At 46.8% G+C, this 142,496-nt stretch overlaps 2 protein-coding genes and 1 non-coding gene across 6 annotated transcripts; all 3 read left to right on the top strand.

Moving 5' to 3' along the window:
* The first annotated feature begins 28,664 nt into the window (after window positions 1-28,664).
* MTARC2 (mitochondrial amidoxime reducing component 2) lies at window positions 28,665-68,740 on the top strand. Of its 2 annotated transcripts, XM_015077374.3 has the most exons (8): window positions 28,668-29,001; window positions 34,677-34,850; window positions 39,012-39,174; window positions 40,109-40,249; window positions 56,355-56,416; window positions 56,504-56,575; window positions 58,337-58,467; window positions 67,853-68,740. In XM_015077374.3, exons 1-7 carry the CDS (start codon window positions 28,715-28,717, stop codon window positions 58,461-58,463), a joined length of 1,026 nt encoding a protein of 341 aa, XP_014932860.2. In that variant the 5' UTR covers window positions 28,668-28,714; the 3' UTR covers window positions 58,464-58,467; window positions 67,853-68,740. The 2 variants fall into 2 exon arrangements, with proteins under 2 accessions (XP_026930804.1, XP_014932860.2); XM_027075003.2 differs by lacking the exon at window positions 56,504-56,575 and having other exon boundaries at window positions 28,665-29,001.
* Window positions 68,741-73,579: 4,839 nt separating this feature from the next.
* MTARC1 (mitochondrial amidoxime reducing component 1) lies at window positions 73,580-114,081 on the top strand. 3 transcript variants are annotated; one of them, XM_053209328.1, is made up of 7 exons: window positions 73,580-74,740; window positions 77,968-78,141; window positions 83,961-84,123; window positions 85,079-85,219; window positions 89,509-89,570; window positions 89,668-89,739; window positions 113,502-114,081. In XM_053209328.1, exons 1-7 carry the CDS (start codon window positions 74,454-74,456, stop codon window positions 113,527-113,529), a joined length of 927 nt encoding a protein of 308 aa, XP_053065303.1. In that variant the 5' UTR covers window positions 73,580-74,453; the 3' UTR covers window positions 113,530-114,081. The 3 variants fall into 3 exon arrangements, with proteins under 3 accessions (XP_053065303.1, XP_053065304.1, XP_026930806.1); XM_053209329.1 differs by lacking the exon at window positions 113,502-114,081 and adding an exon at window positions 105,590-107,342; XM_027075005.2 differs by lacking the exon at window positions 113,502-114,081 and adding an exon at window positions 96,243-102,851 and having other exon boundaries at window positions 73,585-74,740.
* LOC113603997 (U6atac minor spliceosomal RNA) lies at window positions 109,389-109,509 on the top strand. The gene has a single exon (XR_003425815.1). It is a non-coding gene; the product is annotated as a U6atac minor spliceosomal RNA (small nuclear RNA).
* Window positions 114,082-142,496: the final 28,415 nt, after the last annotated feature.

The raw sequence follows: 142,496 nt of genomic DNA, 5'->3' as shown, positions 1-142,496 counted from the left end.
CCGCGGCCTCCCAGCCCTGACCTGGGAACTTTGCTCCTCTCGGGAGGCTCAGCTCAACGCCGCCTCCTCCATGAAACCTTCCCTGATCTCAGCTGCTGGAATGAATCAGTTCTTCCTGCATGTCCTGGGTCTAAGCCTTCCTTTTATTCTGCTCTATATTGGCATCAATTGATAACACCTGTGATTCTCCGTGCTGTCCCCGGCCTGAGGTTTGCATACAGTAGGTGCTGGATGAGTGATGGGGAGGGGGGGTGCAGAAAACCAAGGAAGAAAAGAAAGGAAATGACGCCGATCTTTCTAGGAAGTTTTGTGGTGCATCTAGAGAAAAACTGATCCCTACTTACGGCTTTATGTACAACATAAAACACAAAATCTGTGGAGTGTCGTGAGCCCCAACAATTCCACAGGACAGCTCTGCTTAGGCACAAGGAAGTAGGCTATTAACAAGGTATCCCTGTGTGATCGCTGGCAGCACTAGAAAAGTCATCTGGGAGGAACCTGCTGCTGCTGCACTCAGCTGCCCCTTGTCCTGAGTATGTGTGGGTGGTGGGGACACTGACCAGGCCGTTCACGGGTCTGGTCACGGGGGCTGCCCTAGGTGTGATCGGGAAGTGAGTGGAGTTTGGCCTGACTGAGGGGCAGCAGGACGGCCAGAGGGAGTGGAGGGTTCAGGGTAGCCTGGGAGGGGACGAGTTCGGGGAGCTGGGAGCAGGCCATGGTGCAGGCCACGGGGGTCATGGTGGTGACAAGGCTCTTGTTCAGAGTGAGGCAAGGCGCCACTGCAGGCTTTGAGCAGACAAGGGCAGGGCCTGACTTCTGGGATAACGGCGCCTTATGGTGAGGGACTGCCGTCAGCCCATTTCACAGATGAGAAGGCTGAAGCAGAGGAAGCGAGGGGCCCAATCCCCGCCCACCCCACTGGGGGATGTGATTCTCCGTCCTAGCGCCCTGCTTCTCGCCATCCCACTCTGCGGTTACGGGTCCCTCTATTGGTCGCCTGCTTGTCTGAGGCCTCACTCCCACCACTGGAATGTAGGCTCCCTGACAGCTGGGACAGTGTGGTTCACTGCTGCATCCTGAGTGCCTTGGACAATGCCTGTTACATAGCAGGAGCTCAGCGAGCCTTTGCTGATGTGTGGACAAAGACAGACAGCCCGGTGGGGGGGGGGGGGGGCTGGTGTGCTGGGTGATGTTCTCTGGAGAGCTAAGCACTCCAGGTTCCCTGGGGAATTCCTGGGGCTCTGAGCCAGCCTGAGGCCACATATGCGGGTTTCCGCCTGGGACCTCTCCCTGTCCCACTATGGCGCTGTATCTTGGAGAGTCAGAGAAGGGTGCCTGGCTGTGTGACACCCTTCGTTCATTCTTCCTTCTTTCTCATGCTCAGTCACTCACGGTTGTCCAACCAGTGTTCCTTGAGCACTCCTCTGTATACTGGACTGGAGTGGCTCACCAGTGACCAACACTGTGGCTGGTGCCTGCCCCCTTGGACTTTGGCAGCGAGGGTAAAGGAAGAGGAAGCTTTTATGGGTTCTTAGAATAGGGTGAGGGAAAGGTGATGGAGCCCACTCCATGGTGAAAAGCCACCCCTAGCTGCGGTGGGGACAGGGCGGGCCTGGGGGGGGCATCCGAAGGGGGGCAGGGGGGCGGAGGCTCTGGGTTGCTCCGGAGACAGAGTAGCCTGGGCGAGGAGAGGGTGAGGGCTCCCTGGAGCCCCGCTGGGGACGCAGAAGGGACAGGATTTGCCAAGGTGGGTGTAGGGATGAGGGAAAGAGAGGAATCAAAGAACTCACTTGGATTCTGGCCTGAGCCACAGGGAAGGCACCGGCTGGGGGGGGGGGAGAAGCACAAGAATGCCAAGAGTCTTTTGAGTTCAAGGCCAAGACTGCTGTTTATTTGTTTAATTTCTACAATGCCTCTTCTCTGGGCCAGAAAATACAATGTGCAAGGCCAGGCCCCAGGGTTTTCTGCCGCAGCCATGGTATTTCCTGTGCCCTTGTTGTTACTTTTACGCTGGAACCTGGGGGAGTCACGTGAGCAGCCCGGTCCCTGACCTTGGCCTCCTGCGGCAGAAAGGGGACTCAATGTACACACTCTCCCCTCTGGTGTCCCCTGGCACTGGGGTCTGCTGAAGGGCACATCCCAGGCCCTCCGGGCAGGAGGAAGGGAGATGCCTTAGGTACATGCGCTCGAAGCGGGGCTGGGCGGGAAGAAGTACACGCGTGCCTGGGTGGGATGCACGCCCTTCTAGGTGTTTAATGTCACATGGGATTTAATCCTCATAACAACCCAACCACACAGGTATTATCCTCACTATTTAAACAGGAAAACCGAGGCAGAGAGGCCTCACCAAGTGCATCAAGCCTTACAGGAGATTGCTCAGGCCAGGCGGATCCCAAACCCCACTTTTGCAGTCATGCTTTTCCTTCTCCGGGAATGTGAGACACTTTTTCTGCTCTGGTCTCCCTCTCACCCCAAACCCCCAGCCCCACATATCCTATTCTGGTGGACTGTACTCCAGATGGCTCTCCAGTAGTACCTGTCTTCCCACTTGAGGGTCTGTGGGTCCTCCATGTTGTTTTTGCCCCAAACTCAACACAGAAGCTTCCAGAGTGACAAGTGGCTCTTTTGCCCGAGCAAGGAGATGTCTGTGCTGTGGCTAACATCACCTGCTGTATCTGGATTAACATGTGTGGGGAAGCTGAAACTCCTTTTTGCTTGATGTTAGGTCACTAAGCAAGCCACTTGGCTTAAAGGGGTGTGACTCTTTCATGGGCACCGGGGTGGCTCAGTGAGTTAAAGCATCCGACTTCAGCTCAAGTCGTGACCTCACGGTTTGTGAGTTTGAGCCCCACATCGGGCTCTCTGCTGTCAGTGCAGGGCCCACTTTGGATCCTCTGTCCCCCTCTCTGTCTGCCACTCCCCTGCTCGTTCTCTCTCTCCCTCTCTTAAAAATAAATAAAACATTAATAAATATATATTTTTTTAAAAGGTGCGACTCGGGGCACCCGAGTGGCTCAGTCGGTTGGACATTCCACTTCGGCTCGGGTCATGATCTCACAGTTGATGAGTTCAAGCCCCACATCAGGCTCTGTGCTGACAGCTCAGAGCCTGGATCCTGCTTCAGATTCTGTGTCTCCCTGTCTCTCTGTCCCTCTCCCGCTTGCTGGCACTCTGTCTCTGTCTCTCTCTCTCTCAAAAATAAATAAATAAACATGAAAAAAAAAGGTGTGACCCTTTCAATGGAGTCTTTGATTGGTGTGGGTCTTGGAGACCATGGCTCTGAATTCACTCCAACTATTGGGAATCACCTTGCTTATAGTTATCACCATAACCTCCCTGGTGCAGTCTATCCTCACAAAAGCTTTCAATGCCTATTTGCAGCCAGTAAGTACCAAGCCGATGATCTCCCTGAGCCTGGAAGAGAAGTGAAGGAAATGGCTGACTTGGGGTTTGCAAACCTGAAGTTGTAGCCTGTGAATATCACAAAGAATCGGCAAGAAACATCACGACCTGTGAATACCACGCAGATGATCCATACACGCTGTGGGAGCGGAGCCGAGAGTGGCTCCAGTGCCTCCAATTCTGATCACCTCTCTCAGTTAAGAGCATCTGATCAAAGGGGGCAAATTGCAAAAAAGAAAACCACAGGCCTCAAATGGCATCACTTGGGCCAAGTCACCAAACCGGGGCTTGGTACCTAATCTAATTGCAGCTTCAACCTTCCCCAGAAATTTAAGTCTTAACACTCAGTGGGGGATTTTCTGATCAGTGCCCCAGGGAATCTGTCACACGGGTCTTCTCCACCTCCCACCCCCCAAAGGAAGATGAGGTCATCTGCATGATAAGACCCCCTTCACTTTCCCCAGCAGAAAGTGATCTTGCCTGGGATAATCCTTTTCCTTTGCGAATATAACTCCTTGCGCCAGCCTCTGGAATTCCTATAAAAACCTTCCATTTTGTACACCTGCTCCGAGCCCCCTTCTACTTGCTAGATGGTATGCTGTCCAATTCAAGAATTGGGCCAATTAGATGTTAACATTTACTTGGCTGAATTTTGTTTTTTGACAAAGGACAGCAGAGGACTTTCTACCTGTTTTACTTGAACTGATAGGCTCTTGTTTGTGAATTAAGGTTTATGAAATCTACTAGGGGTTTACTCAAAATAAATAAATAAACTTAAAAAAAAAGAGTAGGGGAATGTCTGGATGGCTCAGTCAGTTGAGCGTCTGACTCTTGATTTCAGCTCAGGTCATGATCTCACAGTTCGTGGGATCGAGGCCCTAGCGGGGCTCTGTGCTGACAGCATGGGGCCTGCTCAGGACTCTCTCTCTCCCTCTCTCTCTGCCCTGCCCCACTCTCTCTCTCCCTCTCTCTCAAAATAAATAAATACACTTTAAAATCTACTATGAGTTTCATGAGGACTCAAAAAAGACAATGGTTGGTTGGAAAAGCATCCCACTCATAGAAATCACTTAGTGTTTGCAGCATACAATTTTAAAATGTATTTAAATTAAATTATCATTAAATTAAATGTAATTTAAAAAATTTCTCTTTTATGATCTAATCACAGTATGTGCATAATAAGTTTGATGATTGATGAATGTATTCTTGTTATTCTTAAACCCTTAGTAACTAATGTTGAGAAATAAAGGGGAAGAGAGGTGGAGTAAATTTTGACACTTCTTTTGTGAGTCCTTACGGGTTTTTAGAGTTTTCTCGTGAATCGTCTTAATGATGTGGATTTGTTGAGCACAAGAATTCAAGAAAGAATTCTTGAGACGTTTTTATGGTGCAAAAAGGGACCTTTGTCATAATACAGGGACAGGACCCATGGGCAGAAAGAGGTGCACTTGGGTTGTAAGGAGTGACTGATTTTATATGTATATATAAATATAAATATATTTTAATTTTTTAATGTTTATTTTTGAGAGGAAGACACAGAGAGAGAGAGAGAGAGAGAGAGAGAGAGATGGTAAGTGGGGGAGGGGCAGAGAGAAACAGAGACACAGAATCCAAAGCAGGCTCCAGGCTCTGAGCTGTCAGCACAGAACCCGATGAGGGGCTCGAACTCAGGGACCATGAGATTATGACTTGAGCTCAAGTCGGATGCCCAACTGACTGAGCCACTCAGGTGCCCCAAAGAATCTTTCTTTTGGCTCAAGGCAAAAGTTATTTCTCTTCTTTGTATCTTTATATCACTAGACTCCCTTCCCACAGGACCTTACTTACTTTCTACCTTATATTTATTTACTTGTAGATTTCTTTATACTGTAAAAAGAAAACAAAACAAACAAACAAGAAAAACCGCATAGGCTCAAGATGGAGTCACTAATGCCAAGCCAAGTCACCAAACGGAGGCTTAGTGTTGCAGGCTTTTTTACCTCAATACCTGGGGTTCGTTGTCTCGCTCCTTCGAAGAATGAACAGGTGGATACAAAATGAGCAGCCAGGAAAAGTTTATTAGCGTATAAGATCAGAAAGAAAGAAAAGTAGGGGCGCCTGGGAGGCTCAGTCAGTTAAGCATCCGACTTCGGCTCATCTCATGGTCTCGAGGTTCGTGAGTTCAAGCCCCACGTCGGGCTCTGTGCTGACAGCTCAGAGCCTGGCGTCTGCTTCAGGTTCTGTGTCTCCCCCTCTCTCTGCCCTTCCTCTGCTCACGGTCTGTCTCTCTCTGTCTCTCAATAATAAATAAACGTTAAAAATAATAAAATAAAAGAATAATGTCATTAAAAAAAAGAAAAGTATGACACCTCTCTTTATAGAGAGGAGACATTCAGAAGTGAATGTTTGCGACTCTGGGCAAGAATCTTTATTTTATAAGGTTCTGGTCAGTCCCCTCCCCCTTCCATTCCCCTTTGTCCCTTCTCAGGTCCTACCCTTACTGGCTGGGTACCTCTAGGTGCTGGGCGGTCCACTCCCGATTGACTCGTCCACTGTGTGAGGAGTCAGACCAAGGTCATATTGTCCCTCATGTGATAAAAGTTTTATGGTTTTTTAGTTATGTATTTTGATTGTGAAATTCCTGAGGGGAACCGGAGGGGGAGTATGTAGGGTCTTTTACATCCTTAAGAGGCACTTTACACCTGAGGGGTTTGCTGTGGTCAGACCTTCCCAGCATGGTTCCAAAATATGTGTTTTTCCCCCACCCAGGGACCTCAGGTCCTAAACTGTCCCTCTCTGCCTATTTTGCCCTATCTTTTCCCTCTCATGTTCTTACCGAACCCAATTGCAGTTTTAACTTTTCCCAGAAATGTAGTCTTAATCAGTCTGTTAGGAATTTTCTGGTCAGCACCAATCCTTATTCCGTCCCGTGGGGTCTCTCCACTCCCCACAGGAAGATGAGGTAATCCACCTAATAACGCCGCCCCCTGTTCTTCCCCTAAGGGAGGGTGACCTTGCCTGAAGCAATCCTTTCTTTGGCTAATTGTCCTGTCCCTTCTGCCTATAAAATCATTCCATTTTGTACAACTGCTAGATAGAGATGCTGTCTTCCACCCCTTCTCTTTCTTTTATTTATTTTTTAATGTTTATTTATTTTTGAGAGAGACAGAGACAGAATGCGAGTGAGTTAGGGGCAGAGGGAGAGGGAGACACAGAATCCGAAGCAGGCTCCAGGCTCAGAGTTGTCAGCACAGTGCCCGGCACGGGGTTCGAACTCACAAACTGTGAGATCATGACCTGAGCCGAAGTCAGACGCTCAACCGACTGAGCCACCCGGGCGCCCCTAGGAATCTCTTAATAAAGCCAATTAGATCTTTGGGTAAATTTTGTTTTTAACAACACTTATATTTTACATACCAGTTTGTAAGTTTCTAGCGGGAAGAATGCCTCCAAATTTGTTTTGTAAACCTAGGGAGTCTTGCATATAATAAGTGCTCGGTCGTAATCCATACGTATCAATATTATGGTTCGTGGTAAGCAAACAACACCATAAGCAGTAAGTGCAGGCAAGGTAGTGAGGCGTAGGGTGGGGCGGGCATTACTAAATCTACTTCCTCCCCATTCTGATTATTGAAGGTGAGACAGAGAAAGAAAAACATTTTTCACACTCTCAAAGGCCCCAGTGGTTTATCCAAAGCGAGAGAGTTTATTTGGTTTTCCGTTGGTGGTGAAAAACTTTAAATAGTAGCAATCGTGGAGTTTGGTTATAAAGAAGTGTTCTCCGCCCAAGAACATTCCTTCCCCGAAGCATCTTTGTCAGAAGTTGTAATCTAACATCAGCCAGGATTCCTTGTGTTTATGTCAAGGACTCGGTTAGCACATCATCCAGATGAATTTATTTCCTGTTGTGACGATCAAGGATAGTGCTTATAGGGGCGCCTGGGTGGCTCAGTCGGTTAAGCGGCCGACTTCAGCTCGGGTCATGATCTCGCGGTCCGTGAATTCGAGCCCCGCGTCGGGCTTTGTGCTGATAGCTTGGAGGCTGGAGCCCGCTTCTGTTTCTGTGTCTTCCTCTCTCTCTGCCCCTCCCCCATTCGCGCTGTCTCTCTCTGCCTTTCAAAACTGAATAAATGTTAAAAAAAAAAAAAAGGATAGTGCTTATAAAGATTTGAGTTCTGTGTTCCCACTCAGTATCAATGAAAACGTACAACTCTGGCCCCATTTCCATAGGCAAGCAGTGCTATATGTGAGTTCTCTGTTATGTTGATGGAATTTCTACAGCAGGATGCATTGAACCCAATCTTCTTATAAATTAGTTGATGATATCGGTGTTGTGTTTCATTGTGATACTTGGACAGACAGAAACATAAAAAAAAGGGAAAGTTCTAGAGAAAGACCCCCCCCCCCCCGCCATAGTTCCTCATTCTATCTTTGCCCCCAGCTTCCTCTGACTTGATTAGCCTCGATCTTGGCCTATAAAGACTAATAAACACTAACCTAGTTTGCAACAGCTCAAAGCTACATCCCTGGGATGGCCCCTGCTCCCTTTAGAGTGCCTGCCCGAGAAAGCGCAAAACTGCCCAAAGAATTAGCTGTTCCAGCCGACACGTGAAGACGGGGCAGCATTTGTGGGACCTCAGGAGGCTTACTCAGACAAGCTCCAGGTAGGGAACTCAGTGGCTTTCACATGGACCCACCCCCTTTCCCACTTTGTCATTTTTCACTTCCCCGACCAGCGCTCTATTGTTCTCCCCTTAAAAGGCCCAGTCACCTCCTTACAAATTGAAGCGGAGGCCAGTTTATGCTGGACTCTTTTCCTTATTGCAGGAGCTATTGTTGGAAAAATGAATACAGTTTTACACCATAAGATGGCCCAGGGGACTGAGACAAGCTCTGGTCTCCGGCTTGGAGACCCCTCTTCCGGGTTCTTCCTGCCCTGTTTGCCGCTCCAGGGAAAACCCGCCACAGATATGGAAGCTGACAACTCTTAATTAATTACCCTTCCCCCTTCATTCGGGGCTCAGATCTTTGGAGAAACGTCTCCTCTGAGCCCGCCGGTGTTAAATAAATCTCCGATCCACCAAGATCTCCGAGTACTGTTTGGTTTTTCCGCCAGCGTTCCAGCCTGGTTCCATAACATACTTGGTTCCCTGACCGAGAAACCCAACTGCACTGGCCCATTGTTGCCACCGGTTGGGGAGAAGGGCGAGGCAGCGATGGAACTAGGGATCGCAAGGGAGAAAGCGCGCCCTGCCTGAATTTCGCAGTCTCCCGCTCAGCCGCCTTAGGCCAGCCCCTCTCCGTTGTTCCCGCCAGAATGGAGGAGACTTGGCAGGTGAGGACCTCGACCCGATGTCGGAACTGGTAAGGCTGGGGCCCAATCTAGTCGGGCCCACTGGCAAGAGTGGAAGGGGGACCTAATCCCTCCCCGAAGACCTCAGAGGTCTCACAGGTAGACATTCTGTGGGAGGGAATGTAATAACCTCTGGTGTGTATGTGAGTGTGAATGTGCGACTCCGTCTAGCTTGCCTGCCGAGTTCGATTCTGTGGCTCCAGGGGCGGGCACCCTTAAGGTCCCCAAAAGCACAGAGTCTGAGTGGGCCCGTCCGCGATTCCGGGGTGAATGGCACACAGCCTACGGTGGCATCAGAATAGTTTCTGATCCTAAGTCGCAAAGCGGAGACTGCTTTGGCTAAGCGTCACCTAAGTTCCTTCGGGACACAGCCAGATGGGCATCTGACTGGTCCCGTTAGAGGGGACACCCCTATCCCTCTGTCTTTGCGACTCTGCCTCACGGGAACCTTATGGGGTCGAGACAGAGCAAAGAAGGGGTTTTTGGGAGACTGTGGAATTAAGATAACCCCCGGCATGTTAAGGACCCTATGTGAGTTAGAATGGCCCACTTTTGGTGTAGGAGGGCCCTCTGAGGGAACCTTGGATGTCCCAATGGTCCGCTGCATCTGGCATGTTGTCTCCAGAGACCCAGGTCACCCTGATCAATTTCCGTACATCGACTCCTGGCTTGAAATTGCCCGAAATCCTCTGCCTTGGGTGTGATTCATCCATAGCAAGCAGAGCCAGGCAAAGGTTTTAGTCACTTTATCTGGAGACTCACCCAGGGAGCCAAAGAAGCAATCCACCCCTCCCCTAGTGTTTGCAGGAGACCCGGAGGAAGATCCCATCTTTCTGCCACCTTATGACCGGACTCCCTCCCCGCTGCCCCTGAGCTTGAAACTCCTCCCCTGACTTTCTCTCCTCGGCCACCATCCCTCCCCTCCCAACCCGGAGAACCCTCCCCCACAAGGACAAGTGGCCAGATTGCACCCTTAGCCAGGTGCAGACGCTCTCCAGATGCTGGTCCACATCTGCTGGTACCAAGATGCTCTCCTCCGGGGGATCAGAGCAGGGGCTGAGAAGTGCATGAATATGCCCAGCAGCAAGGGGATTCCCCCGGAGATTATTATAAGAGCCTATGGGAGGCTTATACCCTGTTTGCTCCAGAGGCACAAAAGAGCCACAACAATGGGAGAGGTCTAGCTGCCAAAAGGGGGAGGCCCAGAACCTTCTTAGCAAGGGGTCAATGAGCCTACTGCAAGCAAAAAGGACATTAAAAGAATAAATGTCCCAACCAGGGAAAGTCCCAGAAACCCAGCTGATATCAGGAGGAACCTCGGGAAGGGGACCTTATTGGTCTGGCCGAGATAGAATCAGACTGAAGGGGACTGATTCTCTATCCCTGTTCCTCTCCTTAATAGATGTGAGGGATTCTCCCTCATTTCCCAAGTTAATAGCTATAATTGGAGCCAACTGTGGCTCTTCTACCTCAGGATGGGAACTTTAAAGAATGTTCCCAAGCAGTTCTTGAAACTCCATTTGTTTCGGGGAAATTCCCGGTCTTCTCTGGCATGATGTGGACTCCATATTTCCACTTTGATGAAAAAAAAACATGGCGTCTGCTCCTCTGTCTGAGTTAAGGTTTTGAATTAGGTTTTCCTTCTCCACCTTCTACCGGCACCTTGCCTCTTCTGCCTTCCCCTCCCCCTGCTGTTTATGCACCAACTTGGGTGTGGTCTACATAACAGGTTCCTTATACCTTCCTCGTTGCCTCAGGCACCATTGGCTCCTCCTCTCATCCTCAAGGTCAAGGAGTAAAATGCACCCCCTTCCTTGGACATCAAAGTCTTTTCCAAGTAGAATGAATTGCTAAAGCTTTGATTACTGAACATAGGCTTGTGTTTTTAACTTATTGCAGAGAAATTAAGGCTATTTGGACCTACTGGAAAGCATGCTTTGTACTTAATTGGTTCATGAATTTACCATCTAAAAATTCTGGTGTAAACACCTCCCAGTTGGTTACTAAGTCAGTCCTCAATTGGAGACTAAGATTTCCTAAGAGTTAAAATTCTGCTAAGTGTGCTTAAGACTGATGGAAATGAGGAAAGCAATTCTGTATGTAGGAAAGTAGGAGGTATGTAAGAAAGATACAAGGAATGGAAATACATTTTTGTTGAGGGTAGAAGAAAGTAATTTTGTCCTAAACGAGACTGGTTATTTGGAGAGAAATGGCTTTGGGACAAAGTTTGAAGACAAAGGAAAGTTGCAGAAAGTTCATGAAGGGAAATCTTTGGAAAGGAATTTTATGTATGCTCAGGATGGACTAAGGTTGAGATGAATGGCATTTTAAAAGTATACTGGTATAAGGTTGAAATTCTTCTTTTCTCTCTGCTCAAATGACAAAGTTTTTTTGGACTGTTGATCTGCTCTTGAATGCTGTAACTGTCCAAATATATATGCAATTCCTAAGGTTTTAATGTTTTGGTATAAGGTCATCACTTAATATTCTGATTACTTGAAGTGTTATGTGTCCCAGAAATAACCGAATTTCTTTGTCAGTTGCATCATAATGTACTCTCGTCAGATCCTTAACAATGTCTATTTCTGAGATTTTGTCATTTATAATTGTTCTTAATCGCTCACAAAATGTGTTTCTTCTTCAAGAAGATTTATAAAAAGGACTTTGGGGACAAATACAGGTATTCGACATCTTTAAGATTAGTACTAAAATGGGTAAGAATTTCCAGAACTAAAAAGCTGCATTCAAATTGAACAAGAATTAGGAACATGGGATTAAATGAACTGAGGAAGATTATAGTTTTGTGATTCTTGCTGAAAATAATGCTGGTTCTCTAATGCTTGCTCTTCCAAATTAAGGAAACTTTCTCTTAAGATATCTATGATATACAGAAATGTCATAAAGTATCCATTTGTAAACTGAAGCATTTATCTTTTCTCTCTGCATAACTCCCCCGAAATTCAAAAACTCTCAGTGAGTATTCTTTCTTTCATGGCAATTACAATTGTTTGCATAAGTTCAATAAGAATCTGCTCATCTTGTAACAGGTTACCGTTGGAAATACTGGTTATTTTACCAAGGCTTTGACTGAATGTCATATTTGAGAGTGACATTCATAGACTCAGTTATGACCACACAGCTTTAAGGAACTAAGGTTGGCTTTATGAAACGTGGAGCCATAAAGCCCCTTGGAAATGTTGGCCTGATGCCTTACTTAACAGAGTTCCCAGCAGCCTCACCAGGTGAGTAAAGAAGGCCACTTCCTGGCAGGTGCAGGAACCTCAGGCTATCTCGGGGACCTCATGAAGAGGAATTCCCCCAATTCTACAGGTATTGCAGGCCTGTCTAATAACAAGTATCTGGCTTGACTTCTGGCCTGGAGAGGCTGCTAAAAGTTCAACGTGGAGATTCCTTCTAAAAGGTTCCAGCAAAGCAAACTGTAAAAGATCCTCTTGATCAATCGCTATTCCTGCTGAGCTTATGTAAATAATTAAGCCAGGTTTGTTAAGACTGGATTTGTTCTACAAATGCGTTGGTCTCAGTTTGGCTATCTGGAAAGGGGGGTTTTTAGAGAGAAAAACTGATTCAACAATGCACCATTATGGACGTTAAATTCTAGTTCTGATTGTCTTTAAATGTTTGTTGTTGACCTAAACTAGACAACTTGAGGTAAACTTCAGAAAAATTGTCACGGTATTTCACATATAGACAATCTTCTGGGCTTGTTATTCTATGGGGATAATAATAAGACCCCACGGGCATAAGATTATTTAAACAACTGGAAAACAGGATGGATCTCTAAATATGCAAACCATATCTTCCCTCAACTTGATCTGACAGTTACCAGAAAACCACCCTTTTCGAAGACTTGGAGGTGAACTTTACAGATATACAACCAAACAGAGGATTCAGTTTCAGATATCACCCCATGGCTCCATCACTCCAGAGCTAAGAAGGCCAACTCAGAGGAACCCTCAACCTGGCGAAGTGATCCAGATCTAGTCAACCCGCTTAAACTGACCCTCAACAAGACACTGGCCCCTGAGATCTCCAGCCCTGCTCCAGCCACACCCCGGAAGCCAGCTGGCCTGTGCATGGCAGAAGCTTGAGGAATCAACGTGTGGACCGAGCCCAAGGGGGTTTGGATGCAACTCAGCCAGCCCTTGCCCCTTACTGGTGTCATAGCCTTGATCTTGCTTCTTGCTGTTGGGCTAACAGAGACTGCACCAACAAGCTGGACATGGGACAGCTGGCAGAATCCCTGGTAACCTTACAAAGCCAGATAACCTCCCTGGCAGCAGTGACCCTCCAAAATAGGCGAGCCCTCGACCTCCTCACTTCAGAAAAAAGAGGGACTTGTATCTTTCTGGGGGAGGGATGTTGCTATTTCATAAACCAGTCGGGAATAGTTAATACTAAGGTGAAGGAAATCAAGGAAAGAATTCAACGTAGACAACAGGAAAGTATCAATCAATGGAAAGGATGGGATCTCACAGACTGGGCATCCTGGCTCCCTGCCCTGGTGGGGTCCCTCCTTTCCATAATTTTACTCGTGACCGTCGGCCCCCGGATACTAAATGCCCTGGTACATTTTATTGAAAACACTGTTGCTCGCCAAACTGCAGCAGGCATCTTAGCTCTCTGAGGGTACCAACCCCTAGAGCTAAAAAGGGATGCCTAATAAAAGATTTTTTAAAAAGGCATCAAAGGGGGGAATGTTGGGAAAATGAATAAAGTTTTACACCGTAAGATGGCCCAGGGGAGTAAAACAAGCTCTGGTCTCTGGCTTGGAGACCCCTCTTCCGGTTCTTCTTGCCCTGTTTGCCGCTCGAGGGAAAACCCACCACAGATATGGAAGCTGACAACTGTTAATTACCCTTCCCCCTTCATTCAGAGCTCAGATCTTCGGAGAAATGTCTCCTCTGAGCCCGCCGGTGTTAAATAAATCTCCGATCCACTGAGATCTCCGAGTGCCGCTTGGTTTTTCCGCCAGCATTCCGGCCCGGTTCCATAACACTATTACTGATGGAGATCTGTCCTTACCCTTTCGTGTGTCTGATTTTGTGTAACATCTTTAACCATGTAAGTTCAGCTAAGCCCATCTAAACAATCTCTGATTGCTTGGGTTATGAATGCATAAAAGAGGGGCGTCTGAGTGGCTCAGTCAGTTGAGTGCCCAGCTTCGGCTCAGGTCGTGATCTCACAGTTTGTGGGTTCGAGCCCCGCATCGGGCTTTGTGCTAACAGCTTGGAGCCTGGAGCCTGCTTCTGATTCTGTGTCTCCCTCTCTCCCTGCTCCTCCCCTGCTCATGCTCTGTCTCTCTCCTTCAAAAATAAATAAAAACATTAAAAATTTTTTTTAAAGAATGCATGAAAGAGACATTGAATGATAAGGGATAAGAAAGAAAAGGGGTCAGAAGGTATAAACTTTCGGGCTTAGGGTAAATAAGTCGTGGGGATTGATGTGGGAAACAAAGGCAGAAGGAAATGGCAGATAAAATTGAATTTCCTTATAACCTGCAGCCCATCAACAACTACTTGAGGCCAGCAGAGTAAAACATTTCCCCAGGAACTCCCTACTGTCTTAATGCTAATGCTTTGCTGGAGGGAAAAACAACCTTAGTTTGACAATAGCTAGGCCTCCTGTATCCTGTGGGTCTTCTTTAGCGTAAGAAAATCTCACTGGAAACTTCCCCAGGACTTTACTCCCCGCCCCCCCCCCCCCAACTCCATAGTATATAACCAGTCTCTCATGGTCCCAGGGCAGCTCCTTCTGCCCACGGGTCCTGTCTCCGTGCTTTAATAAAGTCACCTTTTTGCACCAAAGATGTCTTCAAGAGTTCTTTCTTGGTGGTCGGCTCCGGACCCCACAAACCCACCATCACCCCCAAAAACCTCATCAGGGATGTCACATACAGCATGCTGACTGTAGTTAACAAAACTGTATTGTATATTTGAAAGTTGCTGAGAGAGTAGATCTTTAAAAAAAAAAAAGTTTATTTATTTTGAGGAGGGGAATGGCAGAGAGAGAATCCTAAGCAGTCTCTGAGTGAGTTTCCATCTCACCAACCATGAGATCATGACCTGAGCTGAAATCAACAGGTAAATGCTCAATCAACTGAGCCACCCAGGCGCCCCATTAAGAGAGCAGATCTTTTTTTAATGTTAATTCATTTTTGAGAGATAGAACGCAAGCAGGGGAGAGGGGCAGAGAGAGAGGGAGACACACAATCCGAAGCAGGGTCCAGGCTCAGAGCTGTCAGCACAGAGCCCAACGTGGGGCTGGAACCAAAGAACGTTGAGATCTTGACCTGAGCCAAAGTCGGACGCTTAACCAACTGAGCCACCTGGCGTCCCAAGAGAATAGATCTTAAATGTGCTCATCACAAGAAAGAAAAAAATTGTAACTATGTGAGGTGATTTTTTCAACAGTGTTTTTTAGGGGGAAGGGGGCACCTGACTTCAGCGCAGGTCATGATCTCACAGTTGGTGAGTTCAAACCCCACTTTGGGCTCTGTGCTGTTGGTGCGGAGCCTGCTTCAGATTGTCTCCCTCTCTCTGTCCCTCCCCACTCACTCTCTGTCCCTCCCCACTCACTCTCTGTCTTCCCTCAAAAAAAAAAAACCCAAAACTACTATTTGTTAAAGTTTACTTATTTTGGGAGAGACAAAGACAGCGTGAGTGGGGGAGGGACAGAGAGAGAGTGGGAGAGACAGAATCCCAAGCAGATTCTGCACCGTCAGCTTGGAGCCCGATGCAGGGCTTGAACTCACGAAACGGAAACCGTGAGGTCATGACCTGAGCCAAAACACAAGAGCTCAAGAGTCAGATGCTTAAACGACTGAGCCACCCAGGCGCCCCTGAGGTGATTTTTTAAATGTGAGGTGACTGATGTTAATTGTGATCTTTTCACAATACATACATGTATCAAATCATTATATTGTATATACCTTAAGTGAACACAATGTTATACATTAATTATACCTTGATAAAACTGGGGGAAAATGGAAGGGAACTTCACACACTGCTGGTGAGAATGTAAAATGGGGCAACCACAGTGGAAAACCTTGGCATTTCCTCAAAAAAGTTAAATGTCGAGTGACCAAGGACCCACCAATTCCAGTCCAGAATATATCCAAAAGAATCAAACACATATGTTCCCACAACATTTATACACAAATATTTACAACAGCGTTATTTATAATACCCCAGTGTGGAAACCGATGAATGGATAGACAAAATGTGGTATATCCATTCAATGAAATATTACTCCTCCACAGGAAGGAAGGAAGTGCTGACACATGGTACAACAGAGACAGACCCTGGAAACATTCTACTAAATGAAAAAACCAAACACAGAAGCCACATGTTGTAGGATTCCATTAACATGGGATGTCCAGAATAACAAAATCCACAAAGACAGAGAGCCAGGTGGTTGCTGGAGAAAGGAGGTGGAGGAGAGGTACGGGGCTTCTCTTTCGTGGTGATGGAAATGTTCTGGAATGGGATAGAGGTAATGATACTAAAACTCCCTGGATTATACACTTTATTCAATTTTTTTTAATTAATTTATTTTAGTTAACATACAATGCAATATTGGTTTCTAGATCGTACATCTTATCAATTAAAAAAAATTTTTTTTAATGTTTTTACTTATTTTTGAAGGAGAGAGAGACAGGGCATGAGAGGGGGAGGGCCAGAGAGAGAGGGAGATACAGAACCTGAAGCAGGCTCCAGGCTCCGAGCTGTCAGCAAAGAGCCCGATGCGGGGCTCAAACTCACGAACTGTGAGATCATGACCTGAGCTGAAGTCAGACACTTAACAGACTGAGCCACCCAGGTGCCCCTAGATTGTACACTTTAGAACAGTCAACTCTATGTTATATGAATTGCATCTCGAAATTTTTTTTTTCATTTTGAAGTTTATTTATTTATTTTGGGAGAGAGAGTGCACACATGTGCATGCATGCAAACAGGAGAGGGGCAGAGAGGGAGGGAGAGAGAAAATCCCAAGCAGGCTCCGTGCTGTCAGCACAAAGCCCAACATGGGGCTCGATTTCACGAACTGAACCATGAGATCATGACCTGAGCCAAGATCAAGAGTTGGACTCATTACAGTCTGAGCCACCCAGGCACCCTGGTGAATTGCATCTCAATTAAGAAAAAGAACACGACTGTGCTTGCAACCCAAGTGTCCTAGAGTAGATTGTACCTGTGTCATTAGTTTTTGGTCATAGTGACTGATAGGGGAAACGAAAGCCAAAGATAAAATTTAAATTTCCTAACAACTTACAGCCCATTAACAAGTCCTTGAGACAGGCAGAGTGGCATTCCCCTAGGAGCTTAGCTGCCTTGGACACTTTGCTAACGGCAAAAGGCCCCAGGATCCTGTAAGTCTATTGAACATATAAAAAAAAAGTTCCTTTGGAAATGTCCTTTATCTCTACCCCCCAAATATGTTAGCAATTATCCTCTGAGTATATGGCCCACTGGCACACATCTGAAGGGTCTCATGACTAAGGTTTTACTGAGCAGTAATAAATGACCCTTTTTTAACGATAGCTACCCGCCCCCAACCTCCCTTCCCTCCCCCCCCCCCCCCCCCCCCCCCCCCCCCGCCCTGGAAACCTTGTTTCCAAAATACCTTGGAGGTTTGTGCTGTGCCAAACTCCCTCCCAGCTTGCAAGTACAGAATATAATCAATCATCCGTCACCGGCCCATTGCGGCTCTTTCTGTCCACCGTCCTGTCCCCGTGCTTTAATAAAACCACCTTTTTGCTCCAAAGACATGTCAAGAATTCTTTCTTGGCTGTCAGCTCCAAGCCCCAATATTTCCACATCAATTACTAAAGATGTTCAAGACTTTTGCAGCTTAAATAAATAAATAGAGTGGAAGGGAGCCTGGGAAACAGAGGTTATTTTGAGGCTAACCTTGTGTGAGGAGGCACTCTGCCTGATGTTTTCTTGGGGAAGTGAGTGGAGAGAGAGAGGTTGGAAGGCCATTACTTTACAAGGGCCGTGGCTGTGTTTGGAAAGGAAGCCCCAAGCAGGGAGATTCTCTTCCCTTCCCAGATGACTGTATCCTGTTGTAGCCTTCGTCCTTCGCTCTGACCAGTGCACATGCTGGTCAGATGAAAAGCAAATCTTCCCGCAGCTGCCAAAGAAAACAGACACAGAGAAAAAGCAACTGAAAACGGAGAGGAAGTAGGATTCTGCATCCTGGCTGATAACATCCTCAAAATCCAAGCTGCAAGGACATTTGGCTGTGGCCACTGGGAAGCTTGGGGGACACCCAGGACCAGACTGGCCACATGTGAGGGGGGCCTCAGCGTCATTGGTGCAACCCCACAACTTTGCCTTTGACATCAAAGGGACATCAGTGTCCTTCCTGTATACAGGTAGAGGCCAACGAACCCCTTGCATCATCTCTCTATAAAATATAAACTGATGGGTGCCTGAGTGGCTCAGTCGATTGAGCGTCCGACTTCGGCTGAGGTCATGATCTCGCAGTTTGCAAATTCAAGCCCCATGTTGGGCTAGCTGCTTTCAGTGCAGAGCCTGCTTTGGATCTTCTGTCCCTTTTTCTCTCTGTCTCTCCTTTGCTCATGAGTGCACGCACACTCTCTCTTAAAAAATTATATTTTAAATACAAATTGAGATTTCGTTGTGCCTGAGATACACAGGCTGACCTCCCAGCAGGTGGAAGGCAGTCTTACTTGGAGGATGTTTGCTGGGACAGATACATGTCCACTTCTTTCTCGTGGCCCATCCATTCCTTGCTCCCTTTTTCTAGCCACGTGTTCTTGACTCCCTATCCTCATTCAGGGCTTTGTCTCTCCCCCTCTTTCTCCCCATCAAGGGACATGTGAGGAAGCCACCACCAAGGGGACCTGCCTCTTCTTGCTGGGTGGGTACTCTTAGGAAGCGAGCCGAGGGTCCAAGGGACTTGGCTAAAGCAAGTATAACACCTTCTCCGATATTTGCTGGAAGGACCAGATAACATTCTGTCTCTGACAAACGTTTATTGACTCCAAAGCATTATTCCAATGTCAGGGGTAATATAAAGTGTGGGTTTGTTTCTCCCCTTCTATTTCAAAATACTTGGCCTGCGACTGGTTTTTACTCCCTGACCCTTCACTGTGTTGGGCCACAGGAAGCTGTGCCTTAGGACTCACTCTCCAGGAAGGAAAGGAGGGCCTCCTTTCTCCGCCTGTGGAACCGGCTCCGGGCACTTCCTCCCCGCCTTTCTCTCCAAAACGCTGATCACAGCGCCCCCTGGTGGAACCCCTCGCAGACCCAGGACAAACCCAAAGGCCGTAGGATTGAACTTGGAGGTCAAGGTCATGTTGTCTGAAGGGACAGGTTCCAGTCAGGTCCCGCTGATTGCTGACACGCAGAACACAGACGTCGCATTATGTGGTATTAATTTTTCAAGACCAGCTAGAAACTTCCCGATTGAAAAACCAAAACCAAAACCAAAAACCAACTGTAAAAGCCAAAGAAAACAAGCGGTGGGGGAGAGTTTGGGCTGCAAACCAACAGGAAGCCTTGATTTTTGTGGAAGAGACCAAACATTGATAACAGTTAATTCCAACACATAAACAAAGAACATCTTGGTAATGGAAATCTTTTCAATGACATATAAAAATCACAACTATGAACATATTTGACAAGGAGAAAAAAAGAGAGCAAGCAATTACTTGCTTTGGAACTTTCCCATATTTGCTTGTTATACTGATTTTTTTTTTTAACCTCATATTAATCAACAGAAACTGGGAGGTTTCAGTAACAATTATGGGAAGAAAAATACAAAATACAAAAATTGTTTTAGTAAGTTATTTTTCCCCCTGCTATTTGGGAACAATATAAATCTATCCTAAATTTGCTACATAGTCACCAGCTGCCAGAATACCACCATCCGTGGAGGTATATTTGAACTTTCTAGGAGAGAAAGTCATCCACCTTTAGGAAAGAAATTCCTCCAACATGCGAAGCCTGCACAATTTGGCATCATCTTGCCTGATAGCCTCACCTCCTACTATCTCCAAAAGTATTTTCCTCCAAAAACATTTCAGTCCTTCTCGGGAAGTTCTAGTCCTCTTTGAGGTCGTCCTCTCTTTTCCAGTTCTTAAAGCTCTTAAAGCTCTTAAAGTTCTTAAAGCATTCTTCAAAACCCAGTTTACATGTGACCTTTCACCAAAATCCGGATTCCGTGATACTTCCCCAAGCCTTCGGGCTAGTAAACTGCCCACCACCAACCTGTGCTTTCAAAGTTCTAAGCCCAAATTCTAGTATAACGATCACTTTGCTTATGTTATAATGATTTGTTTATATATCTCTTGACATTGGCTGTACCCAATGGTAGGCTGTGTCTCTGATGAGATATATTGCTTTGAAAAACACCTCCTAGGTTGGAAGCTGGTAAGGTAGGTTTGCTGTCTGTTCTGCTCACCTAGAGCTTAGTACATAGCTAGGCTCATGTAAGTAGTATAATTAAAAAATATACTGTAAAAATACTTTTAAAAAACGTTTATTTAGGGGTGCCTGGGCGGCTCTGTTGGTTGGGCGTCCAACTTTGGTTCAAGTCATGATCTCACCGCTCGTGAGTTCGAGCCCCACGTCCGGCTCTGCGCTGACAGCTCAAAGTCTGGAGCCTGCTTTGGATTCTGTGTCTCCCTCTCTCTCTCTGCCCCTCCCCTGCTCACATTCTCTCAAAAATAAATAAACATTAAAAAAAAAGTGTTTTTTTAATGTTTATTTGAAAATTGGAAACAAAAATTTAAAAAAATTTTTAACGTTTTTATTTATTTTTGAGACAGAGAGAGACAGAGCATGAACGGGGGAGGGTCAGAGAGAGAGGGAGACACAGAATCGGAAGCAGGCCCCGGGCTCTGAGCTGTCAGCACAGAGCCCGATGCGGGGCTCGAACTCACAGACTGTGAGATCATGACCCAAGCCGAAGTCGGACACTCAACCGACTGAGCCACCCCGACACCCCCAAAATACTTTATTTTGGAATTTGTGGAATTTTTTTGAATAAGTCATGATTTTCATGGCTCAAAATGCAAAAGGTATCAATGTGTACAAACGAAAAGTGTCCACCTGTCCCTTGTTTCCAGCCACTCAGTTTCTCTTATCAGTAACTAGTTACTCATTTTTAAACATCCTCTGGATGAAGGTCATATTCTTTTACACACAGTGGAATTCTTCCTGCCACCTGGGTTTGTTTATCTTCCCAGCCCACTCCCTCAACCCCGCCTTTGCCCCCTACTTTCCAGCCTGTACTAAATTTAGCCGCTCAAAATGTTCTCTGTCAGACTGCATCAATTCGCAGTATGTTTCCCATGAGCCTGGCCTCAGTTTTTCTGTCGCAGTGGGGACCCGTTGTGCGTGAGGCTCCAGGAGCTCCCATTCCTCCCTTCCTCCAGTTCTCTTGATTCCCTCTTTACTGATGTGGATCCCAGGCAGGCTTCTGGCTCCTTGAGATCTGAAACTCTTTAGTCATTATTAAAGACTAAAGACCAAAGTCTAGCCCACGACAGGGGCAACAGTGAACGTTGCTGTCTCTGGACGATGATTGGCCATTGTACTTGTTCTAGAAACCTGAGTTCTCAGCCTCAGGGAGTTTTGAGACTGACGTTTGGCAGCTAAGGCATGACCTCCGTGGTGTCCCCACCCAAACTCCCCCTGTAACAATCTGGACGCGTCTCCTTCTGGAAGCCTGCAGGGGGCGCCCGCCTAACACGCAAGGCGGTTGTTCTCCCTGTTCGATCCTCATTGGGAGGAAGAGGCATTATTGGTCACACTGATGTGCAAGCGTGAGGACGTATTTCTTATTATGAATGAGTAAAATGGCGCTGATGTTTTCATCATCAGTCTCCTGTGAGTCTTTTCAGCAAGGGTTCGTGTCCCTGAGTCCACGTCAACCCCCGGATACTGAAAAGTTAGACTTTCTACTTTAAAAGGCTAAAAGGCAGATTCTGAACCGTGATGAATTTGCCTGGATTAATCCTCCCAGTGGGAACTTTCGAGATGGACACCCCACTGTCTCTAGTCTTTGCCGTGCCCCCAACCTTCCCAGGGCAACGTGCAAGCTTTCTCTCAGACTTCAGCCCCGACCTCTCTGCATGCCAAATTAGTCCATGAATTGTAAAGCAAGGTGTTTTGATGATACCATTACTATTATATGAATACAGATTCTCACACAAAATTTACGTATGGTAACTCTGGGGTGTCACGAAAGCCCAGCTATGTATATATTTTGTGCAAGGACCCTAAAGCCCTAAAAAAGGCTACTTTTTTTTTTGTTATTTTATTTCCTTAAGTTTCAAGTTCAAAAATCTCCTTCAAGCAAGGGAAATGCCATATGATTTCACTAATATGTGGAATTTAAGAAACAAAACAGATGAACAGATGAACACTGAATTTTACTCCTGAAACCAATATTGCACTACCTGTTAACTAAATACAATTTTTGAAAAAACTCCTTCAACGTTTCTTCAAGATTTTTATTTTTGAGTAATCTCTATGCCCAATGTGGGGCACAAACTCACAACCCTGAGGTCAAGAGTCACATGCTCTACCTACTGAGCCAGCCAGGGAGGGGCCCCCAAAATCTCCTTAAATTTTTCTTGGCCCTCCTTTTTTCTTAAGATGTTTTATTTTTATTTATTTTGAGGAGAGAGAGAGCGCTCACATGTGCCCAAGGGTGGGGGGAGGGGCAGAGAGAGAGGGAGAGAGAGATTCCCAAGCAGGCTCCAGGCTGACGAACTGTGAGATCATGACCTAAGCTGAAAACAAGAGTTGTTTGTTTGACCCATTGAGCCACCCAGGTGCCCCCAAAATTTTCTTAAACTTTTTTTTTTGAAGTTTATGTATTTGTTTGAGAGAGACAGACACAGTGTGAGTGGAGGAGGGGTGGAGAGAGAGGGAGGGAGGACTGTGAGATCAGGACCCGAGCCAAAACCAAGAGTTGGATGCTTAAGGGACTGAGCCACGCAGGCTCCCCAATCTCCTTAAATTTTAAACTCACTTTACATAGCTTATTCTTCTTTTACCATTCATTCTTTTTTTTTTTTTAACAATCACTTTTAAAGGGGCTTTTGATTCATGTTTGGCATTAAAGACTTTTGAATTGCATTTGTAAATTTAATGTTTTTCTTTCTAAGTACTTCAACTATTTGATTAATAAGCAGAGATTTCCAGGAATTTCAATAGTTCTTACAATCTAATAAATGAAACGCATAAATATTGGAATTCTTTAAAAAATTTTTTTTAACTTTTAATTTTTTTAAGTTTAGTGAGAGAGTGAGAGAGAGAGAGAGAGAAAAAGAGAATGAGTGGGGGAGGGGCAGAGAGAGGAAGAGAGAATCCCAAGCAGGCTCAGCACTGTTGGTGCAGATCCCCATGTGGGGCTTGATCCCCACAGACTATGAGAGCATGACCTGAGCTGAAATCTGGAGTCAGCTGTTCAACCGAGAGAGCCACCCAGATGCCCCTAGGACATTTTTTAGTTATGATATTTAGTCACCAAAAAAAATTTAAATCAAGCAAGTGCACAACTTAAATTGGATTCTCAAGGTTAATCCTTTAGATATTCTTTTTCTCCCCCCAAGTTTTTATCTGCCTTCCAGTTAGTTAACATACAATGTAATCTTAGTTTCAGGTGTAGAATTTAGTGGTTCATCACTTCCATACAATGCTGGATGCTCATCACAGCAAGTGCCCTCCTCAATACCCATGACCTATCTCACCCATCGCCCCAGCGCCCCACCCACTTCCCTAATCTTTTAGATATTCTAACATTCCTCACTATTCTCTTATATATTAAACTCACTTAAGTATTAAAATACTTGAGCTACCAAACCTGCAAAGATTATTCCTATGTGTAACACTATTGTAATAACTTTTACTGCTGCATTATGTCTCAAGTAAATTCTAAATCTTCCTGTTATTTTATTAAGTTTGAATTTTGGAGATCTTATTGCAGGTGAATGAGATTTTAAGTTGAGTAAATATTTTGGCTGAGACAGGGGACTCTAGAGCTATAGACACCCCAAAAGATTTTTCTGATCCCCAGGCTAGCAGGTGGAGCCCTTTTGCCAGCTATTATGCCAATAAACAACTTCAAGTTCATGTCCTATTAATGGGGTAGCCGCTCTCCTATGCCGCTGATCCTCACTACTGATGATTTTGCAATGTCAGCCAGGTTGCCACAGCACTTGACTGAGCTCAATCAGTGTACTGCTACATCCATTCCGTTTTGTATTCTTTTAAAATTCTTACTCATTAGCAAGGCCACACCTTTTGCAGATATTTAAATGCACCCGTCTTCATGTAATTTATACATGTGGCTCATGCTGTGGTTACAGTTTTAATGTTGTTACGTCATTCTATGAGGAGCAAGAGGCAAACTCCACCAATACCCTCCCTCCAAACTCAAATAGAAGATGTCATTGTTCTTTGGGAGCAGGTGTTACCTGAAGTCCGGAAACTCACTTGCGATTAACATGAAAACAGAGCCATTGGTGGGGGGCAAACATACGCCTTTCTCTAGAAGAAAACTGTACGAGCATTCGATAAATGAAATACTATTAAATGAAATGAAATCAATTATACATCTGCAGGCAGCCTGACCTAGAATGAAGCAAAGCATTCCTAAGCTTATTCTTATATGGAAAAGCAAAGGACTGTCCATAGGAACATTGAAGTGGCAAAAAATACGTAGTGCCAGTTGTGGGCACCTATTTCTGCCAAACACCGTGGCCTGAGACCGAGCATCTGAGCATGGGAGACGATCGCCCACAATCCCACAGCGAGATCTCTCTCTCTCTGTCTCTCATTGGTTCAGTTGGAACCAATCTCATTGGAATCACTGGTTCAGTCGTGATCATGTGCCATTTGACATCACATAGTACTCATATCGCAAGACATCGCTTGTTTATCAAGTTAAAATTGGTTAGAAATGTGTCCTCATGTAGTGGACCACTCGCAGAACAAGCTACTCACAATCCAAGGCTTTATTTTATTTTCTTATTTTTAGAAGATGCTCAAATACTTATAAATAAATATCATGATGTCTGCAACCCATTTTAAAATGTTTTAGGAAATATATATATATATATATATATATATATATATGGAAAGAAAGAGAGACAAAGAGAAATGCGGCAAGTTAACTACATATAATGTATACATTTGTTTTGTTTTATTTATTTTTCAGAGAAAGAGAGACAGAAGATGATGGGGGAGGGGCAGAGAGAGACTGGGGAACACAGAATCTGAAACAGGCTCCAGGCTCCGAGCTGTCAGCACAGAGCTCAACGTGGGGGCTTGAACCTGTGAACCACGAGATCATGACCTGAGCCGCAGTCAGATGCTTAACTGTCTGAGCCACCCAGGCACCCCTAATCATGTATAATTTAGATAAAGGATTTATGTAATTTAGATGAAGAATTTCGATGAAGGTAGTTGTACCATACTTCTAATTTTTCCGTAGGTTTTTTTTTTTAAGGCATCTCTACACCCAAAGTGGGACTCGAACTCATGACCCAGAGATCAAGAGTTGGACCCTTCACTGACTGAGTCAGCCAGGTGCCCTTTTTCTGTAGGTTTGAAATATTTATAAATTGTAAGTTGGGATGAAAGAGAGATAGTGATCATCGGGGCAAAAAACAACTACCAGGTCCTATAAAAGCAGAACAGGGGAGAGAGGGACATGTACGTTGGCTTGGTAAGGAGCAGTTCAAGACGTTGTGAGGATGGAAGCCAGATTGTATGGAGTAGCAGGTGAGGGGTGAGAAAGACAGGGTCTGCAGACAATCCATTCAAAAGTGTGATTGTAAACAGGAGGGGAAGGGGATAGATCAGGGAGTGTTTGTAAATGATGGAAAATCCTTCTGTGTGTTTAAGTCAATGAGAGAAAGCTCCTGAAGGCTCAGGAGAGAAAGGTGATGCTGAGTCAGTAGATCCCAGGGCAGGCACGGGATCCCAGGCGCCAAGGCTGAGTGAGCCTCAGGCAGCAGAAAGCACATCCGACCGACCGAACGGGAGAAAGGGGAGAAGGGGCACACAAAAGGGGTGAATGAGAGTGTGTACATTTAGGGGCACAGAGTGGGGGAGGGAGGAAGGCTTTTCCGATGATGCCTTCTATTGCTCCAAATCTGGAAGCAAGGTCGTCTACTTAGAGTGAGACAGGGAGGAAGACAGAAAAGGATTTGAGCAGAGTGGAGCATAGTGGGCCCAAGAGATCACTGCTCAGAAACATGGGGCTGCTGGAGATTTGTTCAGTGACCCTCCTTTCCTGTGTGCACCTCCCATTTATAATTTCTTAGAGCTCTAATTGGGCCACTTTGTGCTATCCAATAAGGACTTTTCTTGCCACATAAGGTGTTGGATCAAATCACGTCATAGATGGTTGGTTGCCTTACTGTTACTTCTGGTTTCATGGTCCGCGTGGTATAGATGGATTCCTTCAACACAGGAGGCCCATGTAATAGCACGTTTGTATAGAAATAATCCCGAGGGGGCTATTCTCCGAAAGAGGCTCTGGGCGCTGCACCAGCACGGGTAGAGAGTGCTCATGTTATCAGTTCCAGATTCACCTCTTCTGGCTGGGAACAGATAGACTAGATTTCGTATCCCCTCCTCCCTCTCTTATTCAGCTCTACGGCATCTGCGTGAACAGCCCTGAACACCGTCGAGCCTCTCGGCCTCTCTACTGATGTGGCTGTGTGCTTGGATGGGGGTAAGCAGAAGAGTCGTGCACTACTTCTAGGACCACCCCGTATAAAACCTGTCTCGCAGGGGCGCCTGGGGGGCTCAGCTGGTTAAGTGTCTGACTTTGGCTCGGGTCACCATCTCACAGTTCCTGGGTTTGAGCCCTGCTTCAGATTCTGTGTCTCCTTCTCTGCCCCTCCCCGACTTGTGCTCTGTCTCTGTCTCTCAAAAAAAAAAAAAGTGTTAAAACCTCCGACTCCAGAGCCTTTTCTTTCTCCTTTCACTGGCTGAATGCGGAGGTCGTCCAGTGTCTAGATGAGGGGAGAGCAACAACCCAGAAGGTGCCTGGGTCCTTGAATGGCTGCATTGACTAGGGCTCCAGTGCTGGCCTGCACCGAACTGGGATCTAAGCGAGAAATAAATTTGTACTTTATTAGACTGTTGAGATTTTTTGAAGTTGCTACACTATTTTAGCTTGTCTCACCCATAAGACCTGTTATATGAGTTGAATTATCACCACACTCCGATCATCTGATTTGCACATCTCCCCGGGAGAGACGTACTACTGGGTGGCCCTAATTAATATTTCTGTTGGTTGCTCTGTTGGCTGCCGGGAACCCATCTTCCCTTCGAGGGGCTGGCTGCACAAGGGCAATATTCACCTTTTAGACTCTTTTTCCCCCCTCTGCTTCCTGGGTCGGTACTCTGATCAACCGTGTTTTAGTTAGATATATATTTGGAGAGGGGGAAGTTCAGGTGGGGGTTTGACTTTCACTTTCACAAGGAACAGTGAGAGGGAGCCTTTCTCCTCCAGCTCCCTTCCTTTCTCCAGCCTCTTCCCGCCACCGTGGAAGGTGGCCCTCTTCCCCGGAGGGTGACTGATGCAGATTTGGGAGGTGGTTCGTGGTTGCCTTCTTAAATGTTCCCAGAACTGTGCCACAATTTAAGAAACTTTTTTTTTTTTTTTTTGAGACAGAGAGAGACAGGGCATGAACGGGGGAGGGTCAGAGAGAGAGGGAGACACAGAATCTGAAGCAGGCTCCAGGCTCTGAGCTGTCGGCACAGAGTCTGACACGGGGCTCGAACTCAGGGACCGAGAGATCATGACCTGAGCCAAAGTCGGACACTCAACGGACTTGAGCCACCCAGGCGCCCCCCTCCCCCCGCCTTTTTTTTTTTTTTTTTTTTTTTTTAATAATAAACAGCCTCAAACCTGAACTAGTCTAAGAAAATCCCCTGTTCACTAAATAGCCTGCATGAATGGAGCTGGTCAAGATGAACTACAGCCAGACATTAAAGCAGGGAAAACAAATCTTATTCAGTAACTAGTGATAGGAGAGGAAAGAGCTGAGATCCAGTGCCATTTGGGCAGAGGCGACTGGGCAGGTTAAAGGGAGAAGGGGGGGGGGGGTGGCGCTCAAGTGAAAAACGACAAAAGGCTGTGTCTGCCAGCTGGCAATTATTGAAGACAGGATTCCGTCCTCCCACAGACACCAGAGACAAGCCCTGTCCTTCTCGACAACTCTCTTTCAAAAGAAAGGCTCTCAGGTCCCTGAGAAAGACATTTCTGAGTTGCAGAAGATACATGCACATCTCAGAGGGACAGAGGAAGGATTCACACTTGTGAGCCCTTCTGAGCGAATGTTCTAGGACCTGGAGGTCAGGGTGTGTCCTCAGATGTGGGCCGGAACAAGCAGTGAAGCGTCCTTGCAGCAGGGAGCTCTGTCTCAGGCAGGCATTTTATTGGAGGTGGGGGGCCGGGGTCACCCAGGGGACCGGGCCTCACCCTGCCAGAGGCCACGCTGGCCTTGGGTCCGCTGTCGGTGCAGGTTTCCGGGGAGCGGGTGGGGGGGGGGGGCAAGTCCCGCAGTCCCCGGAGGGATCCGCCAGAGCAAGTAGTTGCTAAACGTTTCACAACCTCGCGCTCCTCCGCCCGCGGTGTTGCTTCCCGGGTTCAGTTGGGAGCGCGCGACCCGGCCGCCGAGGGGCGCGCGCGAAAAGGGGCGTGGAGAGCGCGGGGGCGGCCCGAGGGGTGGTCCTGCGCGGGGACCGTCGCGGCGCAGGCAGGGGGCGCGCGCAGCGCGGGGAGAGCTGCGGTCTCACGTCCGGTTACCGCGCGGCCGCCTGCCACCTGGGCGCGTGCTGCAGGGACTAGAGGGCCGGCGACGCGGCGACTGCGGCTCGTCCCGCGCGCCCGAACCTCCAGAGCCTCCGCGCCTCCCCCCCCCCCCCCGCCCGCGCCCGCTCCCGCTCCCGCTCCGCCATGGGCGCCGCCGGCTCGTCGGCCCTGGGCCGCCTCGGCCTCCCCGCGTCGCGCCTCCCCGCGCAGCCCCGGCCCGGCTGGCTCGCGGTGACCGCGCTGGGACTGGCCGCCGTGGCGCTGGGGACCGTCGCCTGGCGCCGCGCGCGGTCCAGGCGGCGCCGGCGGCTGCAGCAGGTGGGCACGGTGGCGCAGCTCTGGATCTACCCGGTCAAGTCCTGCAAGGGGGTGGCGGTGAGCGCGGCGGAGTGCACGGCCCTGGGGCTGCGCTGCGGCCACCTGCGGGACAGGTAGGGCCGAGCCGGGCCGAACCGGGCCGGGGCTGCGCGATACCTGCCGGGGATCTGGTGGGGGCCCGCTCGCGGGAGGGAGAGTAGAGGTTTGCCTCCGGCGTTTCCTGGGCTGCCTGTTGGACGCCTTGCCTTTGATCCTTTACCTGGGAAGGTCAGTTCCTGTCTTGTTCAGATTTGGAAAGGTAGGTAGGTAGGTAGGTAGGGGCAAACCCCTGCCCCTCTCTAGATGAGAGGTTCCTCCTTTGTAGAAGGACGGGGCTGACCCGGTCGTCTCCCAAGTCTCTTGCTAGTTCTGAGCTTTCTGATTCTATCTTAGGTCTGTAGCACAGTGGTAGAAAATAAAATGCTATGAGCACTCGTGGGCGGACCGCAGCAACGCTGAAACCAAGTCTTGTTCAAGGACACTGGCTTTGGGCTTGCTGGAGTTTGTTTCTCACAGGTCTCTAGTCCTGGGTAAGGTGCCTAGGAGACCCAGGAGGTGGGGAGACTTGACCCGCTTTCATAAGTAATGAGCAGAGTGAAGTTTTGTGTTGGGGAGATGGCGTATGGGGGGCTGCAAACGTAATATTTGCCATTAAGGGAAGAGTGTGTCCCCTCTCTCCAGAGGCAGAGTGGTCCTCAAGGAAGAACTTTAGGTAAAGTTTCCACCCATATAAGGCCTGGCGCATAGAAATTTCATTTCTCCTCTCTCAGAAAAGAAAAAGGTATCCTGCGTTTAACTCATCCCAAAGGTGAGGCTACAGAAACATACTCCTTGACACAGAATTATGCAGGATATCTGGAAGGCTTGCTCGATATGGTGAAGGATGCTAAACTCTAGAAAGAGTGAACAAGGAAGAACAGAATCCCCGTCTTTTGTTCGTTTCAGTTAAGATGCCTTCCTATCTGGGATGGTTTTGCTGTGGTCCTCTCTGTATAGGGAGGAGGAGGTTTGCGAGGTGATTGTTCAAGGAATCTTCTAGCAGCGGCCGTCTGCTGCCATGAGGTCCCTCTACGACACATGGATTCACTCTTCTCCGAAGACGGCTGTCTTTAACAAATGTGGACGCTCACAGCTTTGAAAAACTCCACACCCTGTCCTAGAGAAATACCTTGTATGCCAACCGTGTAACTCTTGGGGAGTTTCCATCCACCTCCTTCCGGATTTCTAATCCTGGAGAGATTTTTAAAACTTTAATGTCCTGGGAGTCCCATCCCAGACCTGTGGGATCAGAATCACCAAGAGTGAAGCCATCTCAAGTCGTGTCTAAATCTCCCTGGGGGAATCTGATTCTGTGATGAGAGGGTGGTGTCTGGGGGCCAGTAAGGAGAAGAGCTTGGTCGCAGCTTGTTCAAGCGTGACCGATTAGAAAAGCCTTCTTACTGCTGGGAAGACCACTTCACTTTAGTGATACTGGACACACTCCAAAAACAGCGAGGAGCGAATTCTCATGATGCACATCCAGAGAAAGTGGCTGTGCTACTTCCTTCCCCGCTTGAAGGACTGAAGTGATTTCTCAGGAGGGATTTCCGGTTCCTATCCGTGTCTCTTTTGATCGTCTAATGACTGTTTTCCCACTTCTGGTTGTCACTGCTTTGCTGTGATGATTGCACTTTCAAAACAACCCCTTTCTTCCGTAAATGGAAAAAAAAAAAAACAACTTTGTTTTGAACAACAAATGCGTGGGGTTGGGTGCGGTGGTGGGGTGTGGAGACTGGGATGAGACAGGGCAAGGCAGGGGAACATTGACTCAGTGCATCGGATGCCTCAGACCCCGAGCTGAATCCTGTCACGTAGATGATCTTATGCAAGCCTCATCACAGTCTTGTGGGCTAGATATTATCTCCACTCTGCAAAACAAACAAAAACAAAACACAGTATCAGAAAGGATGAGCATCTAACCCAAGATCACGAAACAGTCACGTGCTGGAGGGATTTGAACTCAGAGCTCTGTGGGTGCAGCAATCACGCGCTTTTTTCTGAAGGCAGTGTGATTTAAAAAAGCCAAGGTTGTACTGAGCCTCAGGAGACCCGGGCCCAGTCTTCTAACCTCCCTGCACCTCATTTTTGTTTTTCATTCACTAAAGAGAGGGGTTGGACTTGACGATCTCAAAGAGGCTATTTAATCTAGGTTTCATTTATTGAAGGATAATCGAAAGCAAGCTGGAAAGAACTCTGCTAAGTGACCGCTGTTCTCTCAACCTAAGACTTTCATAACGAAACTACTACTAGCCTTTAACGCAGGAAAAGACCTCTCGTATTTAATTCCATTTTGAACCTGTGTCTTTGGAACCCTTCTAAGAAGCTGGGTGGGTTCTTCCTCTCTAAAGGGCTCTGTGTCTCTGATTTCTAGAACTGTTTTGTTCAGAGCTCTGAACAGATCTGTGAATGTTTGGCTTGAACTTTGAGCTGGTTTAGAGGCCGCCTAGCAGAATGCTGGCCTTGCCTGATTGGCACAGACAGGGGGAGGGTTGGCTGCCCTCCTTGACCTTGTAAATCCGGCTCTCCTTAGTGGGCATATATGACTCAGTCTTTCGTGCATCTGCCGTACCCCTGCTGAAGCCAGCCCTTTATGTTTTGTGCACAGACTGTGATCTCCTGGAGAAATGAGATTTCTAATTTATTATCCCGAGTGTCATTTCCTCCTGACTTTACTCTCCTGCTGTCACCTGCTGTCACCAGGTCCCTGCTCCCCCCGTCCCCCCCCCCCCCTTTTTTCAGGCTCAGGCACTTCCACTTCCCAGGCCGATTTCTGAGTTTAAAAATAAGGTTTTCCAGCTGTCCTGGGCTCTGCTCTCCCACCTCTGTGGCTGTTCAGGGCACCGCTGGGTTTTTTTTTTTTTTTTTGGAGAATATGAGCTGCAGCCTCTGCGTTGATTCTTAAACCACACACCCATGCTTTATGCATAAAGGAAGGTGTTCGTTTTGGGACAACTTGGTCATGAAGAATCCACAATCCAGACTTAACGTTCTTTCAGATCTGGCAGAACAGAGATGATTGTTCATTCACTGGGCATCGTTTGTGTGCAAGAGATGACAAATGGCATTACCCCAGTGGACAGGGTAATGAGGGTGGTCGCGGTATGTTACAGGCAGCAGCGTTTTATCTTGGGTCGGTGTCTCTGTCCCGTCCCGGTGTTAGACTTCCTGCAAGCCGCCACTTGCCTTTCCGGTTGCAGCAGGTGGTGTAAAATGTCCAGCGCCGCCCCCCCCCCCCCCCCCTTCTCACTGTGAACACCCGGGGGTGACCTCCTGTGCTGCAATACCACCGGCGGGAGCGCAGGGCGGCGCTTGTGAGCCCGCGGGAAGGGCTAAAGTGGAGGTGGACGGGGAAGCGGGGGCGGGATGAGAAAACTCAGCCCAGGGAGGGACTCGCTGTCAGAAATAACCTGCAGACACCTGTTGGGACATGGGTCTGGCTTGTGTGCAGATCTCAGAGGGAGTCTTGTTTGGTGCTAAGACTTGTGGCCAGTTCAGAGTGCCGGCGGTGGTGGGGTTGACCAGAGCAGGGTCACCCGGAACTCCGCACCCACGGATGAGGCTGGAAATAGGAACAGGGCCCAGCCCGGGGGGGAATGGAGCTGTAACGGAGGAGCAGGGATTCCCTTGGCCACAGAACCCCATAGGTGAGTAGGCCAGACAACCCTGGGAACCTTCTTTACCTAGAAGGAATGAGGCGGCTTCCCAGAGGGATGGAGCCTGCTACTGCCCAGCGTCACCAGCTCCGGGATGGGAACAGCCGAGACAGTTCCTAAGATGCCTTTGCACGGTCCTACCTCCCCTGCCATACCTGGACACCAACACGCATGCTGGTTAACAGGGCACAGGTGCCAGCGAGGGGGGAAGGGACGCCACTAGGGTCCGGTGAGGGCAGGGACTGAGCTGTCTGCACTCTGAGATCAGACATCCTCATCAGGTTCTTGCAGGCGTTCCCACTTGGTTCCAGTCATATTTGGAAATGTCTCTCTTAGAGGAGCTGCCCCTCATTCTGGAAGGCTCTGTCCTTTTTGTCCTACTCACGTTTGGAAAGCCCCAGCTTTCAGCTGCTGCTTGTACATCAATGCCCGCAGAGTTCCTCACCCGCTGCACTTGTGTTCTGTCTAAAATGGGTATTGAGGGGCGTCTGGATGGCTCAGTCAGTTAAGCATCTGACTTTGGCTCAGGTCATGATCTCGCAGTTCGTGGGTTCGGGCCCCACATCAGGCTCTGTGCTGGCAGCTCAGAGCTTGGAGCCTGCTTTGCATTCTGTGGCTCCCTCTCTCTCTGCCCCTCCCCGGCTCACACTCTGTTTCTCTCTCTCTCAAAACAAGTAAACATTAAAAACTGTTGAAAAAAAAGGATATTGAAATTTACTCTCTAGAGGGCAGAACGCTTTTTAAATTTTTTTCTTTTTTTTTTTTTTTTAGTAATCAAAGAGTGTGTGTGGAATAACCCAAAACATGCACTCTGCTGGAGATCAAAGCGTAGGCGACCTCCCCGGACCAGCCTCCCTTCCCCTTTCCAGCTTACCCATCCTCCCCACCCCCACCCCAGATAGGATGCAGTGTGAAAACCGAGGCCGGAATAGCAGCTCTCTAGAGATGAGTCGAGTTCTGATCTAACTTGTGGTTTGTGAGACTTTTCATTCTCTGAATCAGAAATGCGCACAAGGAAGAAAGGCTAATTGGGGGTCTCCTGACGACAGATCTGCGGGCCATGGGAGGTTAAACAGAGCGGAGGCCCGTTTGCATCCTTCAGAATCACGGACATAACAAGAATCTGTCTAGGGTTCTAGATGACTTGGGCCAGCAGTTTTGGCCCCATCTGGTTCCACAGTGAAAAGACCTAGAAGACATTTTGCTTCGACCAGGGGCTCGGAGGAGTGTTGAACAGACACAGGGAGGTTTCTGACCAAAGCAAAGCCCCAAACTGAGCACCATAATTACTTAAGTGGTGAAGGGAAGGTCCCTAAATCAGCCTCATTTTCTGGATTTTTGGAACTGGGGATTTTCTTTTCTTCAAAAAACAATTTTTTTTAACGTTTTTAAATTTATTTTTGGGAGACAGAGACAGAGTGCCAGCAGGGGAGGGACAGAGAGAGAGGGAGACACAGAATCCAAAGCAGGCTCCAGGCACTGAGCTGTTCAGTACAGAGCCCGATGTAGGGCTCAAAGCCACAAACCGTGAGATCATGGCCTGAGCCAAAAGTTGGACGCTTAACTGACTGAGTCACCCAGGTGCCCCTTTTTATTTATTTATTTTATGTTTATTTTTCGAAGAGAAAGAGAGAGAGACAATGTGAGTGCACAAGCAGGGGAGGGGCAGAAAGAGGGGACAGGGGATCTGAAGTGGGCTCCATGCTGACAGTAGCTTCAGTGCAACAAGCCTGATGTGGGGTTCGAACTCATGAACCACGAGATCATGATCTGAGCCAAAGTTGGACTGAGCCACCAAAGTGCCCCAAGAACTGGGGATTTTCACGCATTGGCCACATGTTCTCTCCCAGGGCTGTTTCTTGTAAAGAAGCTCCTTTTGGGGGCACCATGTTTTGGACCCAAAGAATTTGGCCAGGTCTGGATAATTGTCTGGGAAAAGATGGTTGGATCCTGAGTGTGGGCAGGGGGAGGGTTTTGGTGAAATAGAAAGCTAGACGGAAACCACTGAGAAGGGGGAAGAGGCTTTTCTGAGTGTGTTCTCGTCTGTTCCTTGGCAGGTTTTGGCTGGTGATTAAGGAAGATGGGCACATGGTCACCGCCCGGCAGGAGCCTCGCCTGGTGCTGGTGTCCATCACCTATGAGGGTGACCGCCTGATCCTCAGGGCTCCGGGCATGGACCAGCTGGTTTTGCCGGGCAAGCTGCCTTCTTCAAACAAGCTGCATGATTGCAGGTGCGCTGCCTGGGGCCTCCGGGGACCTGCAGTGGACTTGATTTTCCTGCGGGCTTCTCCCTGCACCCTGTCTTGTTACAGTGTCTATAGTAGCTGATGAGTTTGGTCAAGAAAATATTTTTTAAAGATGTTGGTTATTTTGACAGCAAGAGAAAGAGAGAGAGGGGTGGGGGAGGATTCCAAGCAGGTTCCATGCTATCAGCATGGAGCCTGACTCGGGGCTCAATCCCACGAGCCCTGAGATCATGACTGAGCCGAAATCAAGAGTCTAATGCTTAACCAACTAAGCCACCCAGGCAGGTGCCCCGGTAAAGGAAATATTTAAGAGGTTTGTCCTGGGCTGGGATCAATCCCGTGGTCAGGTGCTAGTGGATAAGGCAGAGAGCTGTATCCAGGGTCCCTGGGATTTGTCTTAATCAGGTATGCTAAGGAGTGCAGATGTGGAAATGACCGTGATGTGTAAGGACATACAGATTCCTGGAAACAGGAGGCTTGGCATGTCATAGAGGGCCACATAGAGGGACCCCAGGGTTGGTCAGGAGGTGGGGGCTGAGGTAGGGTGGGAGGTCAGGGGGAACTCGAGCAAGAGCCTTTATTGTGGTTTCCACAGGAGGTACCGGGCACGGCAGGATAAACAGCTTTAGGATTGGCTAGTTTGAGTAATTCCAGTGGTCTCTGGGGCATAGAGGTCCTGTCCCTGTTTGTCTGGTACCTGGCCCTGAGTATTCAGGCAGGGTGACAGTGGCCTGGAATGTAAAAGCAGACAGGGGAGGAGGCTGGGATGGGGGCTCTGGATAGGTTGTCATGCACACGAAAGGCGCCCTTGCAGGTGGGTCGTTTACTACCTGTAGGAACTTACCAGACTTGGGAAGGACAGTTCCTTCCACGTCGGCAAGATCCCAGGATGTCAAAGCATCAAAAAGACAGGAAATACGAAAGCATGATTGATACATATGGGGGGGGGGGACACAGGGCCAGTCTTTAGAGGTTGTCTCTGTTTATTCAAGTCGGAGGGGCTTCGCTTCAGCAGTGGCAGCCCGCCCCCAGCCAGGCAGACGAGGCGGTGAGTGGAGACTATACCAGCCGAATCTCAGGGTTGGGTGAGAGGGGTGCAGGAGCTTCTCGAGGTGATATTGCAGCCTCTCAGGTCTGGGATTGAGACTGAGGCACCTGTTGCACCAGTCAGATGTGGGAGATTCCCACCTCTGGCCTCCTAGACACATCTCCAGCCCTGGGCTTCCTTCCAGTCTGTAAGACCCCTGCAGGGCTGTCAAATGCCACGGCTCATGGGGGTCTTGTCTGGTGCTGCCCGAAAGTCCTAGAGGCTAGGGCACTTGTCATTTTCAGCATGTGGAAATTGAGGTTGTCCATAGGTCCCCAAGGCTCAGAGGATGGCCACAGAGTGCTCCCTGTGCCCTGATTGTATATTTTTTCAAGCAAAGTGTCTGAGCTTAAAACTACCCTTTGGAGCGCCTGGGTGGCTCAGTCAGTGAAGCGTCCAGCTTCAGCTCAGGTCATGATCTCGCAGTCCATGGGTTCCAGCCCCGCGTCGGGCTCTGTGCTGACAGCTCGGAGCCTGGAGCCTGCTTCGGATTCTGTGTCTCCCTCTCTTTCTGCCCCCCCTCCTGTGTGTGCTCTGTCTCTCTCTCTCTCAAAAATGAATAAACATTAAAAAAAATTCAAAAGGATGATGGAACATTTTGTGTCCAATGTGGAAGAGCGTGGATTTTGCATAACATTCTGGAAGAATAGGAGAAGCCGAGGGGTTACCCCTCGAATGGCTGAGGGGTAGGTACCTCCTGCTACAGGGATGGGGGAGAAGGGACCAGTGGAAGGGCAGCGTTTGGGAATGAGAAAGAGGTTTCGCTGTTAGTATTCTCTTACCCACCGGCTGCTTTCTACTTTTCAAAGTGCCCACAGTAGGCTCACCTGGGGGGCAGAAGCATGTGCTCATCCACAGGTGTGGCTGTGAGGGGTTGAGGAATGTGCTGGATCCAGAAGCAGGTGCTCTGGGAACTGATGAACAGTGGGGTCGAGTCTGTTCCAAGTAATTTGTTGTTTGAGGAGACTTTTAGGGGCAAGGCTGAAGGCCAGGAGGGGACCTTGAGAAGGCTTTGGGACTGAATTAAGAATTAATCAGAGGTCAAGCAATGGCTCCCTGAAGAGGGGTTAGAGAGAGAGAGAGAAAAAAAAAAAGAGCCCAGGAAACTTGAGAGCAGCATGGAGATTTGACAGGGGGCTGGAGAGGCGTATTTGAAAAGAAAGTGAGTCTAAGGGTTAGAGTGGGACTGGGGACATCGGAGAGCACAGGGCTTTTTAAAAAAAAAAAATTTTTTTTTAATGTTTATTTACTTTTGATAGAGACAGAGTGCGAGTTGGGTGGGGGATTGCAGAGAGAGAGGGAGACACAGAATCTGAAGCAGGTTCCAGGCTCTGAGCTGTCAGCACAGAGCCCGATGTGGCGCTCAAACCCACAAACCATGAGATCATGACTGAGCTGAAGTCAAATGCCCAACCAGCTGAGCCACCCAGGCACTCCAAGCATCCGACTCTTGATCTCAGCTCAGGTCTTGATCTCCAGGTCATGAGTTTGGGTCCCGTGTTGGGCTTTGTGCTGGGCTTGAAGCCTATTTGAAAACAAAAAGTAGGGTGCCTGGGTGGCTCAGTCAGTTAAGTATCTGACTCTTTATTTTGGCTCAAGTTGTGATCTCACAGTTCATGACTTCGAGCCCCATGTTGGGCTCTGTGCTGAGTGTGGAGCCTGCTTAAAATTCTCTCCCTCTGTCTCCCTCCCTACTCCCTGCCCCGCCACTTTTTCTCTAATCATGAGTATACTCTTTTTCTCTCTAAAACTGTCTCTGGCGGTCTAGTGGTTAAGATTCGGCACTCTTGTCTCTAAAAAAAATGTGGACTATTAAAGAAGACCTTAACCATATGTTTTTAAAATGGATGGGAGTGGGTGTCAAACCACCATGGCATTTGGATTCCATTGCATGCTTTCAGGGCATAATTTTATATATTTGTATATTAGTATACATAATACACTTTATAATAATTTTATTTTTATTTTTTTAAGTATTTATTTTGAGAAACAGCACAAGTAGGGGAGGGGCGGGGAGAGAGAGAGAGAGAATCTCAAGCAGCGCACAGCTTGATGCGGGACTCGAACCCAAGAACCTCGAGACCATGACCTGAGCCAGAGTCAGATGCTTAACGGTTTGAGCCACTCAGGCGGCCCTGCAATAATTTTATTTTAAATGTCAATATTTATAACTCAATGGAACTTGTATCTTCCACAACAAATTAAACTTACCATAAAAATAGTTTACATGTCCACTTGCAATTCTGTGAGGGGTGCGTAGCTTTTAAACATTTTTTTTTTAGTAGTGCTCAAGCAGAAAAAGCACTGTGTTATCTAATGGAATCTGTGCCTGCCTTGTGGGTAAGTACTGTATTATTATCTCCAGTTTACAACCGGAAACACAGCATCAGGGGAGTTGAGTGCTTGGCGTGAAATCACAGAGTAGAGCCCGGTGGAGTTTCAGGTGCTGCCAGACTCCAAGCTCAGGCTGCATCTGCCACACCAGAGTCCCTTCTGAGGGCATCCTGCATCCTTGCTACTCAAAGTGTGGCCCGTGGACCAGCAGCTTAGCCGCCCCGAAGCCTGTCAGGCATGCACAGGCTCAGGCTCCAGTCAGACCTTCTGGATCAGCGTGTGCATTTTCACACGATCCCAGTGATGTGCAGGCATATTAGGTTTTGAGAAGCTCTTCCCTGGAGCACACTCTGCAGATTCCCCTCCTTCTGTTCAGCTTTGGCCATTGGCCTGAAGACGTGCGGTCCAGCTGCTCTGTCTTTACAAATTTTTTTTGAATGTTTATGTATTTTTGAGAGAGACTGAGACTGAGCATGAGCAGGGGAGGGGCAGAGAGAGAGAGAGGGAGACACAGAATCCGAAGCAGGCTCCAGGCTCCGAGCCGTCAGCACAGAGCCCGACGCGGGGCTCGAACTCAAGAACCGTGAGATCGTGACTGGAGCCGAAGTCGGACGCTCAACCGACTGAGCCACCCAGGCGCCCCCAAGCTGTTCTGTCTTTAGGGCTAATCTCTCAGGGTGTTGAGGCAGGAGAATAACTCTGGTGTTCTCTTGTGACCCTTCCAGGCTGTTTGGGATGGACATCAAGGGCAGGGACTGTGGCGACCAGGCAGCTAAGTGGTTCACCAGCTTCTTGAAAACAGAAGCTTTCAGGCTGGTTCAGTTTGAGGATCACATGAAGGGAAGGTCATCGAAGAAAATTTTCTCTACCCTTGTACCGAATTACCAGGTGAGCTTACAGAGAGCTGCCCTTGGCTTCTGCCAGTCACCCCTCTGTGCTGGGCTTCCTTCTTGGGATCCCAGTTAGGAGAGTGTAGTCATGGCCCAGGGGAGGAGGACGGAGGGTGCGTTCTGGGCAGGTGTTGGGGACGGAGAGGGAAGGGCCTCCAGGTGGAGCGTGGAGGATAGATTGCGGCAGGTACCGTGGAGGGAGAAGCTAGGGGTGACCCCCAGGGAGGTGGGGGGCTCAGGAGAAAACAGGTTGGGAAGGTGAAGTGAGAGGTTCGTTTGGGACTGAACCAGGTTTCCTAAAATTACAGAAGCGGGCTTTCTCCCAGGGCTCCCTTGGCCATCAGTGTGGTGTGGTTATTTCGGGCACTGAAAGGGTATCTTCTGAAGGAGGCCACCTCTGGGCCAGCCGTAGCCCAGAGACCACAGCCTTTGATTTTGCAGTGAGAGAAGGTTTAAAATGCTAGCCGCTTGGGCAGCCCTCCCCTTCCTCCCTGAACTACAAGCTTTTTGAATGCTTTGTTCACTGCTGTTTCGCCACCTAGAACAGTGCTCGGTACAGAGCAGGTGCTTAATAAATGCACGTGGAGTGAATGGGTGCCGCCTGAAGAAATTATGGGGACAGTGTGGTGGATTGGCAGCCTGTTTTACAGCAGTGCTGTGGGAAGGGGGTCACTGCTGGGCGCTGGAGTGAGGCGCAGGGGGAGTCCTGGAAGGTGACGCAGCCCTGAGCCCTGGCTGTTGCCTTGTGTGTGTGTGAAGGGAGCCCCTGCAAGGCTCCGCGGCAGGGACCGGCCTGGCACTGACATTGAACACCACTGTCCCTCTGCATTGTGCCCCCTGTACACACCACTTCCAGACTTTGCTTAGCTTTCTGTTGGGCTGAGGCATTTCACGGGCCAGTGAGGCCTGATGGTGCCATGTTCTTGGCTCAGGTGGCCTACCCAGACTGCAGCCCGATCATGCTCCTCTCGGAAGCCTCCCTGGTGGATCTGAATACCAGGCTGGAGAAGAAACTGAAAATGGACCAGTTCAGACCCAGCATTGTGGTGACAGGCTGCGATGCCTTTGAGGAGGTAAGAGGCTCATAGCTTCTGTGCATTAAGCTCTAACGTGCTGATCAAGACGCTAACAGAACTGCTGTTCCTTTTACCCAGTGCCAACTCAGACCCTCCATGGGGTCTCTTCTCCCCCGAGACTTACCTTAACCTTGTGGAGTTGTGTCCCTATTGCTGCCACCATCACCTTGCTGGCCTCAGGGGTGCGCTGCTCACCCTTTCATGCCTGGGCCCCAAAGTGAGCAATCAGATCTCCACATTGCATTAAGTCTGAAATGAGGCTAGACTGTATCATTATAGCTCAGAGATCACTAAAAGGAAATGAAGATTAAGAGAACAGCCAGGAGTGCTCAAGGATTTGAGATTCCTGGAAGGCCCAGACCCCAGAGTGGAGGCCGAGAGGATACAGGAGATCTGCCTTGTGAACAGGGCCCTGGAGACATTGTATGCCATGGCCTGAGTTCTCTCCCAGAGGACCCACATCCTCTCCTGCATGGCTGATGGCAGAAATTTCCATCCTCTCCAGACACAGCCCCTTGTAGCCCTAAGGGGACAAGCACATCAGAGCCCAGCTGTCCTGCAGTCTGTATGGAAATACATAACTGGGTGTTGCTCTGTGCTAAGAAATGTTGGCAGTCCTATTAAACGTTGGGGGTGGGCTAAGCTTTATGGACCCTGGAAGTAATGACAACAAATCCATTTATTGGGTGTTTTCTGGGTACCAGGCACCGAACTAATGTGTTACTTCATATAAATTACTCATTTGATCCCAATGACAACCCTGTGAGGTCTGTACTATTGTCTCCTTTCTATAAGGAAATTGAAGTTGGGAGGTATTACCTACTTGTTGGTCATGTAATAGATGGTTCTGGCATTAGCACCTCAGACTTGTAACTCCAGTTTCTGAGATGTAGGAGTCGTGGTTCCAATTTAGAAATCCCAAATAGCTGACTCTGAGGGGAGAGGCTCTCCATTCATTCCTCCCTTGGGTGGCCACATTTCCTTTTGTGTGAGTAAAATGTGCCCCTATTTGCTGCTAAGTGTTGTCCTTTAGAATAAACCTTTGTATTGAGGGGCCCTTGGGTGGTTCAATCCGTTGATATCAGCTCAGGTCATGATCCCAGGGTTATGGGCTCCATGCTGAGCGTGGAGCCTGCTTAAGATTCTCTGTCTCCCTCTGCTTCTCTCCCTGGCTTGTGTTTGCTCTTTCTCTAGAAAAAAGAAAAAAAAAAAAGAATAAATCGTTGCATCCAGTGTAGTATAAATTCTTTCATACGTAGGCACTTTATTGTTTGGTAATTTAAAAAATAGCAGTGTATACAGAAGTTTTCTACTTGTTGATGTTATCCTGTCATATGTTATCTATTTCCTATAATTTCTCTTTACATTCATTAAAATGTTTTTCTTTTAAAGTTTATTTATTTTTTGAGAGAGAGAGAGGGCACAATCAGGTGATGGGCAGAGAGAGAAGGAGAGACAGAATCCTAAGCAGAATCCCAGACAGAATCCAAAGCAGGCTCCAGGCTCTGAGCAGATAGCACAGAGCCCTATGTGGGGCTTGAACTCATGAACTGTGAGACCGTGACCTGAGCCAAGATCAAGAGTCAGATGCCCGGGGCATCTGTTGGTTAAGCATCTTACTTCAGCGCAGGTCATGATCTCACGGTTCATGGGTTTGAGCCCCGCGTCGGGCTCTGGGCCGACAGCTCAGAGCCTGGAGCCTGCTTCAGATTCTGTGTCTCCCTCTTTCTCTCTCTGCCCCTCCCCCACTTGTGCTCTCCCTTTCTCTCAAAAATAAATAAGTAGACATTAAAAAAAAAAAAGTCAGATGCTCAACCAACTGAGCCATCCAGCTGTCCCCAAAATGGTTTTTTTTCCCCCCCAAATTGACAATCTATAATGGGCCAGGCACTGTGGCTGGGAGCCCTGGATACAGAGGTGGAAAGATACAGATCCTACCCTTCAGAATTCCCTGATATGAGCAGAAGAGCCTCAAGGCAACGACAGCTTGTGTGAGAAGAACTGTAATGCACATGCTTAGCCGGTGCCTAGGATGTTTAGCAGTAGAACTGCCTAAGTCTGCCTGTCGAAGGGGGCTGCGGGGGTGGGTCAGATCAAGCCACCTCGAAGCCATGCTGTGTATGCGTATAGCTGTGCGTGCTCTGTGTGCCTGCCAGGGTGAGCGAGGGTCGCTGTGGGTATCAGAGGCAGCCAGTTGAAGACCTAAAAGCGCGCGAGGCCATGGCATTGAGGGGTGCCCGGGAGCATGTCAGAGGCACAGAACTCTGGGGGCGAAAGACAAGTGGCAGGAGGAGGCTGGACCCAGAGCTGGCTGGAGCCCGCCAGGCCAAGGGGTTTGCATTTTACATTGTGGATGTTGAGAGCAGGTGATGGTTTTGAACAAGGAAGCAATTCGTACTTATATCCCTCAAGCAGATGTTGCTGAGGGGAGCACAGTGTGCCAGGCCTGCTGTTAACTCTGGCAGCTCTCTAGAATGTGCCCCGGAAGGAAGGGAGACCCAAGACTGGAACACCAGTGCGGTGCTTAATCACCGGAGGGTCTTTTTGAAAAGCTGTAGGTTAGTGGGCCTTACCTGGAGCCCGCATGAAATTCGTGATAAGGCCCATGACCGCACTGGAGGCCCCAGCCCTTGGGAGTCTCATGCCGGCGGCTACAGATGAGGCAGGACAGGAAGGGACCTTGATGCTCTTGGGCTGTCGGCACCTTGAGGGAAGAGTCTCGATTTTTCTCCCCAGGAATAAATCCAGATTTTGTGGGGCTTGGAGTTGATACAATCTGGGGGGCTTCCTTCAGAAAACAAAACAGCCGTTAGGTACAGGGCCTAGAAGGGGTCTGGTGCAAGAGAGGGGCCTAGCCTGCCTGTTTCTCCCCCGTGGTCTAGTAGTGTGTGCACGAGGGTGGAGCCCTTCGATGCTGCATGCTCTGCGGTAATGCAAGTGGCCGGGAATTGGATTAGAAATTAGTCCGTGGGGACGCCCGGGTGGCTCAGCCGAAGTGTCCGAAGTAAGACACGATCTTACGGATCGGGAGTGCGAGCCCTACATCGGGCTCTCTGCTGTCTGCGCGGAGCCTGCTTTGGATCCTCTGTCCCCCTCTCTGCCCTTTCTCCGCGCTTTCTCTCTCTCTCAAAAAAAGAAAAAACAAAAAAGAAATCAGTACATGAAGCAAAAATTCTGTCACAGGAATCCTATAATTGCTCCATCATTTTCTGAGGAATTTTATTTTAGGGAATACAATTTTTCTTGATTTATCTCTACTGAAGATACGAATTTAAAAAAATTTTTTTTAAAGTTTATTAATTTTTGAGAGACAGAGACAGAGTGCAAGCAGGGAAGGGACAGAGAGAGAGGGAGACACAGAACTGGAAACAGGCTCCAGGCTCCGAGCTGTCAGCACAGAGCCTGACTCAGGGCTCGAACTCAAGAGCTGTGAGATCATGACCTGAGCCGAAGTCGGACGCTTAACCGCCTGAGCCACCCAGGTGCCCCTGAAGATACTAATTTTAGTAAGATTTTGAGCCAGGGGAATAAGAAGAAAAGATACTTTTTTTTTTTTTTTTAAGTTTATTTATTTTGAGACAGAGAGTGAAAATCCCAAGCAGGCTCTGCGCGGTCAGCACTGAGCCCAACGTGTGGCTCAGGGCTCGAACTAATGAACCGTGAGATCATGGCCTGAGCAGAAACTGAGAGCTGGATGCTTAGTCGACTGAGCCACCCAGGCGCCCCAAAAAGATGCCCTATAGCCAGATTCCTGGCTAAAGATGTTTGCTTTCCTGGAATCTGCCAAGAATTTTGTTCTCCTATAACTTGTCAAAGTGAACCTAAGGCTAATGTGAGCCTAATCTCATCCTCCTAGGCAATTTGAGTAGGTAGAGTTTTATTTTTTTTAATTAAAAAAAATGTTAAGTGACCTTGTGTTCTCTGTTTTATTCCTGCATGGTGATGGGCTTTCTGACATAATACCTAAGGCAGAATACTCTTTTTTTCTTTATTTTTAAATGTTTATTTATATTTGAAAGAGAGACACAGTGCAAGCAGGGGAGGTGCAGAGAGAGGGAGACACGGAATCTGAAGCAGGCTCCAGGCTCTGAGCTGTCAGCACAGAGCCTGTGATGCAGGGCTCGAACCCACAGACCACAAGATCATGACCTGAGCCAGAGTTGGACGCTTAACCGAGTGAGCCACCCAGGCACCCCAGGCAGAATACTCTTCTTTTTCTAGAAAAGTCCTCTGATGGTACACATTTTAAAAAATCCTTGGTATAAAATGATGCTAATGTTGCCAGTTTATTCTTCCTGAAATTAGGAAGCCCAATAATTAAGGGCCTGATGCATTAACCTGTCTACCTGGTGCAGTTGTACAACCATAACCTTTCAATTAGTGGGACTGTATGAAATATTAATGATAATATTCATAAATATTTAATAGAGCAACTAATAATAAAAAAATAGCAAATCTAAGCATGGTGCAAAAAGTCAGGCCATTATTTATCGCAAAAATCCAGAGCAATAGTAGAATGCATTGTGCAACATTTACTCTTTGTGACCCGAAAAGTACTTTGTACTTTTTTCTACGTAACTCTGAATAGTAAGCACATTTTCAAAGGTGGCGTCTGTTGGGCCAGTGCAGTGCGTGAGGGCTCTGGGAAGGCAGAGCAGTGGAATTTAAAAAGAGGACAATTGACTCATGCTTCTTATCTGTGTGGTTGGTCATTGCAGGGGTCAGTGTTTCCCGAACTTTGCTCACTATTCTGGTGAACAGGACTTGGCTTTTTTTTTTTTTCCCCCCCCGGAATATGTTGTTCATATCCTTTCTCACTCCGCAGTATGGAAGGACTGGGGAGAGCCTGCCAGAGATTTGGTGTGTTCCCTGTCACTGTCACTCTGTCACTTCTGTTCTTCCCGAAGCTTCCAGAGAGGTGGTAGGTCTTGAAGCCAGGCGGCTGTGGTTGGGTCCTGACCCTCATCACTCCCTGGCTGTGTGGACTGGGGGCTCTCAGTACGCTCTCCTTTGCAGCTGCTGAAAAATAAAGTTTTTGCAAACCATCATCCCCCACATTTTCATTCCCCCAAATCTGATTTGGGACGAGTTGGGATTTTATCTGGGGGCTTAGATTAGAAGTCTCCATCCTGGAATAAGAACGTCCTCTGCCTGGCTTCAGGCATTCCTGAAGTAGCAATGATAAGAACACCATATAAAACAGGAACAAAACAACAGTAACCACAACACTCGCAATTGTCATGTGTGTATTAAGTCACAGGCACTATGCCGGAGGTTCACATGTGGTAATCTGGTTTTTTTGTTTGTTTCAAGTTTATTTATTTTGAGAGAGAGAGAGAGAGAGAGAGAGAGAGAGAGAGAGAGAGAATCCCAAGCAGTTTCCAGGCTCTGAGCCGTCAGCACAGAGCCCAGCTTGGGACTCGAACTCACGAATGGTGAGATCATGACCTGAGCCGAAGTTGGCCGCCCAACCTACTGAGCCAGCCCAAGAGCATGTGACTCCTTTTTTTTTTTTTATTTATTTTTGGGACAGAGAGAGACAGAGCATGAATGGGGGAGGGGCAGAGAGAGAGGGAGACACAGAATCGGAAACAGGCTCCAGGCTCTGAGCCATCAGCCCAGAGCCTGATGCGGGGCTCGAACTCACGGACCGCGAGATCGTGACCTGGCTGAAGTCCGACGCTTAACCAACTGCGCCACCCAGGCGCCCCAAGAGCATGTGACTCTTGATCTCAGGGTTGTGAGTTCAAGTCCCACATTGGGTATGAAGCCTACTTAAAAAAAAATGGTTTTGCAAAAATTTTGTTTAAGTTATATCCGGGGTGTGCATGCATGTGTGTGTGTGTATGTGTGTGTGAAAGAACATTAAGAAACAGTGTGAAATGTGATTTTTATTTTATTTATTTTAATGTAATTTAAAAAAAAAATTTTTTTTCAATGTTTTTATTTATTTTGGGGACAGAGAGAGACAGAGCATGAACGGGGGAGGGGCAGAGAGAGAGGGAGACACAGAATCGGAAACAGGCTCCGGGCTCTGAGCCATCAGCCCAGAGCCCGATGTGGGGCTCGAACTCACGGACCGCGAGATCGTGACCTGGCTGAAGTCGGACGCTTAACCGACTGCGCCACCCAGGCGCCCCTTAATGTAATTTTTTTAAAAACGCTTGTATTTTTCTTTCTTTAAAAATTTTTTTTTAAATTACATTTATTTTTGAGAGATGGAGTGAGACAGAGCGTGAGTAGGGGAGGGGCAGAGAGAGAGAGAGGGAGACACCGAATCCAAGGCAGGCTCCAGGCCCCGAGCTGCCAGCACAGAGCCTGACTCGGGGCTCGAAGCCACAAACCGTGAGATCATGACCTGAGCCGAAGTCGGACACCCAACCAACCGACTGAGCCACCCAGGTGCCCCTATTTTTATTTCTTAAATATTTATTTATTTTAAAGGAGAGAGAGCACACACATGCACTAGTGGGGAGGGGCAGAGAGAGAGAGGGAGACAGAGAATCCCGAGCAGGCCCCACAGCACTGCCAGCCCGGAGCCCGATGTGGGGCTGGAACTCACGAACCGGGAGATCACAGTCTGAGCCGAAATCAAGAGTTGGACGCTTTACCAACTGAGCCACCCAGGCACCCCAAGACTTTTTTTTTTTTAGAGCAGTTATAGGTTAACAATAAAATTGAGAGGAAATTGTGAAGGTTTCCCATAGACTCCCTGCCCCCACATATGCACAGCCCCCTTCATTAGCAAAGTTGCTCACCAGAATGATACATTTTTTTTTTTTTACTAAGGATGGACCTACACTGACACATCATGGTCACACAAAGTCCACAGTTCACCTGAAGGTTCTCTCTTGCTGTGGTACATCCTGTGGGTCGGGACAAATGTATAATGACACCCCCAACACTGTAAAACTTGCAAGTGTTTTCACTGCCCTAAAAATCCTTTGTGTTCTGCCTGTTCACCTTCTCCCCGCCCCACCCCCACACCTCTGGCAACCACTGAGCTTTTTACAGTCTCTGCAGTTTTGCCTTTTCTCCAGTGTCCCATGTTTGGAATCCTACAGTATGTAGATTTCTCATATTGGCTTGTTTCGCTTGGTGATACGCATTTAAGATTCCTCCGTGTCTTTTCATGGTTTAATAGCTCATTTCTTTTTAGCGCTGAATAATTTTCTGTTGTTGGAACGTACCGCAGTGTAACGTATCCATTCACCTACTGAAGGATATCTTGGTTCCTTTCGAGTTTCGGCAGTTATAAGATGTCATGTTTCACGTTGGTTCAGGGTGAAAAATGTTCGGTAGTCATCGAAGAAGGTAGTGTTTTCACCTTTCTCTTTTTTTTTTTTTTAAACTTTAACTTTTATTTATTTTTGAGACAGAGACAGAGCATGAATGGGGGAGGGTCAGAGAGAGAGGGAGACACAGAATCTGAAACAGGCTCCAGGCTCTGAGCTGTCAGCACAGAGCCCGATGAGGGGCTCGAACTCACGGACTGTGAGATCATGACCTGAGCCGAAGTCGGCCACTTAACCGACTGAGCCACCCAGGCGCCCCTTCACCTCTCTTATGGAGCTGTGGAAGCTGAGACTCGGAGAAGTTGAGTTACTTGCCTCACGTCGCCTAACTGGCCTGTGGCCGGTGAAGATTTGTGCTGTGGCATAATGTTCTTTGGCAGAAAGAAGTTAAGCCCAAATCTCATGTTCATGGACTTTGCTAGAAGCAAGCTGAAAGCCCCAAACAGTCATTTTTCTTTCTGAATGAATGAAAAGCACCAAGACGAGGCGTGAGGAATGTGGGTGAGGATTCAGGGGCCACACTCAGCCCCCCTTAGGCGATTCCTGCTTGCCTTTCAAGTGAGGGGACCCATGCCCTCGTCTGGGCTGCTTTCCTGACCTGCCCATTTTGTTAGGAACCTCAAGCAAGGCTGCACAAGCCTGTCCTTATTTACAAAAGCCAAAATGATGAAAAGGGAGACAGGACTCCTGGGTACGGGGCAGAGTAACCCACGTTTTTAAAGGGTTTGCTAGTGGAGTCGGTACCTTTACTTAAGGAGAGCTCCTTATGCATTTGCCTTTTTGTTTACATCTCAGTAACTTGAGGCATTTACTCTAGAGACGTTTAGGGTCCGGAAAAGGGGGAGCTGAAGAATGGAAAGCCAAATCCTAGGGCTTCAGCTCCTTTCCGGTCACGGTCACGACGAAATGAGAATACCTCTGTGGGATTCCACATGGCCCCACGCTGCTTCGTCCTCCCCTGCACCCACCGGGCAAATGAAACACCCCCTGGGAAGCCCATGGCCGGGAAGATGAGCGGATGTTGGCTAAGAAGGAATGTGTTGAGGTCTTCCTGGGCAGCTGTTTCCAAACTGGCTACACATCACATTGGAGGGGTTTACACAGGCCTGATGCTGGGTCCCTGGGGCGGCCTGGGCAGAGGAGCCTGTAAGGCCCCCCTGATGATTGCAGCGTGCAGAGCCCCTGGCCTGGGGTCTTCCTGGGAGCAAGGTAATTACAGGAGCTGCAAGTGGATGTGGAGACCAGGGGGGCCACTCTGTGAGCTTGACCTTACTCCTCTCTGAGCACTCTTTTCTGATTTTATTAAGAGGTTTTTTTTTTAATGTGTGTTTATTTTTGAGAGAGAGAGAGAGCATGAGTGGGGGAGGGGCAGAGAGAAAGAGAGACACAGAATCCGAAGCAGGCTCCGGGCTCTGAGCTGTCGGCACAGAGCCTGACGTGGGGCTCGAACCCACAAACCGCAAGATCATGACCTGAGCTGAAGCTGGACGCTTAACTGACTGGGCCACCCAGACGCCCCTGTTTTCTGATTTTAAAGTTGACAGATTTTGCTAACGGATTTTAAAGGTTCTTTGCAGCCCTAATGTTGTATAATTTCTTTTGTCTTTTTCTTCTGTTAGGCTGTGTGTGTGTGTGTGTGTGTGTGTGAGAGAGAGAGAGAGAGAGAGAGAGAGAGATCAGTCAAGGCACTTTATCACAAATCTCTCTCAAACCTCTCCAATATGACCTCTTTCTTGGCTTTTTTTTTTTTTTAAACACTTCCTTTGTACATTCTACGTTCCATTTTTTTTTTTTTTTATAAGTGAGCACGTTTAATCTTTCTAACAATCACATGAGGTTGGTTTCTCAAGATCTCCTTCACTGTCTTTTTCTTACTTATCCCTGGTCCTGAATGAGCAAACCTTTACATTGTTGAACTGAATTAGGGGCGGGGATCTGGCTACCAAATCGTGCTTAACATATCTTACCTGTGCCTGAAGATATGTTAACTTTCAGATCACGAAGGAAATAAAAGCCTTCAATGACAAAAGTACGTGGGTATTCCCTTTGAGCAGGTATGATCCCACAAACATACACATTTATGCATCACAGGTAAGGTACTTATCATAAAATGGAAGTCTACTTACCATACAGGGTTACGTTGGTTTCAGGTGTACAAAATCGTGGTCCAGCAATTCTGCGTTTTAGTGCTCACCACGATCAGGGTAGTCATAGTGCAACATTATTTCTGTATTATTAACTGTATTCCCTACGTTGTACTGTTCATTTCTGTGACTGAATTATTTTGTAACTGGAAGTTTGTATCTCTTAATCCCCTTTACTTCTTTCACCCATCCCCTCCCGAACGGTGAGATCATGACATGAGCCGAAGTCAGATGCTTGATTGACTGAGCCACCGAGGAGTCCCTATTTTTTTTTTTTTTTTATATTCCACATGGGTGAAATCGTATGTATTTGTCTTTCTCTGTCTGACTTATCTCACTTAGCTTAATACCCTCTAGGTCCGTCCATGTTGTGGTAAATGGCAAGATCTTTTTTGTGGCTGAGTAATATTCCATTGTAAACGTATACTACCTCTTTTGTGACCATTCATGTATTGATGGACACTTGGGCTGCTTCCGGATCTTGGCTACTGTAAATAATGCCGCGATGAACATAGGGGTGCATGTATCTTTTTGAATCAGTGCTTTCATATTCTCTGGGTAAATACCCAGTATTGGAATTATTGGATCATATGGTAATTCTGTTTTTAATTTTTTTATTATTACTTTAATTAAAATTTTTAAAAATGCTTATTTTTTAATCTTTATTTTTTTTGAGAGAGAGACAAGGGTATGAGCAGGGGAGGAGCAGAGAAAGAGGGAGACACAGAATTCGAAGCAGGTTCTAGGCCCCAAGCTGTCAGCACAGAGCCCGACGCAAGGCTCCAACTCACAAACCATGAGATCGTGACCTGAGCCGAAGTCAGACATTCAACCGACTGAGCCACCCGGGCGCCCCTTGTTTATTTTTTGAGAGAAAGAGAGAGAGAGAGAGAGTGAGCAGGGGAGGGGCAGAGAGAGAGGGAGACACAGAATCCAAAGCAGGCTCCAGGCTCCGAGCTGTCAGCACAGAGCCTGACGCGGGGCTCGAACCCACGAACCTCGAGATCTTGACCCTGGCCGAAGTTGGACGCTCAACCGACTGAACCACCCAGGCACCCCTTCTAGTTTTAATTTTTTAAGGAACCTCCACACTGCTTTCCACAGTGTCTGCACCAGTTTGCGTTCCCTCCAACAGTGCACGGGGGTTCCTCTTTCTCCGTGTCCTCGAAGAGTGGCCATTTGCTTTAAAAGCTACCCTAGAGAATAGCCCATAAATACAGATGCTGAGGTAGTGATGATGGAAGAATAGTGGAGGTAGGAGTCATCTGGGGGACTCCCCCCCTCCCCACTCATCCCCCTCTCTCGTCTGCTGGAGGATTGTGATTCTCAGTGTGGGCCGTGGGTGCTGAAGAGCAGTTCAAAGCCCCCAGGCTTATGCCTTTGGGAATGGAACCGGTGGCTGCTTCTCCCCAACTCTGCTATTGGTGGGTGTGGGGCCCCTTAGCATCCGTCAGGAGCTGAGCCTGAGGGGAGACTGGGGTCTCTCACTCCACGAGGCACTGGAAACCTCGTGGTTCTCACCTCCCTGAGAGGAGCCTGGGACAGGTTCAGCCGCATCAGCCCCGAAGAGTATCCAACCCAGTGCATGCACCTCAGAGATGCACAAACAGCCAGGATTCAGGGTCTCCCCTCTCCACTTTCGTAGCTTGTGGCTGCCGTTGCTTCCGTTTGGCGGCCTCCAGGGAATGGAAGCTAGCTTGGCAGAAAGGCTGAGGCTTCCGTCCTGCCCTTCTGCCTGGATTTTCCCAAACAACGAATTCCTCCTGGCACATTTATTATGCATGGAGGTTTACAGGAGTGTGTCTCCTTTGATTCTGTAGGAACATACACCAGCCAGCGTGTAACAGGAGGAGACTTACACTTTCAGGATAAAACACACTGCTTCTCCACCCAGTGTTCTCCAGCATACACGAGAAAGCCTCGGAGAGAATCTGGAACCCGGGCTGCAGAGATGGGGAAAGCTTTTATTTTTAAAAAAAAATTTTTTTTTTCAACGTTTATTTATTTTTGGGACAGAGAGAGAGCATGAACGGGGGAGGGGCAGAGAGAGAGGGAGACACAGAATCGGAAACAGGCTCCAGGCTCCGAGCCATCAGCCCAGAGCCTGACGCGGGGCTCGAACTCACGGACCGCGAGATCGTGACCTGGCTGAAGTCGGACGCTTAACCGACTGCACCACCCAGGCGCCCCTAGGGGAAAGCTTTTCAATGATTCAATTCAAGAATCTTTTTCAGATAAAGTTAAATTTTTTTTTTTTTTTGGCACAAAGGTAATTTCTTAAGTGTGGCTTACTCTGGGGACGCCTGGGTGGCTCAGTCGATTAAGTGTCTGACATAAGCCCAGGTCATGATCTCACAGTTTGTGGGTTTAGGCCCCGCGTCGGGCTCTGTGCTGACAGCTCAGAGCCTGGAGCTTGCTTCGGATCCTGTGTCTCCCTCTCTCTCTGCCCCTCCCCTGCTCGCGCGCTCTCTCTCTCTCTCTCTCTCTCTCTCTCTCTCAAAAATAAATAAACATTAAAAAAAATTAAAAAAAAAAAAGAACCACTTCCTCTGTGGTTCTGTATTAGTGTATCTTTGAACTCTGCAATGACTCACTTAGCCATTTCTTTGTGATTGAGCCTGTAGGTGGTTTTCCATTTCCCCTTACATAATTAATAAGCAGCTTTGTAAAACAGTCTTTGTCTACATTTCTCAACTGATTCTTAAGAAATGCTGACTCAGAATTTTATTTATTTGTTAAAAATACCGTTTAATGTTTATTTTTGAGAGAGAGCAAGTAGGGGAGGAACAGACAGAGGGAGACACAGAATCCGAAGCAGGCTCCAGGCTCCGAGCTGTCAGCACAGAGCCCGACAAGGGGTTGGAACTCACGAACCATGAGATCGTGACCTCAGTTGAAGTTGGACACTTAACTGACTGAGCCACCCGGGCGCCCTTAAGACAGAACTTTCAAGGCTTTCCGTATATATTGCCAAATTGCTTTGCAGAAGCATACCGATCATACCAATTTATGTTCCCACAAGCTGAGCAGAAGAGCGCCTTTTTTCTTATGCCCCTGCCAGCATCGATGCCTGTAATCCTTACTAAATCTGCTAAGTGAAAAGTCGCATCTCATGTAAATTGCTAATTCCTAGTGTATGGCATCTTGTGTTAGTCGGTGAAGGAAGTTTGCCTGTGACGTGGAGTTTTACTTCAGCTAAGGAAACTTGTTCCCTGCAAGTTTACACATTGGCCTAGATTCTGGAACACTCAGGCTTGCAACAGACGTTTATCGAGGGTTTACTGGGTGCTCGTCTCTGAGATAGATGCTGAAATTACAGAAATGAAGTCACTGTGTCTGACTGCAGGGGTCTCAGGACGAAGCAGGATCAAGGGCTCAGTAGCTGGATGGTTGAGGTACAGATAAGGGCTGAGATGTGTAACCACACTCGAGAGAGCCCAGAGAAAGGGACATTCCGTGCGTGGTGTGTGTGTGTGTGTGTGTGTGTGTGTGTGTGTGTATGTGTAGGAAGAATGCCACAGGTTTCTTTTTAAAAAAATTTTTTTAATGCTTATTTATTTATTAAAAAAAATTTTTTTAATGTTTTTATTTATTTTTGAGATAGAGACAGAGCATGAGCAGGGGAGGGGCAGAGAGAGAGACACAGAATCTGAAACAGGCTCCGGGCTCTGAGCTGTCAGCACTGAGTCCAATGCAGGGCTTGAACCCACAGACCATTATAAGCTCATGCCCTGAGGTGCCCCAATGCTTATTTATTTTTGAGAGAGAGAGAGAGAGAGAGAAGAGAAGAGAAGAGAAGAGAAGAGAGACTGTGGGGTGGGGGGAAGGTATAGAAAGAGAGACACACACAGAATCCTAAGCAGGCTCCAGGCTCTGACCTGTCAGCACAAAGCCCGACACAGGGCTCAAACTCACAAACCGTTAGATCATAACCTGAGACAAAGTCGCATGCTTAACCGACTGAGCCACCCAGGCACCCCTAATTTTATGCATTCTCAATTCACACTAATTTTAATAAGGGGGTCTTATTATTTTCATCTAAGAAGTGAGTTACTAATTACATTTAAACTTGCTTAGTGTTTTTTTACTGTAAGTAACCCTTTGCACCCAAAATGCCAGCCATGATCAGATTAGGATGAGAGTGATGTTATTATATAAAGTTATTAATATTTTCATAGGTGATTAGAACTGGGAAGCCTCAGACAATTTCTGTGAATGCAGACAGTATGTTATTCTAAACTGGGTCCCGCAGTTCTCTAAGAGTGAAAGAGCAAGATTGAATCTGTTTTATTAAGCTAGGAACCCCAACTGAACTGTTCAGACTTTCCTGCCTCATATCATAGTCATGAAGTAGAGTTTCCACAGATCTGTGGCTTAAAGTATGAAATTCACCATCCCTTGTACGAAGGCGTTGGAAGGGAGGTACTTGAGGGTGAGCAACCCGCTGGGAACCCATGGGCTCACATTCTTTGGGCCACAGCACCCTTGTGTGGCCAAGTGTGGCCAAATCCATCCTTTTGGGCTGCCCCCAGGCCAGGGTAGCACCGCGCCCATCACTTACCTGTGCAGAGGCCATATTACTGGTCACGCTCCTGGTGGGGGATGGTGGTGGAAGGTGGGAGGAGTGGGGGAGGTAAGGGGGGGTGGGGGTCACATTCTGCCAGGTGAGCCACCTGTTCTGATTGTCTTGCAGTTTTGCTGTTCGCATAGGGCACATAATAGGGTACAGAGATTCTGTTTGTTACCTGGTGATCCTTGCCTTTTACGAGGGCTGTGTAGTTCATCCGTCGACTGCTTGTTTGGAACACAGACTTTATTTTTTAAAATTTTTTTTTAACGTTTTATTTATTTTTGAGACAGGGAGAGACAGAGCATGAACAGGGGAGGGTCAGAGAGAGGGAGACACAGAATCTGAAACAGGCTCCAGGCTCTGAGCTGTCAGCACAGAGCCCGACACGGGGCTCGAACTCACGGACCGCGAGATCATGACCTGAGCTGAAGTCGGCCGCTTAACCAACTGAGCCACCCAGGCGCCCCGGGAACACAGACTTTATTTCCTTATAGCACTGCTTTCATAAATGGTGGGTGGGAACCCAGGGCATCCACAGAGACCGCTTTACGTCAGCTGTGCTCATATCCTGTAGGAGATTTGTGAGGTGGAAAGACCCCATTAGGTACTGGAGTGCCTTTCCTGTGTTTGCTAAGTCACCCCGCTAGGCCTGGGGGGGTTAATGCACCCCTGCAAGAGCGCCAGAGCATGACTGGAACCTGGTTATCGGGGTGGAAGAGGAAACATTACGTGTTAGTCCCTCCCCACTGCTCTGCCCTGCCTCCAGCAGAAACTCTCATGTCCCCTGAGGGGGAGTAAAGGACCAGATGAGACGAAATGATGCCTCATTTCCTTACCTGGAGACTGACTTCTCACCAAATCCCTTGGACCTATGGCTTCCAAACCTCACTTGGGTTGAGAGCAGGAAACAAGTTCTCAAGGGACATTCTTATCGCATGTGATGCAATAACAGATGGCTCCCTGTTAGCAAGAGAGTCCTATAACATGCCCTCGTTATACATGTGTGCTGTGTGCGTGTGTGTGTGTATGAGTATATATATCTATGTATATATAATGTCATCTGTATGATCTCCATCTGTATGTATATACATGTACATATGTGTATGTGTAGACGGATGAATAGAGACAGAGATTGATTTACAAGCTGGGTGGTTAGAAGCCCTGCCCTCAGAATCTGAAGTTTTCAAACCTAGCTGGCTGTGACCCTGAGAACATTTTGCAATCTCTACAGGTCTGTGTTTCTTTGTGCAAAATGGGGATCATAATAGTTCCTTCTTTAAAATTGTGAGGATTTACTAAAGCCCTGAGACAGATGTCGGCACTACCCACTGTTCAAGGGCGGGAAAGCGAGGCAGGGCCCGTGACTGTGGACTCTGCCCACACTCCCCGCCCCCAGGGCAGGCTGCCTCTCCGTGGATGTGGAAGTGTTGAATGTGTGAATCTCGTAACTGACTTCCCTTGGGTGATGTCCCACTTGTCAAAGAACCATCAGATTTTTTTTAATGTTTAATGTTTATTTATTTTTGAGAGAGAGAGTGAGAGAGGCAGAGGGGCAGAGAGGGGAGGGGCAGAGAGAGAGGGAGACACAGAATCCGAAACGGGCTCCAAGCTCTGAGCTGTCAGCACAGAGCCCGATGTGGGCTCGAACTCACAAACCGTGAGATCATGGCCTGAGCCGAAGTTGGATACTTAACCAACTGAGCCACCCAGGCACCCCCAAAGAACCATCAGATTTTAACTTGGCTTCCACTGTAGCTTAGCTATTAAGGACAAAGCGGGATTGTCTTGCAAGTTATACATTTCTCATTATATATCAATAAGTTGCCCTTCTAGTTCACTTATGAATCTCATGGCCAGCTGCCCCCCAAATAAGGTCTGTTCTTGCCGTACTGATAGAGTCCGGTTTCTGAGACCAGGAGTGAGGAGCTGGATCCTGGACTCACCGATGTGCTGTGTTCCCTTGCGTCCCTTTGGGACATGTTTCTTGGTGTCTTGCTCGCTGCCTTCTTCTTGTTTCATAGTTGGTAGCAGCCAAAGAATAAACTGCTTTGAAGACTAATGAAATCCCAAGATGACCTATCCTTTCCTCTTAGGATACCTGGGATGAGCTCCTCATTGGCAGCGTAGAGATGAAAAAGGTTTTGGCTTGCCCCAGGTAAGCGTTCTCTCGAGAGTCAACCTCTGGGGTGTGGCACGTTCATTGGCTTGTGGCTCTACCTAGCTCTTGGCTTTTGAATGACAGGTGCATTTTGACCACTGTAGACCCAGATACCGGAGTGATAGACAGGAAGGAGCCACTGGAAACCCTGAAGAGGTAAACAGCAATGTGTCCAATGTACTTTTAATATTATCCCCATCCTAGAATTACCTGTGGGTGTAGGTGCCCTGTGTGAGCACCTTTCACTCCACCTTCTGGTTGGTATGTGTCTGTTAGTGGAAGTTGCCTCCTCTTTTTTTTTTTTAATTTTTTTTTTAACGTTTATTTATTTTTGAGACAGAGAGAGACAGCGCGTGAACAGGGGAGGGGCAGAGAGAGAGGGAGACACAGAATCTGAAACAGGCTCCAGGCTCTGAGCTGTTAGCACAGAGCCCGACACGGGGCTCAAACTCACAGACCGTGAGATCATGACCTGAGACGCTTAACCGACCGAGCCACCCAGGCGCCCCGTGCCTCCTCTTTTTTTATGGACTAATCTTCTAGTACTTTTGGCAATTTTTTTTAAGTTTATTTATTTATTTTGATAGAGCGCACAAGCAGGGGAAGGGCAGAAAGAGAGAGGGGGAGAGAGAATCCCAAGCAGGCTCCGCACTGTCAGGACACAGCCTGATTCGGGGCTCAATCTCACAAACCGTGAGATCATGACCTGAGCCGCTATCAAGTTTATATATTTATTTTGAGAGAGAGAAAGCCAGCAGGGGAGGGGTAAAGAGAGAGGGAGAGAGAGAATGCCAAGCAGGTTCCAAGCTGCCAGCACAGAGCCTGACATGGGGTTTGAACTCACAAAACCGTGAGATCATGACCTGAGCAGAAACCAGAGTCAGACGCTTAACCGACTGAGCCACCCGGGTGCCCCTCTCACATCAATTTTTAATAACATTCAATATGTATTTCTAAATTAAGACCTCAAATACTGTAATTATTTTTGTTTATTAGACTCAACATCAAGGAATGTGAGACTAATTGAAGTTGTATAATGAAATATTAGAAATACTGGAACACAATGAGTTGTCAGTTTGTTTATTGAGGAACTTCTTTTATGGCAGGGTGTTTTGTTTTGCTATTTAAGGAATTTGGGTTGACTTTAGTTATAAATGCAGAACGTGTTTTTAAAACTAAGTTAACAGTTTTTGGGGAGGTGTATTCTATTTTGTTTCCCTTTGGTCTGTTTTATTATTTGTTTTCAATGGGTTTAAGTTAGAAGAAGAGGTTAATGATAGACTCCCACTCTTTGGGGTCTATTATTCAAATATACAGTTGTTTTGTTTTTTGATTTTTGAGATTCAGTTAGTTTTCTTTAGATAGGGCTTTAAAAAAAAAAACTTTGCCAATAGTCAAGCCCCGTGCCATTTTTTTTTTATTAAAAATTTTTTTAATGTTTATTTGTTTTTGAGAGAGAAAAAGAGTGAGTGGGGAAGGGGCAGAGAGAGAGAGGGAGACGCAGAATTGGAAGCAGGCTCCAGGCTCCAAGCTGTCAGCACAGAGCCCAATGTGAGAACCTATGAACTGTGAGATCATGACCTGAGCTGAAGTCGGACGCTTAACCGACTGAGCCACCCAGCCACCCCGTTTATTTATTTTTTAATGTACTACTTATTTTGAGTTACACATATAAGTTTTTTCTTTTTGGCCTCAAGCTGAAGCCAGGGAAAAATTGGTTAGACTCTGAGGATGCTTCTTGAAAAACCAGGATTATGTGCGGTTTGACTCATTGCCCCCAGACTTCTCTGTCCAACGAGCAGAAAAGGCTTGCTGTTTATTTATAGGTCACCTGAGGATAAAAACCCGAATTCTGTCAAGAGCACTTAGATTCCTATTTCCCTTTTGTGCCTGATGGTGAATTTTTGCTTCTTTCAGCTACCGCCTGTGTGATCCTTCTGAGAAGCAGATCTACAAGTCGTCCCCACTTTTTGGGGTCTATTACTCAGTGGAGAAAGTCGGCAGCTTGAACGTTGGTGACCCCGTGTATCGGATGGTACCGTGACATGGTATGGTGAAGGGCCGGCTTTGCTGCCAGAACGCAGCGCCTCAAAGCCATGGCCACGTTCTCCAGTGTTGACATGTTTTTATGTTTTGCTGCTTTAACTCTTAGCAGAATGAGCGGTCTGGGTCCTACTCTTGGGAGTTGGAAAAGTGCCTTTTCTTTTTCTTCCCTCAGCAATCTGATTTAGTCCAACTGGGCTTCTCTCACACTTCCCATTCACTTATAAAATGCTGACGCAGGAGCCCCAGCAGAAGACAGGTAGATGTTCTCAGTTCATTGAGGAATAACGAAATAAAGGTGAGCAGGTCACCAGAGTTCTGTATTGATTTTTTTTTCTGTCTCTGTTAGTGAAAGGAAGGGAAGTGCTTCATTATTCAATATCAACTTGGAGAAAAACATTGAATACTTTTTGTAAAATTTATTAAAAATTTTTTTTAAATTTATTTTTGAGAGAGAGAGGGAGAGAGAGAGAGAGAGAGGCAGAGTGCAAGTATGGGAGGGGCAGAGAGGGAGGGAGACACAAAGCCTGAAGCAGGCTCCAGGCTCTGAGCTGGCAGCACAGAGCCTGATGTGGGGCTTGAACTCACGAACTGTGAGATCGTGACCTGAGCTGAAGTCAGACACTTAACCAACTGAGTCACCCAGCCCCTAAAAAATTTATTTTTAAAATATGATTTAAAGTTTGAAAAGTGTCAGTGCATCAAGGTGCCTGGATTCTGAATCGTGAGGCGTAAAATAATGTTCTCACACTGATTTCGTCAGGCCAAATAAAACCTTGATGCCTGGAGCATAATTCCTGACCCCCAAATTATAGAAATAAAGTCATTTGGAAGACTTTCTCAAATGACTCTTCTCAAAAAACCAAACTGAGTTTTGAAAGTTACCTCATGTCTGAAACTCTTGACCATCCTTCTTTCTAATTCTGGCCTGACCTTCTCACCTTCTCGCTTGACAATCATTTTTTTTTTTTTAATGTTTATTTTTGATAGAGCATGAGCAGGGGAGGGGCAGAGAGCGATGGAGACACAGAATCTGAAATAGGCCCCAGGCCCTGAGCCGTCAGCACAGAGCCCGATGCGGGGCTTGAACTTACGAACCATGAGATCATGACCTGAGCTAAAGTCAGACCCTTAACCGACTGAGCCACCCAGGCGCCCCTCACTTGACAATCCTTGAGGACAATGTGGGGCAACAGTCCAGACAGTCTAGATCCAGCAGCGGGTAGACTTGGGTTCATGATCCTAGCAGCTCCATGTCCTAACTTGGTTGAGTCATTTAACCTCTTAGCCTTAGTACCCTTATCTGCAAAGTGGGAATACAGATAGTTCTCCCTAAAACAATCAAAGTGATTTTGAGGATTAATTTACAGTAAGTTGCAGCATTGCAACAGAAATGTGGGGCATCTCAGGTGGGGGCAGCTAGCATGGGCCAGGAAGGAATTTACCCAGGGAAGAACAAAGGAGGTAGAAGTTTATTGAATACACAGCAAGGGAGCAGGGGCGAGATCCCAAAAGAGGGACTGTCTGCCACGAGGTGGTGGTGGTGGTGGTGGGGCTATGGTTATAGAGCAGAGTGATGGAGTGTGGGGACGTGTGGAATTTCCCCCTTTTTGGCAGTGTTAGGAACTGTGCCCAATTTTAAGTAGATAGTTAGGGCTTAAAGCTTAACGAGCCTGTTTGCATCCAGCTCCGTGTTCGCTGGGGGCCCTTTTGCCTTGTTCAAGTTTCCATAGCTCAAGCCTGTTGCCTAAAAGCAGGCTCTACAAGAAACATAAGAAATGCTCAGTAAATATTAGCCATGATTTTTATTGTCATCATTGCAAAGGGCCTCCTAGGAAGACTGGCAGAAGTCAGCAAAGGGTAAACATTCTTACCAGAATCAGCTCTTCTGAATCTGTCTGTAGTGCCCAGCTGAGAGAGAAAAATACAATTTCACGTTGCCCCTTCCTTTCCAAATCCAAACCTGTTGTTTATAGATCCTTTCTCTCCCAGGGGTAACCATTGCCTTTCTGCTTGTCTTGTTTTGTTTAACTGGTCTTGGCTTTCTGCCTGTCTGGAATTTGGGGTTGTTGGTTCTTTCTTTTAGCTGTCCTTGAGACTGACTCTAGCTTTGGGGAAGGTAATATCCATCGCCCCCTCATTGAGGACCATCTTTTATCCAAGGGGGGTTATTCAGTACTGCCAGAAATACTTCATGTTTATTTATTTTTGAGAGAGAGAGAGCGAGCAAGAGAGCGTGGGGTGGGGGGAGGAGCAGAGGGAGAGGGAGACACAGAATCGGAAGCAGTCTCCAGGCTCCGAGCTGTCAGCACAGAGCCTGACACAGAGCTGGAACTCACAATATGCGAGATCATGACCTGAGCTGAAGTTGGATGCTTAACCAACTGAGCCACCCAGGCGCTCCTGCCAGAAATATTTAAAATTCAAACTATAAACCAAGAGGGAGAAAAGCAAATTGGGGATAATGTAGTTGGATGCATGGATCAACCCCTACTATCATTTAAGTTGCAATCCAAATTTTTTAAGGAATTGAAAACAGCTGTCCTTATCTGACAGATCTTTTGCAAAATACAAGTCAGCTCTAGAGGCAATTCAAAATTCACCTGTTCCTTTACCAATCCCAAAGCTGTTCCTGTCTATTTCAAAAAGCCTATAAATTATTGGCCTAAGGAAACAAAAGTCCTTGGCAGACCTTCCATTCTTTCTGTGTTCCTTAAAGTTGTACACATCTTATCATGTCTTTGAAATTTAAGCATAGCCCACAATCACGTACCTGAGACTAAGGGGAGAAAAGAAAAAAGAAGAGAGGCCTTTTTGAAAATATAAACTACTCTAAGGGCACTTGTGCCCAAACTCTAGCAGGCCTCCTTAATTCCAGACACAGATACAAATCTGAAAGCTCTTCGTCAGCAATACTAGTAACTCTAAGGTTTTTACATCTGTGTGTTTTGTGTGTATGTTATGAATGTGACATAGTTTCCTACCTCTGGATGGTAGTGCTAAAATTAATTTGTAAAAGAGCTCCATTTGGTTGGTGTGAAGGCAAGCATTTGTAAGGATTGGACATTCTAGAACTCTCAAAAAGATAGAAACTAACCCAAATGTTTTCCAGCTTCACGTGATCTGAGGAAATATTTGGTATTAAAGCTAACTCAAGGTTGTTGGTCTATTAAAATAGACATGTCTTTTAGAGTTATCAATATTAAATATAAAACTTTAGTCCTACTTGAGTTTACTAGCTAAATAAGTACTTGTTATCACTTAGAGGATTTGTAAACAAAAGCATAATAGCTTGGGAGAATGAATGAGTTCTCCTCATGTCTCATAGTTTTTGTGGTTAATCTTTTTCTTTTTTCTGTTTATTAATTTATTTTGAGAGGGAGAGAGCATGAGTGGGGGTGGGGCAGAGAGAGAGAGGGAGAGAGAGAAACCCAAGCAGGCTCCACAGCTGTCAGCATAGAGCCTGATTAGGGGCTCATCCCATGAACCATGAGATCATGAGCAGAGCTGAAACCAAGAATTGGACGCTTAATTCTACTCAGCCACCCAGACACCCCTTCGCGGCTAATCTATACATAATTGTCGGGAGCTGTTAAAAAACAAAGTTCAACCAAATAAATTTGAAGATCTAACTAGCTTTATCAGGCAGCAGCCCATCTAGCAAGTAGTGGGGAGCTCCGAGGAGTTGTTCAAAATGGAGGGTTTTTATAGAAATGGTGGGGGTGGGGGGGTGGGCAAGAAAGTTATTAGCAAAAGAAAAGGATAGTTCCAGGCAGGAACAGGAGGTCTTGACATGCAGATCACTTCAGCTTCCTTTGGGGGATGGAGAGGGCCTAGGTGGTGATTCCTTGGTGCCCATCAGAAAATTCCTGACTGATTCATTAAGACTACATTTCTGGGGCAATTAGATTAGGTTTTAAGCCTCAGTCTACTGACTTGAGGCCTTACCCCACGTGATACTATTTTGGGCCTGTGGTTTTCTTCGTAACAGAGCAAATGACTTAGATATAAATTTGATTTATATATAAATTTAGATATAAATTTGAAATAAGAGCCTGTAGATGCAATTTTTCACAACAGTTCTATATTATGGTGTGTGTACTTACAATTAGTCTCCCCAAATCTTTTTGTAAACTGAAACAAGTTTTGCTAAGTTAAATTTCTTGAGTATCTAGATTATTTCCAAATGAGATAAAATACTGGAACATTAATGATTAAATCTAGGTTTATCTACTTTGGCTTCCTTATTACAGAGAAACTAAAAATAAATTTGGGTCTGTTAATAAGCATGTTTGTGCTTCATTGGAAGGCTGTAGTTTGAAAAAGCACATCATGGTGTCTGTTGTCAATCGGATGGGGGCCCCCAAATGCGGAACGAATGATTAGGTGGAAGCTGGTGGAAAGGGCCATGATCAAGAATTCACCTGAGGCAAACAAACAAACAAACAAACAAACAAAACAAAACAAAAAAAGAGTTCACCTGAGGCAGAACAAAGGTACAAGTTTATTGAATACACTTCAAGGGGGTAGCAGGAAGGACAGCTGAGGAGAGATTGTCTGCAATGAAGCAGTGGGCTGGGGCTGTTTGTTTGTTTTTATTTATTTATTTATTTATTTATTTATATTTTTTTATTTTATTTTATTTTTTTGCTGGGGCTGTTTTTATTTATTTATTTTTTGTTTTTATTTTTTTTATTTTATTTTATTTTTTTGCTGGGGCTGTTTTTATTTATTTATTTTTTGTTTTTATTTTTTTATTTTATTTTATTTTTTTTTGCTGGGGCTGTTTTTAAAGGGGGAAGAGGAAGAGGTGTGGCGACATGGAATTTTCCCTTTTTCCCTTTTTTGGTACCTGTGCCTGGTTGTAAGTAGCCTATTGGTCAGTTAGGGCTTATGGATATTTCGAGGTGGGTCACCTGATGGGCCTGTCTGTATTCAGCCAGGTGGTCGCTGGGGACCCTTTTGTCTTGCTCTCTCATTCCTGAAAGTGGCCTCTAGGGGCACTTGGGTGGCTCAGTTGGTTAAGCGTCTGACTTTGGCTCAGGTCATGATCTCATGGTTCGTGAGTTCAAGCCCCGTATGGGGCTCTCTGCTGTCAGCACGAGCCCACTTTGGATTCTCTGTCCCCTCTCTCTCTGCCCCTGCCCTGCTCATTTTCTCTCTCTCAAAAATAAATACACATTAAAATAATAATAATAATAATAATAATAATAATAATAATAATAAAAGGGGCCTCTACTCCCATGTGTCTAGAAATTAAAAAATGTATTGGTAAATTTACATATCTAAAGAACACTGGTGTAACAGTTCATAATTGCTTACGGCTTAATTTTAGTTAACGTTTCTAAAGGTTAAAAATTTGAGTTCATATATATAATTAAAGTTACTAAAATTAATAAGAGAACATCTCCATACGCCAGGAATGTAGGATGTGTTTTCAGTAACAGAAGGTATAAGAAATAGAAATCTATTTTTTTTGTTGAGGGAAAAGAAAATAATTTTGTCCTAAGGTGAGGCTCATTGTTTAAAGAAGAAAAACATAGCACAAAATAAAAATGTAAAAAATAATAGTAACGATAAAGTTGTAGAAGGTTTGTGGAAAAGGAGTCCTTGAAAAGGAATTTTAATGTGGTCAACCTGGCTAACATTAAAATTAATTTATTTACAAATAAGTTTTATTTATTTATTTAAAAAAATTTTTTTAACGTTTATTTATTTTTGAGACAGAGACAGAGCATGAACAGGGGAGGGGCAGAGAGAGAGGGAGACACAGAATCCGAAGCGGGCTCCAGGCTCCGAGCTGTCAGCACAGAGCCCGACGCGGGGCTCGAACTCACGGACAGTGAGATCATGACCTGAGCCGAAGTCGGACGCTTAACCGACTGAGCCACCCAGGCGCCCCTACAAATAAGTTTTAATATCAAAACTAAGTTGGTGCAAAATTAGAATTTGGGGTTCTGTCTGTTAAAAAGACAAAGTTTTTCTTTTTTCCCCCTGGACTTTTGGTCTGCTTAAGTCTTTTTGAGCTGGAACATTCCTAACAGATTTGCTAATAAACTAATTGGACTTAACTGATACGTCACATTACATGAGAAGCATTGTCAAATAAGCAGTAATACTAAGCCTTCTTTATGTTGCATTGTAAAATTGTGGCAAGTGGATGAGGTCCATTGTTCTTCTGGAAAAAAACAAAAAGGCCCCTCATTGCCAGGCTTTTGCCACCTTGATGTCCTTACAACATGGCAGCGGTCTGCTCCTGACGTAGGAAAATGAAGGCGGGCAGACAGTGGCTGTAGACAAAATGAACAGTCGGAATTATGGGAAACCCAAGAAGGCCGCTTGGTTCTCCCTGGCTCCCTGACCAGCCCCATGTTTCAGCTTTTGCGTTCTTTCACCCACCATAGTACATTTAAGATGACTCCAATTACACACAGACGTTGGTGGAGAGACATCTATAAAACTGCAAAAGTCTGAAAGAAAACAAAACAAAATGAAACCGTTTTCATTCCCAGAGACCCCAGACCTCCCTCTCTCTAGACCCTTTGCGCACCTGTACCTTGGAATCATTCGACGGCCAGTCGGTGTGGGTTGTCAGTATGCCCCTTCAGAAAAGGACCAAAGAGGGTGATAGACTTGAAGTATGTAAACCTCGAGTGTGTGACTATCACAGAGAAAAAGCAAAAACATCGGACCTGTGAATGCCGCACAGAGGGTCAACAGAAGGTTTGAGAACTACAGAGCACAGTCGACAGTGGTGCAAATTCCTTAAATTTTGAGCACAACTCTGTTAAGCTGAGGGTCTGATCAAGAAGGGGGAATTGTAGGGGCGCCTGGGTGGCTCAGTTGGTTAAGTGTCCGACTTCGGCTCAGGTCACGATCTCACCGCCTGTGAGTTCGAGCCCCACGTCCGGCTCTGGGCTGATGGCTCAGAGCCTGGAGCCTGCTTCCGATTCTGTGTCTCCCTCTCTCTCTGCCCCTACCCCGTTCATGCTCTGTCTCTCTCTGTCTCAAAAATAAATAAACGTTAAAAAAAAAAAAGAAGGGGGAATTGTTAACAAGAAAACCACAGCCCCACAATGGCTTCACTTAGGTTAAGGTTTCGAGTCAGTAAACCAAGACTTACTGCCTAACCTGACTGCAGTTTCAACCCCCCAGGAATGTAATTTTCAACCAGGCAACGTGGAATTTCCTGGTCAGTAGCAGCAAATTGCTGGATAGACCCCTTGCCTAAACAGCACACCCTTGCCTAAACAGCACATTCCTTGCTAATAAAGTCCTTCCCTCCCCTCCCCTCCCCTCCCCTCCCCTCCCCTCCCCTCCCCTCCCCTCCCCATCCTCTTTCTCTCCCTTCCTTCCTTCCTTCCTTTCTTTCTTTCTTTCTTTCTTTCTTTCTTTCTTTCTTTCTTTCTTTCTTTCTCTCTCTCTCTCTCTCTCTCTCTCTCTCTTTCTTTCTTTCTTTCTTTCTTTTTCTTTCCTTCCTTCTTCCTTCCTTCCTTCCTTCCTTGCTTCCTTCCTTCCTTCCTTTTTTTTCTTTCTGTCTCTCTCTCTCATCTTCTCTCTGCCTTTAAAAACCTTCCTTTTGTTTAGCACAGGTCCCCTCTACTTGCTAGATGTGATGTTGCCTGATTTATGAATCATTTAATAAAGTCGATTAGATCTTCCAGTTCACTCAGTTAAATTTTGCTCTTTAACACATGCGTGGGGTGGACTGGAGCCAAGAGGGGATGTGAAGGGCCAAGCAGGGGTGACGGCGTAAGACGTACGCAGGGTGCACGCTGTGGGTGTGGTGAGGGATGTGTGAGTGCCCAGACCCTTCACGTGACAGAGATGCTGTTGGCCACTGGGCCCCAAGCTCCCTTTCAGCTTTGTTATCCAGCACTGCCCCCCACCCCCCACCCCTACACACCACAGGCACTTGTCCTGCCGTCCATGCCCCAGAAGCATAGAGAACTTTCTTCTCTGCTGGGCATTTCTGTTTGGCTTTAAAAATAATGGTAATGTTATTTATCTACTTTGTGAGCCTACTATGGTTTTTGCATTCTGAATCCTTAATATGACAGGTTGATTAAAGCTTTACAAAAATAGCAGTTAATATTTGCACTGGGGTTACTTATCCATTTAAAATTTAAAACTTAATTATATAAGAGTTTACCTGTTCCATTATGAATGCAATACATGTTCCTCGTGGTGGATTTAGAAAATACCAGCAAAGTTGCGGAAAGAAATCACCCCGTGTCACTGTTTAAAAATTTTATTCTGGAGGCACCCGGGTGGCTCAGTTGGTTAAGAGTCCGACTCTTGATCTTGGGTCAAGTCATGATTTCATGGTGTATGGGATCGAGCCCCATGTTGGGCTCTGTGCTGACAGTGTGGATTCTGCTTGGGATTCTCTCTCTGTCTACCCCTGCCCCACTCTCTCTCTCATAAAAAAATTTTTTTTTAATTCTGGTTTTTTTTTTGTTTAATGTAGCCATAATTTGTGTGTGTGTGTGTGTGTATATGTAATATGTACATATAATTCATAATATATGCATGTATAATATATATCATACAGATATATATTGTATATCATATATTTATGCAGATATATATCATATATATATGATAAATATATACAGAAGTATGTATCATACACATTTCCAGAGACCTCCAGCCTTTTCAAAGGTCATTCTGATGGCTTCATAGCATTACGTTGTAGAAATAAATAAGCACCATTTTAGAGTATTTGACACTGGGACCACATCCAATTTTGTTGTAAATAATATTATAATATATATCTTTGTATGCAGAGTCACTTTCAAATCAAGTTTTCTGTAAGGTAGATTGCTAAAGTGGAATTATTGACTTGTGGGAAACAGACATATTCTTTAACATCTTGACTAATGGCTTTCTTTTTAATGTTTTTAAAATTGTTGTCTTAATGTTTATTTATTTTTTGAGAGAGAGAGACAGAGTGCAAGCTGGGGAGGGGCGGAGAGAGAGGGAGTCACAGAATCTGAAGCAGGCTCCAGGCTCTGAGCTGTCAGCACAGAGCCCGATGCGGGTCTTGAACTCACAGACCGTGCGATCATGACCTGAGCTGAAGTCAGACGCTTAACCGACTGAGCCACCCAGGCGCCCTTTCACTAATGGCTTTCGAAAGTGTTCTTCCCTCGTGTGCCACCTCATGTCATGTGAGAGAGATCCAGGCTCTGGGCCCTTGCCAGAACTGGGCGGGCCACTCAGTCTTAATAGGCTGCTCTTTTCCATGAAGGTAATTTGGCCCGGGACAAACGGGTTCACGTTTCCTGCATTTTAACTATATTGAGTGACTGTTCTGTGAGTGTGTGAGTTATTTATGACCTGTAGGAGAAAAAACCAAATAATCAGAGGTCCTTGTCATTTATTCAGGTTTCCACGTCCCGGAGGCTTTGATGAGGACTTTACCGACAGCCGCCAGCACCACCTCGGCACGTCCTGTGCTACCCAGCCCTTGACCGTCTTCACCCTGGAGCCGAATCTCTTTGTAACTTTTTGAAGTTACGCATGCTCCACGTTAATGCAGGAAAAGTATTAGAGGTGATTCAGCAATAAGGAGGTATATAGATTGGACGTAATGAGGACTCTTTAAATAAATAAAATTGTCTATGAAATTATTTGGAATGTTGCTCTAGCGATGACACTTTTTAACCCCTGACGTTACTGTTGGTGAGTAAAGAAAGTCTAAAGAATCAGTCAAAAAGCCGCAGATTTCTTTTTCCCACGTGTTTACATCCTCTCCCCTGTCGTTCGTGTTTTTAGGAGAAATGGGAAACAAGATCATTGTTTTCTGATGTGCCTTATACGTGTTCCCACAAATCCTTGATGTTGGCCTTCACACAGCGGTTGAATCCGTCAACATTTGCTCATATGTTCTGGACCCCAAGTTGGGGAATCGGGTTGTACTTGAGTATGGAAGTTATTTTGTAGATCTTGTTTTCATTTTCGATTAGGCCCTATATAAAAGCAATTTGTCTGTAACCACCAGGTCCGCTGCCTGGAATTTCAAGTATGACAAAGAAAACACGGGCTTTTAAAACGAATGGAATGTTGAGAGCAGGCGTGAGGAGCACGAGCGCATTTTTTTAGGTGCAGATAATTTTTAGGTACAAATAATCCGGTGCAAAAAAAAAAAAAAGAGAAATGAACTATTTTGGTATGACTAAACAAAAATCCTCACTGAAGTAATGTGTGAATGCGTTAACCCACTTACAGTGTTGGGGTTTATTATTAATAAATGTGAATCTCAGTTGTACTTTCCCTTTGGTATTTCTGAGTCTGCTTCCATGGCTTTTTTCATTTTATATTAGAATTTCGGTCACTGTCATGCATTTTTCTTGACCCTTTTCTGAGTAGCGTGGCAGAGAGCTTCCTTGCAAAGGAATGAGTGGACTCCACGGACGTTTACCTCCTGCGGTTGGTGGGGGTTGGGGTGCATTGTGAACGACACAATCCACCTGAGGCGCGACGGCCAGTGACGGCGAGGAGACTGGCCAGTGGCCAGTGAAGAGCAGCTCTTCCTTGTCTGGGTTCTGGGACTGAAATGAACCTCCATTCCCAGCGCCCTGTGAGGAGAAAGGGTTAAGTTAGCTCTGTCCCCGGCTAAGGTTTGGAAATGATGACGTTGAAAAATCATGCCAACTGTAAAGTCGGCCATTGAAATGGAGAAGCAGATTTTTCCTTTTAAAATTCTGGAGAGGGGCGCCTGGGTGGCTCAGTCGGTGAAGTGACTTTGGCTCAGGTCATGATCTCGTGGTCTGTGAGTTCAAGCCCTGTGTCGGGCTCTGTGCTGACAGCTCGGAGCCTGGAGCCTGCTTCAGATTCTGTGCCTCCTTCTCTCTCTGCCCCTCCCCCACTCATGCGCGCGTGCTCTCTCTCTGTCAAAAATAAGTAAACATTAAAAAAAATTTTTTTTTAAAGTTCTGAAGAGAAAAAAATTTTAGAAGAGAGGTGTTTGGTTGGCTCAGTCAGAAAAATATGTGACTCTTGATCTTGCGGTCATGAATGCAGGCCCCACATTGGGTGTGGAGATTATTTAAATGAATAAATAAATACAAATTTAAAAAAATTATGTTTATTTTTGAGAGAAAGAGCATGGGCAGGGGAGGGGCGAGAGGGAGGGAGACCCAGAATCCCAAGCAGGCTCCAGGCTCCAAGCTATCAGCACAGAGCCTGATGCAGAGCTCTAACCCATGAACTGCGAGATCATGACCCGAGCTGAAGTCGGATGTTTAACCAACTGAGCCACCTAGGCGCCCCAATAAATACAAATTTAAAAAATAAATTTCTGAATAGAAATCAGGGAGGGGGATAAACAGAAATACACAAAATTAGTGCCCATGAGCTCTCTCGTCTGTGGAGAACGTGGAGGATAGGGGTGAGTCCTGTGTCATGCCGGGAAGTGTTGCCCTTCACTCTATTCTCATGGCACACTTCACCATCAATCAACATTTCTTCATACGAAGCTAGATTTACTGAATCCCCTTCTTCCAGCTCATTCCTAGAAGGAGCAAGGTCATTGACGTACCGTTAACAGTTGAAGCAATTCTGACCTCTGTACTCTGAACACAGTTCCTGGCTTTCACTGGAGTCAGGGAGGGAGAGGGTGACTTGGGATTGGAAGAGAGAATAGGACACATCGAATCTGTTTAGGCCTAAATAACTATGGTGAAGAACAACGTTCAAGGACAGATCTTCCCAGAGCACTAAAGGGCCCCCAGTGTGTATTGTCAACTGGGAAAAAGGATTCGCTGTGCTTTGGGGACTCTCCCTTTATCGATTTAAGATAATCTCCATTCGTGTGGGCAATTTTCTCTCCTTCTCTCTCTCTCTCTCTCTCTTTTTTTTTTTTAATGTTTACTTATTTTTGAGAGAGCACTAGCAGGGGAGGGGCAGAGAGGAGGTGACAGGATCCGAAGCAGGCTCTGCATTGTCAGCACAGAGCCTGACACAGGGCTCAAACACACAAACCGTGAGATCGTGACCTGAGTGGAGTTTGGGCGCTTAACCGACTGAGCCACCCAGGCGCTTCTTTCCTCTTCACTTCTCTTTTCTTTTTTTCCCCCTAATCTTTGACAATTCTGGTGGATCTTGAATTGTACCGTCCTAACCTGACAGTGCCTCTCTCCTTGACCAAACTAGTCAGGTTCCTCTGAAGCCCCGTCTCCACTAGGCCTCAACCTTGACCCTGGCCAGGACTGCATAGCCCAGTTTAGCAAGAATCCTGCTAAATCAGTTGAGAGAGCACCTTCACCCTTGATCTCTGATCATTTTCATTATTGGATTGAGTTCCTCATCCACCGTTGCTGTGGAAGACCTCGGCCTGCCTTCAGCAAGAATCCTGCGAACTCAGTTTATCAAGAATCCTCCTACCCTTGATGGTCCCTGTTAAGTAATTTTCCATCCACTGATCCCCGCTCTCTGCATGTTGGCTGTAAATCCCCACTTGTCTTTGCTGTGTTCAGAGTTGAGACCTATTGTAATATCTCTATTGCAATCGCCTTATTTTTAAAAAAATTTTTATGTTTATTCATTTTTGAAAGACAGAGACAGAGCACAAGCAGGGGTGGGGTGGAGAGAGAGGGGGGACACAGAATCTGAAGCAGGCCTCAGGCTCTGAGCTGTCAGCGCAGAGCCCTACGCGGGGCTCGAACTCACGAACTGCGAGATCATGACCTGAGCCGAAGTTGGATGCTCAATTGACTGAGCCACCCAGGTGCCCCCTTTTTGTTTTTATGTCTTAATTTTTTTTATGTTTTAATTTTTTATGTTTACTCATTTTTGAAAGAGAGAGAGCACAAATGGGTGGGGCAGAGAGAGGGGGTAATTGCCTTATTTTTTCTTATTGACATACAACATTGTATGTAAGGTGTGCAACATGATGTGTGTGTGTATTATGAAATGATCACAGTTAAGTCTCGTTAACACCCATTACCTCACACAGTTACAAGTTCTTTTCTGGTGTTGAGAACTTTTAAGATTTAATCTCTCAACAACTTTTACCTTCACAACACAGCATTGTTAACCATAGTCAATAGACTGTATGTTACATCCCCAGAAACCCATTTATCTTACGACAGGAAGTTTGGGTCTTTTGACACCTTCTACGACAGGAAGTTTGGGTCTTTTGACACCGTCACTTGTTTTGCCCACCTCCCCACCTCCTGCCTTTGGCAAACCAGTCTTTTCTCAGTATCAGTGAGCTGTTTATGTTTTTGTTTTGTTCTGGATTCCACATGTAAATGAGATCATTTGGTATTTGTCATTCTCTGATTTATTTCACTTAGCGTAATAGCCTCAAGGTCTATGCACTTTGTCCTGAATGGCATGATTTCATTTGTTTTTAATAAGGCTGAGTAATATTCCACTGTATACACGCACCGCATTTTCTGTATCTGTTCATCTGTCCAGTGGATCTTTATGTTGTTTCCATGTCCTGACTATTGGAAATAATGCTGCAGTGAACATGTGGGTGCATAAATCTTTTCAAATTAGTGTTTTCACTCTCTTTGGATAAATACCCAGAAGTGGAATTGCTGGAATCTATGGCGGTTCTGTTTTTATTTATTATTATTAGTTAATTCTTTTTTTAAATGTTTATTTTATTTTTGAGAGACAGAGTGCGAGAGGGGGAGGGGCAGAGAGAGAGGGAGACACAGAATCCGAAGCAGACTCCAGGCTCCGAGCTGTCAGCACAGAGCCCGACATAGGGCTCGAACTCACGAACCGTGAGATCGTGACCTGTGCCGAAGTCAGATGCTTAACTGGCCGAGCCACCCAAGCGCCCTGCAGCTCTGTTTTTAAATTTAAGGATCCTCCATACTGTTTTCCATGGTGGCTGCACCAATTTGCATTGCCACCAACAGTGTACAAGTCTTCCCTTTTCTCCACATCCTCCCCAACGCTTACCTCTTTTTGATAATAGCCATTCCAACACATGTGAGGTGATACCTCACTGTGGTTCTGATTTCCATTTCCCTGCTGAGTGATGTCAAGTACCTGTTTGCGATTGTATGTCTTATGTAGAAAAATGTCTATTAAGTTTTCATTTTTTAATTTTTATTAAAAATTTTTTGATGTTTATTTTGAGAGAGAGAGAGAGCAGGCGTGCAAGTGGGGGAGGGGCAGAGAGAGGGAGACACAGAATCCGAAGCAGGCTCCAGGTTCCCAGCTGTCAGCACAGAGCCCCATGTGGGGCTCGAACTCATAAACCTGGAGATCATGACCTGAGCCAAAGTCAGTAGTTTGATTGAGCCACCCAGTCGCCCCTTTAAAATTTTATTTTTAGGGGCGCCTGGGTGGCTCAGTCGGTGGAGCGTCGGACTTTGCCCCAGGTCATGATCTGGCGGTCTGAGTTCGAGCCCCACGTCAGGCTCTGTGCTGACAGCTTGGAGCCTGCAGCCTGCTTTGGATTCTGTGTCTCCCTCGCTTGCCCTCCCCCGCTCATGCTATGTCTCTCTCTCTCTCTGTCAAAAATAAATAAACATTAAAAAAATTTTTTTAAAGTTTTATTTTTAAGTAATCTCTACACCCAACGTGGGGCTTGAACCCGAGATCGAGTTGCATGCTCTACTGAGCCAGCCAAGTGCCCAATGCTGCTCATATTTAAATTGGATTTTTTTTCTTTGGCAATTTAATTGTAGGAGTTTTTCATAATTTTTGGATATTAACCCCTTATCAGATACATGAGTTGTAAATAATTTTTCCCATTCTGTAGGTTGTCTTTTCATTTTGTTGATGGTTTCTTTTGCCAGACATAAGCATTTTAGGTTGACTAGTCCGACTTCTTTATTTTTCTTTTGCTTTTGGTGTCTTGTCACGTATTTTGGTGATTCTTGTGTCTGATGTAAGGTAGAGGTGCAGTTTCATTCTTTTTCAAGTGTCAGGATAATTAAACTTTTTTTTAATGTCTGTTTATTTTTGAGAGAGAGGTAGAGTATGAGTGGGGAGGGGCAAAGAGAGAGAGACAGAATCCAAAGCAGGCTCCAGGCTCTGAGCTGTCGGCACAGAGCCCAACGCGGGGCTCGAGCTCACAGACTGAGAGATAGATCATGACCTGAGCTGAAGTCGGACGCTTAACCGACTGAGCCACCCAGGTGCCCCAGGAGCCTAATACTCTTAAATCACCTTGACCCTGATGACTGACCTTGTGGTTTGAAACATGACCTGATTTGAAAGAGACAAGTCAGTGCCTGCAGCGCCAGTTGGACATTCCCTTCTGCCCTGAAGCCTCCGGATCTTGGGCCAGTACCCACCTTCCAAACCGCGGCCCCGGGGAAGGCTGCCGGGAGGAGCGCACCGCGCCCTAAGCCCTGCAGAGGGCGCTCTCCGCCGCCCAGTGCAACTCAGACCTGCGGCTCGGAGAGCCCGGGCTCACCGCCAGCTCCCCGCCAGCCCCTGTTCTCAGGCCCTGCGCGCCTGGTCGTATCCGGCCGCCCTGATTCCGGCTCCCGCAAGCTCCCTGGTCCTGCTTGGCAGGCGGGGAGGGTGGTGGAGGTCAGCGGATACTCCGTGCCAGCCCTCCATTATCCCCAAGACAGGGATCTCCCCGCTGCCTGCTTTCTAATTTAGAAATCACGCTTTGTCCTGCAAACTTGGTATCTGACCATTTTACGTTTAATAAAAACCCATAAATACGTAAATAAAGAGGTCACTTGTAGCGGTAGCGGTCGTGGGGGAAGGCGCACCGCCTTGCAGCCGCAGGCGGCGGAAGGCGGAGGAGGCGGTGGGGCGAGGACCCTGCAGCAGCGGGGCCACCCCCTCCCACCGCAGCGCCCCAGGGGCCACCCCTCGGTAGAAGGTCGTGCGATACTGCGAGCGGCCCGGAAGGGGTTCGGGAGCGGCCCTTCCTTTGGGCTCCGGGCCAAGGGCCGCACCAGGCGGCGACCGCTCTCTGGACCGGTGGCGGCTGGGCGTCTGCGGAGGGCCCGCAGGAGCTGTCGCCGCCCGCGCCCGCGCCCGCGCCCGCTCCGCCATGGGCGCCGCCGGCTCGTCGGCCCTGGGCCGCCTCGGCCTCCCCGCGTCGCGCCTCCCCGCGCAGCCCCGGCCCGGCTGGCTCGCGGTGACCGCGCTGGGACTGGCCGCCGTGGCGCTGGGGACCGTCGCCTGGCGCCGCGCGCGGTCCAGGCGGCGCCGGCGGCTGCAGCAGGTGGGCACGGTGGCGCAGCTCTGGATCTACCCGGTCAAGTCCTGCAAGGGGGTGGCGGTGAGCGCGGCGGAGTGCACGGCCCTGGGGCTGCGCTGCGGCCACCTGCGGGACAGGTAGGGCCGAGCCGGGCGGGGCTCCGCGGGGAGGGCTTCGGGCGGGGGCGGGGGCGGTCTGCAGAGTCCGCCAGCAGGTCCTTCCTTCCCTTTCGATGGGGCAAGGACAAAGAGAACGAGGGGCAACTACGTCCCAACAGCCGACCCCAGGGGCCCGAGACCCAGGCCTAAGTGTCCCGACCCGCTTCCCCGAGACGGCTGCATTTCCACCTCCCACGGGCGCTTTCACGTCTGCGCTCCTGCCGAGCAGTGGTCGGGGCGCCCAGGTGTCTGTCGCGTGCCCGCCAACTGCTTCAACCCCATCTAGCAGAGGCGGCGAGCTTCCAGGGATTGGTCCCCGCCACATTAGTTTCATTAAACTGTCTCTGGAGAACTTGGGGGAAACTTGGGGCGGCGGAGCGCAGCCCTCAAAGGGCACACCCGGGTAGAGCGCCCCTAAGGACAGCTGTTGAAGCTTAAGCTTCTTGCGGCCGGAGAAGTGCTATTGCCTCTGTTTCCCTAAGGCGCGCAAGCACTCTTTTTATGAACAAAGGAACTGGGGTTCCGCGCCACCCAGCGGGGGAGCCAGGACTCTTGTTTTGTTTAGCACGTGGGTGCTTTGTGAAGAGTCGTTTTATTAATGGCCTATCAGGGTAGTCACGATCTGCGTGCATTCCTGGGGTTCAGCGAAGGTTGCAACGGCCCGCCCGGAGCGAGCGGCTTTGTTCTCTTCCGGGTCTGGCGTCAGGCCAGCCCGGGGCCTCACTAAGGCTGCGCATCAAGCTCTTTCCTGCCAGACGAGCCCTCAGCTCCTGCAAGTAACCCAGAACTGGGCAGGGGGGACGGCTGTGGCCCGCCCCCGCCCCTCCCCCCGCCTTGCAGCGGAGAGGCGGAGGGCCATTCACGACATACGTGAGTGGTGAGCTCTGCATCTTTGCTTCTGGAAGCAAGGCGAGAATCCTAGATATTTCATGGTTTGTACAGAGGTCACCGACTCCGAAAGACGGTCCAATGTATTGAATTTGTTTTGTAGGCCCCGGAGGCAAAGGGTGTTGTACTGTACCGATTGAGAGTATTTACTGAGCTCGTACGATAATAAATAATTACAAGAGCTGGCATTTGTGGCAGGCGCCATTTTTGTCATCATGGTACCAGCAAGCCTGAAGGAGAAGTGAGGGGCATAGCGGACTCTGTGTGACCAGTGCCAGGGAGCACAGAGAAGCAGCCCCAGAAACTCTCTGGGGTGGCCAGGAGGGTAAAAACCCCGGACTTGGGGGGAAGGAATACTGGGGGAAAGGCTAGTGCCCTCTGAGGGAATGACCGAAAGGGACTGAAAACGGAGATACAAGTACACCAGCGTTCACTGCAGCATCACCCACAGTAGCCCAAGGGTGAAATCAACCCACATATCCATCAACAGATGACTGGATAAACAACATGTGGTATAGACGCACCCGGGAATAGTGTTTAGCCACAAAAAGGAACGAAGTTCTGATCCACACTGCAGCATAGATCTTACAAGCATTATGTTAGGTGAAATAAGCCAGACACAAAAGGGCGAATATTATATGATTCTAATGATATGAAATATCTACAGTAGGCAAATTCATAGAGACAGGATGTGGATTGAAGTTTCCCAGGGGGCCAGGGGAGAGGAGAGAGAAGGGGGAGTTATTGCTTAATGGGTTCAAAGTTTCTATTTGGGGTGACGACAAAGTTTTGGAAATAGATAGTGGTGATGGTTGCATAACATTGTGAAGGTGCCCAGGGTCATAGAATTGTGCACCTAAGATAGTTAAGAACACATTTAAAAAAACAAATCTGTTTTCTGTTGATGGACACTTGGGTTGTTTCCTCCATCTTTCGGCGTTGTGAACATTGCTTCTGTGAACATCACGGTATGCGTATCTGCCCTGTTTTCAATCCTTTTGGATATACGGAGGAGCATGCCAGACATTTAATGTTGCGTATATTTTACCACAATTAAAAACATTTAAAAAGCTGGCCTGCGTGAGGGCGCAGGGGGTTGTGAATGGCTGGTGAGCAGCTGGTTATGAAGGGCCTTGCCTGCCTTGCTGAAGATTCAGGGTTTTATCCTGAAAGCAGGAACCATGGAGGGATTTTTCATGGGGGGGGGGGGGCGGAATTTTCTAGATTTGTAGTTTAGAAAGATCAGACCGCCATCATCACCTGGAAGAATTATTACACGAAGAAGACTATTCATGTGCTGGGAGCAAGGATCTGGGGCAGGGCAGAGCTCTGACTGGGTCCAGGATGAGGGCCGATAGGCAGGCGGTTCAGGGAAGGGCTTCCGTTAACCTTATTTTTCTCATGTAGCTGAAACATCTCAACCATGATGACCCACTGGGGGTGGCGCACAGGAGCTTTAACGCCCTAACGTATTTGCCGTCTTTTAATCTTATGTCTGTGGATTCCAAGAGCTCGAGCTCACTTCTATAACTGTAGTCACTCGACCCAGTGAGAAATGATCAAAATGTCAATATATTCAGCTTCCTTGGCAGCTGAGGAATAACCCGTATGAATGGCTCCCCCCCCACCCCGCCCCGCACCCCCAGACAGTTTCCTGTTGCTCTGATCTCTCCATGTATCTTTTTTTTCTTGGAAGTACCTCTAGGTCAGGAGTATTGGGTTAGAAGAAATATCGTCCATGGTGACAATAGACCTTTGAGCAAATTGCAGCATCCACAGCCCTGAATATTGAAACATTAATGTTTTAAAAGGCGGGGGTGGATTTGGCAAGGTGGAAGTGGCCTCGTATGCTTCTCTGCTGAAGTCCACGCTCTGAGAACAATAGAGCCACAATCTCGTTATTGTGCTTCCTTCCGTGTGCCTTTCAAGTCTTTCTGGGAAATCGTTTCCTGTCGTCTCTCGGGGCACGTTTAACGAAAGTGGTCAGACCTTCTCGCAGTTGAGATGAAAGTATGATAACGTCTTTGATTTCTGTGCCATCAAGGAGCTCCGCAGGTTCTGAAGAGATTATATACATTGGATGCTTGAGTGGTTACCAAACCCTTTGAAATAAAGGGACAGACTCAGCCTTGCTGTGCTGTTGAGTTGATGTTTAGGACAGACAGACAGGCGCGCGCGCACACACACACACACACACACACACACACCCCAGGCTTACAGGGAGGAAATGAAAGAGGACTGTGCATGACCCGAGCTCCCGCAGTGACTGGATGCCTTTCACAGTGGGCCACGCATCTCTTGGGTTTTGAACATGGCAGGTTTTGGCTTGTGGTCAACGAGAAGGGGAACATGGTCACTGCTCGGCAGGAACCCCGTCTGGTCCTGATTTCCCTGACTTGTGAGGGCGATGCCCTGACCCTCAGTGCAGCCTACACGAAGGACCTGCTGTTGCCCATCAAGACACCTGCCACAAATGCCGTGTACAAGTGCAGGTAAGGGAAAGGTATGTCGTACTCCTTGCGTGAGTATTTATTCACGCAGTTTTGAGGGAGCGTGAACTAGGAGGAGTCCTGAAAAAAAGACACTGGTGATAATTAACCATTGATTGAGAACATACTGTATGTAGGGCCAAGTCCTCAACATCATGATGATGTAAAACAAAGAGGAACAAGGAAGCAGCTTCAAAAAAAAATAAAAGGAAGGAAGGAAGGAAGGAAGAAAGGAAGAAAGAAAGAAAGAAAGAAAGAAAGAAAGAAAGAAAGAAAGAAAGAAGGAAAAGGGGCAGCTGGGTAGCTCAGTCTGTTAAGCATCTGACTCTTGATTTTGGCTCAGGTTGTGATCTCATGGTTCTTGGGATCGAGCCCCACATCAGGCTCTGTGCTGCTTAGCACAGAGCATGCTTGGGATTCTCTCTCTCTCTCCCTCTCTCTCTCTCTCTGCCTCTCCCCTGCTTGTGTGTGCACATGCACTCTCTCCCACTCTCTCTCTCAAAATAAGTAAATAAACTTAAAAATAAAAGGAAGCAGCTTCAGAAATGTGTGTTAATGTGGGGCTGAGAGACAGAGAAGTCCTATGTAGAAGTCCTATGTAGAAAACCATGGGGAAAAAGCATATTCACATGTCAGCGAGAGAGAAATAAGGATAAAGGACAAAAATGGGGTGGGAGTGACAGTGGAAAATGTCCAGGAAGAGGTGAGATTAGATCTACCATTACCGTAGGACTTGCCCTATTTTGCCTGGAAAGACTGGGAACCTTCCACACCTAGGAAAGAAGTCGCAAATGTTTTGTGAACATTTGGTACTAATGAAAGGAAGTTCTAGACAGAAAAGACACCTACGTCCAGAAGAGTGATCTGAGCCACAGATGCCCAGGGGTCTGCATGTAGTGAGGGCACAGACTCAGCCAGGAGGTCGCTCTGTACAGAGGCTCATTCCCCAACATTAGAAGGACTGCCAGGAAGCAATTAGTGTAGGAAAACTAGCTTTGCTTCTGAGAGCTCATGTCTAGAGTTGACTTTTTATCCCATTATGGGAAAATTAGAATTTGGTCTAATTCTACTCTTGTCACAGTTTCTGCATGTTGAATTAAAATGCATTGTGGGGCGCCTGGGTGGCTCAGTCGGTTAAGCGTCCAACTTCAGCTCAGGTCACGATCTCGCGGTCTGTGAGTTCGAGCCCCGCGTCGGGCTCTGGGCTGATGGCTCAGAGCCTGGAGCCTGCTTCCGATTCTGTGTCTCCCTCTCTCTCTGTCCCTCCCCCGTTCATGCTCTGTCTCTCTCTGTCTCAAAAATAAATAAACGTTAAAAAAAATTAAAATAAAATAAAATAAAATGCATTGTGAATGCATTTTGTTTTTATGTAGTCCAAGCCTATCATAGAAAGTAACATCACAGCAAAAAAAATATAGATCCGAGTTAGCTGAAAAGTATCTGAAGACCCCAAGAAGTTTATAAGATGCAATATGAGTATAGTTTCGACACTGTCTTAGAGTTTTAGACCTGATATGTTCTTATTTTAATTTTGATGATTTTTTTATTATAAACATAATAACATATTCATTGTTGAAAAATTGCAAAATGCTAAACTAAAAAAACAGGAGACAACAAAAACCTGTGAGGTAACTATAAATAATATTCCGATGTTTTTTTTCTGTCTTCGTAGCTCATACTTGGAAAGAAACAATGTAAAAATAATATAAAAATATAAAAATACACGATTAATGTCATATTCTTAAGTTGATATGTTGAGTACCTTTTCATATTATTAAAAATCTTCAAAATAACTGTTTTCATGTTACCATACTGTTTCATCCTGAGGGTGTCCTAATATGCATTTTTAAAATTTTTTATTTAAAAAAAAATTTTTTTTAACGTTTATTTATTTTTGAGACAGAGGGAGACAGAGCATGAATGGGGGAGGGTCAGAGAGAGAGGGAGACGCAGAATCTGAAACAGGCTCCAGGCTCCGAGCTGTCAGCACAGAGCCCGACGCGGGGCTCAAACTCACGGACCGTAAGATCATGACCTGAGCCGAAGTCGGCCACTTAACGGACTGAGCCACCCAGGCGCCCCTAATATGCATTTTAACATTTTAAAATGAGAGCAGACTCAGATGATATCAGAAATGAAAGAGGAGACATTACAACTGACACCACAGAAATACGAAGGATCGTAAGAGACTGCAATGAAGAAAGCTCACCTGAAATAACTGGACAAAACAAAACAATAAAACAAAACCAGAGTGATTACTACCATCTACTGAGCACACCCGAAACCTGAGAATTGTTTTGGGGGATTTGTATCTATTTGTATAGATTATCCCTGACCCTCAGAAGAAGGTTGTGATTTTATCCCCATTTTACTATTTTTTTTGTTTTTGTTTTTGTTTTATTTTTATTATTTTTTAATTTTATTTTTTATTTTTTAAAATTTACATCCAAATGAGTTAGCATCTAGTGCAACAATGATTTCAGGAGTAGCTGCCTTAGTGCCCCTTCCCCATGTAGCCCACCTCCCTCCCACCACCCCTCCAGTAACCCTCTGTTTGTTCTCTATATTTGAGTCTCTTATGTTTTTCCCCCTCCCTGTTATTATATTATATTAATTTTGTTTCCCTTCTCTTATGTTCATCTGTTTTAAAGTCCTCGTATGAGTGAAGTCATATGATTTTTGTCTTTCTCTGACTAATTTCACTTAGCATAATTTCACCCTCCAGTTCCATCCATGTAGTTGCAAATGGCAAGATTTCATTCTTTTTGATTGCCGAGTAATACTCCCTTGCATATATATATACCACATCTTCTTTATCCATTCATCTGTCGATGGACATTTGGGCTCTTTCCATACTTTGGCTATTGCCGATAGTGCTGCTATAAACATGGGGGTGCATGTGTCCCTTCAAAACAGCACACCTGTATCCCTTGGATAAATGCCTAGTAGTGCAATTGCTGGGTCGTAGGGTAGTTCTATTTTTCGGAACCTCCATATTTTTTGAGGAACCTCCGTACTGTTTTCCAGAGTGGCTGCACCAGCTTGCATTCCCATATCCCCATTTTATAGATGAAGAAACTAAGGCACAGTAAGAAATATCCTCCAAGGTCACTGGACTTGTCATTTGTGGGAACAGGATTCACACCCAAGTAGGTCTACCTGACTCCTCTTTCTCAAACGTCGGGCATTTGCACAACACAACCGTGATTCATGCTGGTCACAGACCACCTCTCTCACGGTTGAACCTTGAACAATACAGGTTTGAACTCTGCACGTCCACTTACATGCAGATTGTTTTCAATACATACAGTACAGCACTATAAATGCATTTCCTCTTTAAGATTTTCTTAGTAACATTTTCTTTTCTCTAGTTTACTGTATTGAAGGAATATGGTATGTAATACATAGAGCACACAAAATATGTGTCCATCAACTGTTTACCTTACTGTGGAACTTCTAGTCAACAGTTGGCTCTGCGTAGTTACATTTTGGAGGAGTCATCAGTTCTAGGTGGATTTTTGACTGCATGGGGGGTTGGCACCTCTAACCTCCATGTTGTTCAAGGGTCAACTGTATTTACGTAATGTTTTTCTCCCAATTGGTTCAGCTTAAAAACAAACAAACCTTAAATGCATTTATTTAAAAAGGGAACCGTATAGGGATACCTAGACAACTTTCCAGGTGGAGGAGTTAACTGAAATAATAAATATGCTACAAATGGAATGTTACCCAGTTCTAGCCAGAAATTATTGCCTGTAGAGGTTTCTGGACTTGAGGTCTGTTTTTCCTTTTTAGAAAGAGATTATTATCACGTGTTGCTGGACATTCGGGACTTCCTATCATGAAACTGAATAGAATTACTTTCTCTCTGTGCAGTCCACCATTCTTTCCTGTTGTACCCAAGTACTACCATTGTCTTGAATACCCACAGTAGCAGTGGTGCTACACTTTAGAAACACTGGCCTATCCGAAGTGTTTCTTTCCTCTCTGTAGCTGTGAGATACGTATAACTCCCATATTGTCCTGCATGCTGTATATCAGGGAGAGCGGGGGAGACTTCAAATCCTATGCTTATTAGTAGCAGTCAAATCAAATTAGATTATTATTATTATTATATTTATTTATGTATTTATTTAAGTTAATTTATTTTTGAGAGACAGAGAGAGACAGAATGCAAGTAGGGGAGGGGCAGACAGAGAGGGAGACACAAAATCTGAAGTGGGCCCCAGGCTCTGAGCTGTCAGCATAGAGAGAGCCCGACTCGGGGCTCGAACCCATGAACTGTGAGATCACGACCTGAGCTAAAGTTGGACGCTTAACCGACTGAGCCACCCAGGGGTCCCTATTATTGTTATTATTAAAAAAAATTTTTTTTAATGTTTATTTATTTTTGAGAGAGTGAGAGCAGGGGAGGGGCAGAGAGAGAGGGAGACGTGGAATCCAAAGCAGCCTCCAGGCTCTGGGCTGTCAGCACAGAGTCCGACATGGGCTCAAACCCACAAACTGTGAGGTCACGACCTGAGCTGAAGTCGGACGCCCAACCGGCTGAGCCACCCAGGTGCCCCCTGATATTGTTTTATAATGGGACATGTTTTGATGCAAATTTTATCTTTTTAGTTTAATTAAATTAATTAATTTGATTTTATTATTTTTAAGCTTATTTATTTTAAGAGAGACAGGGAGAGAGAGCCTGCAAGTAGGGACGGGGCAGAGACAGAGGGAGAGGGAGAATCCCAAGCAGGCTCCACGCTATCATCACAGAGCCCCACGCAGGGCCTGATCCCCTGAACTGTGAGATCATGACTCAAGCTGAAACCAAGGTGCTTAACTGACTGAGTCACCCAAGGTGCTCCCAAATTAGATTATGAGTATTATCTATACTGTTTTAGATTTTATAGAACATTTTCACATACACTGCTGAATCTAGTTGTATTATCATCATACTGGTAAAATATAGCCGGACCCTATTAATAAAGACTTCTGGCTGCTATCCAGCTGCGTGAACCAGATTTTGTAGTAATTTTGAGTTTACTTGATACTGATGCATTTGTTTTCGTCTGGAGAACTCAGTATCTTTTCAAACATCCGATCTGATTTTATTCTTCCGTGCATGCCTTCCAGATAGGGAGGCACAGGCATGTATCATTCTATTGTAAACCTGGATAAAGCAAGGCTGGAAACTGTGACTTCATTTGTGTTTACCCAGTGGTTCAGAGGCAGGACCAGGCTAAAATCATGTTTCCTGATAATTAAAGAATCACAGTGACATCACAGCTTTTCTTTCTTCTTCTCCTCCTCCTCCTCCTCCTCCTCCTCCTCCTCCTTCTTCTTCTTCTTCTTCTTCTTCTTCTTCTTCTTCTCCTTCTTCTTCTTCTTCTCCTTCTTCTTCTTCTTCTTCTTCTTCTTCTTCTTCTTCTTCTTCTTCTCCTTCTTCTTCTTCTTCTCCTTCTTCTTCTCCTTCTTCTTCTTCTTCTTCTTCTTCTTCTTCTTCTTCTTCTCCTCCTTCTTCTTCTTTCTTTTAAATTTTTAATTTGAGAGAGAGAGAGAGAGCATGAGTAGGTGAAGGGCAGAGGGAGAGACAGAGAGAGACAGAGAGAGAGAGAATCTTAAGCAGGCTGCATTCTCAGCATGGAGTCCGACATGGAACTTGATCCCACCACCTTAGCATCATGACCTGAGCTGAAATCAAGAGTCGGATGCTCGACTGACTGAGCCACCCAGCTGCCCCAAGACATCACAGCTTTTTGATATGTGTGGGACATGGTAGGGTGTCCCGTGTTTTCAGAGCCATGACCAGCCTTTACTCCTGCCACTCCCTGCAGAGTGCACGGCCTGGAGATCAAGGGCAGGGACTGTGGGGAGGCTGCGGCCCAGTGGATTACTAGCTTCCTGAAGACACAGCCCTACCGCCTGGTGCACTATGAGCCTCACATGCGACCGAGAAATTCTCACCAAATAATGGATGTGTTCCAGCCCACAGACCAGGTCAGAGGAGCATTCCTTGGCTTTGGCCTCCGGTGTGTCCCGTGGAAGGCAGGCTTCCTCAGGAGTGCACAGCAGTCATGTGCAGCCCATCAGGCAGGGCAGCAAGTCGCTGAGCTCTGCTCTGTCATTTTGCCAGGCAGCTCCCAGGAAGCTTGGCCTGAACAGCAGCTGGGGATCCTAAGGAACAGGCAAAATGAAAGCCCTTCCTTTGGGAACTTCCTTTGTGTTTCTTGATTTGGGGACTCTTGCATCTTCCTGATGGCCATCTACCTTCCTATTTATGTAAGCCTTCCAGTGCCAACAGGGTTTCAAAACTTTTCCACTCTATTCTGTAATTGTATGTGGAGCTCAACCTTTTTACGGTGTGATTGCAATGGTCAGATCACAGTTGGGCAAACGAGTGTGGGCATGGAGATCCACAGACTTAAAGTGACTAAGTTGACCCTTATAGGAATGTAAGGATTCATGGTAAAAGGAGGGGTTGGTAGCACAATTCCTACGGCCATTGAAAAAAAAATTACATATATGGTCAGTAAAAGTACTTGATGTTGATTTGCAGGAGGCATCAAAATAGGTATCCGTGGAATCAGGGAATATTTTTATCATCCATAATGAGGTCATGAAGCTCATCAGCACTGGAGAAGTTGAGGCTTAAGAAGGTGGAGTGACTTCCTCAAGGGGACTTGGCCAGTGGCAGCTTTAGGATCCCAAGGCCACGTTTTTTTTTTCATTGCATCATGTAATTCCTATTATCTGCAAGGCTCTTTAAGACTTCTGAAACACTGTGACTTTTCTATATAAAGAACTAAAGAAATACTTAGAAATACTGTGTGTGTGTGTGTGTGTGTGTGTGTGTGTGTGTGTTCCCCTGGGAACTGGGGAGGGGAGGGTTCCAGGAACTAACCACATATGACCTCTGTGTGCCACGTTCTAACCACTTCTGTTTCCTTCCCAGATTGCGTACTCAGATGCCAGCCCGTTCTTGATTCTCTCTGAGGCATCTTTGGCAGATCTCAACTCCAGGCTGGAGAAGAAAGTTAAAGTGGCTAACTTCAGGCCCAATATTGTCATTTCAGGGTGTGGTGTCTATGCAGAGGTAACAGGTTGCTTTCCTTTGCCCTTTCCTTGGATTTAACTTTTTTTTTTTTTTTTAAGGTATGAAATTCTTTGATGTTGCTTTAGATTATTCCAAAGGATTCATGCGTTATTGGTGGTATGCTGGTCCATTCAGTTTTTCGAGTTCTTGAGCACCTGATTAGTTCAGACATCATCACGGAGGACACAGATATAGATGAAGTGGAGGTGCTGGTGTACAGGGAGCAGTTCAGGGTCTGAGACTTCTCAGCATAATTCCCAGTAGGTAGATTGGTTTTTGAGCCAAATTTACGTAGCATAAAATACGTGATGTGTGTGGGCCATGGAACAAAGGCAGGGTATACTCATGTCTTGTTGAAGTTAGCTTTCCCGTTCAACTGATGGTCCCTGGGGAAAGAGAGGCATTTACAGTATGGCTGCTGCAGCGTTGGGGGTGGGGTTCCCCAGCTGGATGGCCTATAAAATTCTTCCAGTGCCACTGTCAATCTGCCCTCAGATGCCTGCACTGTGGCTTAGCATGAAGGGCTTCCACGGTGTCACATGATTCTGGCAGCAGATTTACCTTTGTCATTGTCTTTGGATATTTCATTGGTTCTTTGCCTTGTTGACCATGAAGGCAGAGGTCGGTGGCCTAGAGGCTTGGTGAGTGGCAACCATCCAGATGTGGGTACTTGACAGAGGCACCAGCTCTCAGATGGGAATTCCAGAGTTCTGGTGGTGGGTGTTTGTAGATGGAAAGTGGAGGTAAAGGGCAGGGGAAGAACTGAGTCCAAGTGACTGAGTCTTAATCCCTTATACTCAGGGAGACGGATTCTGCCTTTCCGTCTTACTGTGAGGAGGGAGCTAGGTGTGCTGAAAGAAGCAGTCTAGGAAACTGAAGCCCACACTCAAACCCGAGGCTCTGAGGTCCGCCTCCAGCTTCCTTGCTGGCCCCTACATGACTCTGTGCAGGCTTGTGTACCTGCCTGGAGAATGGAGTGATCCTTTCTGCCTAGGATTACCTTACGGGTTTGTCAAAGGGTCAGGTTGGCTAAGGTGACTCGCAAAAAGTATAAATGCAGTATCAGTCAGTGACGGGCAGTAAAAGTACCTCCAGATCCACTTCTGATGTTTTACGTCAAACGCTCTAAACATGCCACGCTTTCCAAAGATGGCAGGTCAGCTTCTAGTATAAGGCGGGAAACGTGCGCTGTCCCCGGGAGCCTGCCCTGGGCTGTCCCTTCACGTTCCACTGTGACAAGGGAGCTCATCTGCCCTTGTTCACATCCAGCACAGTTCAGCTGGACTCAGACAAGAGGGAAAAATCAGTGTTGGTTGCTTTTGATCGTCTCATTGATATTTGTCTTGTACCAGTTGAGGCCAGGAAAGCAGTTTCTCCTGAGGGTTTTCCTTCTCAGAAAAAGGAAAAGGGTGGTGGCTTCCACCTAATGCTCACACTGTGCTTTGCAGCCTGGGGAGGTGAAGGTCATATTCCCTTTTTATAAGGAGGAAGGGAGAGGCCTGGGGAGGTGACCTGGCTCGCCTGAGGCTATCCCATGGCACAAAGTGGAGGAGCTGGGTCTTGAACCCAGACAGTACCATGTGCCAAAGGAACTCTGAACATTCTAAGGGGCATACGTGAGGTTGGGACACCTGGGTTTGAATCCACCTGCTTCAATAAGTGGCTGTTTGACCCTGGACAAGTCCTTGAACCCCTCGAGGCCTTTGCTTCTTGCAGTTGTAAAATGCAGATGATTTCAGCTCCCGTGATGGCAGCTGTAAGAATCAAGGTCTATACCAATCTGTGGAAAAGCTCTTAGAAAGTGTCATAGAGAGGTGGGGGATGGTCTCTTTCCTATAATCAGAGTGAAGGAGCCCGACTGAGGCATTCCCCCAACTGTGACCAACTTTAAGCTTCCTTCCCCTTTGCGATCCTTGTGCCCTGGGTCATGTTGATGACGTTTCCTGCCCCAAAGTTCTGAGATGGTCAGATGTAGATAAAATGAGCGGAGACAGCTCTCTCAGAGTAGGACCTCAGATTTACATTTGTTTGAACTGAATCTGGTTTTAGAGGCCTTCATTTCTTTATAACTCTGAGTGTTTCCTAACTGGGAACATTTCACATTTTAAATTGGATGTTAATACAACACTGTGGCTGAGCTCATTTTATAATAACATGTCGCTCTTTTTTTTTTTTAAGTTTATTTATCTATTTTGAGAGAGACCGAGATAGCCGAGTGGGAGAGGGGCAGAGAGAGAGGAAGACAGAGAGTCCCAAACAGGCTCCACGCTGTCAGGGTGGTGCCCCATGCAGGGCTCGAACTCACGAAACCATGAGATCATGACCTGAACTGAAACCAAGAGTCGGACACTGAACTGACTACAGTCATATGTCACTCATTGCACGATGAGTTAGTCCCACTGGGTCCCCTGCACTGTGGAAAACAGGATTGAAGAAACATGGTTGTTTCTCCTAAGGCGATCAGATTGTGAACAGGCCAGCAAGACAGGCAACGAAGGTGGTGAATGCAGGGTGTTAGGTGACCACAAGGGTGTTGTTAGCACCGACGTATTGGGCGATGACAGGGCCGCTAGGGGTCTGCTCGAGGCCCGAGTATCACGGGGCTCAGGGCTTGGACCCGCTTACATCTCTGGCTTTCCTTATTATGGGATTTCTTACCTTATTTATCTGTGACTCGATCCCCAACAGTTTCTAGTGCACATACATTAATTAGTAATTAATTAATTTCCTAACAGAGCCCACATTTCTCTTCTCTTGGATCTTTTATGTTTTTTATGACCATGGTGCCCCCTGGTGGACAAACACACACACAGAACAGGCTGGGGCTTCTCTAACCCCAGGGGCCCAGCTTTTGTGGACCTGCGGTTAAGAGACCCATTTTATGCTTAAAAAGCTGCAGTACCTCCCTCTCTGTCTCTGCCCCTCCCCCACTTGTGCGCGCGCGCGCGCGCGCGCGCGCGCAGCGCGCGCGCGCTCTCTCTCTCTCTGTCTCAAAAATAAATAAGAACATTAAAAAACCAGCTGCAATACATATAGCAAGACTGATATGCACTCTGAGAGTTAAATTCTGAGTCTCCAGGTCTCTGGCTTGTGATCACACCGGACAGGGCAGGTTGGTTTTAGCTCATGAATTTTTGTCTTCAGCCCTGAGGCAGCTGGCACTTCGCTCCCAGGGTAAGAAGTTCAAGACTATGATTAGATGTTCTATGTCTCTTCAGTGACTTCCTTCTAATTACTTCCCCAGTCTCCTCACCTTTCTTTTGTGCCTTCCAAAGTCTCTGTTCTGGAAGGTTCCATTCAAATCCTATCTTTTCCTTAAAACCTCCCCTGACCAGAGCAGCCTGAGGGCTTGTTCTTCTAAAACCTCCAGGTCAATTCTTGCCTGTGTAGTTAAACCCACGCACAGCGTGGGTTTCTCTCCAATTTTTGCTTTCTCTCGAATTTTCTGGAACCCTCAAAAATATATTGAACATTAACTTTTCTTGTGTGTTTGCCCTGTCTCCCCTGCTGGATTCGAGGGGGTGCTAGTCCATTGATTTTATTTGTCCTGAAAAGTAGGCACCAGTGACCCAGGCTGTGGGCAAAAGCCTAAGAAGCTCCCTGCGGTGGAGCACATAAGGGTGTGGGGGTACTCTTGATTTGTTCGTATCTGCAAAGGGAGATGATACAAGGTGAACGTATCAGTGCCCTAAGGATCTAGGTCCAGCAGAGGCATGCATAGTTTAGAGTGACCCCCTGTCCATGTCCTTTCTGTCACCCACGCCCTCTGTCAATCCCAACCCCTCCATTCGCTCCTCCTTGAGTCCAATGGGATCAGTCAGGAAGGTCAGTTTCTTTTTTTTTTTCAAGTGTATTTATTTATTTTTTAGAGAGAGCACAAGTGGCAGGGGGGCAGAGAGAGAGAGGGAGACAGAGAATCCGATGCAGGCTCCAGGCTCTGTGCTGACAGCACAGAGCCCGATGCGGGGCTTGAACTCATGAAACACGAGATCATGATCTGAGCTGCAGTTGGACGCTTAACCGGCTGAGTCACCCAGGCGCTCAGGGAGATGAATTTCGACTGCAGTTTTATCAGTGAGAGCAGAGGGAGCATTTTACTATAGGGGCACGAACTGTCATAGGCAGAGAGAGGACAGGAGGGTGTGTGGCTTCTCGGGGCTGGTGTAAAAGTCTCCCATCTATGGTATAAGTGGCTTCGTTAGGTGTCAGCTCATGTGAAGTCCCTACACAGGTGTGTCACAGCTAAGTCTCGGAAGTGCCCCTATGAATTTCGTGCTTTGTCCCCGTAGGATTCTTGGGATGAGCTTCTTATTGGTGACGTCATACTGAAAAGAGTAACGGCTTGTTCCAGGTAAGGCACTTCCTTCCACCCCCGGAGTGGAGATGGTGGGAGGGCCGAGGTCAGCCTGCTTTGTCCCTCGTATGATGCTGTGTGTGTGTGTGTCCAGGTGCATTTTAACCACGGTGGACCCCGACACTGGCGTCATGAGCAGGAAGGAGCCGCTGGAGACCCTGAAGAGGTAGGAGCAGGCACCTTAATGTCTCTGGGAAGCAGAGAAAATAGCACGAACACAGTCTTGAAGCCGAGGGGGGTCCTAGTGACTGGGTAATTGGGGAGATATGCCTGGGTGCCATGGTTCCCAGAATGTCTCCTTGCATAAATAACTATATTTCTCATTCAGAATTCATGATTCAAAGGAACCGATTTAAGAAGTGCATTGTTTAGATATTTTGGCGAATTTGGAACTGAGTATTTGATGATACCAAATGTTTATTAGGTGTGATAATGGCACTGTGATATAAGATAGATACGTATATTTTGGAGAAGGGTGTTGAAGTAATTAGGGGAAATGACATGATGTCTGGGATGTGCTGTATATTACTACAGCACACACACACAAAAAAGGTCACATGGAAAATTGTGTCAAAACTTTGATAAATAGAATCCGGGTGATAATTATATAGGCATTCATGGCAGCATTTCTACTTTTTTTTTAAAAATGTGTATTTATTTTTGAGACACACACACACACACACACACACACACACACACAGAGCGGGGGGAGGGGCAGAGAGAGGGGAACAGAAGATTTGAAGCAGGCTCTGGGCTGACAGCAGTGAGCATGATGTGGGGCTCGAACTCACGAACCGTGAGATCATGACCAGAGCCAAAGTCAGACGCTCAACCAACTGAGCCACCCAGGTGCCCCATCAGCATTTCTACTTTTATGTTAACTTTAAAGTATTCATAATAAAACATTTTAAGTGAAAGATACAGTTACAGAGATAAGTTTAAATGGCATCGAAAGATAGTTAAAATAACACTGAGTTTTAAAAGCTGATAACAAAATAGCACGTATTTTTCTTTTTGGAAGGTTTTGTTTTGTTTTTTGTTTCCTTTAGAGAGACAGAGAGTGAATGGGGGAGAGGGGCAGAGGGAGGGAGAGAGAGAGAGAGAGAGAGAGAGAGAGAATTCCAAGCAGGCTCCATGCTTAACCTGGAGCCTGACATGGGGCTTAATCCCATGACCCTGGGATCATGACCTGAGTTGACATTGAGAGTTGGACACTCAACCAAGCGAGCTACCCAGGCGCCCCCGGGACTAGAAATTTATGAACAAAAACATGAATGGAGGTGCTCTTGTGGTAATGGAATTATGAGAAAAAAAATATTTTTATATGCAGTCTTTAAAATTCTTTTAAAATGTTTATTTTTGAGGGAGAGGGACACAGAGTGTGAGTGGGGGAAGGGCAGACAGAGAGGGAGACACAGAGTCTGAAGCAGGCTCCAGGCTCTGAGCTGTCAGCACAGTGCCCGACGCGGGGCTTGAACTCACGAACCACGACATGACCTGAGCCGAAGTCGGATGCTTCGGCTGAGCCACCCAGGCGCCCCGGGAGAGGTATTCTTGAAGTGAATAGCAAATGGCTGCTTTTCACCTGGGTTCCCACTGCTGGGTGTAGAGTTGCAGGAACATTCCAAGAGAGGTACAGACAGCCCAAGGCAGCTCTCATCATTTTGAGGGGCACTGTGGATTCCTCAATGCTCAAAACAACATTAATTAACTTTCTCACTTTAACTTAATATTTATTACCTAATATTAAGAACTTAATGTGATAGAGGCATCTGAGTGGCTCAGTTGGTTAAGCATCCAGCTCTTGATTTTGGCTCAGGTAATGGTCTCAGGGTTCGTGAGATCAAGCCCCGTGGGGGGTTCTGGACTGTGAGCACGGAGTCTGCTTGGGATTCTCTCTCTCTGCCCCTCTCCCACTTGTGCGCTGTCTCTCTCTCTCTCAAAAATAAAATGAACTTTAAAGAAGAACGTCATATCATAGCATACTTGAGAGTTGTATATTTCACTGCATGTACATTTCCCCCCCACCCCAGAAAAAGTAACGAAAATTTCAACTCTAGGACATGATATGCCAGCTGAGCTGTGTAGAGGTGAAGTCCACTGATGTCCGCGAATTATTTGCAAATGCAAAAATGTACATATAATGAATTGAGGGATGGATAAAATGTGATGAAGGAAATACAGTAAAGTGTTACATGTAGTGTCCAGGTGATGAGTAAGTGGGTATTCGCTATAAAACTCTTTTAACTTGTGTGCATGTTTGGGAGCTGTAATAATAAATACTATGTGTGTTGGAATATTAGTAAGGGGGGTGGGGTTTTGAGAAGCAGCAACGACAGACCAGCTATGCCTCCAAACGCACTCACTCATTCAGCGGCAGAACAAAGCAGAACTTGGTCTTCCTACTTCCTGTGGCCGTAAAGAAGCTGCGGGAGAGGGGCAGGTGGCCGGGGAAAGAGCCCTGTCCCAGGAGCCCGGAACCCTGGCTCTGCGGCCAGCTGTCCCGAGCGTCGGCCGGTCCCCCTCTCGTGCAGGCCATGGGTGTTCTTCCCTCTGCAACAAGCCGGGTAGGACAGATCTGGATGATTCTGTGTGCAGACCAGCTGAGCGTTTGTACGAATTGACCCTCACCCTTTTTCTGTGCGTCCTGTTCTCATTCTCTCTCCCTCTCTCTCTCTCTCTCTCTCTCTCCCCCCCCCCGTCACGTGACTTGGTGTCTGTCACCCCCTCCCTCTGGATTTAGAAAGTGTCTCTGTTGGTGGGAACAGCCTCCTGCGTCGGGAATCTGTGTTTAGAGAAGGAGGATAATTGACCCCCACACGGAGTGAGGACAAGCAGGCGGGGGTCGCGGGAACCAGCACAGCTCTCCCAATGGTCTGCAGGCTTTCTGCAGCCCAGCACCGCCCCCCCCATGGCTCCTAATCCCCCCCGGAGAGGGAGCAGCCCACCTAGGTGTCTTTCCGTGTCTCTGACGGGGATTGGAGCTGCCATAGAGGTAGTAATTTATGCTCTCCCCAGGACAGGTGGCCATAAATCTGGAAGAGAGAGGCCCGGCCTCGGGACGTAAATCACGGGAAGCGAAGCAAAGCAAACAGTAGCGTCCAGAACACCTTCCCCGCTCTCGGGCAGGTCGCTCCGACGCCAGACTGCTTTGCGTTTTGCCGTGGCTTCAGGTGCCCCGGGGTGCGGTGCCTGCTGGTCCCCAGCGGGGAGACCTGTCTGCCAGCCTCACCCGCGGAGGCCTGGCGCCCACTGGCAGAATGCAGGTGGCAGAGCAACGAGAGAAGACATAGGTCAGGCGCTGCGGACCATCCGTGGGCCAAACCCAAGGGAGCCTTCGCCTGAGAAAAGTTCAGAGCGGGAGGCACAGAGGAGGAGGGGAGGTGGGAAAATATGGAGATGGAACTATTCTTAAAAAAAAAAAAGGGGGTTTCTTTAAACATTTATTTATATTTTGAGAGAGAGAGAGAGAGCGTGAGTCGGGGAGGGACAGAGAGAGAGAGGGAGGCACAGAATCCGAAGCAGGCTCCAGGCTCCGAGCTGTCCACACCAGAGCTCGATGAGGGGCTCGAACTCACGAACCGTCAGATCATGACCTGAGCTGAAGTCGTGGAGACTTGACCGACCGAGCCCCCCAGGTGCCCCCCAGTGCTGTTTAATTCTTACCCTGGCCATTGAGGTAGTGGATTGTGAGGTCTCAGAAGTGGCCTGTGCCCCAAGGTGGGGACCCAGAGGTGACCATAGACCATACTTGTAGCCACGGCCTGGGCATTGACCAGTAAACGAGCAGACCCGGCAGAGTGATAATGGGCAGCAGCCGGCACCGGTGCACGTACTTTACAGGTGGCAGCGTTTCCAGTCACACTTAGCAGTTTGGAGACCTCTGTTGAAGTTAAACACGGGGGCTTGGACTTCCTGCTCATTAGAGAAGTTGTAGGTTCCCTACTCATTAAAAAAGGAAAATGCATTAAGAAAGGAACCTTTAAATGCGTTTGTAATTTATTAATCCCCACCAAAAAGTACATATTCGGGGAAGAAAAATCGTAGGCGATCCCCACAAGATACAGCACTCTGCCGTCTGTTGAACAAAGCTCGGTGTGCACATGAATTTGCAGACCGCTTGCAGTACCCACTCATGCCCACAAGGGGTCGCCGATAAACTCGTTTATGGGGTCTTCCCGCGTCCCTGCGGGGAGGGAGGGGGGGGGACCGTGTTAAAGGGACCGGAAGGTGGGACAAGAGTGGGGGAGGGTTGTAGGGGAGCCCTGGAGGGCTCGACCCGCTGCCACAGCGCTTCCTGTTTCGATTCCGAGGCCCCGAAGTGGACTGCCGCCTGCGAACCAGGTGACCAAACCTGCGCTTGTACAAACCAACCTTCTTGCCCCGTTTTGCGCTGTTTGAGGGGCCGGGCTGCAAGGGGCCTTGCACTCTAAGTTACCTGGTGGGGGGAGTGAGTGTATATGTGAGTGGTTGATGGGAGAAGGCAGGTGAAACCCATGAATGGCCAAACCTTTGTATAGAAGACTTAATAGCAACCCACTCAGTTTTTCCAGGCCTGTGTCCACACTCGCAAGGAATATAGATGACCAAGGATCAGTCGCATCTTGGGTAGGAAGCCTAGTGACTGTGGGTGGAGGGGCCAGACCTCGGTTCTCAGGCGCCCTTGGCAGTGAGCCGGTCAGGCAAGGTGCCTGCAACCTGGTGAGGGGCCTCTGGATTTGATCCTCTCCAGTGGCTCATCTGCCGCCTTTGATCCGATGAACGAAATTAGGACCGGGTTGCCACAAACGTTTTTTTTTTTTTTCTTTTTAAAGTACTTTAGAAGAAAATCAATGTTTTCTATCAAAATGTTTTGGAGCACCTGGGTGGCTCAGTCGATTGTTGAGCACCCAACTCTCGATTTCGGCTCAGGTCATGATCCCGGGGTCGTGGGATCGAGCCCCACATCGGGCTCTGCACTGAGTGGGGAGTCTGCTTGAGATTCTCTCTCTCTCCCTCTGCCCCTCTCCCCTGCTCCCATCCTTCTTCCCTCTCTCCCTCTCTCTAAAAAAATGTTTTAAATAAAAAGGTGATGTAAAATTGGAGTTAGCTTAAGTGCGAAACTGGAGGAAAACTTTCTCCCGGTTCAAGGGGGGTAAGAGGAGAATCTGGCCATGTTATTCCCACACATCTGCCCCTGTGCCCTCCTGTGCTGCTCGTGTTTTCGGCCTGACGAAGATGTTCATACTGATTCGACTAGAGGGTTTTGCTCACCAACAAATTCATCCATCCATTCATCCATTCAACAAATGATTGTGGGTCACTGGTGACCTGTGAGCAGTACAAGGGAGTTCGCCACAGTCCCTGCTCTCCGGGGACTCCCCCCCCCGCCCCCCACCAATCTTGCAGACAGATAGACGTGTGCCCTGACTATAGGACAAGGCATGTGAATGTTCCAGGAGCCGGCAGGGAAAATCAAGGGTGGGAAAGGTACTCCCGGCTGGGGGATCCTGGGCTTCCTTCTTAGGAGATGTGGCATTTGAGTTAGGCCTTGAGGAAAAGGTAGAATTATAACGCACGGGGAGGTGGATGAGGGGTGGTGTCCCACAGGAGTCTCTGAGCCAGTAAAATGCAAAGCAAGATGAAAAGACATGGAGAAAGGACACCTGAGTGGCTCAGTCAGTTAAGCCTCCGACTCTTGATTTCGGCTCAGGTCATGATCCCAGGGCCGTGGATCATGCCCCGCCGCCCGAGTCAGGCTCTGTGCTGAGCATGGGCCCTGCTTAAGAGTCTCTCTCTCCCTCTGTCTCTCTGCCCCTCCCCCTATTAAAAAAAAAAAAAGACATTTAGTAATCCATTGGAGAACTACACAGGTTCATGTAAGGGGCAGAGGGGTGACAGGCTTGGAGAAGCTGCTGGGGCCAGGTAGAGAGCCTTGCATGCCCCGCTGAAGAGTTGGAATGCTATCTTTAGGCACCGGGGAGCCATTGACAGTTTCTGGGCCTGGGAACGACAAGACCAGAGCAAAAGGAAGGAAGTGGCATAGCTTCGTCCCAACCATGAATTGGAAGCCCGGGCGGGGGGGGGGGGGGGGCGGGGGGGCGGTCGGAGAACGAGGAAAAGACATGGGTTGGGAAGTTGTCACAATGGTCTGAGCCTGCCGAGGGCAGGCCGGAGAAGCAGTGAGCCAAGGCGAGGCCGTGGCGCAGGAAGAAGCTCAGGACTTGGCAGCTAGGGACAAGCGGCGGAAGGTGAGGGGCAAGGTGGACTAGATGAGCCCGGCTGGTAAGACTGGCGGTTCTAATGACAGACGTGGGGGAGCCGGGAGGAGAGCTGCCTGGGGCAAAGGAAGCTGGTAAAGGGTGTCTGAACGTCCCGAGTGCCTCATCTCGTAAGGCCGTCAGAGGGAACATTCCATGGAGAAAAGATGTGGGGGGCTGGGTGCCTTTCAGAGGTTGTGCTCCTGGTGGGCTGCTCCCCGCACGACTCCAGGAGGCGCCGTCCTGTCAGACTTTGATGGGGTTGGGACTGTCTGGAGCTGGGCCCCCGGTGGCTGTGGGTTGGGGACGGGGCGGGGGGGGGGTGGGGGGGCGGGGAGTGGGCATTGACTTCAGCTGAGAAGAACCAAGAGGCCATTTGAGCTCTTGCTTCGTTCGACCAAGACTCATCATGCTCTTTCTCCCATTGCAGTTATCGCCTGTGTGACCCTTCTGAGCAAAAGCTATACGGAAAATCGCCTCTCTTTGGGCAGTATTTTGTTCTGGAAAACCCAGGGACAGTCAGAGTGGGAGATCCTGTGTACCTGCTGGGCCAGTGACAGGAATCCTGTCCTGGAATATCAGATACCTTGAAAAAAGATATCGTCAGAGACGCTGGGAAGCACGCCTGTGGAACCGAAGCCTCAGCATTTTCTTTGGGTCTGTGACTTCCGGTTTTTTTTTTTTTTTTTTCCTTTTAGACTTCTTTGTGCCTCAGTCCCTCCCAGGGTCCCAGTGCACAAGGCAAAGAAATAAGTCCTTGGGAACTTAGTAAGACATCTGCAAGGCACTTAAATGACAAGGCAGAACACCGAAAATCCCTTGTTTAACTGTGATTGTGGAATCTGTTCCCCTTTTCCATTCACCTATCCAGAGGGCTAACCTCCATCGTCTCATTACCACTCCGGAGGAAAGAGAAGAGAAAGAGGAAGAGTGGGGAAGTGTGAAGAATGTTCTGGAAGAATGCAATGGAAATGACATAGCTCCCCAGATAAGGCTGGAGTGTCACATCCCTTTTCTCCCCAAGCCCTGGACTACGTTTTGAGGAGGCATAAAGACCCCGATCTACAGGAAACACTTAAGATGTCAACCTCTTATAGATCATCATGGAACTGGCACTTCTTCTCAGACAACGTCCACAGGATTGGATGGATCCTTCAATAGCACGCAGTGCCTCTGGGCTGTAGAACAGCAGAAATGTCATGGTGCAAAGTCAACCATTGAGAACAGCCATTGCTGGCAGACGCCCACAGGCAACACGTGGAAAGCAAGACAGACACAGACTTCCTTGTCTTGAGACAAATGTCAAGTACATCTCATTAGTGATCCAAACGTTTTTCCCAACATAGGAGAGTGGGCGGTAGCCCCAGAGAGGGGAAGACCGCCGGTTTGCTGTTGTCTGAGACGCTGTTAAATGTTGCCCAGTGAAATAGTGGCGCCCCTCTTGGCAGATGAGCAAAAAGAAGCAGAAAGATGTCGCCCCCTGGTGGTGGCGAATGATAGCTTAGCCCATGCTGTGGAAAAGATTGGGAAAAAAAAATACCTGTGATTGGGTTTTGATTTTCTATCCCTGATTTTTTTTTTTTAAGGAAGTGGGGACACCCTCCAGGTACTCTCTGCTTCTCAGCTGTAAGTATTTGATTTCCTAAAAGCTCTCAGGAGGGTGGCTCTGTTGTCACAAAGCCCCCTGGGATCCTTGCTGGTCTCATCAACTCATGGCTGGGTCCTCCTCCTCAAATTCAGGGTGAGAAAGTTCTGGAGTCCGTGGATGAGAAGAAGCGTGATTTTGTGATTTGGAATGGGCCGCTGAAAACCTTTCGAAGGAGAAGAGGAAATCATGTCAGTTCATTAAAAACCGCTATCTAATCTTTCTACTTTCTAATGATTTAGCTCTAAGAGCTGAGGAACCATATCCTTCACTGCTGTTTTGTCCTTAGGAAGCTGACTAAATCGTGAAAAAATGTTCCCAAACTGTAAATAAACGGAAGCTACTCTAACTCGCTTCAGGTCTTACTAACTTCTTGGCACAAAAATCGGACTTTGAAGCCTGACTGATGTGAATGGGCGAAGCTGGTAATTGTTTCGCCCAACCAGAGCTGGGTCTCTTACAGATGGAGCTGCTCACACACAGCTTCCCCAGGCGAACACCCATCTCTGATGGGCTGGCAAGCAAACGTGCTTTTCACCAAAAGCTGTGCGTTCTCCACGTTGGTTTTATAAAAGAGGTTAGTAATCACTGGAATCTAGCCCAGCTCCGAGGTAACCTTGGAAGTCAACAGGTGCATCTATGTGTGTTTTCTGGTTGGTGATTCGCTGCAATTTGTTTTCTGCACCCTTGGCACGGAGCAGAGAGCGAAAGCGATCGGTCAGGTCACCTGGCCCGTCACCTTCCCCTTATAAATCCACTTTGTGCTGAAACTACAGGTAGACTGAGGCAAAAATAAGAGTTCGGCAAGTAACGTTACGAATGGGACCTTGGGAATGCGTGGCGCAATGCAGCCGGGAGTTAAGAAACCATGTGAAGATTGACTCTGAGAACAGCCAATAGTTACGCACCAGTGACAAACTCAAGGTTGGTTCGGTAGCTGTTCCTAGGGATTTGTGATCGGTGGCAAGCTGAATGCCTTCGCCTGAATTTCTAGCCCTTTGTAAATAGTAACATCCACTTCCCCAGCGACCCATTCTGTGTCAAAAGCCACACTTCCTGCAGACCCTGTCGTTGTCTGTGGTGCAGAGCAGCCCTCGAATGGAGGGGGCGTGCGGACACCGTTTGTCGGGGGTCCCCTTCTGCCCCTCAGGGTGGGAGGAAGATTCCTGTCTGGAGAGAGAAGTTCCAATGACCCCTAGAATCTCAGAGGACCTGCCAAGCTTTGTGTCAGTGAGATTTAAGAGCCATTTACTTGTGTTGATTTTATATTTAATGAGTTGGTTCATGCCCAAGGCTGGGCTGATGCCTCGTTTGTGTTGGATACCGACCATTTGCACACAATTCCACTTGAAATATAGGATGAGGATTAGAGACATCACAGACCCTCAGAACCGTCTTACCGCTGTGGGCGATGGACATTCGAGGTCAGGCCAGAATGTCCACTCCTGCTGGGTGTTGTGTTTCATTCTAGGTGGCAATTTATGCTGTCATCGCAGCAGAGAATTAGCAGACAAGAGCTGGAGATGCTGAGAAGGAGAGTTTGAGAGAGGCCCCGGGCAGGCTGCTCAAAGGCTCACGTTCATGGTTGTTCCACAGAAAAAGTGGGAGCTGCACGCCCAGGAGACAGAAGCAGCGACGTGTACACGCAAGGGCGGACAGAAATCAGGCTAGGCACGCTGGAAATCGGGCAGTTGTCCGGCACCGAGAGATCCCCTCCTCCTCTCTTTCTGCCCTTAAGGATGCAGGGGCTGGGTGAGGAGGTGCGCTCGGGGATCTCGGCCAGTTCGGTGACACCGTGCGGAGGCCGGGCCAGCTTGTGACTTTGGGAAGCCATCTGTGAGGCTGTGACCCACAGTAATGGCAGGCTGGAGCACCAGGCACGCGACCCCAGGACTCTGATAGGGTGACAAGTTGGAGCGGCCCATGACGGCGGAGAGTCCCTCAGATGTGCCGGAGAGTCTCTCACACCAGGCCGAGACTGTAGGTCTAGCCAGGGCACTGGTGCCACCCCCAAACACGACGCTGCCCTAGGTCTTGTTGGTCCGTGAAACCCTGAAAGTTTGCCTGCAGGGACGCTCCTGAAAAGGCATTTCTTGGACCGGTGACTCTGGGAAGTCCCACATACCTCCCTTCGGGCTTTCTTCACAGGCCCAGCAGCTCATGGGACGTGCGGGACCTAAAATGAAGGATTCTGCTCGACACTGCCCTCCCCTACACTCTATACCTGACCCCCTCTCAAGAAATCTACTCTGACCTCTAGATCTCTAGAGACAGCACCAGCCAGGGGCAAGGAATCATGATTAGCAGGAATGGTGCCCTCCCGAGAAGGCCCAGCCACATGGAGGAGGCTTCTCTTGGGATGCTTCCTCTTGTCTTTTCTCTCATCCCTCTGACTGGGGCTGAAGGGTGGGACTGAGGCTTAAAGGTGAAAGGAGGTGTGGAGAGAGCGTCTTAGGCCAGCTTCGCTATTGTGGCGGACCTTGGGGAGAAGCCTTCCTTCCCTCTGGACTCATTTTCCAAACCTGCATTCATGGATGGATGGCGGGGATCAGGGTTGGCGGGGCGGGCGCAGACTCTAGTCCTGGCCTTACGACACCACACAAGTGCTCCAGGATGCCCTCCGCACCAGGGAGAGGCACGATCTTTCCATCTGTTAGCTTTACCTTTCCCTGCAACCTCTCAGCTAGAGCTGCCTCCTTCTACTTTATTTGTATTATTATTATTTTTCAAATGTTTATTTATTTTTGACAGAGAGAGGGAGACAGGGCATGAGTGGGGGAGGGGCAGAGAGAGAGGGAAACCCAGAATCGGAAGCAGACTCCAGGCTCCGAGCTGTTGGCACAGAGCCCGACGTGGGGCTCGAACTCACAGACTGTGAGATCCTGACCTGAGCCGAAGTCGGACGCTCAACCGACTGAGCCACCCAGGCGCCCCACCTCCTGCTTTAAGCAGAACTACCCCAGGGTCTTAGTGCTTCTGACCATACACATATACTCCCTTTATACCATGATCTTTAAAAAAAAGTTTTTTTGATGTTTATTGATTTTTGAGAGATAGAGAGACAGAGTATGCGTGACGGAGGGGCAGAGAGAAAGGGAGACACACACTCTGAAGCAGGCTGCGGGCCCCGAGCTGCCAGCACAGAGGCCGATGTGGGGCTCGAACTCGCAGACCGTGAGATCATGACCTGAGCCGAAGTCAGACACTTCACTGACTGAGCCACCCAGGCACCCCCCTTTACACTGTGATCTTATATCAGTAAGAGCACCGTTTGGTTCTACCACTTTCTTAGAAATGGACAAGTGAGTTTTGATAGTGCCTGAATTTGCCCAGTTTCAAGCAAGGGGAAGAATCTGGTTGAAGGATTCAACAAATGCTCTTGGAATTGGGATAATGGAAATGTGCCTGAGGTATCCCTTTGTCTGCTTTGACTGCAGCGTCTTCAGAGGAAGAGGCCCAGGCAACAGCTTTGGCCATGATCCTGGTCTCCCTCAAAACACAGCTGATAGGGGACTGGTGGGGCCATCTGGTCCCATCCTCTTGGGCCGAGCTCAGAAAGAGGAGTTGCCCTAATCACATTATTAGTCTTCCTGGACAGGCTGTAGTAACAAAAGGGGCTGAGAAGTGCCTTCTGATTTAACTTGTTCCAAGGCCAATTTTGATGGGTGGGTCAAGTTCAATCACGTTTGGATATTGACCAACCTAATCTATTCGCCCTTGGTGGTCGTCAGTCGGGCCCCCAGACCTTCACAGGGCATTCTAGACTGCACTTCCTCCCACTTCCCTCATGAAGCCCGCAGACCCTGATTCTTTCCCTTCCTTTCTTTCTCTGTACCTTCTACCAATCCCTGACCTGTATCTTCCGTAGTCCAGACTCCAGTATTGGCGGAGCTCAGTGGGACCTAAGTTAAGGCTAACTTCTAGCTCTGTCTTTGGGATTTGCTGGGAGTAAGGTAAAGAAAGTATTGCCATAATTATTTCTGATTAATATTTTTACACCTAACAAAGTCTCAAAGGGATTGTGGTCTAGGGGAGGGGCACCTTCCAGATGACCTTGCCCAGCAATTAAATCGGCTTGTTAGTTGGAGGCCCAGGATGGCCGAGGACAGCTGGAGAACTCTTCTTTGCAAGCAGCTCTGGTTAACATCAACCGGGAAAGCTCTCTGTAAACACATGAATAATTGATCGTCCAGCGCTCACATAGCTACTGAGGATCTGAGCCTGTATGACTCATTTGCAAGCCATTCCTGTCGTCTGGATGCCATAACATTGGAGGAATGATGATCGTTTCTTGGAGATTCTTCTGTGGCCAGAGTTGCCAAGACCAAGGCTGTAATGGTTTGTTATGATGACCTTTGTTATTCCATTAGGCTCAATTGCTTTAAAAAATGATGTGTGCATACTTTAGGAACGTTTTTACCCTTTACGTTGACCTGACATCATAGTTTATATTACAAAATGTATTAATGACAGAGGAGTGTTTTCATGTCCCAAGGACAAATTTTAACAACCATAATCTGCCCTTAGTCACCATAAATATAAATGTATTGGTCAAACAGATCTCGTTAATGTGGCCAAGATAAATGCAAGTCTATATTTTAAGGCAGTTGAAGTTCTAGAGAATATTTGGAGCTTTTTGTGGGGCTAAGAGATCTTGTGTATGTGCTATCAAAAGGCTGAGAAAATTAACGTGTTCCCCCCTCTGGTTTTCTCTTTGGACCGATATAACGTCTTGGGATGTCAAGTAAGATTGTTCACATAGTTTCTGGACTCCATTAATGCCTGATGGGGTGAAGCTTAGTTCTTAAAGCTGTATTCTTTTCATTGTGCTCACAGTGCTTTTGAAAAGAAACAACGTATTTCAAGTCTTTAAAAAAATTTTTTTTTTCTAAATGTTTATTTATTTTTGAGAGAGAGACAGAGGGTGAGCAGGGGAGGGGCAGAGGGAGAGGGAGACACAGAATCTGTGGTAGGCTCCAGGCTCTGAGCTGTCAGCACAGAGCCCGACGTGGGGCTCGAACTTACAGACCGTGAGGATCATGACCTGAGCTGAAGCCAGACGCTTAACCGACTGAGCCCCCCAGGTACCCCTAAAGATTTCAAGTCTTAGCGATGTGTTGCTCAACGACATTTTCCTGTATTACACTGTGCCTTCAAGTTTTAATTATATTAGTGCCCCCTGCTCCACCATCTTGCTTCCTGTAGGAGGAGCCCCTTTTCAACAGATGTGAGGCTGACATTTTGCATCATTTTAGTTGACAACGTCTATACACTGGCAGACGACCTTCTGGGCGCGGGCTGTAGGACTGGTCGAACGCTTCGTCTCCCTCTCTGTGACGCCACACTCAGAAGTGTTGGCCTTTGCTGGTGGTGTCCACATTTTAAGCTTCTCAGGCAGAAAACAAACCCTTGTTTAGAATCCTTTTTAATCGCGTTCTTATTTTGGACCATGAAAACGTGTTTAATACAGTAATGTCTCAAATGCTACTCTCTGAGAGAGCACACTGTTTACAGGGCTGAGTTCATCTCCCCTGGATATGGTAAACACGGAGCCACAATTGAATTCTGTGTGGATTATGGTCACCTGGCAATGACCGAGGAGTACTTCAGATAAAACCATTTCCCCTTCTTCCCTTAGAAGAATCTTCTCTTCTGAATCTGCTGTAGTCCTTGTTAGCACCACACAATGGGCTTTTGAATCATGATTTTGCCTGGTTAACCTCCCTGGGATTGGGGATTGAATTCTTTTCTTTCTTTCTTCCTTTCTTTCTTCCTTTCTTCCTTTCTTCCTTTCTTCTTTCTTTCTTCTTTCCTTTCCTTCCTTCCTTCTTTCTTTCCTTCCCTCTTCCTTTCTTTTCTTTCTTTCTTTCTTTCTTTCTTTCTTTCTTTCTTTTCTTTCGGTTTATTTTTATGTATTGTGAGAGAGAGATAGAAAGCAGGGGAGGGGCAGAAACAGAGAGAGGGACACAGAAACCCAAGCAGGCTCTGCATTGTCAGCACAGAGCCCAACTCGGGGTTCGAACTCACAAAAAACATGAGGTCATGACGAGCCGAAGTCAAGAGTTGGATGCTTAACTGACTGAGCCACCCAGGCACCCCGTGGGACTGAATTATTTTCTCAATTTCGTGGTGTGGAGATAGTTCCGTGATAACCTCCTGTGTGGCTTAAACATTTGATTCATTTAGAAAGTGAGGCACGGATACCCATGTTCATAGCAACACTATTCACAATAGCCAATGGGTGGAAACCACCCAAGGGTCTGCCGATGGCCGAATGGGTAAATAAAATGTAGTGTATGTCCAGAGTGGAATGTTATGCAGCCTTAAAAAGGAAGGAAGTTCTGACAGGTGTCACAGCATGGACGAAGCTGGAAGACATTATGCTAAGTGAAATAAGTCACCAAGCCAGTCACCCAAGGGCCCAAACTGCACGATTCCGGTTGTAAGAGGTAGCTAGCGTCTCGGAGGCAGACAGTAGGACGGTGGCTTCCAGGAAGCAGGGGAGGGGGTGGGGGTGGGGACAGCGATTCAGTTTTGCAGGAGGAAAGAGTTCTGGGGATGGGAGTGGTGGTCGTTGTATAGTTGTGTGAACGTACTTCATACCACTGAACTGTATACCTCACAGTGGCTAAGAGAGTACATTTTAAGTTATGTGTATTGTGCCACAGTAAAAAAAAAAAAGAGTAATAGAAAAATTCGGGCTCATCAGAGAGTTGGAGCTGATTTAATCCAAACTGAAAGGCCTCTTTTCTGGAAACAGCCCAACGCTAGCCACTGAGGACCCCCCACCCTCATCCAGAACATCAGAACTCCCCTCGCTGAGAATAAGGAGAATAAGAAATTGACACATAATGGCTTTAACCTCAGTCTTGATGGAGGGTGACATAATTTAACTTTAGACTTTACTTTTTTGTCTTAATTTCTTTGGAGCTTAACTTGTAAGGGGATTTAATTTTGAGCTTCAGACTCTCTGGTAATATATATATATATATATATATATATATATATATATATATATATTTAAAGGTTTATTTATTTTTGAGAGAGAGAGAGGGAGCATGCGCGCAAGTGAGCAGGGGAGGGTCAGAGAGAGAGGGAGACACAGAATCCGAAACAGGCTCCAGGCTCTGAGCTGTCAGCACAGAGCCCGATGCAGGGCTTGAACCCACAAGCTGTGAGATCATGACCTAAGCTTAAGTCGGACACTTAATGGACTGAGCCACCCAGCACCCCGTAATTTAATATTTTGAGAGAAGTTCAAATGCAGAACATCTTATTGTTGGCATTTTATTTTTGGGGTGCCTTCATGATGTCATTGGATTAAACTGCATCATTTCTAATAGGTTACGTTGGTCGAGGAGGCTGAAGATAAACTGAGATGGAAAATAGAAGAGAATCTATATTTTCTGTCTTGACTACAGAAAGGCCTTGAAGAACACAATGTCCTGTATTGACCCATCTCAGAATCTTATGGGGGCAAAAACCCACACTGTTTGCCCAGGAAGATCTATGATGGAGCTGTGGCTGGTCTTAGGGGTGCTGAAGGGTACTGTCCCACTTCTGGATGGCCAGAGGCATTGTGGGTAGACACGGTGGGTCCAAAGAACAAAAAAATGGAAGAATTTCGGGGCAGAGGTGGCAACTTCCTTGTAATAAACTGCTTCAGTATTACAATCACACTTACCCTTAATGTACCCCAAGGAAGGGATGTTAATTAGTCTTGGCCTCTCTCTGCCTCCTCACATCCCCTTACTCAGGAGAGATCTGATTGGGGGACCTGGGAGCCGCAGTTGAGCTCTGCCCCCCGCCCCTCTTCCACCTTTCTTCTTGGGCTCTGCTCATCTTCAAGGTGCGGGGTCCCGGGTGTCTTTGGGCCAGGTGGTGAGCTTGGCAGAAAAGCCCTGCCCTTATTGGAAGAAACCCTGTAGCTTTGTCTAGTGCTGCCTGAGGCTGGATGGATGAATTCAACCCCGGGATCCAGTGGGAGAAACTCCATTGCTTCTATAATTCTGAAGCACGTCCTTGCCAAGCGAACTTTTATCAGTAATAAAACAGACACTGTGATCTAAAACGAGAGGATTTTTAAAAATCTAACCCATGTCCACCTTCTCGGTATGCCTTCATGTGTGTAGCATGTCATGAAGTCTGCAGAGCCCTGTCACCCGTACATGCTGTTTGACCTTCCGATGATCCAGGAAGGTCGGGTGGATGTGAAAGCTTTCTGTGAGCTCCTTCGGTACTGTAACCACACTTTCCCTACCCACCTCAGTCGTGTCTGTGAGGTTTGAAGACGTTAAGGGACTAGCCTATGTTGTAGGCGAGTACAATTAGATTACTAGAATTAGATTATTAGGTTGATGGAAGTCGATGATTAGCTATGATTACTCACGCCTTCTGGCTTCTGGAAGTGTGCTGCTAAAGAATCAGTTGGCAAGAATTATTTCAAAGAGTGGTAGTATCTTCAACTGGAAACTGGTTTAATCCTATAATCAATCTCGTTTTGAAACGTTTGCTTATGACTTAATGAAGGGACCTTTAAGATCAGTGTATGTAAGTCGCAGCATGTCTGTGACTCACGTGGGAACCCTGGGTCAAGTGGATATTCCTGTATCTGACATGTAGGTGTCCTGATGTGGGTCTGCAGTGGGACTTAGGAAGTCCCATTTTTATAAAAACCCAACTGTCCTCAACTCTTACCTGATTTTCTGTAGACCAAGTTCTTACAATCCTCACTCTACTTTAGTGCTGATGTTCTCCTTAATGGTGGCTAAAGAAACACTGGAGTAACAGATCCCAGCTTTCTTTGAAACATGGAACTCACTAAATACGTATAGTGCAACATGGACGCACACAGTTTGGATGATGGGTTTATACTCATCCAAACACACAGAGGCGCCTCCAGCCCTCAGGGGGCCAGAGTCCCCCTTCTGGAGGCAGTGGAGGACCATCTGTGCCCTGACAGAGAGTAGAGCTCTGAAGCCACCAAACCTATGACCCAAGCCTCCGAGCAGTTGAGTTCACTGCCATGTCATTAACTACTCCTGAATTAATTTGCCAGGAAGGGGCAATGCTTGAGGTTTAAGAGTTGTTTACAAGTTGGGCAACAAACGCCATGTGCATGTGTTGGGGGGGGGGGGGAAGAAATGAGAAAGTATGCTTTGTAAGAATATTTGCTTCTTTTTTAAATCAATTGATGCCTTTCAATGAATCAACACATAAGAAGGAGGACCAAAATGCTAATAACATAAAGAGTATGGGAGCCGGTGGTATGGGTTTAAAAAATGTTCAAACACAAGGTAAGGATGGGGCGCCTGGGTGGCTCAATCGGTTAAGCGTCCGACTTCAGCTCAGGTCGTGATCTCATGGTTTGTGAGCCCGAGCCCTGTGTCGGGCTCTGTGTTGACAGCTTAGAGCCTGGAGCCTGCTTGGGGTTCTGTGTCTCCCTCTCTCTCTGCCCCTTCCCCCCTCAAAAAAAAATAAACGTTAAAAAAAAAAAAGACAAGGTAAGGATAAGTAATGGATGGGTAATTGCTACATTCTCGAAGGGCGCAGGGAGACGCTGTGTGCCTACTGGTTTTTCTCTTTCTACCTCCCAGCCAAGCTTTGGAGGAAACCCTTTTCGTGTGAACTGGAAAAGATGAATTTCAAGCTTCATTGAGAGCTCTAAAACCTTAAATCCTTCTTGAAAATAACCTGCCTCTCAGGAATTTTTGGTCCCCTCAAATTATAAAGCTTTTCCTTGGGCTGTGGAATGGCTGCATTATTAACTGTGATTACTTAAGTCTCTGAATAGAAGGATGTAATAAATCTGAAAGTATTTGTTCTGGTTTGTGACTAAGCAAAACTGTATAATATTAAATCAGATGTTGTTATAAACATATGAAATGGCACATTTTTTTCCAACTTGGGGCATTGTGGTACAAAGCTTCTGAGAACCTAAAAAAAAAAAAAAGAAAGAAATGTTTTTACATTCTTGGGTACTGAGACTGGTTTCTGCTGGGTTTTCTTCCTTCTGAGCATGAATGCTAAATACGAGTGCTTCTGTTTAGATCTCTGTGTTTTCCCAGTGAGTTAGCGAGGTTGAGTCGAGGTGTTCTTCCTTCTTTGCAAGCTCTTCTCTGGGGCAGAACTGGTGACCCAGATCGTGTGTGTGTGTGTGTGTGAGTCTGTTTGTGTGTCCATGTGTGCCTGTCGGGTGGAGAAATGAATGCAGCCGAGTACCCTGGAATGTTCGGGTTGGAAGGGCTCTTAGGCACGAGCTAGATCACCAGCCTCCTCATTACCTAGGACATGTTTTCAAACTTAGGTTCAAATGCGTGTGGGAGAGAAAGCCATACGAATCTGGGGGTGGGGAGGAATTACGAAATCCAAGGCCAGGTTTCTAGGTTAGGCTCGGAGGCCTCTAGCTTTGTTAGGGAACAAGAGGCTTGTCAGCTACATGACGAAACTGCAGCCGTCCCTGGGGGTCATCCCCAGCCCTGGGCAATGACAGAGAATCGTGACCCTGGGGAAAGCTCCACGTTTGCCTCTGGACAGCGGTCATGCTGGCCTTCAGTTTCCACTGCAAAGTAGTGGTGCCCGTGTGTGGCATTCACCATCATGAGAAAAGAACCACAAAGAAGTCAACATATGGAGCGTTAAAAAGTGATCACAAGGGGTGCCTGGGTGGCTCAGTCGGTCACGCGTCCGACTTCGGCTCAGGGCATGATCTCACGGTCCGTGAGTTCGAGCCCCGCGTCGGGCTCCGTGCTGTCAGCACAGAGTCGTCTTCGGACCCTCTGTCTCCCTCTCTCTCTGCCCCTCCCCTGCTCGTGCTCTGTCTCTGTCTCACAAAAATAAATAAACATTTAAAAAAGTTTTTCAATTACAGTTTTTCTTGTGTTGGCACCTATGGGTAATTTTTCTATTATTTTTCACAATTAGGATAATACATTTACGTTAAAAATAGAACTATAGCCTCAGAATACTTGTGCACTTAATAATCACCTTTTACAAAGATGATTTAGGATAGTAATAGCGTTCTACAAATTATTTAGAGCTGCACTGTCCAGATGGTAGCCATTAGGGGCTATTGACATGTGGCTGGTCCAAACTGAGATACGTTGTACATGTAACGTACATACAGGATTTCAAAGACTTGGCAAAAACGAAGGAGTATAAGGTATCTCAGCAATCGTTCTTAAAATGATTACATGTTGAAGTGATAACAATTTGGATAAATTGGATTAAGTAAATCATTGGAATTCATTTCATCTGTTTCTTTTTTTCTTTTTTAAATTTAAAAAAATTATTTGTTTTATAAAATACAATATTTTCTGATGTTTATTTATTTTTGAGAGAGACCGAGTGCGAGTGGGGGAGGGGCAGAGAGAGAATCACAGAATCCGGAGCAGGCCTCAGGCTCTGAGCTGTCAGCACAGAGACCGATGTGGGTCTCGAACTCACAAACCTCGAGATTGTGACCTGAGCCACAGTCGGATGTTTAACTGAATGAACCATCCAGATGCCCCTAATTTTTTTTTTTTTGATGTTTACTTATTTTTGAGAGAGAGAGAGAGAGAGAGAGAGAGAGAGAGCATGAGCGGGGGAGGGGCAGAGAGAGAGACACACACAGAATCCAAAGCAGGCTCCAGGCTCTGAGCTGTCAGCACAGAGCCTGATGCAGGGCTTGAACTCACAGACTGAGAGATCATGACCTGAGCCGAAGTCGGACGCCTAACCGACTGAGCCACCCAGGCGCCCCTCATCTGTTTCTTTTTAATGTGGCTACTAGAAAATCTATTTATTTATTTACTTATGTATTTATCCTTAAGTAATCTCTACGCCCAACTTGGGGCTTGAACTTACAGCCCTGAGATCGAGAGTTGAATGCTCTACCGAGGGAGCCAGCCAAGCGCCCTGCTACTAGGAAATTTAAAATGACATATGTAGATGTTGCATGGAGGAGAGAAGGTTAGCATCCCCTTTGACAAGGATAGAAGAGGGGGTCTGTGCAGCACACATATAGTTACAACACACTGCCACCTACTTGATGGCATCTAAACGTGGTTTTGAGAAAAGGAGAGTGACCCCTGAGTGGGTACCAGGTATCCTTTTGGGGTAACAAACATGTTCTGAATAAACAGTGGCGTTGGTTCCATAATAGCGTGAATGTCTTAAGTGTCACTAATGATAAATTTTATGCTCGGTGTATTTTACCACCATAAAAAATCGCATATGTGTCTCCCGTTACACTTCTGTTTTCAACGTTTGCTTCAAGCGGAGAGGTGGGGGTGTGGCTTTGCTGAAAACAGCGTCTCTAGAAATAGAGAAAAAGGTGGAGAGAGGCAAGGACGGGCTGACGTCTGGTGGGAGCGGTTGGAATGATTTTCTTCCGGGGCCCCTATGTCCTCATACTGCCTTCCTCTTATCTCACTCCACGTCCCTCCCACTTGGCCTTCTGCCCGCTGCGGGGGGTTTCTCTCTGAGATGACTCTTTCCCTAAAATTCCTCACAGTTTATGTGGCGTTAAGGAGTTAGGAATCTTGATGGTTGGAAATAGAAGACAGCACCCAGCTCGGGCTCAGCCCCTGCCTCCCAGATATTGCTGATGAAGAGAAAAAATAAAATCTTTTCTGTGCACTTCTGGGATCCAGCTTCTTCAGAGGGAATCCCATGAGGCGAACTGAGTGTGGTGTTGGAAGCCGGGACAGTGGTTGAGGGGGGTGGGGGCTGGGGGTCGGGAGGAGGTGGGTGGTGGTGAGGTTGGGGCCTAATAAAGGGCTGTGGGACATACTCTGTTATGGGTCTGGTCGCTGATGATCTCAGTGTCTCCATCTTGTGAAACTCTGTGGGGCTTGGGGCTGGGGTACTTTTCCGAACGCCCCGAATGCACATCCATAAAAGGTTAAAAAGCCAACAACACATCACCCTGTGAGGTGCACGCTCTTTTGAGTGGAAAGCTGACAGCTCTGGAGAGGGTGAATGCACGTTTCGTGAGCATGGCCGCCAGGGACTTGGCTTGACAAGGGCCGTCGGCAGAGGCCCAGAGGAGGGGGCCTTTGGAGGTCCTTCCCCGGTCTAGAGACCTGTGAGTGACCTCAGAAAATTCACCTTGGTACTTTCGGGGCGCCTGGGTGGCGCAGTCGGTTAAGCGTCCGACTTCAGCTCAGGTCACGATCTCGCGGTCCGGGGAGTTCGAGCCCCGCGTCGGGCTCCGGGCTGATGGCTCAGAGTCTGGAGCCCGCTTCCGATTCTGTGTCTCCCTCTCTCTCTGCCCCTCCCCCGTTCATGCTCTGTCTCTCTCTGTCCCAAAAATAAATAAACGTTGAAAAAAAAATGAAAAAAAAAAAAAAAGAAAATTCACCTTGGTACTTTATTTCCTGTCTCTCCATCTGGGGTCATCCAGGCCCTCAGAGACCAGGGCGGAGGGGTGTCAAGGGTGAGGTGTCGCTGACCCAAGAGGCGGGCTGAGCTGTTGGTGTAGGTGAGAACTCTGAGGACGGTCGCGTTCGGAGGGACAGTCCCGGGGTGAGCGGGGCCCTGGCTGCAGTATCACCCACTGAAATCCTGGGTGGTGGTAAATCCCGCCCTCAGCCAAGTCTGGAGAGGAGATGCCGGGGAGCGGGGGGGGGGGGGGGGCGGGAGTTCTAATGGGGGAGCTCGTTAGCCAGATAGCGGCTGGGGAGAGGCACCGGGGACGTGGGTTGGAGGAGAATAAGCGGAAGCGGGGAAGGAAAAATAAATAAATGAGATAAGCAGCTTCATCTGCTTTCTCCCTTACTACTCTTTGATTCTGTGCTGGGGACTGCAATCCCCACCCCCCCCCCCCCCCCCCGCCCCCGCCGCCCCCCCATCTCCTCTCCTGGAGAAAACAGCCTGGAGACTGATTTTGCAAACCAGGCCCGGCTCCTCCCTCCTTGCCCTGCACCCACCCCGACGCAGTGAACTTCCCGGGCTGGACGGGCTTCCCAGAGCCACCCCCCTCACCGGGGCAGGGGCTTCACAAACTCGGCCCCCGGCCCCCCACCTCTGAAGTGCAAAGAACACAAGGCTATACGCGCAGGGGGACCCCCTCCCCACTCTCCCCTGCACCAGGGACACCAAATGCTGGGGTCACCACGAGGTAGCCAGGTCAAGAGAGCTTAGTAACAAGGTCGTTTGCCTGTGGGGAGGTTTCCCTTGCGTTGGAGCACAGCCGGGAGTCGTCGGACTGGCCCCCTGCGGAAGCGCTCATGTCCAGGGGTCCACCTGCCTGCTGGAACAGAAGGCTCCAGGTCCCAACATCATCATCGTCCGCTTTCCCTGGAAGAAACTCTGGCCCTCATGTGACAGGCAAGAGGGAACGGGCAAGTGGCCAGGAGAGCAGCCCGACCACGCTCCAGCTCTGGTTCCACTGAATGTGTGACCAGGGCTTTGCCGACCTCTGTGCAGACATCCATAGTAGAGGCATATGTTGAGGGGAGGAACAGAGAGAGAAGGAGACGCGGAAGCTGAAGCAGGCTCCAGGCTCCGAGCTGTCAGCACAGAGCCTGACGTAGGGCTCGAACTCGTGGACCGTGAGATCACGACCCGAGCTGAAGTCGACGCTTGACCAACTGAGCCACCCAGGCGCCCCGAGACTCACTTCTTCTACAGCAACTGATGCCTTTAGAAGTTTTTCTTCGTTGCTTATTTGGACCCAGGCCAATGGACTCCCCCTTTTCTATACCCGCCTCCTCAAGCACACGCCTCGGTTTGGAGATGAGATGTGCCAGGGAACATTTGAGAGGGGAAGGGAGGCCAGGGGCAGCCATGTTGAACACCCGTTTACTGCTTCGCTGCCTTCTGAGTGTTGTCCATGAGATTGTGAGGTCCTAGAGGTAAGGATGAGATCTTGAAGCCATTCACTAGATACTTATGGAGAACCTACTATGGGTGAGGCACCATTAGTCATGAGCAAGACAGACACAGGCATTGCAGTCATTAATGGAACTGGCTGTGCAGTAAGGGAGCCTGGCATTAACCAACGAATGACACAGGTAATTAATTGCAAGTGTGATGAGTGCTCTGAAGGGGGAAATGCAGGGTGCCAAGGGGGTGTTTTAGTTGAGTCCTGAAGAATAATGGCCTCAGCCCAGGGAAGGGTGTGGCAGAGGTTAGGGCCAGACGTCGGGAAAAGCATTTCCAGCAAACAGTCCATATGTCCGTATTCCTCCAAGAGAAGGGTGTAACGCCATAGTCTGCCTCTCCCCATCCGACCCCCAGCCTCTCATCTTGACACCTCCGGAAGTCTGCGAATGTAGTTTCTTGACTGGACACAGAGAGTCTGTGCTTAATTATGAAACCATCCCAATTTGTCCACTTTCCTATTATCCACATAAAACTTGCCTGTTCCATGGGGCACCGGGGTGGCTCGGTCGGTTGAGCGTCTGATTTTGGCTCAGGTCATGATCTAGCGGTCCGTGAGTTCGAGCCCCGCATCGGGCTCTGGGCTGATGGCTCGGGGCCTGGAGCCCGCTTCGGATTCTGTGTCTCCCTCTCTCTCTGCCCCTCTCCTGCTTGTGCACGCTCTCTCTCTCTCAAAAGTAAGTAATAAACATGAAAAAAAAAAAACACTACACTTGCCTGTTCCTTTTTGCTGTCCCCTCTCAACCCCTTACATAAGTGACCGAAAGAGAAACCCGAAGAAAACACACACTCCCGGAGTTGATTATAGTTATTATGACCCAGACAGACTTGAAGACTAGAATTTAATGGAGTTTTTTCTCACATTCCCTGGGGGATTTGAAGGGCTTCCCCTGCCCCCCTCCCTCCCCCCTCCCCCCGCCACTGGCCATTGAAGTGGACGATAAAAACACATTCCTTTCTTAAAAAAAAAGAAAAGACCTTCTGAATTCAGAGTTGATTATCCTAAAAGCAGAGCACTTGTTCCATATTTTCGTCTCTGTGAACCTATCTCTTCCCTCTCCTCCCCTTTTGATGTATTTCTCTGGTGGGGTAATAAGCAAAAGAGAGAAGTTTGGTTTTAGTCTCGGCTCTTAACCTTGCCGTGTGACCCTGGCTAACCCACTTTTCCTGTCTCAGCCTCAGTTTCTTCAAAGGCAAAACGTGAGGACGGATCACAGGACCCCGGTTTCTTTGGAGCGCTAACACTCCTCGTCTCTCCTGGGAGAACCTCAACAGAGAAGCAATTCAACCAGCAGCTCCCAGCCCCATCCTGAGAAGTCAGCATCGACTGAAAATCTCCTTTCTCAGGAGGGAAACTGGAGGCGAGGCCTTCCTTGTCCTCAAAGGTCACGTAGGCGGAGCCAATGTAAGTGTTAGCAAAGGGTGAGCTGCCCTCTCTCCAGCTTGCCTTGTCCCCACATCCACCTGTCTGCACTTCTACGGGCCTTTGGGACTCCAGAAATCTTTCCTTAGGTCCCCCAGCTATACCTACTGCTCCCCACATGCATTTCCACCGTTGTGACCGTCCAGACCAAGATTGAAACACCTCCAGGATCCTCGTCGGTGACACAAATGAGAGAAGACGTCTGGGTGAGGCGCGCAAGTCCACCCAGTATGACAGGTAGGGACACAATCACCTCTGGGCCTGCGCTCCATTGAAAGGGATCTAAGTTCCACATAGCTCGGACCAGGTGGCATCATTCTGGAATAAGCATGCACTGTTGCCAGAGAGTCCGCTGGTCTTTCAAGAGAATCGATATGTATGTATATCTTCTTTAATTTTATTTTTTATTTTTTAAAATTCACATCCAAATTAGCATATCGTGCAACAATGATTTCAGGAGTAGATTCCTTACTGCCTCTTATCCATTTAGCACCCCCCCCCCACAACCCCTCCCGCAGCCCTCAGTGGGTTCTCCATATTTATGAGTAAGAGAATGGATATTTTTAAGTCAAATGTGGCTCAGTTTCTAAAAATCACGACGTGGGCCAAAGACAAAAGTCCGTGGATCAGATTTAACCTGTGGCTGCTGGTTTTGCTACCTGTGTGTGTAGACACAGTATTCGGTCCTTTATACATTCTACCTGGTGTTTGCAAAACCTGTAATGCTTCTCTGTGTGCTCATTCATTTAATAAGTAGTTGCCACCGACTGTGAGCTGGTCCTGTGGAGGACGCCGGGGAGAGTAGGTGACTAAAATGCAACTCACTGGAAGTTTGGGACAGCAGTGCGAGCTGGAGCTGGGCCCGAGCTGGTCCACCGATTATTGCGTATCATTCGGGGCTGTGAGCAAAGGAGGGTCTTCTTGTGTTCTACTCCGTCTCTCTCAGCCACCGCTTTAGAAACACTTCGGTCCTGGGGCGCCCGGGAGGCTCAGTTAAGCGTCTGACTTCGACTCCGGTCACGATCTCACGGTCTGTGGGTTCAAGCCCCGCACGGGCTCTGCACTCTCATTGCAGAGCCCTACTTCAGAACTTCTGTCTTCCTCTCTCTCTCTCTCTGCCCCTCCCTCGCTCTCTCGCTCTCTCAAAAAATAAATAAATGAACATTAAAAAAAAAGAAGAAAGAAACACTTGGGTCCAAAAACAAACAAACAAACAAACAAACCAAATGCAAGGACGGCCTGGGTGGATCAGTCAGTTAAGAGTCTGAGTCTTGATTTCAGCTCAGGTCAGGATCTCACGGGTTTGCGAGTTCCAGCCCCAAGTCGGGCTCTGAGCGGGCAGTGCAGAACCTGCTTGGGATTCTCTCTCCCTCTCACTCTGCCTCTCCTTTCCCTCCCACCCCCCCCCCCCCCACTGCTCTCAAAATAAACATAAATACACTGTAAAACCAAACCAAAACAAATTAACAACAACAAAAAGGCAAATGTGAATTGTTTCGAATTAGGCTACTTTATTTCTACCTTTTACCCATCACCCCCATTGCCTTCCCCCAAATGTGAAGAAGCAAAACCATGGAAACAAATAAGAAAAAAAAAATTTATCTCTGAAAACCAAGGTCAGCCATTCATTCAGGATGAGAAACCTAATTCCATTTAACAGGTGAGAGCTTTATTTCTTATTTTTAAAAAAGTGTTTTATTTATTTATTTTGAGAGAGAGAGAGAGAGAGAGAGAGAGAGAGAATCCCAAGCAGGCTTTCTGCTCTCAGCACAGAGCCTGATGCAGGGCTCAATCTCACCAACTGTGAGCTCATGGCCTGAGCCAAGATCAAGAGTCTGGATGCTTAACCAACCAAGCCACCCAGATGGCTTTAAAAGGGAGCTTTTAAAGCTCTTGAACAGATGGGAGTTTTAAAAGGCAGATTTTAGGGGTGCCTGGATGGCTCAGTTGGTGAAGCATCCAACTTTAGCACAGGTCAGGATCTTGTGGTTTGTGGGTTAGAGCCCCACGTCGGGCTCTGTGCGAAAGGTGCTTTGGATCCCCTTTCCTCCTGTCTTTCTGCCCCTCCCTCACTCACACGCTCTTTCTCCCTCAAAAATAAATAAACATTTAAAATAAAATAAAGGGCAGATTTAAACAATCATTATTGGTAGAAAAACCATCAGTGAGGAGTCGGATCACCCGGCTTCCTGTCCACCTCTGCAACTGTGAGATCTTAAGCGAATGACTGACTCCATCGAGGCCTCAGTCTCCCCCTACCCCTGTAAAATGAGTTCTTTCTGACTTTCGCCATCTGAGTGAGTCCTGGCAACCTGGTGGAAGGAAAACCTAAAGAAGGTATGTGGCCAAACCTACACCTGCCTCCTTCTACAAGAATGGCCAGAGCTCTGCTCTGCACAGAACAGAACGAGGGAAGGTGCAGTGGAAATCTCATGCCCTCCCCTCTTCCTCAAGAACGGAGAGACCGATTAACGCATGTTGAGGTGCAACATAAAACGCAGACCGGGGGGTGCCTGGGTGACTCAGTTGGTTGAGCATCTGACTCTTGATTGCGGCTCAGGTCACGGTCCCAGGGTCAAGCCCTGAGTCGGGCTCTGCACTGAGCTTGGAGCCTGCTTAGGATTCTCTCTCTTCCTCTGTCCCTCTCCCCCACTCTCTTTAAAATAAAATTAAAAAAAAAAATAAAAGAACAAACAGACCACACCAGAGTCCAGCTGAAGCTCTTAATAGCACTTTGATACTTGGCATATTTGTTTTTTAAAAAAAAAATTTATGTTTATTTATTTTGACGGACAGGAAAGGAGAGACAAAGTGCAAGCAGGGGAGGGGCAGAGAGAGAAGGAGACACAGAATCCGAAGCAGGCTCCAGGCTCCGAGCTGTCAGCACAGAGCACGATGTGGGTCTCAAACTCACAAACTGTGAGATCGTGACCTGAGCTGAAGTCAGACGCTTAATTGACTGAGCCACCCAGGCGCCCCTTGGCATATTTATTTGGATTTTATTAGTTTTTTCAGGCTGAAGCTCTGCACCTCTCCATTCATCCAGGAGCATTCTCTAACTGGGGCTTTGGGGCTATCCATCAAGAAAAAGAGAGCAGGGGAGCAACGGGAAGTTTGGATGAAGAACTGAGAAACGCTTCCTTGGGGGAAGGGGAAATCTGGTGCCATCAATAATGCCGAGTCTATAAAATCATTTTCCTCTGGGGTTAAGAGCTTGCTGCATGTACTATATTTATCAGTCAGTGAATCTCATTAACTGCCTTGTTGAGAATTTCCACTTCCTATAGCTGACTCTGTTTGGCCCATGACCTGTCATATTTCTCCCATGGCTACTATGTTGAGTTGCAACTCTGAGAACTCATTTACCAGAAACAAAGCACAAATCCCCAACCAAACAAAACGTGGTAAATGACACGTTTCTTAAACATCTGAAAAGGGTTAAGTGTTAAGCAAGTTGCTGATGAGGCTTTCACGCCTTTTAAAGAAATCTCTCACCATCAGGGGTTTTCTAAACAAGGTGGAAATTAAACACACTGAGAGCTTCCGGTTCCACAAAAGATGGTCACCTAGCACAGGGTGCTGGCTTCCTCCCAGAGCCCAGTCTTGGAGAAGTGAGAGGGAGTTGATGGATCCTGGAGCTTAAGAGAAGAGTCTAGGGATCATGGTGAGGGTGGGATACAGGAATGCAGAGTGGAAGGGGGCAAGGACAGGACATGGCGATTACCTCTAGGCGTCAACTTGACTGGGCCATGGGGTGCCCAGACACTTGGTCAAATGCTGTCCTGTGTCTGGATGAGACTAATATCTGAATCTGTAGATGACTAGGGAAGATTACCCTACCCATTGTGGATGAATCAAAGACATGAATGAAACAAAAAAGTCTGAGTTAGAGGACATCCCTTCTGCCTACTGCTGAGTGGGGACATCAGTGTTTTCTGGCCTTCAGACTTGAACTGAAATGTAGTTCTTTTCAGGTCTCGAGCCTGCCCACTTTTGGACTGAAGCTTACACCATTGGCTCTCCTGATTCTTAGGCCTTCAGACTTGGGCTAGATCAACACATTGGCTCTCCTGGATCCCTATCTTGTTGACTATAGGTCCTGGGACTTATTAAGCTCCATAATTGCAGGAGCCAATTCTTAGGCCTGATTCTTAGGCCTTCAGACTTGGGCTAGATCAACACATTGGCTCTCCTGGATCCCTATCTTGTTGATTATAGGTCCTGGGACTTATTAAGCTCCATAATTGCAGGAGCCAATTCCTTATAATCTATCTATTGATCGATTGATCACCTATTCATTCTGTTTCCCTGGAGAACCCTGACTAAGTCACAATAGTTGTGCCAGGAAAGTACTTTCCAGTTGGATTTTTTTCTCTCCTTCATGTTAACTTAGATGAATCACGTCCACCACATGGACCTTACAGAACAACAAAAAAAATTGTGTATCTCAAAGGCAGCAGAATATGATCCTAGCTTTTGCTTAGAAATGTTAGTGGAGGCTAGCTAGCCCCCTCTGAGTACTCCCTCACTAAAACATCCCTGCTGATGGTTTTGGGTTTGGTGATGACCACAAAGAAAGATCGTCTCTGAAAAAGAGCAGGTCCAGGGTCGAGGTTCTAGGCATTTCCTGAAGGGGTAGTTACATAGGTAATGATTATAGTGAAATTGTAGCATGGAGAGACTCTCCATCTCCCAACTCACTTGGATGTCATGAAGTCTAGGGCTTTTGGAGTGTCCAGTGGATTTAAATTCAGAAGAAAAAAAAAAAAAAGAGATCTCCAAGGAATACAAACATCATGAAAAAAAGGCCAAAAACTGAACAACATATACTAGAGGAAGCAGAATTAATGAAAAGGGAAGAATGGGAATGTAAAATAAACTTAATAAATATCTTCAAAGCCTTAATGAAGAATATTAAAAACATGAAGCAGGAATAATAACTTATGAATATGAGCCATATTTCCGTTTGGCAATCCTGAATATGAAAATAATAATAGTTGAAATAAAGAACTCAGGGGTTGAAAGTACTCCTCTTTTCTCCTTAATTTCTTGAAAACGTATGACTGTTTAAGCAAAAATAATAGTACTCTATTTGGGGATTTATAATATACAAGATACAATATATATATATAACAATAGCACAAAGGTTGGAAGTGGGTAAAAGGAACTATACTGTTGTGCTATCCTTATAGTTCATGTTATATTTTATATTAACTTATGTTTTCATATTAACTCTAATATGAAGGAACAGACAGATAAAAAAAAAAAATGGGAGAAACAAAAAACAGAGCAAATGGTAGACCTGCATCCAACACATCAGTAATTAAATCAAATGTAAATGGATCAATTTCACAGGAGAATTTGTGGGAATGGATTAAAAAAGCAAGACCAAACTACCTGCTGTCTATAAGAGAAGTACCTTAAATATAAGAACACAGATAGTTTGAAAGTAAAGAGCAGATGGTGATACACAATACAAACAATTCACATAAGAAAGTTTGAAGGACTGGGGCACCTGCATGGCTCAGTCAGTTGAGCTTCTGACTTCAGTTCAGGTCATGATCTCTCAGCTGGTGAGTTCGAGCCCTGCGTCAGGCTTGCTGCTGTCAGTGCAGAGCTTGCTTTGTATCCTCTGTCTCCCTCTCTCTGTCCCTCCCTCACTTGCTCTCTCTCAACAAGAAATAAACATTTAAAAAATAAAAACAAAAATAAAAAAGAGGAAGTTTGAGTGACCACATTAATATCAGGCACAATAGACTTCAAAGCAAGGCATAGTGTCAGAGATAAGAGAGGCATTTCATAATCACAAATGGCGAATTCATCAGGAAAACCTAACATTACCCAAAAGATGTGTGTGTGTGTGTGTGTGTGTGTGTGTGTGTGTGTGATAACAGACCTACAAAATACACTGAGCAAAAATCAATTGAACTAAAGGGAGAAATAAACAATCCCACAATCATAGTTAAAGATACTTTTACCTCTCAGAAGTTGATAGAACTATACAAAAAAATAATTAGGGATATGGAAGATCTGAATAATATTATCAACATATCTTGATCTAAATGACATTTATAGAACATTATAACTAACACCTGCAGATTTTGCATTCTTGTCACGTGCACATGGAACATTTACTAAGATAGACTACATGCTGGGCTGTATAATTAGTCTGAATACATTTCAAAAGATCGAAATCTTACAGAGTATGTTTTCTATAATTAGATTACAAATCATTATATAATATGTTACATATATACACATATATATAATTATATATTTACACACATATATAATTACATGTATATATACACACACTCACATATAATTACAGATAGATAGATAGATCCTCAAAGGAAAGGCTGATTCCAGGGCTAGGGGAGGAAATTTCTTTTTCTTTTTTAAATTTTTTTAATGTTTATTCATTTTTGAGAGACAGAATGTGAGTGGGGAGGGGCAGAGAGAGAGGGAGACACAGAATCCGAAGCAGGCTCCAGGCTCCCAGCTGTCAGCACAGAGCCCGATGCGGGCTTGAACCCATGAACCTCGAGATCATGACCTGAGCCAAAGTCCAATGCTTAACCGACTGAGCTACCCAGAGCCCTGAGGGCAGGAATTTCTAAGGTGAGTCCAGAGCATTTTGTTGTGCCAGAAAGTCAGGAAGTATTCAACCAATAATTGGGATATGTCAAAATGATATTGAAGCTAGTTTGAAGTGGCTATCACTAACGACATCTGTGACAATTTTATAATCAAAATAAGGAAAAACAGTAAAGGACTGAGCTCATTAAATACAATGAGAATCTACCAATCCATAGTGATACGAATAAACAAATGAATAATAAATAAATGTGGGTAAAAAGCAAGCTCTTTCTTATGATGGAAGGCACAGTGGAATTAGAAAATAATGGGGGCACCTGTGTGGCTCAGTTGGTTCAGCGTCTGTCTCTTGGTTTTGGCTCAGGTCATGATCTCACGGTTTGTGGGATCGAGCCCTGCATAAGATTCTGCACCGACAGTGTGGAGCCTGCTTGGGATTCTCTCTCCCTACCTCTCTTTCTCTGCTCCCCCCCTTCTCTTTCTCTCTCTCTCTCTCAAAATAAATAAATAAACTTAAAAAAAAATCTTAAAAAAAAAGAAAATACTCAGTGAATGCTAAAACTAATGACTGAAAGTTTGGAGAGGAACAGAATATTTACATGGTGTCAAAGGATCTTCAAATATATCACTTATTATTCAGGAAGGAAAAATGTGCTCCTGTTACAGTGGCACCACCTTATATCAAGAAACCTTAGACAAGCCCAGATTGAAGAACATTCTACAAAAGAACTGTTCTGCACTTTTCAAAATGTGAAGCTTGAGAAAAGGGCTGAAGAAATATTCCAAATAAAAGGAGATTAAAGAGGGGGTGCCTGGCTGGCTCGGTCAGTGAAGCATGGGACTTTTGACCTCGGGGTTGTGAGACCGAGTCCCATATTGGGTGTAGAGATTACGTTAAAAAAAGGAGATTAAAGAGACACAAAATGCATGACCCTGGACTGGGAAAGCATAATAACTTTATACCATTAGTGGGACAGCTGATGAAATTTGAATATGCACCCTGAATTATGCACTCAGTAACTAATATCCTGCTTTTGATAATAAAACTGTGATACCTATGAGCAAGTTCTTGCTCTCAAGGAAAAAGGCACTAAAAATATTTAGGGAAGGGGCGCCTGGGTGGCTCAGTCGGTTAAGCTTCTGACTTCGGCTCAGGTCACGATCTCACCTCGAGATCGTGACCTGAGCTGAAGTCGGCCGCTCAACCAACTGAGCCACCCAGGCGCCCCTCAAAATTAGAAATTCTTAACAAAATCTACGGAGAAAGAGTTGATTGTTTAGTAGGAGTAATTGAAATAGTGGAGAGCTCGAGGCAATCTCTGTCCATTCTTTTTTTTTTTTTAACATTTATTTATTTTTAAGAGAGAGAGAGAGAGAGAAAGACAGAGCTGTCAGCACAGAGCCCCGACATGGGGCTCGAACTCAGGAAAGGCGAGATCACGACCTGAGCGGAAGTCAGACACTTAACTAGCTGAGCCCCCCGGGCGCCCCTCATCTGTCCCTTCTTCAGGGAACAGATAAGTCTAAGATGCTATGTATACACAAACGGTGGAAGACAATGTGGTTGCCAGAATTAAAAATAGGTATACACGGGATGCGTGGGTGGCTCAGTTGGTGGAGCATCCAACTCTCCATCTCGCCTGGGGTCATGGTCTTAGGGTGGTGGGATCGTGTCCCGAGTCCGGCTCCGCACTGAGTGTGGAGCCTGCTTAGGATTCTCTCTCGCTGCCCCTCCTCCGCTCTCTCTCTTTCAAATTAAAAAAAACCAAAAAACCCAACATGTGTAGATGTACAACAACATGACTAGATTTTTATCATATACCGTCTCCTGATGAGAAACAGACTGAGGTCCGCGGTGAAAGTGAGAATCAAACACACATACACAGCGATAATACCGCGGTATTTACAGGTGCGCCCGGAATTAAGAACCTAAATTGGATACCCTGGGGCCGGTGAGGAGAGGGAGATGGGAGTCGGGCTGGAGGAGTAGGGGGAGGAGGTCACACAGTAAAAGGTAACTAAGGGAGGGGACTTGCAAGCACTGATGATGAGGGTGTGACACGCCGAGAAAGAAGTTTAGTTTCAATACCTGCCACTGTGTCCAACCAACTATCACGACAACAGCAGAACAAAGCAGAGGGTTGATGGAAGAAAGGAGAGGAAGTGCTGAGATGCCTCTTAGACTCAGTTTTGTTTTTTTTTTATTTTGAGAGAGAAAGAGAGTGTGTGAGCATGCAGGGGAGAGGCAGAGAGAGAGAGAGAGATGGAGAGAACCCCAAGTAGGCTCCGTGCTGTTACGGCAGAGCCCAGCAAGGGGTTCCGTTTCACAGAACCATGAGACCATGACCTGAGCCAAAATCAAGAGTCCGTCGCTTCACCGACTGAACCACCCAGGCGCCCCTAGACTCAGGTTTTTATTCGTTATTTTGTTCATACAACACATACTTACTGAGCACCAAGCACCTTGCCAGACGCTGGGTGAACGGTCCGGGTAAAGTAGGAACATTCTGGGCCCTCACTTTCCCGTCCAGGACACTAAGCCGGAGGAGTGAGCATTCATCACGCGCCGCCAGGGAAGGCCCAGGGTGGCACTGGAGAGGAAGGGGTCCGGAAGAACCGCTTTTGGCTGAGTCTACACTACTCCTTCTGCTTCTGGGACTGCATCACAGGAACCAACTTTCTCGTTCCCTCTCAGTTTATGCTTCCTTGCCCTCTGCGGTATTTCCTCTTAGTTCCTGGTGTCTATAATGAAGCATCAGTTTTGTTTTGATAAATTTGATCTCTGAAACGAGCCCCACGTCTGTTAAGAGCGATCTATAGAATCGCGAGGCCCGAGTTGGGTCTAAAATCCCCTTGAGGGGTGCCTGGGGGGCTCCGTCGGTTAAGCGTCCGACGTTGGCTCCGGTCATGATCATGCAGTTTGTGGGTTCGAGCCCCGCGTGGGGCTCTGTGCTGACAGCTGGGAGCCTAGCACCTGCTTCAGATGCTGTGTCTCCCTCTCTCTCTGCCCCTCCCCCACTCCCACCCTGTCTCTCTTTCTCTCTCAAAAATAAATAAACATTAAAAGAATTTAAAATCCGATGAGCCTCACGCTTTTTGTAGGTACCATTCATCTGCCCTCGTTACTGTCCTTTACTCTAGGGTCTGGGGGACCCATCAGGCCCTTTCTGTGAGAATCTAGGCTCTTTTCATTCTCCTCACCCCTAACACTCCGTTACAATGAGTTAATACTTAAACAAAGATGTTCTAACATGAAGTCTGGAATGATTTATGTGCGACCTCCGACCCTTGGTTTCTCCCGATGCCCGCAGTGACGTCTAATCGGCACCATTGTCCGTTTCAGTAGAAGAGAAAAGAACTGAAGCCTGTTTACAAATCTTAGCATGACTTACTATAGCGTTTTGTCACTCATAGCGGCTCAGGATGCAACGAATGAGAATTACATTTTCCCACAGACGGTCTAGGATGCAAAACACATTGTTCATACTTTTGAAAAAAAAAATGAAGGAATAATAAAAATAAGATATTGTGAGAGCTTTGAAGTGCTTCGGGGCACAATGGCAGGTTCCTTTGTTGAACAGCGGATTTTCCTAATGCCACTCAGCTAGATTCTTATCAAACACTTCTGAGCAGGAGACAATGAAAATGAGCCCGCGTGAATAAAAGAGCAGATGAGGAATGTGCTGTGATAAAGTCTGAAAGGAGGCGGGCAAGTGCCTGGGTCCTCATTGAAAACAAAGACCTGGAGGTGGGGAGAGACGCAGACTTTATCTTCAACGTTCTTTTTATAGCTCCGATGCAGAGCTGTTTTCCCTCGAAAATGAATGGAGTGCTGGGGAAAGCCGCGCGGCCTTGTTTCTTGGCCTTTTCCTTGTACCACACAGCCATTTGAATGAGTTATTTCTGAGTCACCCCACCGGGCAGGTCGTCATCAATATCCCCGCTTTAGAAGCAGAGCTTAAGCGATGCAGGGGTTGAGGAGTGACCCGGTAATGGGCCTTAAATATGTGCGGGTCATGTGGCTGAGGATGGGGAACAGCTGTCCTGGGTTCAGGGGAGAGGATGTGAGCAGAGCCTCAACAGGGAGGGAGGGATATGGAGGGAAAAGAGTTCTGGGTCTAGGGGGGGTCACGTTCCCTGTGAAATCGAGAAGCTTGGGGCGACCGGGTGGCTCAGTCGGTGGATTAAGCATCTGGGTCTGGTCCAGGTCACGATCTCACGGTTGGTTTGTGGGTTCAAGCCCCGCATTGGGATCCACGCTGACAGGGTGGAGACTGCTTGGGATTCTCTCTCTTTTGTTCTCCCTCCGCCCCATTCTCTCTCTCTCTCTCTTTCTCTCTCAGAATAAATAAACTTAAAAAAGAAAAAGAAGTCTTCTGGGGGCAGAGATCTGTCTCCCATCTCTTGGTTTGTACCGCCACAGCGCTTACTAGATATCTATTCTCAGAAACAGATGCCCGATTGGTTGATTCATGAATGGTATGGACAACTACTTATGTAGGGATCTTTCAACCAAGACTAGAGATGCATTGTTCTTGGCCGACTTGATCTACTGAGATGAAGGACCAAATGATCTTACAAAGTCACTACTGTTTCTTGGGTTCCATAGTTAGCTCTTATCTCATCCTGGCCTCTTTACTTCAATTGAAAATTTGATCAAGTCAATACTTCTTGGTCTTGTGCTACGTGGAAGGCAATGGGCAAAGCTTTGCGTGCACTGCGGAAATGAATTAGTCATGACTCGCGCCCTCAAAAAAGGAAAAGGTGGGATGGGAGAGAAAGAGATGTACATAACTTACTATACTACACCTGTTTCAGAATATGAGAAGTGGTATCTTAGCAATCAATCAAGGTTCATGAGATCATGGAATAGGAAATGATGCACTCAAGTCTGGGAACTGGGAAAGGAGTGACAATAATAACAAACTAACGTGCCTATGTGCTGGGCAAGTGCTAAGTGCTTTACTTGGGTTATTTTCTATATTTTGTTCACATATTTGTTTGTGTGTTTATTTATTTAGACAGAGCATGCGTGCACACGTGGAGAGGGGCCCAGCAGGGAGCCCGATGTGGGGCTTGATCCCACAACCCTAGGATCACAACCTGAGGCAAAATCAGGAGTCGGATGCTCTACAGACTGATCCCCCTAGGCCCCCCAGGATGATTTTCTTGAATGCTTACAATAACCAAATATAGTAAGTACTAATGCTGTTTTCATTTCATTCATGATGATATGGAAGCAGAAAGTGAAGTGACTTACCAGCAGGCAGCAGAGGCAGAATCAAAGCTGGTGGTCCCACAGAGCTCAAGCGACGTCTTGAAGAAAATGAACGTATGTAGCACGTGTGGTAGTCCAGTCTCCGGGCCAGGTGTTCATACGGATAATTCGCGTACTTCTTTGATAACCCTGGAAATTATATTGTTGTCTCCATTTACAAGTCTGAGACTCAGTGAGATTAAATGAACTGACCAAGTTACCTGGCTAACAAATATCATTAAAAAAAATCTTTTTTGGGGTGCGTCAGTGGCTCAGTCGATTGGGCGTCCAACTTTGGCTCAGGTCATGATCTCGCGGTTCTTGGGTTTGAGCCCCGCCTCAGGCTCTGGGCTGACAGCTGAAAGCCTGGAACCTACTTTGGATTCTCCCTCTCTCTCTGCCCCTCCCCCACTTGTACTCTGTCTCTGTCTTTGTCTCTCTCTCTCTCAAAAATAAATAAACATTAAGAATTTTTAAAAATCTTTTTTTAATGTTTATTCTTGAGAGAGAGAGAGAGCGAGAGCGTGAGCAAGAGAGGGGCAGGGAGAGAGGGAGACATAGAATTCAAATCAGGCTTCAGGGTCTGAGCTGTCAGCACAGAGTCCCCCATGGGACTCAGACTCACAAACTGTGAGATCATGACCTGAGCTGAGGTCGGATGCTTACCTGACTGAGCCACCCAGGCACCCCCGAAGGGGCATTTAAACCCAGGAGGATATGGTCTCAAAATATGTCATGTCCCCCAACTATCCACAATGCTGACTAAAGAAAAAAAAAAGTGGCTACTGGTCCCTGAGGGCCTCAGGAGCTCCAGGAAGGCAGTCATGTGTCACTGAAAGTCATCGAGAGATCTCAGGCACGGACCCTGCAATGTCTTCTGCCCACCATCGGTGTATCCCCGTAGATGAACCGCCATTGATTTACCTACAGCAATAGCGGACGTCAGGTAGAGCTCTACCATTTCCAAACTGGCCAAGGTGTCCATGGGGCACTTGTATCAGTCACCTATCGCTGCATAACAAATGACCACAAACATAGTGGCTTACAGAAACACCCATTACTATCTCACAGCTGCTGTTGGACATGGGTTAGCTGGGTCCTCTGCTCAGCGTCTCACAAAGCTACAGACAAAGCTATTGGGCTGTTGTGGTATCATCTGGACCTCAGCTTCCCCTTCCAAGTTCATTCAGACTGTTGGCAGAATTCAGTTCCTGGCAGTTGTAGGACTCCTTGACTCCTAGATGTTGCCCCTCTCCACGGGCAGTTGACGGCATAGCTTTCTGCTTCTTCAAGGCCAGGAGGAGAATATCTCTCTTCTGAGGAAGGACTGAGGCTTCCTTTGAAAAGGCTGTTCACTTGATAAGTCAGATCCACTTAAGACAATCTCCCTTTTGCTTGAGACTGACTGATTTGAGATCTCAATTGCATTTGCAAAATCTCTCCATCTTTACCTTAGAATTACCTTAATCACAAGAGTGATACTCCACCCTGCTTACAGGGCCTGTCCACACTCAAGGGGAGGGGATTACATTGGACATGTCCCCCCAGGAGTGGTATTTGGGGGCCATCTTAGGAGTCCGCCTGCCATGTGGAACTCGTTCCTGGTGCCTGTGGATGTGTTGGCCTCCTTCAGGTGAAAACAGGACCCCATCCCATCATGTAGGCAGGGCCAGCGCAGATTCTGTTCATGAGCTACGTGCACTTGGAATTCTGTGTGTCCATTTCTTCTCGTGCAGGGCTCACTTACCACCTATCAGTCAGTTTTGGTCACGGGTCAGCATTTCCAGTGCAAGATTTCATGGGAAAACGGCGACATTTATGTCTAAAGTTGATTTGGTGATTATCTTTTAATTATCTCTGCTTCCCCTCTCCCCTATTGTTGTCGACAGTCAAGACTTAGTTGTACATATTATTTATTGAAAGAGCTAAAAAGGAAAAGGCCAAGGCTAACGCCAAATAATTGAAAGGAAGCAACATGTCTGAGGACATCTAAATGTCAATTGATGGAATCAGCTTCTAGACTTGAAGATTTTATCTTTAAACAGTCTTGGGAAACTGCTATTCAACCAAGGAACTCGTATAAATGGAATTTGATTGCCTTTTCAAGGGTTGTCTATTGAGACCCTATCTTAAGTTTTTTTGGTTTTATTTTGCTTTGTTCTGTTTACCATTTTCACATACATACACTTAGCCTAAGTTGGACAATAAAAAAGGCCAGGACTGTGACACTAACCAAATATGTACGAAAGCAATTTAGGGATTTCAATATCATTTAAAAATGTCCAAGGTTTCAATATCCTTAGACAGTTCATGCAATAGGGCTGCCAAAATAGAGACAACTTTTGCTCCAAAGTCAACTCTGATGGTGAGCCAGCTTTTACAGAACAAAACCAAAACCCAAAACCCCACCATTCTGCTCAAAAGCTGACCTTTACACTTTTTCCTCAAGAGTGAAGAGGGGTTAATGCCTACCATCTTCCCTGGCTTCAGAGCTAGCTCACAAAGGCTCGGTTCCTATAGCTGGGTGGGGAAGGTCTTGGCGAGACAGCAGGGCAGAGGGATTTTTGTGGACTTGACTTCTAGGCCCAGACTGGGACCAGGGCGAGCCTGGAATAGTTTTCTGTACCCATCTCCTCCACATCACCCACCCGTTCCGAAGTCAGCCTTGAAGGCCTTGGTGACTTTAAATATCTTTCTGAGTCTGTAATGAAGCTGCTTATAAATATTACAAGAGATTTATCACCTCAGTGTGAAATTCTGTGATACCAGCAGGGAGTTTTTAAACACAACTGGCAACAAGAAGCATATGGTCAGAGATTCAAGTTACAGCTTTTTTTTTTTTTTTTTTATTGTTGTCTGCCAAGGACAATATATTTTTTTTCCTTCTTCAAAATAAACATTGTGCAGGAATGTGCCTCAGCAAATGGCTGGGGTTCTATTATATTTCATGCAGCTTTCTAAACAATTTCCAACCCTGGGCTGGCCTAGTGTCAAACAGAAGGCGACCAACAATAGCAAAATCCCATTAAAGCCGAGAAGGTTCCTTCCTGAGGTGAGCCTGGCCAGAAATAGTCATCTTGGCTCATTCTCCACTTTGGCACCGGGGACTAATAATGCACAGTCTCCTAATGGAAATTATCTAATTTCATCCAAAAGTTCCTCCAGAGAGAGCGGGGCTGACGCACTAACAGTCAATATAACAACATTCTTCTTGAAGCGCTGAACAATGGGCCTTTGGAGAGACTGTGATAAACCACGTCAGACTCCGGACAAACATGAGTGTAAAAATAGGCATCAGAGGCATTGACCCAGCCACCTAATTTCTCAGGAGGGAGGCCCACAGAGGACGGTTTGTTCAGAGTGCTTGCGGGGAATACATCAGACCTGGTAGAAGGATAGTGGAGAACGAAAGGAGGAGTGAGAGAGAGAGAGAAAGAGAAGATAGAAGAAGATTAAGGATGGGGAGAAAATTAAGAAAGTGGCAAATGAATGGGAGAAGAGTTAATTCTCCATCTGTGGCCCAAAGTATCAGCAACTATATGTGGCCGGTTAATACAAATCATGCTTTGGGTATGATTTGTAAAAATCAGAGGGCTGTGTTTCAAATGCTTTGTGCAAGGAACAGCCAGCAGGAAACAATGCTCCGTTTAAAGATATATATTGGAGTTCTGTGAAATACACACACACACACACACGAGTTCTATAACACTATATAATGTATATTATATATCAAATGTACCATAACCATGTGTAACTAACTCTATTATCTATCATCTATCTATCATCTGCCTATTAGTTATGTAAACTATCCCAATAGCACTTTTCTCACACCAACAGGATCATCCTGAAGCATAGAGCTGATTTTATATTTTTCATGTTATTACTTGTCTCATGAATATTTTTAGCTGCACGTCAATTTTAAGCTTTCCAATGATAGGAACTAGCTTGTGTCTGTGATGGTTATCTACATTAAGACAATGAGCATCGGTTGAAATTGCTGGTTGATTGATCAGTTAATTGTTGAGTACCACAGTTTCGAAATGCTAGAAAATCTCTCATGTGTGAGCATTTCAAGAAATAAAAACTGGAAAATTTCTTCAAGATGAGTTAAGTCAGGGCTCAAACCTATGTCAACATTTCCACACCCACTACCCTTTCCTCTCTCTCCTCCCACCAACAAACTGGGTCCTGGAATACAGTAGGGCTTTCCTAGGCCACAAAGCCCTGAGATGGAACGATCACAAGAAATTCTTCTAGGGTCTGATGTGAGAATTTACAGCTCTAGACTAATGCAAGATGATATATACTCTGGCTGCATTCACAACACTGGAAACTAATAGTCAGAGACTGAATCAAGATGGCAGCTTGAGCTTGTGAGCTGGCCTTCCCTACTCCTTCCCAAATCCAGATATATATTAAATACACTGATAACACTTGTGTCCGGGGAGGGAAATTCTACGGCTGGGGAAAGTTGGAGTGAAAAGTCAACTTCTCTGAATATGTCTTTATTTCTTTTCAAGGTTGGAATATGTGACTATAACACTACCAAAAAATTTTAATTAAATTTAAATTAGAGTATGTATATAAGATAAAATGGAATTTAGAACCAAAGGTTAAAAGGAAAGGGAAATGGATTTATATTGATTAAAAGTATAGTCCACGGAGAAGTTGTTAACCTCAGCATCTGACAGCAACTTCAAAAAAAAACAAAATAAAACCAATAGAAATGCAAGGAGAAACTGATGAAGATACACAAAAATCAGATTAAGTATACAAAAATAAGTAATGATATAATAATAGCATTTGAATAACTTGTATATACCTAATAGATATATGTAAAACTTGGCCTTCACCAGTGACAACACAGATTATTTTTTAAAACATTACAAAAATTAGAACATATGTTGAGCCACAGAGAAAATTTCAACATATCCCAAAATAAATGGAATCATACAGGTTGCATTCGTTGAGTGCAATGCAATAAAAATAAAAATTGCCAAAAATGACTGTCACACACATATATTAGCCTCTCCACTTGGAAAATTTTAAATGTCTTTCTAGGTTCTTGGGGTTAAAAGTAAATCAAGGCTATTTAGAAATAAATGATAAGAAGTGCAGTTATCAGAACAAATGATATGGCCAAAGCAATACTCAGAGGAAATTTTGGAGTTTTAAAATGTATATCATTTAGGAGATACAAAGTTTAAAAATAAAGCATCCTGGGGCACCTGGGTGGCTCAGTTGGTCAAGCGATTGACTCTTGATTTTGACTCAGGACATGATTTCACAGTTCGTGAGATTGAGCCCTGCCTCGCTCTCTGCACTGACAGTGCAGAGCCTGCTTGGGATTCTCTCTCTCTCTGCCCCTCCCCTGCTCTTGCTTTCTCTCCCTCCCCCCCTTAAATTAAGTAAATAAACCTTTAAAAAATAAATAAAGCATTCAACTCAGAAATAATAATCACAAAGTTAAACATAAAAGAAGAAAATAATAAGATGGAAAATTATTAACGTGCACACATATCGAAGCATTTTATTTAAAAACATTTTTTAATGTTTGTTTTTGAGACAGAGACAGAGCGTGAGTGGGGGAAGGGCAGAGAAAGAGGGAGACACAGAATCCAAAACGGGCTGCAGGCTCTGAGCTGCCAGCCCAGAACTCGACGCGGGACTTGAACCCACGAACTGGGAGATCATGACCCGAGCCGAAGTCAGATGCTTAACTGACTGAGCCACCCAGGCACCCCTAGGGAAGAGATTTCTTTATATACCTTGTACTGGTACGTCTTCCTGCCTCTGCCAAGAGGCTCTGTGGATGTGTCGAGGGTGCATCTTTAATGCTGTGGCCGGCAGTTTACGATAAAATTTTAGCCTTTATTTCCTGCTTTTGCACATCCTCAGGGTCCGCCAGAGATGGGAGATTAGGGCTCCTCAGATTATCCTGAGCACATGCCAGCCTTTGCTTGTGTGCATGACCTTACAGATTCTCAGGAATATGCCAGAGCTTTATAAAGCTGCCTGGAGACCTCTTGTTCCCCGACTTAAAAAAATTTTTTTAAATTTATTTTAGAGAGGGAGAGAAGGAGAGCACACAAGCTGGGGAGAGGGGTGGAGGGAGAGAGAGAGAATCCCAAGCAGGCTGTATGCTCAGCTCAGAGCCCAACGTGGGGCTCAATCCCATGACCCTAGGATCATGACCTGAGCCAAAATCGAGAGTTGGCCCCTCAACGACTGAGCCACCCAGGAGCCCCTCATTCCCGACGTTTTAAAACCATACTTTGATCAGGTTCGTGTTTGCCCCAACTGTTATTGCAGATGCAGGTAGATGTGAGGTTAAACGATTGTTGTTGGTTGTTTTGATAAATGACGCCAGGAAAAGGCCATTCACACCAAGTAAACTCTGTATCAGGTGAGGTAAAGGCTACCCCTATAAGTGGAAGTTTCTAATGAACTGCCAGAGAGATCAAATAGTGACAATTGTCTGCAGATGGGACTTTTGGGGAACTCCAAAATTATTCAGCTCTAATGATTGCTGGCTGCTAGTTTTCATGGTACTATAATTGCAAAGCTGTTGGTTTTCATGGCTACTCCATAACTGAAGAGAGGGGGTCAGAATGGGGTAAGCTGAAGTGTCATAAAGCTTGCTGTTATTAACGAGATCCAGCCATTGTATTTTATTATTTTATTTTATTTTATTTTGTTTCTTCCATTCTATTCTACTCTATTCTTTCCAGTGTAGCTAGCATACAGTGTTATATTCGTTTTAGGTGTACAACATAGTGATTCAACAATTCCATACGTCACCCAGTGCTCATCACGACTTAATCCCCATCACCTCTTTCACCCATCCCCCCATCCACCTCGCCTCTGGTAATCAATCATCAGTTTGTTGTCTGTGGTTAAGAGTCTGTTTCTTGGTTTGACTCTCTCTCTTTTTTCTTTCATTTGCTCCTTTGTTTTACTTCTTTTTTTTTTTTTTAAGTTTTTGTTTATTTATTTTGAGAGAGAGAGAGAAAGGGTGAGTGGGGAAGGGGCAGAGAGAGAGGGAGAGAGAGAATCCCAAGCAGGCTCTGCATTGACCGCAGTGAGCCCGATGCGGGGCTCAAACTCACGAACCATGAGACCATGACCCAAGCCGAACTTGGACGCTTAACCGACTGAGCCACCCAGGTGCCCCTATTTTGTTTCTTAAATTCCACATATGAGTGAATTTATATAGCATTTGTCTTACTCTGATTGATTTCACTTAACATTATACCCTCAAGCTCCAACCAAGACTCAGCCAGTTTTCTCAAATAAATGCTTCTCAAATTGTTGTAAGGTTTTGGCTAATTTCTAGAGTTCTGAAAAAAATTGACTTTGACTATTTTTCCCAATGTTCTTGTTGTTCTTATAAAGGGGTGGATTTTCAGAGGCCCTCAGACCCTCATTTTGCCTTCTTTTGATTTTCTCTGGGTTTTGTCTGATTGTTCTTTATAGGTTTTTTGCACGGCATATTTGGTAATGTGCCTTCTAAACATCTCTGTCAAAATCATAGATACTGGTGTGGATCAGGACTGAGCCAGAAACACTTTGAGGCATATTCCTCAACCAACCTGTGGCTGCGTCCACTACTGGATGTCAGGCCCGGAGAAGTCAATCAACTAGCATCACATCAGTAATTCATATTTCACTGTCTTGTCCTAAAGTATGTTATGCAGCTACTGCTGAATGTTTTACTTATATCAAAATACAGTTTTCCAGTGTTATTCCTCTTATTTTTGAATCCTTTTCTCCTGCCTTATCTTTCTGCACAGCATTTATCACCATTAACACACGATCTATTCACTTTTTGCCAGCTTCCCCTCTACAACGTATGCTTCTAGAAAGCAAGGACTTGTCTGTTCTGTTCTGCTAGGTTGCCTGCTAAAATTCTCTAGTTATCTAGGAGAGTTCCGGGCACGTGGTGCCTGACTCAATAAATATTCGTGAAAGAACTGAATTAATTATTTATCAACTTGGGAAGAATAAATGTCATTAGTTTGACATGACTTGTTCTTTAAAAAAAAAAATCCATGTTTCAAAGGAATTCTATCTGCTTTTCTTTTTTTTCTTTTTTTTTTTTTTTAACGTTTATTTATTTTTGAGACAGGGAGAGACAGCATGAACGGGGGAGGGTCAGAGAGAGAGGGAGACACAGAATCCGAAACAGGCTCCGGGCTCTGAGCTGTCAGCACGGAGCCCGACGCGGGGCTCGAACTCACGGGCCACGAGATCATGACCTGAGCCGAAGTCAGATGCCCAACCGACTGAGCCACCCAGGCACCCCTCTATCTGCTTTTCAACAAAGCAAATTATGTGCTTAATATTCTAGTCCAGGATTTCTAGAGAATAATATCATACTTAATAGTCTGAAGTTGAAAAATACTTTACAATTTGGCCTAATTTTTGCCTCTGGGCTTGGCACCTCTCCATTCCTAACAGATTCCCCAAAATAATAATTAATCTAAGCTTATATCTGAATGCTTTTTAACACTTTGGGACATAGGGAATATGAGCTCAAGGACTGAATTTATTTCAAGTAACTGTTTTTTATTTTAGCATTTTCCATACTAAAGTGGATAGAAAGGAGTGTATTGGAGTGAACTTCAAATCTACATTAGCTTTTTAAAAATTATTTGCAATTTCAAAACCATTCTTTCTTAGAAGACTTGAATAAAAAGTTGATTAACTCTGACTTCTCTGTTGTCTACTGATATCACACATTTTTCACTGAAGCCCGGTGCTTTTCCAGCTTTCTTTGAAGACATAGATTTAAAAGTCCTCTTTGTTGGGGCGCCTGGGTGGCTCAGTCGGCTAAGTGTCTGACTTCGGCTCAGGTCATGATCTCGCTGTCTGTGAGTTCTAGCCCTGCGTCGGGCTCTGTGCTGAAAGCTCAGAGCCCGGAACCTCCTTCAGATTCTGTGTCTCCTCCTTTCTCTGCCCCTCCCATGCTCATGCTCTCTCTCTGTCTCTCAATAATAAATAAATGTTAAAAAAAATTTAAAAGTCCCATTTGTTACCAATCACGCATTTTAGAAAGTTTCCCTGGGCTCTATCCTGCAGCCATACTCAGAGGCTCCTGCCAGTCATTTGGATTTGATCTTGGTAACTTGATGTGATTTAAAAATGAAAAACAACTGAAGGCTATTGAAGAGCCTCCACCTCCCTACACAACCATGTTGGCTTCTCTGGTGTCTTCCTTTCTTCCACTGGGGTTACCCACAGTTGTCAAGTCTGGCGTTTGCTTCGAGAATCTTCTAACTTCTCTGAGACATATTCCTTCTTACAGTCTCTGTCCATATGACTGAAGTTACGTTGTTCACCTAGGAGTTCTAGAAACACCTACGTTTTTTCCCTTGTTATTAGGCAACGTCCAAGTGAACAAAGCACTGAGGTATCTCTGCTTCAGAGAAACAAACAGTCCTCATTCTGGAGCTTATATTGAGAGGATTAAGAAGAGGAATTTCTTGAAAATAATTCAATAAGCAAATTAAAAATACCATTACAACCCAATTCACCGCACAGTTATATTAAACATATATTTCAAGGCAAACTGTAATGAGTTGTGACCACTGATCCCGGCTCATCATCGGACTGGCTGCAGATTTTTGCCTGGGTGTATCTTAAGTATCACTGCCCCCTCTCTCTCTTTTTTACATTCTGGGTATGCTTAGCCCTGAGAGGGTGAACTGAGGACAGGTGACACAGAAAATAAGCAGTCCCAGCTGCCAGGAAGGCTGGACGGGCAAGAAGATTGAGTCGACTGTTCTGCACACAGAAGCTGTCAGCTCCGACTACTGGTACAGGAAGTGACGTCACCGGAGGGGCCTAACAAGGAGGGAGGGGGTTGTCTCCCAGGTGTAGGGACTTCCACAACGGCTGCAAGGCGGCCGTGGTACTTGGATATCCAGGCCTGTGTAGCAAGGCCCCAAGTTCTCCTGAAAGTTTAGGGACAAAGCCAAAGGAAAAAAAAAAAGAAGCCAAGGCAAGCCACAAGCTGGGAAAAAGGAAATAGGACCAAAAGTCATAATACAGCTTCCATATATAAAAGTTCACAGCTACTAATAAGGAAAATATTAAGATCTCGTCAGGAAGAAATGAGGGAGGGCCAAGAAAAGGCAATTTTGATAAAGGAAATTGAAAACAACCAAACCATGTGAAAATGTCAGTTGTACCCAAGGCCGCATACAGAATTGAATAGTGGCCTTGAGAAACATCTTTACCCTGATAAGATGTGTTTTGTGTCAAGCCACTAAATTTGTGGTGATTCGTTCCTCGGCACCGAAAACTAATCCACCATAGATTTGTGGCCAATCTCAAGGAGGTTCTGGGCAAATACAGGGAGAAAACCAGATCTGAGAAAACCAGGTCTGACTTCATCAGTTAACATTAATGATCTAATAAGTAATTGCACGAAGTTGAGAAGTACACTGATAAGTCCTGTCAACTGAGGCTTCTGTTGACGCTGAACCTATGCTAAGCTCAGTATAAGCATCTACCCACTTGCCCCTCATTCTCAGCTCTATCCTTGCAAATTTTTCCGAGGAAATACTGAGGATTCACTTAACTGTTGAATATTTATTGGTAAAATAACAAAGCAGCTTAGGGGAGCAGACCTATCTCCCCAGTGTTTTGCTAACTCAACGTGATCCCTTCGATCCTGCTATTTATTGACACTGGTTACAACGCAGGACCAATGACACCAAGGCCTTTTGCATGTCCTGAACGGCCTCTACCAAAGACTGAGACTCACAGACTTAACAGAAACTAGGTGCATGATAGGGCTGTCAGGATCAACTAATACCATGTCAGGTTCATTTTTCAAATAAATGATTGAGGCTGACAGTATTTGTTGGAATTTGGATTCAAAGCTGTGGGCAAACTACTTTGAGGACTACATCTATATTTTTCTTTCTTTCTTTAAAGGTTTATTTATTTATTTATTTAGAGAATGCAAGTGGAAGAGGGGCAGAGAGAGGGAGAGAGAGCCTCAAGCAGCCTCCGTACTCTCAGTGCAGAGCCCTATGCGGGGCTTGAACTCACAAACTGCGAGACCGTGACTTGAGCCAAAGTCAGACACTTCACTGACTGAGCCACCCAAACGCCCCTATATGTATATATTTTTAATGTTTATTTATTTTTGACAGAGAGAGAGAGAGAGAGAGCGAGCATGAGTGGGGGAGGGGCAGAGAGAGAGGGAGACACAGAATCCGAAACAGGCTCCAGGCTCTGAGCTGTCAGCACAGAGCCCGACGCGGGCTCGAACTCACAGACCGTGAGATCATGACCCGAGCCAAAGTCGGGCGCTCAACCGACTGAGCCACCCAAGCGCCCCTATATTTTTCTTTTAAACTGTCTGGTACGTCTCATCTTCTGGGAATATTGGAGAAAGAGCACCCACAAAAATAGAATGCCTGAGACATTCCGCATGGAATGGCATCGGAAAAGTGAGGAGACGTGAGGACTGTACTGAGAAATGAGCTTCCGTAGATTTCTGGAAAAGGGACACTGAACACATATCATGAGGAGGAACTAATTGAGGTGACCCTCACAGCATAAGTGAGCTCAGTTTAAACTGTGAAAGAAACGGTAGGTGTAGATTTGTCAGGATAGACCTGTGGCAGCGGGGATGGGAAAATGAAGAGTTCCCGAGATGCGCTCTGGTTAGCAGTCAACCAACAAACAGTTATTGAACATTTACTATGTGCCTCGTGCTGTTTATGGGAGAAACAGCAGTGAGCCTGCAGATAAAGACTTGACCTCAGAGAGTTTACAGTCTGGTGGGGATAGACAGACAATAAACACGTATGAAAAAATAAATGCCAGAGTTCCTGGTACCTAGAAATGCACTGAAGAAAGTAAAATAAGGTGGTGTCATGGGGAGTAACGAGTAGGTTTCAAGGATGGTCTCTTTTGTAAGATAGCATTTGAGTTGAACTCTGACCGACCCAAAGTAGATAGCCATACAAAACACAGGGAAGGGTATTCTAAGTAGAAGGAACAGCAGGTGCAAAGTCACAGAGCTTCGTGTGTTGCAGGGACAGAAAGGCCAGTGAGCTGAAATGCAATGAATGGGAGAGAATGAAGGGCAAGGAACTCAGAGAGCCCGGTGTGTGCACCACTCGGGCAGGAGAGAGTGGAGCAGAGAGCAGACGTGATTAGGTGTGGGGTGGGGGGGGGGGAGGAATCAGGCTGAGTCAATGATGATGGAAGATTTCAGATACGAAAGGCTGGAAAAGACTCTTGATCAGGATACTGCTGTTCAAGAGGCTGTGGTGACTGGGAGAGAAGATTCTGGCTCCTTATCTCAAGAAAGAACAAGAGCAAGGAACGGCTGGGAGAAGGAGGAACAAGAGCCAGTGACCAAAAAAGCGGTTTCAAATCCAAGTTGCACCAATTAGTAACTGTGACGTTAGGCAGGTTACTTAATTGTTTAAAACTCCATTTTCCCCAGTAAATGGAAATCCCATGGAAAGCTCCTTTCTAGGTTTTTTTTTTTTTAATGTTTATTTATTTTTGAGACAGAGAGAGACAGAGCCAGAACGGGGAAGGAGCAGAGAGAGAGAGGGAGACACAGAATTCGAAGCAGGCTCCAGGCTCTGAGCTGTCAGCACAGAGCCCGATGCGGGGCTCGAACTCACGGACCGTGAGATCATGACCTGAGCCGAAGTCGGACGCTTAACCGACTGAGCCACCCAGGCGCCCTGTAGGTTTGTTTTTGAAATCAACTGAGATAATATCTGTAAGAGCTTAGCAGAGCATCAGGCCCTCGTACTCACTGTTTTTATCTATCGAGGTATAAAGCAAGGAGTCTCTGAACCCAGGGGTGGCAATAGGTTTGCAAACCTAAGGAAAGTTTCAGAAGAGTCTCCATGACTTTAATGACTCAGTTGTATGTGTTACAGGGGAGGGGAAAGAAGGGCAAAGGAAAGACGAGGGTCGAGGGTCGCTGATACCCTTTTACCTCCCAGCAGATCGGGATAACAGGCCAGGCCTGTCTGTGTGGAGGCTTCCTGCTGTCCAGGACGCCTGCTTCTGGGTGCCTGCAGAGAAGCCACTTAAAATCCACTCAGCCTTCTGGGGCTCCTGCCTCAGGGGCTCCTCAGATGCCCCCTTTCCTGTGGAATTCTCCATCGTGCATGGCTGCTGTGGAAAGATGGGGGTGGGAGCCGGGGGTGGGGGTGGGGGGTTGGGCACTAGAGAGAGGAGGCCACATATAAGGCTGAGAGGCATTTTTAGGTCCCGAGGGTCATGGCTCTCAAGTTGGGCGCTTTGCTGGCAATCAAAATAGACCCCACTCCCAAGCTGCAAAGGAAAAAGGTGACCTGAATGTTATGATTGAGGGCAAGACCGGAGAGTGAGCCGGTTTGGATAAATGCCTTCCTTGGACTGTTTTCCAAACCATACTTCATTGGTTGAAGATTTTAAATATTCGGGTTGATGCGCTTTGAGTAGTGCACAGGCACTGAATATAAACAGAGGGATGTCTTTTCATTTGCACATGTGGATTGGGCAGAGTCTTGTGTCCCTCGCTGGGCTCTGATCACAGACGGCCTCATAGAAGGTGGGAGGCAAGGAAGTGTGTGCACCCAATGCTGGAGAGAGAGGTTTGGGCTTGTGAGGAGGGTTCACGGAGCTGGGATTCTTCCCGACAAGGGTGTGTTGAAAACAGGGGCCACTTGAAGAGTTACTGTGTGTTTATCATGTAGGCAGGAGCTAAAAGGACCAATACGATCTACGGGTGGCGGGGATGTGGGGAATAAGGTTCATGTCATGACTGGCAGCAGGAAGGTGATTTGTTACAGCCTCTTTAGAAAACAATCTGAAAACATCTACTTGAATGTATATGTATGTATATACGTATATTGAAATATACACACACCCAGCTTCTCTCTATATATATATTTATAGAGGGAGAGGGAGAGGGAGAGAGAAACCAGTATATAAGGACCAACACACAAGGGTGGTTATTGCAAAAAAATATCACTGATCATGGGGGGAAAAAACCCTAAAACTCTGATAAGTGTCCATCAATATAGGAATGATATATTACCATACATTCACGTTGTGGGATACTATGCAAAGAAAGGCAATGAGCAATGAGGGAGAAACTAAGTTAGAGCCCATGATTTTCAACAGGGAGGAACAAAGCCCTGGAAAGAAAAGGCACAATAGTGAAATTTGCCAGGGGTGGCCAGGAGCCTCAGCAGCACACCGAATACCAGATGTTGATATCCAGACTGTCTCTCTCTCTCTCTCTCTCTCTCTCTCTCTCTCTCTCTCTCAGTTCTTCTTGGCTCCTCTCTTCGACAGGCTCCGTGCTCTTGATGGGCATCCAGGCACATGTTTTCCTTCGAACCAGTAATTCCAGGGAGAGGGAGAGATCCTCTCTCTCTTACCTTCTCCACCAACCTTGGAAAATGAGTCTGATTGGTTTCACTGCCGTCTCATGCATCTGGTTGCATGTATGCCTGTGGGGTACTCGTCCTGTGCAGGGTCCCGTGATCCACCACCCGCAGCTCTTGGAGGCAGTTCCCAAAAGGAAAAGGTGCCAGGCAGATCAAAGGATAACAAGGAATGTGTAAAACACATTCCTATACTATTTATACAACTTCCCATAACCCTCAATTTTTCATGATACTGGCTGCATACAGAAAAGGGGACCTTACCTAGTGCCTTCTATTTGTCTGTTTTCTATGGATACTACTCTATAAAGCCAGACATCTCGAATAAGGGGAAGACCCACGTGTGAGAAAACAGGCTCTCCCAGTAAACAAACAGCCCCCTTCAGCAGTTGGAACTAAGGAAATTGCCAAATTACAAGTAAAAGGAGTGGAGGGAGCATTGCTCCCCATTTCTCTGCCTATTGATTTAGTTCTTCACGTGGCCAGTGGACGACAGGCAAGAGAATATGAGACATCAGTGGATGGGAGATCCTAAAACGAATCAACCTAGATGTGAAAGCAGTGAGCCAATCCATTATGTCAACCCTTAACTAGTCCACAAGTGTTTCCTGAGCCCCTAATATATATCTGGCACTTTACTAGCTTCCCAAACAGAGGCCCTGTCCTCATAAAGTTCAGAGCTGGTTGTGGATAGGCGGAGGACAGGTAGTGGACAAAAGACTGCAGACGTGATGGGGACCAATTCAAAGAGATGCTTGGAGCTCCGGGAGGCAGCAAGAAAGGGGCAGCCGTTACTTAGCTGGCATCAAGAGGGGCTTCTTTACAAAGTGTCCTATAAACTGACAGCCGGAAGTGAGAGGTGGCCAGACAGAAGGGGCCTGGGACCAGTGGCTGCTCCAGCGTCAGGAGACGGGGCCGGCACGGGCCCCACAGCAGAGAGGGCACGGTGCACTCACAGAATCTAGAGAGAGCTGGCTCAGCTCCCATGCAGAGAGTGAAGCCCGTGGAGTTGGATGGGGTTGGGCAAACGGACGGGGCCCTAGCCCCGCAGAACGCTGTAGGTGATGTGTAGGGTTAGGGACTGTGTGCTGAGGAAGGTGGAAAACCACTGCAGGATTTCGGACGGAGGAGTGGTGTGCTTGGAAGTGAGTTGTTAATAGAGCCCTGCGTTTGCAGACTAGGGACCAGACTGAAGGGAGGCAAGAGGGGCTGTAGGGAGGTGGGTCAGGATGCTGCCATGATAGTTCGAAGGGGGGACGATGGTGGCCTGGACTGAGGAGGTGGCCCGGGGAGGGAGAAAAATGGAAGGGTTTTAATGTTCTGGAGACTTGGAAGACTGGTTGGATGTACAGAATGAGAGAAAGAGTCCAGGATGATGATCAGGTTTTGAAACAAACTAACTAACTAAACCAAAAAAAAAAAAAAAAAAGTGAGGCACCTGGGTGGCTCAGTCCGTTATGCGGCCGACTTCCGCTCAGGTCATGATCTCAGGGTCTGTGAGTTCGAGCCTCGCGTCGGGCTCTGTGCTGACAGCTCACAGCCTGGAGCCTGCTTCCGATTCTGTGTCTCCCTCTCTCTCTGACCCTCCCCCGTTCATGCTCTGTCTCTCTCTGTCTCAAAAATAAATAAACATTATAAAAAAAAAAAAAGAAAAAGTTGGGGGTGGCAAGGGTGACTTTACCAAGAACCCTGGAGGAGAAGCAGCTTGGAGATGTAAATGATGAGCTCATTCTGGGACAGCAAGTGTGAGGTACAGATGAGACCAACAGCAGAGGTTTTGAGTAGGTAGCTAGATATACATGGAGAAGTCAGGGAATCATTCACATAAGCTCGTCACAGCAAACCAACTTTTTCTGAGAGTTTGGGCTGGAATTCCATGGGTAATCGTCAACCATTCACCTACTCTGAGTGTAAAGAAAGAGTCACCTGCATGTGACAGGTTAATTTTTGTGTTTGCTGCCTGCTTCCATGATTTCTCAGCCAAGATTAAGCCTTCATTTAATAGTATAAGTCCTCATCTGAAATGTTGGTATTCTTGAAGTAAAACTCCTTTCTTTTGGGGATTTTGAAAACCACAACGAGCAAACAATCCAGTGAGGTCCATTAAGGGGATTGCAGGGAAGGAACTAGAACTAATAATGTCCTAAAATGGCAGTTGGTTCCGTGATGGTGTTCTTCTCCATCACCTAGAGTTCTCACATTCAAAGTGAAGTGAGATTAAACATACCCTACTGGGCTTTTATTTTCTAAAAAGTGAGGGTATTGTAATACTATTAGGCTCTAAACTCTGCCTTCCTTAACAGGCTAGTGGCCTTCCCAACTCACCAAACTGTGCTTTTGTAAATATTTCTGTTTTGTAAATACTTGCCACGTTTTGTAAATGCTTCCGAACCTAACAGCTTATTTACATGTCTTAATTACAAATAAACACAACAATTAGTCCTGGGCTCAAAAGTACAAACTCAAACACA

The sequence above is a fragment of the Acinonyx jubatus genome, chromosome E4, assembly GCF_027475565.1.
Source record: "Acinonyx jubatus isolate Ajub_Pintada_27869175 chromosome E4, VMU_Ajub_asm_v1.0, whole genome shotgun sequence".
In the NCBI taxonomy this organism is placed as follows: domain Eukaryota; kingdom Metazoa; phylum Chordata; class Mammalia; order Carnivora; family Felidae; genus Acinonyx; species Acinonyx jubatus.
This window is presented reverse-complemented; position numbering and strand designations above follow the sequence as displayed.

Bases quoted from the DNA above. Each gene is read 5' to 3' on its own strand.
- MTARC1 (XM_027075005.2), top strand. From the start codon at position 74,454: ATGGGCGCCGCCGGCTCGTCGGCCCTGGGCCGCCTCGGCCTCCCCGCG. The intron at 74,741-77,967 runs GTAGGGCCGAGC...TGAACATGGCAG, and splicing joins TGCGGCCACCTGCGGGACAG to GTTTTGGCTTGTGGTCAACG. The intron at 89,740-96,242 runs GTAGGAGCAGGC...CTCCCATTGCAG, and splicing joins CCGCTGGAGACCCTGAAGAG to TTATCGCCTGTGTGACCCTT.
- MTARC2 (XM_015077374.3), top strand. From the start codon at position 28,715: ATGGGCGCCGCCGGCTCGTCGGCCCTGGGCCGCCTCGGCCTCCCCGCG. The intron at 29,002-34,676 runs GTAGGGCCGAGC...GTTCCTTGGCAG, and splicing joins TGCGGCCACCTGCGGGACAG to GTTTTGGCTGGTGATTAAGG. The intron at 56,576-58,336 runs GTAAACAGCAAT...TGCTTCTTTCAG, and splicing joins CCACTGGAAACCCTGAAGAG to CTACCGCCTGTGTGATCCTT.